This window comes from Balaenoptera acutorostrata, chromosome 5 (assembly GCF_949987535.1).
Source record: "Balaenoptera acutorostrata chromosome 5, mBalAcu1.1, whole genome shotgun sequence".
Classification (NCBI taxonomy): Eukaryota; Metazoa; Chordata; class Mammalia; order Artiodactyla; family Balaenopteridae; genus Balaenoptera; species Balaenoptera acutorostrata.
In genome coordinates, this window is record NC_080068.1 from 81,675,718 (window position 1) to 81,806,304 (window position 130,587).

Here is a 130,587-nt window from a genome sequence, read left to right on the forward strand (position 1 = left end):
GTGTATATATTTTAATCCCAAACTCCTAATTTATCGCTCCCCACCACTTTCCCCTTTGGTAACCATAAGTTTGCTTTCTATGTCTGTGAGTCTATTTCTGTTCTGTAAAGTTCATTTTTATCATTTTTTTAGATTCCACATATAAGCGATATCATATTTGTCTTTCTCTGACTTACTTCACTTAGTATGATAATCTCTAGGTCCATCCATGTTGCTACAAATGGCATTATTTTATTCTTTATTTTATATGGCTGAGTAGTATTCCATTGTGTGTGTGTGTGTGTGTGTGTGTGTGTGTGTGTGTGTGTGTGTATCTTCACATACACATCTTCTATCGATGGACACTTAGGTTGCTTGCATGTCTTAGCTATTGTAAATACTGCTACTATGAACATTGGGGTGCATGTATCTTTTCAAATTATAATTTTATCTGGATATATGCCCATGAGTGGGATTGTGGTATCATATGGTAGCTCTATTTTTAGTTTTTTTAAGGAACCTCCATACTGTTCTCCATAGTGGCTGCACTAATTTACATTCCCACCAACAGTGTAGGAGGGTTCCTTTTTCTCCACACCCTCTCCAGCATTTATTATTTGTAGATTTTTTAATGATGGCTATTCTGATTGGTGCGAGGTGATACTTCACTGTTGTTTTGATTTGAAAATCAAAGCAATATTGAATTTTTAATCTACATCGAGTCTCTTCTTATTCTCAAACTTTATATGATAAATATTGGCATAGAATTTATGTGAATGTCTAATATTACATTAGAAATATTTTTATTATGTAGCTAAAATACAGGTTTTAATCTGACCATCCCACTGACCTATCATACTGACTATTCCCTGATTCTTGTGAGAGAGCAGTGCTCCTGATTGACCTACAAGATGGTTTCCAGGAGAAATGTGAGGCACAGTTCCCTCAGTGTCTGAAAGCAAGACTCAGATTCCAGGTGAACCTCCCAGATGTGCTGGTCCCAAATCCCTACCCTTCTCCTTTGCGGTGTTGTGTCAAACCCAGTCACATTTGTTGGGTGCACACTATGCACAAAATATCAAAAGTGATGATATAGTGAGGCTTAAATATAAGTGAGACAGTTTCTCCTTTTAATATGCTTACAATGTCAAGGAAAACAAAGAAGGACAGTACCAACACTGCAAGGATGAGTGTCAAACCCAATACAAGAAAGCTCCTTAGTTTCAAATATCATACCATATATTTTTACAGTGCTTCATAGCGATGATTCTAAAACCTAACTGATAGTCAGAATGACATAAGGGACCTACAGAATCAGGACCACCAGCTTTGGTCCCAGGAATCTGAATTTTTAGAAAACTCAACAATGACTCTGATAGTCAACCAGGATTGGCAGCCGCTCTTTTAGAGTTTAGCAAAGTGAGGAACATTTTGTTTAACCAATTTTTTTCTTCTGGTAAAATAACCGCATTGGTATTGAGTGAAATGCCTTAATTAATGCTTAAGTGTAGAAAGAAGGTAAGGCTCTCACCCAAGGCTGGGGCTGATGGTACCAGAGCTTTAAGGGAGAAGAGATGATGTTCAGCATAAAGATGGAGGGGTGTGTTGATCACTCTGTTCCTTGTCACCATGAGTGTCCCAGAACCTGGTACCCTCCTGGTCATGAGGCTATATTGAGGATGGTCCAAATACTATGAGGTGGAGGTTTGATCATTCATTTTGGGTGAGAATCCTTCTCTTTAGAAACATGTGAAAGAATCTAGGACAGTCAGCCCTCTGTATCCTCCAGTTCCACATTCATGAATTCAACTAACAGTGACTCAAAAATATTCAGAAAAAAAAATTCCAGAGAGTTTCAGAAAGCAAAACTTGAATTTACCATGCATGGGCAACTATTTATGTAGCATGTACATTGTATTTACAACTATTTACATAACATTTACATTGTATTAGGTATTATAAGTAATCTAGAGATAATTTGAAGTATATGGGAAGATGTTTATAGGTTATACGCAAATACTACACCATTTTATAAAAGGACCTCAGTGAGTTTTGGTATCCATGAACTAACTGGTATCCTGGAACCAATCCCTCAGGAACACTGAGGGATGACTCTATGCTACAACCATGCGTGAAGCCAGCCTGTGTACAGGACAACTCATTGACAACAATGGGTTTGAGAGAATCACTGAGAATTAGTATAAAAGCTCCAAAGCCCTCCCTTTATAGGAGAGGATGCTCTAAATTTTTCCCAACTTGTACACTTATCAGTATGTGAACTGACATATTCATTCTATTATCTTAACTACTTTGAGTTAAATTTTGCCTTTCTTGTACCCTAAACCACCTTAACCAATTTATTTATTAAATATTTACTGAGTACCAATTTTGTGTTACATATTATTCTCAGTACTTGGGAAATATTAATGAACAAAATAAAGAACCTGTCTGCATTTTGGTGACCAATTGCCCACATGTGTACCACAAGTTACTATTAACTGGAAATAACTAGTTACTTCTTTGGCGGTGGGGCTGCTATAGTACTTGCACCTAGCCAATAAATCTAGTTCTTCGATTAATGTGATCATTCATTCAGTAATGATTTATGGAAGCCCTATGAACTAATCATAGTAATTAATCTATAACCATATTAATGAATCCATATTAATGTATTTTTTGGATAATGAGCTTTCTTTCCTAGATAATAGACTATTTTAACACAGTTCAAATGCCTCTGCTTCCAGGAGTAACTTAAAATGAGAATGAAGAGGTTTACGTATTTCAACTTCCTACGGAAGATTGCCTGCTGTGTATAAGAGAACAGACATTATTTTCACTGTTAGCCATGAGTTAGATTTGCTGAGGTTTACCCAAAACATGATTTTGAACGGGATATATGTTATATTAAATGCTACTCTTTTCCCACTGGCTGGCATTTCCTTCAGGCCCCCATTAGGTCATCTTTCTCTCTACTTTCTATCAAAGCTCCCTCTAAGGGAAGGCTTGTAAATACATGTTGCCCTGGGTGAAGACTGTAGCCAAGGCCTCTTTTGCTTGGTCAGCATCTGAATGAAGTCCAGTCTAGCTGACACTCTCATATTCTCCGACACCATGGGAGCTATGCACGTCTACATTTTTTTTTCAATAAATTTATTTATTTTTGGCTGCGTTGGGTCCTCGTTGCTGCACACGGGCTTTCTCTAGTTGTGGCGAGCAGGGGCTACTCTTCGTTGCGGTGCGCAGGCTTCTCATTGCGGTGGCTTCTCTTGTTGCGGAGCACAGGCTCTAGGCACGCGGGCTTCAGTAGTTGTGGCACTTGGACTCAGTAGTTGTGGCTCGCGGGCTGTAGAGTGCAGGCTCAGTAGTTGTGGCGCCCGGGCTTAGTTGCTCCGCGGCATGTGGGATCTTCCCGGACCAGGGATCAAACCCGTGCCCCCTGCATTGGCAGGTGGATTCTTAACCACTGCGCCACCAGAGATGTCCCTGATATTTTAATAATTATATTCTACGGACTATAAATTCTCTGAGACAAAAAAACCTTTTGGTTCATGATCCCGTTCCACTTTTTAAAATGGAAGACCTCAAAGTGTTTTTTTCTTGTTGGTTATATCTGGCTATAGTTACCATATTATAATTAAAACAAAATTCATGAAATATTTATTAATTCATTTAAAAATAACAATTGTAAGTCCATTGTATGTTAACAGAAATAACATATTTTCTTTAAAAATACTATATTTTCCAAAACAGAAAAATAATAGAGAAGAGTGGCATGGTTTAAAGTTTTGCAATTTAAACAATTTATATTATGTAGTCTCTGGAAAACTCCACTGTATATTAATAAAAGAATGAGAATGAAAAGGGCAAATAACATGTTAGTTATATTGCTGAGAGTTTTGACCTCATCTTCTGAGACCCCCTGACAGAGTTTCAGGGACCCCACCACTACCACCACATTTTGAGAACTGTTGCCCTAAGCGATAGTTAAGAGAAAAGAAGTATCAGTGGCATCTCACTGTAGTGCCATCTACAAAAGTAAAAATAACACAGGAAAGGTTAAATTTAATGTATAGTTTCACTTGTCCAGTCACGTAGCTTTATGTTTACCTGCTCTGGTTCAAAGTTGATGAGAGAGAGGCTTCACCCAGCACCTTCTGTTCTGTTGCTACCAGATCTTTGAACGGTGTTGGTACAACCAGAATGGTCCTGGTAGGTGAAGTATGACTTGATTTCAAAGTCTTTATTATACCCATCCTTTAGGAAGGGAGTTCACATCTCCTGTCATGAAGCCTCAGGCAGATAGAGGAAGCCTATGACTTCTATTCAGACTGGTGTTTTCCAGTTTAAAATTAAATACATAAAATTACAAGGGAGAAATTATATTGAAGTAAAGGCATCAATATATTTTTAATTGAGATACAATAGTCTCTGATCTTTTAATAACTCATAAAATAACAAAATCTAATGAAGTAAAAATAACCAATGTTACGTCAAAGTAACGATGTGCATAAACCCTATCTTAAGAAACTGAAATCTGAAACAATTTGAAATAATTGGAAGGTGATAATAAAATATCCCTGATTTCTATTGTGACAAGGCCAGGTGCTACTACTATTTCTGTGATTTATTGCCTATATTCGGCATTGGTTAGTAAAAACACAAATATAATTTTTTTTTCAAGTATAATTTTTAACCCGTCTTTTTTCATGAACTCTCTGAATTCTATCCGTAGATACCTTTGAGATCTATGAACTCTAGGTTAATGAATATTCTTCTAGGGAGCAGTGTTTCTCAAAATGTGATCCTCAGACCAGCAAATCACAATTACCTGGAAACTTGTTAGAAATACAGATTCATGTGTCCTACCCCAGGTGTACTGAATCATTTACCGGGGTTGGGGCCCAGCAATCTGGGTTTCAACAGATGCTGATGTATACCAGTGTTTGGGAACCACTGTCCTAGCAGTCCATTCTACTCAGGAACAAAGTATGTCCTGCCTTAAGGAAAGGGCAGGCAAGCAAGGCACATAGTCAAGAATTGGAGCAAAATGGGACCCTCTTTGAGGTCATGCAAACTTCCTTGTATCAGAAGGTGCAACAAGAAACATAGAACACTGGAAAAATAGAAGAAGATTTGGGGACCATCTATTCCAGGAGTGGTATATTGTTTCATGTTAAATGATAACTCAGTGTTAGTAAGTATATTGAAAACCACCAAGTTTAAGAATGAGGATTTTGGTTGAACTTGAATGAATGATTGTATGAATTGTGTCACGATCAACTATGTGTTATGGATACATGTAGAGATGAGACAATAACAACCCTCAAGCAGTAAATATGCTATCTCAAATATATCCAATCCTTTCAACTTTAAGTGAAAAAAAAAGAGACAAAGTTATTAAGGGACTTGCCAAAAGTCAACAGTGATTGAATTTCAGAGCCTGAACTAGAGATTCAGGACATCTGACCCATTATCTAATACTGTTACTTTCACATATGTCATAAGGCAGTAGATTGACAGCCCATACTGTTCAATTTTTACATTCTCCCACCCAGACTGTTCTCCAAAAGGCAGAGTTGCTCCTCTGCAAGATTTTATAAACTAGGTAAATATAGCTCCTTATTGTATTCTATTCAGTGACTAGAAGTGGCAATTTAACTTCTTTACACGTTATTCAAAACAGTGCAAGGCCCAAACAGACAAGACATGCATGAATTATTCTCTTCTAGAAAGACAACTTGAGACATTAATTGAAACAATGTTACTGAATCCAAAGGTAATTACATTCCCAAATACATAAGAAGAAGAAGAAGAGGGGGATTGTTTTCTTGAATAGAGATACATAATTCAGTGTAATGAGTTAAAAATGAAAGAAAAGGAAATTGAACCTGAATGAAGGGCATCCTGAGAGTAAATACTAATGAATAATGGAGCACACTTCAAGAGAGACACAAAGAAGATCCATTACTTAGGAAGCTTAGACTACTTTCTCATGGCAAGATTTCCTTTCATAAAACTGTAGGATGGAAAACCAGTTTGCTGCTTTTATGCCTTATTTTTGTATTTGGAGTAATATTTTACATAGATCTTGGAATGGGGAAGGGAGTCTCTTAAAATAAAGGTCATTTATTTTCCGTGTATTTTGGTTAAATGATATTTCATTATAGATACATATTATGAATAGGGAAAGTTGAAACTATTCACGAAGCTTTTGTTACAGAAGATAGTAAGGTTAAATAAGAAAGGATCTTGAAGAAAAATTACAGGGACTTGTCCAAAAAATTTCAAATTGCCAGTGAATATTTAACCCATGCTAGATAAATAAGAAGAGAGGATAAAACATAAGTGAAGAGAAGTCAAGGTTATGGTAGAAAATACATACATTGACATAAAAGACAATAGCAATGAAAGTGCCCTTATATTTGGTCATACTATTCTCAGGGGAAAAGCTTTTGCCCAGACTCCTGAGTCTCACATAAGGAAATAATGAAGAATTCTAGTCCAACTGCTGCAGAGACTTGTGTAGTCATAAGAAAGTTTTAAAAATGGAAATGTCTAAATTAAATTTTCACAGCCCTGAAAAATATCTCACATTCAAAGTTATATATTATGGGTGGACCACTACTGCCACAAACTTTTACCTAGAGTCAACAAATAGTGTATCTGGAAAAATTAATAAAATTCATAGAATAACTTTGAAAAGAAGGGACTTGAGAAGTCATGAAATCATAGAAAATAAAATCATAAGCTCTGATTTAGAAGACAGCTTAGAGATCCTCTATTATAATCATTTCTCATTGCTTTTTTCTTTTCCCTTATTTTGCCTTGTTCTTTTTTGAACATATTTCTAAACCCTACTGTCATACTTTCCTACCTTTTCAAGCAAATAATTCTGAACATAAATTATAGTTTGATTAATGATGACTCAAAGTTATTAGCCTAAAGGAGACTTCATTAGTTTTCTCTTGCTGTGTAGCAAATTATCACAAACTTAATGACTTGAAAAATACCTATTTATATGTTTATAGTTTCCATGGGTCTGGCACAGTTTAGCTAGTCCTTCACTCAAGCTTGGTCTCAGAAGCCTGAATTCCAGATGTTGGCCAGCTGTGTCCTCATTTGGAGGTATGACTAGGGAAAGATACACTTCCAAGCTTCATCAGGCTGTTGATAGAATTCATTTCCTTGCGGTTATAGGACTGATGCCCCATTGTCTTGCTAGCTGTCATCAGAGACTACTTTCTTCTCCTAGAAGCTACACTTAGATCTTTGCCATGTGGCCCTCTTTATCTCAGGAATTGAGAACCTTCCTTATCTTGAATTTCTTTCATGCTTCAATTCTCTCTGACTTCTTCTGAGATCAGCTCATATGATTAGGTCAGGCCCAACTGAATAATCTCCTTATTTTAAAGTCAACTGTGCCATGTAACATAACCTAATTCTTGAGTTAAATCCTTAATATTCATAGTGCTGGGGATTATTCAGAGTATGTATGATAAGAGAGTGAGAAATCTTGGGGGTCATCTTAGAAATTCGTCAACCACAGAGTCAGATAGAGAGGGATTTAAAGCCGAACTTCACCACCCAGTAATATAATAGGTGCTTAACAAATACTTCTTGATTGGGAATTCCCTGGTGGTCCGGTGGTTAGGACTCTGCGCTTCCATTGCAGGAGCACTGGGTTCAATCCCTGGTCAGGGAACTAAGATCCTGCAAGCTGCACAGCATAGACCAAAAAACAACAACAACAATAACAAAAAAACCCAATACTTCTTCATTGAATGATGAGTTAGTGAATAAATGAACAAATGAAAAAGGGAATGTGTAAATGAATTAACATTTCAAGACCTGTTTCATCATCTAGGAAAGAAAAATAATAGCATCTAATTGAAGGATACTTATGAGAATAAAATGAAATGACATGTAAAAAGCTCTTGGCATACCGTCAGCATTCAGTAAATTGGTATCTATTATTAGTCTTTCTTCAGTGCCATAGTATTTGGGTTTGTCCTACCTATAATGACTTTCACTTCCCCGCATTTGTTAGAGCAGTCTGCTGTTAACACCAACGATTCCAATCTTTGCATTTTTGCTGCCCTTCTCATCACTTTTTCTTCTTTATGCTTTCCTTATAAAGCCCATGGCTCTACTCCTTTTATTAAAGTCTGATAGCATTGATAACCAATCATAGTTTTTTCTTCCTTATGCTTGGTAAATTAATTGCATCAATCAGGAAAACAGGGAGTTACAATGAAATATATTTTTCTCACATACTTTTTATGCTGTGTGTCACAAATAGGCTATGAATCTCTCCCGTACTCCAGGATCCAGGCTGACAGAACATTCTTAATTGAGACATTGCTGATCTCAAAGCAGAGAGAAAAGAAACCTGATGGAACCACTCGATGGCTCATGTAGCTTCTGCTCAAATATAATACTCATATTTCACTGGGTGCTCTAAATCATATGACCAAGAGTCACAACCATGGGGCAGGAATGCATTGCCTTCCCACAAAGAGAAGTGGCAAATATTTTAATACAATCAATCACATTTTAGTGGTTATCCTTGTATATTGACTGTTTTCAGCTCTGCTTATTTTTGCTTTATGTTCAGGGGCTGCTCTATTGCCATCACACTGTTGTTGGTTTGTGTGTTTTGTGATGCTTTGTGGAGGGGTAATATTCACCTTTTTTTTTAGAATTTAATCTCAGAAATATATTATTTTAAAATCACGACTAAAAAATTCTGAAAAATATCATTTGATTATTTTTAAATAATAATCTTAATTCAGAAATCCACTTTGAATGTATGTAAGCCAATTTTACTTACTGGCAAACCACAGCAACACTTTATTCAGAACACTTTAAAAGCTAGAAGGTAATTATTTAGAAATCGAATCAGTTAAATCAGTTTACTTTCTTAGAAAGTGAAGTGAGTCAAAAATGCATTTATTCCACAATACGTTCAATAGTTTATACTTTTAATTTTTATTTCGAGATGATTTCAGGGAAATTGTATACATCATTTCCTATGGTCAGTAATAGACTGCAGTCTTATTTCCATTGCTTTGACTGAAGAAACATAAGATACCATGTAATATAAAGGCCTCTAAAAATGCAGGAGTTTCTATATACTTTGTTTCTTTATATCAAATGAGAATTAGACATTTCAGAACATTAGAGCAGAATTTAGCCACAAAATGATGTACTATTACACTAACAATATATTGGCCATAAGTGAGGTTATGCCTCAAAATAACTTATTAAAAACTTTGTTAGCATCATGCAAAACAATCCTTTGACAACATAAAGGGATTTCTCTGTAAAGTGTTGAATGTTTCCTTAATTTTATCTGAGACTCAGAGGCCCTCTTGTGGTGACATCTAGGCATTTGCAGTGACTATTTTTTTAAGTTTCAACTTGTCTGGCACAGACATGGCCTTTCAGGTGGAGGAATGCCTGGGTCACTTTCAATTTTTGAGGCCCTCAACATATATAAAGATGGCCGAAAAGATGTCTACAAAGAATATAATATAGTGCATTTAAAATTTTTAGCACATCTAATACAATGAAATATAAATTTGCTCTTTAAAATTAGACAAAAGTTCAAAAATACTAATTCACAGTGTACAGTTGGGTGTGTAATCTATTAATGGGACCAAATTTAAAAGCATAGAATAATCAGCTTCCAGGGAGTCAGTTCATCTTTGTGATTTTGGCACTACTGTTCTCATTAAGACATTACTAAAACTCTGTATTTAGTTCCTCTGGGTCAGATGTTCCTCCTTCCCAATTATCCCAGTTCCCTGCCTCAGCTCTTGATGCCACCCTGCCTAGTCTTGTGAACAAATGAATTGTCTCAAAAGAAGACTCTAAACTAAGAGAAAAAAATCTTTTATATTCAGCACAGCACAGAACCTGCTCTGTGTTTTTCGCTTTCCCTCCTGTGCTACTCTTGGGTCCGTGCTAACCATGAAAAATAACAATAAAATGCTTTGGGCAGGAAGTAAATAGAGTAGGCAACATCCTTCAATTTCTATGTATGTAAACATCACTTGAGATATTCACTGAGAATACAGATTCCTCAGGTCTACTGTCAAAGTTGCTGACTTAGGGGGCTGAGCTGTGGTCCTGTGAAACTGAATTTTAACACCCATTCCAGATTTTCCTAGGTCCATTTGGCCAGAAGAATGATTCTTAGCCTTGGCTGCAGAATCAACTGTGGGGGGAGGAAGGGGGGGGTGCGTGCTATAAGATTCTGATTTCCAGGACTCACTCAAGATTACTTCAATCAGGATTCCTCAGGATGGGTTCAGGAACCTCCTGCTGATTCTAACATGCAGCCATTGAAAACTACTGGATTAGAGCACAGAAGCATGGATGTCAGAGCCCAAACAGCCTAGGACTACCAGGCACACAATTAAAGTTCAACAAAGTTGGGTTGATTGACTCATTGTAATGAGGGAGATTACACACCAAAGGAACAGTGGTGTCTCACTGAACAAAGGCAAAGACAGAGTTATTTTAGGTCATAGGCATAGGATGGAACTGAGTGTTTTGACCAGCTCAAAGCAAATCAGAGCTTGTGTAAAGGGATCAACATCAGGTCTGCACTGCAAAGTGGGCCTAGTGTTCTGTTTCCTTGGAAACACTAACGTTAAGACAGATGTGCAGTGTTGTATCCAGAAATCCTTTATTTGATGCTCTGAACCCAGGTTGTCAATCAAGACTGCTTTTCTTTGTCAAAGTGACTTAAATCCTCCAGGCAAGAGAGGGATATTTCTTTCTTATGGATGTGATTTCAAACAGCAAAGTTTCTGATAGTCTGTGATTTTGGAGAACAAAGTTTCTCAGCGTGTAAGAAAGCAGCAGTCACTCAAAGAAAGGGACACTTGACAGCTGTGGTGTGTTTGGGGGAGAAAAATTGGATCCTGGTAACTTTGCAGCAGGTTTTATCTGTGTCTGTTATTCCAGCCTGATGAATGACAGAGCAGATGTTTAGAGTCCAAGCTAAATTTTACCTTTTCAGACAGAATATCTGCCCACACCGTGTTGCTTCCAGAAGGAAGATGGAACATCCAGAAGGAAGATGGAACAGGAAAAGAGGGTCCAAGCATGTCAGTATAGAGATGTCATTGATGCATTAATTCAACAAAGACTTATTGAGTCCCTACAATATGCTGCGACATGACAGGGTAATGGAAATTCAGTGATGAACAAAACTCAGTCTCTGCCCTCAAGAAACTTACAGACTGGTTGGAGAAAAACACAGATAAATAGGCAACTACAGCGGGGTAATAGAAGTGCTATAACTAGAATAGGATGCCAAGGACATCCTATTGAATGTCCTTGGCACCCTAAGAATAGGGTGCCAAGGACAATTAACCAAGTCTTAGTTATTCAGGAAACTGGAAAAACGTTACCCGAGGTTATGGAAGAGAGAGGGCTATGGACAGGAGAGGAAAAAGAGTGTTGCAGAGTGTTGCAAGCAGAGGAAAAAGGACTTTGTAAACAGAATCATCTGGGCTCTGATCCAGGCTCTACCACTGACTGGGTATCACTGTAACTCTGAGCTGCAATTTTCTCATCTGTAAAATGAGAATAACAAAACAGGGAAACATTCAATGAGTGCCAGACAGAGTTCTAAATAATAGGATTACATCAATGAACAAAAGGAACAAGCTCCTTGACCCTTGCATGACATACACTAAGGTGGTGATTTACAAAAATAAATAACTGTAATTGAAATATGTTATTTAGTATGTTAGATAATAAATGCAGAGTGAAGAAAATTGAAAGTGCCAGTGGAGGACACCAGGGAGAAGGGGCGAGTTGAGGATAAAGGATGTGACGTCTGTCAAAACGCCTTGACGTAGCACAGGGGCATTCTGATGAGGTTAGGACCCAGAAGCCGGCTTAGCCAAGATACAGGGGAAACCCAACACCTGCGTCAGCCGCTCTTTCGACCTCACTCAACATTTCCCTTTTCTTCTGAACTACTGCTCTTCCAAAGTCTTCTAAATTCAGGGAGCCTGACTATGTACCTTAGATGAACTTATTCTATAGCACAGCTCTGGGCTGTACCCCAGAGGGAACCCTCATTGGGGGTATTTCTAGGCAAGTCATCGGACAGCAGTTGACATTTCTTGCAAACACTGATAGCAGTGAGAGTTTAAGCTAGGACCCTCTTTTGCTCGTAAATTTCTAAATTTCCTTTAACTTATTCTTCCCCCTTTCTTTTATGCCCTGCTTCAAGCCAAAAGTTGATTAAGACAGTGGTTCTCAGCACCCTCCTTCAAGGTTCATGACACCCTATTTTTAAGTCCAGTGACAGTACTTCTACTCTCCCGACCCCCCTCCTGCATGCCTGGATGTATGTGGAAGGAATTTTGTTTCTCTTAGTTACTAGGGTCGGGGGGAGCTCTGTGTATTTGGTGGGCAGAGCTCAGGGTGCTGAATGGCTTACAATGCATGAGCCAGTTCAGGTCACTTAAAAAATATTCCATTCAAAATGCCAGTAACACCCCCACTGAGAAACACTGGGTTAGGAAAATAGAACTTTCCTTGCAAAATTTAGCTATTCCAAAAGTTGCATCATGATGCCCTCAAAGTCTACCTAACTGGCTTATTAAGGTATTTCTATTTTACTCTAAAATACTTCAGAATATACAATGTGATATTGTGTATGCATTCAATTAGGTTATATTTTTTAGGACTAATCAGTTGTTCCAGTCATGAATTTATACCCCAGATATGGTAAGCATCTGATCAAGATAACTATGATGTAACCTCACAGGTTTTGTTCCTTAGAATAATAAATGTTAGAAGTTTTTTAATTTATAAAATGTACTTAATGATTAACAAAATGATGGTTGTAATGGGTTTTCATTAGTGAAATTGATATTAATAGAGATATGTAGATCAGCTCTAAATGGTAGAAGCATTCTTACCCCTTTATGGTATAAAACAGGCATGTCAGTAATGATGCCCAAGGCTTTATTGCTAAATGGTCCTGTTTTGCAGCCGCTATTTTGAAGCGCTCTTGATGTGCCTGAATAGCCAAGTTGTGGTAATGTGGCTCTACTTATTGGTGATTACTGATATCTACTGCAAATAGCCCAGTATCTGTGCATCACCAGTTTGTGTTAGGTCAATATGCAATATGATCCTAATCAGTCCGTCTCTTAAACAAGTCTAAGAGAGCATTTAACTAATTGAGTTGGGACAACTATCAATGATCACAACCCCTTCCCACCTCCTGGCCCTTCCCCCATCCCCATCCTCAAAACTAATATCTATCTGTACTGCTGATATGAATTAGAAATATTGTTTTGCAAAATGAGAAGTAGGAGTAGAGAAAGTTTAGGCAACATGATATGGTGGGAGCCAAGCCAACAGCCTAACTTTGAATCCTGTGTCACTCACTTGTGACCTTAAACAAGGCACTCAATCTTTCTAATCTCCAGTTTCCTCTCTTGTAAAACTGGGCTGTGTACTTACCTCGTAGGACACTGGGAGAATTAAATAAGTGAATACTTGTAAAGGGCTAAGCCAAAAGAGCTTGATTCATTACAGGCAATGAACAATATGATGATCTCATTCGTTCGCTCTTGCTTTACGCAGAAAGCATAACCCAGGGGACTGTCTCTTACTCATTTTTGTACTTCTGGCATTGAACAGATTGCCAATTGCTTGACCCAGGGTTTGTGTTCAGTAAATATCTGTTGAATAAATGAATTTAACATTCCATTTTTTGCAAATTAGCCATATTTGCTAAGTTCTCTGACATCCTGGAATCTGTCCATATGCTATATTACTCCTCCTTTTGATAATTTTTAAAAATGGCAATGCCACTAGAATATGCTCTATTCATTAGTAGAAGAAATACTGTAAAAGATTTAAACCAATATCTCTTTTTTTCCAATAGAGCAATTGAAGACAATCCAGGCTTACCTAGGATGTAGAATTTCATGTTATGTGCCTCAAGTTGATTTATTTATGTAATAAATGTACTTAAATATACTGTTTTCCTAAGAATCTTCATAACCTGATGATTAGAATATAAAATGGCAATTTGGCAATGTGTTATCAGGAGCCTTAAAAATGTTCCTAGTAAGTAATCCCATTCCTAAAAATGTATCCTAATTAAATAATAATTTATATACATATGTGGAAAGATGATCATTGCATCATTATTTTTATAGAAGAAGGAAGTCATCTGAATATACAACAAGAGGGGAAAGCTAAATGAACTATGGTAACCCAATTGTAATACTCTTTAAGTTTATGTTTGGAAGAAATTAATATATATGTTCACTAAAATGTGTATACAGAAAGTTCATATAAACCCCATTTGTGATAGCTCCAAACTGGAATCTACTGAAATACCTATTTACAGTGAAATGGATGTATAATATATAGTATCTACATATAATGGAATATTATTTATTAATGAGAAGGAGCAGACTATTGCCACATAAACAACATGGATGGATTTCAACAACATAAATTTGAATTCAAAAGCCAGACATAAAAGTATATATACTGCATTATATCACTTCTTAAATTTTCAAAAATAGGTAATACTAAAATTAATTATGCTATGGCTATGAAGTGAGATATTATACAGCTATTAAAACATTTAAAGACATTGGAAAATGCCCATAATTTAATAAAATACAATAATATTTAAAACTGTTTATATAATATACGACCCCCATTCTGGAAAATAAAAAACATGTAAGTTGCTATTAGAAGTACCAGTCAGGGTCTCAATAGGAAACACATGATACACTCAAATTAGGATAATTGGAGGAGGCTTTGTCTTAAAATGGTGGGCAGGGTATGAAGGACCACAAGGGACAGTGAAGCAATACAGCTGTCACTACCCGAGACCGGATGGGACATAAGCAGGAGTGGTTCCCAGTCCCGGGAGAGAGCTGCCCATAGAGGAGAGGGGCAGTGGCCTTTGGGTGAGGGATGCATCCCAGCTTCAGTGAATTCAAGGGAGAAAGAAAGGGGACCATCTAACTCACTCTTCTCCCTCCTCCCAGCCTCCTGCTGGGGCTCCCCGTTAACCAAGGCCACCCAGAAGCCAGAGCATCGCCAACATGGTCCCTACAGTTCAGCCCACCAGACAGAGAGCAGGATGCACAAGGGTAGAGCGTGGATGTGGCACACATGCCACATATGGGGCTGATAATTCCTTTGGTTACCCAAGGGAGAGGAGGTGCTGCAGAGATGATCAATTTTTTTTCTTTATATACCTTTATATTATTTTACTGCTGCCATAATACATGCATTTTTAAAAATTCTGGGGAAAAATGTGTCAGCATGTGTGTGTGAAGGGATACGTGCCTGTGAGGGTATGGATGTAAATGAGTTTGTGTGTGTGTGAGAGAGAGAGAGAGAGTGCAGGTGCGTGTGTGTGTGTGTGTCAGGGGGTATGCATGTTGACGAGTATATGTGTGCGTGTGCTGCAGGAGGGTGGTGTGTATGCATGTGTGAAGGCATATGTGAGGGTGTACGCGTGAATCTGAGACTGTATGTTGTGTAAGGGTGTCTGTGCGGGGGAGATGTATATGAAGAAGTGTGTCTGTGTGAGGCGGCAGGAGTGCGGTGTGTGTATGTGAGAGTGTATGAATGCATGTGAGAAGGTACAGGTGGATGAGAGTCTGTCCCTGTAAGGGGCAGGAGTGTCTGTAACAGGTGTGTGGGAGGCTATGCTTGTGTCTATATGAGTGAGCATGCTTGGGGGGTATGAGGACAGAGAGATGGGGTGTGAGGAGATGTGTGAGTGAGTGAGGAGGAGGTGGGTGAGTGAGGTGGTACATCTGAAGAGATTTGTATGTATTTGTGTGTATGTGTGTGTGTGTGTGTGCACATAGGTGTGTTTATATACATCTGTATACACAGAAGTAGAAACCTTTCCTTCCAGGAAAAAAGAAAAACTGGAAGAAAATATTTTCAGAATAGTAATCTCTAGTGGTGGAATAAGAGGCAAATTTTATTTTCGTGACTTCTGTTTTATTTCGTAGTCAGAAAGACAATGAACATTTCAGTCTGTTTTCTTCATTCCAAGGATACGTGACAAATATTGTACCTTTCTGGAAACATGTAAAAATGATAAAAATCTTGACTGCTGAAAGGTTTCTTAATAGGAACGTGTTTGAAAATTGGAATTCTCTTTTTTAACATATAACCAAATAGATCTCTAAGTCTCTGGCTAATTTAATAGAAGGAAATCCTGCCTTTAAATCTGAGAACCATATACATGTTTAATTTTTCATGTAACTAATGTAAGGCCCATTCATGTCATGCTGTTACAGGAAGCTAAAGTGCTTTAGGGTTTCCAAAGCCTCAAAACATAAACATTAACAGGAATTATCAATGATGGAGGGGCTTAGGTAATTATTATTATTATTATTTTTTGAATTTTAACATTTGTCTTATATCATGCAATGCCAGATTTAAACGCAAATATAAGAACGCTTCACTCATATGTGGAATAACCAAAATTATACAATTTGTATTTCTTTCTTTTTTTTTTCACACACACACACTGTATTTTATTTTTACAAGAGATAAATAGACTGACACCAAGCATTGTAAATGGATGACCACAAAAAAAGCAACAATGATTGCAATTACCAAACACAAAACACACTCATACTATGTCATAATATTGACATTCAGTCCAGTAATCCTCCACTGTAACAGTTCCTTTACTTTGCAGTGAAAATTGATTTGTATATTCTTTGCCTCTGAGTCCTTGTGGGATTTTTTTTTAAAATTCAAACAGAAAGTCACAAAAATTATAATCATCCTCATCAGTTCACTCAGTCCCATGTAATTAATTCTTTTTTTATCTTGATCTTTTGTTAGCACTTTTATGAGTTCATCAGTTTTTCATTAGAGTTCTGAAAATGCTTATTCATTCAGTTCAGCAGTACAATCAGTTACCAGAAACCTGTACTTGTCAGAGTCTTTTCCATGAATTCCTCGAAGATGAAACCCTTTTATAGGAACATTTTTGCAAAAGCATCAGAGTACACCCAGAACTGTCTGTAAATGACAAAAGACTTAAAAATGACCACGGTTGAAGATTTGATGAAAGTTCATAATAATGCAATTGACAAGGAAATTTAGTTACTTCTGAGATATACATTTTAAAGTAATAACTAGAATTATGACTTATAACATTATACCAGAACATATAAGATTTTTAGAAATTTCATGTAATGTCTGAAACATTTATATTAACATATTTCCATACACATAACCCAATGAAAGTTTAGTATTAGTTGTTTTGTTTGTTTGTTTTTTTATACTGCAGGTTCTTATTAGTCATCACTTTTATACACATCAGTGTATCCAGGTCAATCCCAATCGCCCAATTCAGCACACCACCATCCCCACCCCACCACAGTTTTCCCCCCTTGGTGTCCATATGTCTGTTCTCTACATCTGTGTCTCAACTTGTGCCCTGCAAACCGGCTCATCTGTACCATTTTTCTAGGTTCCACATACATGCGTTAATATACGATATTTGTTTTTCTCTTTCTGACTTACTTCACTCTGTATGACAGTCTCTAGATCCATCCACATCTCAACAAATGACTCAATTTCGTTCCTTTTTATGGCTGAGTAATATTCCATTGTATATATGTACCACCTCTTCTTTATCCATTCGTCTGTCGATGGGCGTTTAGGTTGCTTCCATGTCCTGGCTATTGTAAATAGTGCTGCAGTGAACATTGGGGTGCATGTGTCTTTTTGAATTATGGTTTTCTCTGGGTATATGCCCAGTAGTGGGATTGCTGGATCATATGGTAAATCTATTTTTAGTTTTTTAAGGAACCTCCATACTGTTCTCCATAGTGGCTGTATCAATTTACATTCCCACCAACAGTGCAAGAGGGTTCCCTTTTCTCCATATCCTATCCAGCATTTGTTGTTTGTAGATTTTCTGATGATGCCCATTCTGACTGGTGTGAGGTGATACCTCATTGTAGTTTTGATTTGCATTTTTCTAATAATTAGTGATGTTGAGCAACTTTTCATGAGCTTCTTGGCCATCTGTATGTCTTCTTTGGAGAAATGTCTATTTAGGTCTTCTGCCCATTTTTGGATTGGGTTGTTTGTTTCTTTGATATTGAGCTGAATGAGCTGTTTATATATTTTGGAGATTAATCCTTTGTCTGTTGATTCATTTGCAAATATTTTCTCCCACTCTGAGGGTTGTCTTTTCGTCTTGTTTATGGTTTCCTTTGCTGTGCAAAAGCTTTGAAGTTTCATTAGGTCCCATTTGTTTATTTTTGTTTTTATTTCCATTACTCTAGGAGGTGGATCAAAAAAGATCTTGCTGTGATTGATGTCAAAGAGTGTTCTTCCTATGTTTTCCTCTAAGAGTTTTATACTGTCCGGTCTTACATTTAGGTCTCGAATCCATTTTGAGTTTATTTTTGTGTATGGTGTTAGGGAGTGTTCTAATTTCATTCTTGTACATGTAGCTGTCCAGTTTTCCCAGCACCACTTATTGAAGAGACTGTCTTTTCTCCATTGTATATCTTTGCCTCATTTGTCATAGATTAGTTGACCATAGGTGCATGGGTTTATCTCTGGGCTTTCTATCTTGTTCCATTGATCTGCGTTTCTGTTTTTGTGCCTGTACCATATTGTCTTGATTACTGTAGCTTTGTAGTATAGTCTGAAGTCAGGGAGTCTGATTCCTCCAGCTCCATTTTTTTCCCTCAAGACTGCTTTGGCTATTCGGGGTCTTTTGTGTCTCCATACAAATTTTAAGATGATTTGTTCTAGTTCTGTAAAAAATGCCATTGGTAATTTGAGAGGGATTGCACTGTATCAGTAGATTGCTTTGGGCAGTATAGTCATTTTCACAATATTGATTCTTCCAATCCAAGAACATGGTATATCTCTCCATCTGTTGGTATCATCTTTAATTTCTTTCATCAGTGTCATAGTTTTCTGCATACAGGTCTTTTGTCTCCCTAGGTAGGTTTATTCCTAGGTATTTTATTCTTTTTGTTGCAATGGTAAATGGGAGTGTTTCCATAATTTCTCTTTCAGATTTTTCATCATTAGTGTATAGGAATGCAAGAGATTTCTGTGCATTAATTTTGTATCCTGCAACTTTACCAAGTTCATTGATTCGCTCTAGTAGTTTTCTTTTGGCATCGTTAGGATTTTCTATGTATAGTATCATGTCATCTGCAAACCGTGACAGTTTTACTTCTTCTTTTCCAATCTGTATTCCTTTTATTTCTTTTTCTTCTCTGATTGCCGTGGCTAGGACTTCCAGAACTATGTTGAATAATAGTGGTGAGAGTGGACATCCTTGTCTTGTTCCTGATCTTAGAGGAAATGCTTTCAGTTTTTCACCGTTGAGAATGATGTTTGCTGTGGGTTTGTCATATATGGCCTTTATTATGTTGAGGTAGGTTCCCTCTATGCCCACTTTCTGGAGAGTTTATATCATAAATGGGTGTTGAATTTTGTCAAAAGCTTTTTCTGCATCTATTGAGATGATCATATGGTTTTTATTCTTCAATTTGTTAATATGGTGTATCACATTGATTGATTTGCGTATATTGAAGAATCCTTGCATCCCTGGCATAAATCCCACTTAATTATGGTGTATGATCCTTTTAATGTGTTGTTGGATTCTGTTTGCTGGTATTTTGTTGAGGAGTTTTGCATCTATATTCATCAGTGATATTGGTCTGTAATTGTCTATTTTTGTAGTATCTTTGTCTGGTTTTGGTATCAGGGTGATGGTGGCCTCATAGAATGAGTTTGAGAGTGTTCCTTCCTCTGCAATTTTTTGGAAGAGTTTGAGAAGGATGGGTGTTAGCTCTTCTCTAAATGTTTGATAGAATTCACCTGTGAAGCCATCTGGTCCTGGACTTGTGTTTGTTGGAAGATTTTTAATCACAGTTTCAATTTCATTCCTTGTGATTGGTCTGTTCATATTTTCTGTTTCTTCCTGGTTCAGTCTTAGAAGGTTATACCTTTCTAAGAATTTGTCCATTTCTTCCAGGTTGTCCATTTTATTGGCATAGAGTTGCCTGTAGTAGTCTCTTAGGATGCTTTGTATTTCTGCGGTGTCTGTTGTAACGTCCCCATTTTCATTTCTAATTTTATTGCTTTGAGTCCTCTCCCTCTTTTTCTTGATGAGTCTTGCTAATGGCTTATGAATTTTGTTTATCTTCTCAAAGAACAAGCTTTTAGTTTTATTGATCTTTTCTATTGTTTTCTTTGTTTGTATTTCATTTATTTTCCCTCTGATCTTTATGATTTCTTTCCTCCTGCTAACTTTGGGTTTTGTTTGTTCTTCTTTCTCTAGTTCCTTCAGGTGTAAGGTTAGATTGTTTGCTTGAGATTTTTCTTGTTTCTTGAGGTAGGCTTGTATAGCTATAAAGTTCCCTCTTAGAACTGCTTTTGCTGCATCCCATAGGTTTTGGATCATCGTGTTTTCATTGTCATTTGTCTCTAGGTATTTTTTGATTTCCTCTTTGATTTCTTCAGTGATCTCTTGGTTATTTAGTAATGTATTGTTTACCCTCCATGTGTTTGTGTTTCTAACGTTTTTTTACCTGTAATTGATTTCTAATCTCATAGCGTTGTGGTCAGAAAACATGCTTGATATGATTTTAATTTTCTTAAATTTACTGAGGCTTGATTTGTGACCCAAGATGTGGTCTATCCTGGAGAATGTTCCATGCGCACTTGAGAAGAAAGTGTAATCTGCTGTTTTTGGATGGAATGTCCTATAAATATCAATTAAATCTATCTGGTCTATTGTGTCATTTAAAGCTTCTGTTTCCTTATTTATTTTCATTTTGGATGATCTGTCCATTGGTGTAAGTGAGGTGTTAAAGTCCCTCACTATTATTGTGTTGCTGTCGATTTCCTCTTTTATAGCTGTTAGCATTTGCCTTATGTATTGAGGTGCTCCTATGTTGGGTACAGATATATTTATAATTGTTATATCTTCTTCTTGGATTGATCCCTTGATGATTATGTAGTGTCCTTCCTTGTCTCTTGTAACATTCTTTATTTTAAAGTCTATTTTATCTGATATGAGTATAGCTACTCCAGCTTTCTTTTGATTTCCATTTGCATGGAATATCTTTTTCCATCCTCTCACTTTCAGTCTATATGTGTCCCTAGGTCTGAAGTGACTCTCTTGTAGATAGCATATATATGGGTCTTGTTTTTGTATCCATTCAACAAACCTGTGTCTTTTGGTTAGAGCATTTAATCCATTCACGTTTAAGGTAATTGTCGATATGTATGTTCCTATGACCATTTTCCTAATTGTTTTGGGTTTGTTTTTGTAGGTCCTTTTCTTCTCTTGTGTTTCTCACTTAGAGAAGTTCCTTTAGCATTTGTTTTAGAGCTGGTTTGGTGGTGCTGAATTCTCTTAGCTTTTGCTTGTCTGTAAAGCTTTTGATTTCTCCATCAAATCTCAGTGAGATCCTTGCCTGTTAGAGTAATCTTGGTTGTAGGTTCTTCTCTTTCATCACTTTAAGTATATCATGCCACTCCCTTCTGGCTTGTAGAGTTTCTGCTGAGAAATCAACTGTCAACCTTATGGGAGTTCCCTTGTATGTTATTTGTCGTTTTTCCTTTGCTGCCTTCAATAATTTTTCTTTGTCTTTAATTTTTGCCAATTTGATTACTGTGTGTCTCGGCGTGTTTCTCCTTGGGTTTATCCTGTATGGGACTCGCTGTGCTTCCTGGACTTGGGCGGCTATTTCCTTTCCCATGTTAGGGAAGTTGTCGACTATAATCTCTTTAAATATTTTCTCTTGTCCTTTCTCTCTCTCTTCTCCTTCTGGGACCCCTATAATGCGAATGTTGTTGCGTTTAATGTTGTCCCAGAGGTCTCTTAGGCTGTCTTCATTTCTTTTCATTCTTTTTTCTTTAGTCTGTTCCACAGCAGTGAATTCCACCATTCTGTCTTCCAGGTCACTTACCCGTTCTTCTGCCTCAGTTATTTTGCTGTTGATTCCTTCTAGTGTAGTTTTCATTTCAGTTATTGTATTGTTCATTTCTGTTTGTTTTTTCTTTAATTCTTCTAGGTCTTTGTTAAACATTTCTTGCATCTTCTCGATCTTTGCCTCCATTCTTATTCCGAGGTCCTGGATTATCTTCACTATCGTTATTCTGAATTCTTTTTCTGGAAGGTTGCCTATCTCCACTTCATTTAGTTGTTTTTCTGGGGTTTTATCTTGTTCCTTCATCTGGTATATAGCCCTCTGCCTTTTCATCTTGTCTGTCGTTCTGTGAATGTGGTTTTTGTTCCACAGGCTGCAGGATTATAGTTTTTCTTGCTTCTGCTGTCTGCTCTCTGGTGGTTGAGGCTATCTAAGAGGCTTGATTGGAGGCTCTGGTGGTGGGTAGAGCTGGCTGTTGCTGTGGTGGTCAGAGCTCAGTAAAACTTTAATCCACTTGACTGTTGATGGGTGGGGCTGGGTTCCTTCCCTGTTTGTTGTTTTTCCTGAGGCAACCCAACACTGGAGCCTACCTGGGCTCTTTGGTGGGGCTAATGACAGACTCTGGGGGGGCTCACGCCAAGGAGTACTTCCCAGAACTTCTGCTGCCAGTGTCCTTGTCGCCATGGTGAAACAGAGCCACCCCCTGCGTCTGCAGGAGACCTTCCAACACTAGCAGGTAGGTCTGGTTCAGTCTCCCCCAGGGTCCCTGCTCCTTCCCCTAGGTCCCGATGTGCACACTATTTTGTGTGTGCCCTCCAAGAGTGGGGTCTCTGTTTCCCCCAGTCCTGTTGAAGTCCTGCAATCAATTCCCACTAGGCTTCAAAGTCTGATTCTCTATGAATTCCTCCTCCCGTTACCGGACCCCCAGGTTGGGAAGCCTGACGTGGGGCTCAGAACCTTCACTCCAGTGGGTGGACTTCTGTGGTATAAGTGTTTGCCAGTCTGTGAGTCACCCACCCAGCAGTTATGGGATTTGATTTTACTCTGATTGTGCCCCTCCTACCGTCTCATTGTGGCTTCTCCTTTGTCTTTGGATGTGGTGTATATTTTTTGGTGAGTTCCAGTGTCTTCCTGTCGATGATTGTCCAGCAGCTAGTTGTGATTCTGGTGTTCTCACAAGAGGGAGTGGGAGCACGTCCTTCTACTCCACCATCTTGGTTCCTCCCATGTAATTATTATTTTTTTCTTTTAGTTTTTGGTTTTTTACAGGTGTTTTTTTTAAAACAATAATGCTCCTATAGGGCTTATGTAATAAGGTTTCTGTCAAACTGATTTAGTAGCAGGTTGTTTTCCTAAGTCGGTGCAAAAGGCCCTGAGTTCTTTCACTGACGCTCCATGGTCTCTGCGCTGCCCCATTTTACTAATAATAACATACGAGGTTTTCCCGATTCTAGGCTAAATCTTATTAATAGTTTGTGGGAGTAAATGGCTGAAGTGTTCTTCTATTTTTAATTTATTTCAACCTTAGATGTTCTCTTAAAGTGATTTGCTATCATCAACATCAGGCGTCTGCAGCCCAATTTATTTTGTATTGTTAACTGTGGGCTCCACGGTATGCACATAATGTGAATCAGTTGCTTGGAGTCCTGGGTAACTAGTTTACTTTTATGTAAATAACAATTAAAAAAAAGGGGGGATTCTGTATACCATACCTTTCCTTTACACTTAAAAAGCAACCCCAGCTATTAAACTACACACAGGGCAAACTCTATTACAAATGCTCTTAAGTTTGGCTGCAGAACATATATCACTGAACCATGAGCGAGGATTCAAACCCACAGATGCTTTTTATTGTCTGATTAGTGCTTCTTCACTTGTCTCAATAATACGTCTATCAAAGAGATTCACTTCAAACAACATTACTTGGAAACTGCTAGTAAAATGTTGACAGAAACGGTCTTCAAACCAACTATGACCCCTTTTCTAGGGCAAAAGAAAGAGTAGCGGGGCTGAACTCTGCCACATCAGACCACTGCTGAGGTTCAGTGAACACTTTATTTTCCCACTTGAATTTGAGCTCTTCTGCAAGGTCACTCCTGCCGATCTTGCGGAGATGGCGAGCCAGAAGGCGAAGTTTGTCCGTGGAATTTGGGAGTGATCTTTTCCAAAAGCAAAGAAGTTCGTGGGTCTGTTCTGTGAGATCATCAGGGTTCTTCAGTTTGATGAGCTGAATGGTGCTGCGGCGAAGGGGGAGGGATGAGGAGAGACACAGGGCGTTTTCTTCTGAGAGCTCGTCTGCCAGCCAGTAGAGCAAGTTGTCCCACAGGGCTTCTGCGAGGCACACGTGGGACACTCAGTGTTAGGACCCTTTCATGGAGGGTGTGCTCATCTAACCCTCCAACTGTTCACAGGAAACTTAATCTCTGGTTTGGCCTCTGAGAAGCAGAAAGATTTGGGACCACCCAGATGGACAGTTGAGAGCCTTTGAACCCCTGCCCTTTCTGGGGTCTTCTTCTGAGGGAACCACCTATTGCAAAGGGTTAGAAATGCTTCTCAAATTTTAACTTCCCTGAGATCCAGTAGGGCTCATTAAAATGGTGTTTAGGCCTCCACTCCAGATAGTCTAATTAAGTAAGACTAGGATAGGGGCAAATCTAGTCCTAATTTAGGACTTCCTGGTACACTTAGGAAAGATCACTATACTCTTGGGGTTGTTGACAATAGTAGTGGGAGTGCTTTTATTTGAACATCAAGTTCTTCAATAGTCAACAACATTATAAACTTGCTTGGCTTTCACCTACTGCTATTGATGTTTTACTGGGTTTTTTTTCTTTTGGTTTTTGGGGTTTGGGCTTTGGTATTTTATGTTTTGTTTTTGCTCTGTCACCTGCTCTCTCTTTGAAAACAATTTTATTGCCTCTGAAAGAGTGTATAACTCTAAGGTTTATTTCTATCCTACTCACTTCTAATAATTCAGCAAAGCTTGTGTATTTTCTGTACAAGTCCATAAAGATAACACCTGAATGAAATGTTCAGCCATCAGTGGTGAGACTGACACAGTAGTCAAACGCATTCACCGATGTCTTTTGAAGACTAATAAATTATCACAGTAGTAACAATTAGCATCACAAAATGAATTGTTTCAAAGGCTAAAATAGAATAAAAGTGTCAAATTCTACCCTGAAATATGCGTCATTGTTATGTAATTGTATTATGAATAACCACAATCAAATTTTACATGTTTCCTATGTGGTTTCATACCTCCATATATACCTCTATTTAAAACCTATTTTAAGTTTTGAACCCTAATAGTCAACATTTCAGGACAAACTGTAGTAGTCTATTTACCAAACAAAGTAATTACTAGTTATCTTAGTTCAATAATACTTAGTAGAATTCATATTTCTTGTAGATTTTAATAAAATTTTAACTACATCTACATTCAAGAATGTTTTTGTTTATACATACATGACTTATCAAGGAAAACTCATTTATTAGACTGATAATAAATGATTATTTAATAACTTATTGTTAATTACAAAGTTCTCTATTCTTTCTTACCAAAAGATTCACATTAAATATAAGAGAAAAATAGCACCATCATAATGAAGACAGAGCAAGTATTCCTTACCTAGAGGATCTGTAGAAATTCTTTTGGTACTCTGTGGACGGTTGATTAATTTTTCATGCTTTTGGGAGAAAGGGACACAGAATAAGCAGAAGAAATCATTAATTTGTGAACAAGCTACACATAAAAGTCCATCTGAACTTCACCTCTATTTGGAAAAAGTCCTGAACTGCATGCCTTGCAAAATTAGGTTGTGTATTTGTGCATGCATGCTCAGCAATTGCTTTCTTAAGATAAGGCAACATATATTAACCCAAATCTTTCAGAGAATTTAAATTTAGGAATACACATTTAAATATTATTTTAGCATTCACATTAACTCTCAATAAACATTTTCTAAAATAAAATTTAAAACTGTTAATACTAGCTAACAAAGATCAAGTTACCTCTATGCTACAAACATAGTATTGTAAAAGCCATCATGGGCCAGGCATCTTGCCTCAACACTCAGCACCAGGCCTGGTACCTAATGGGTACTCAAACATTAGTTTTTGTGAAAAAATGAGTGAATCAATGTGCAGACATGATGCTAAAAACAATCAAATCTTTAAGCAGAAATTATTCTGAAACCAAAACTTTGTCAAGGAGGAATCAAATATATAATCATTACTTTTCTACACTGTCTGCAGTTTGTTCTCATTAATATGGGATCATGAAAACAGCACAGGAGGTAAACTAAAAACATCTGGGTTTGGAAACCTGTTCAGTGCTATGGACAATTGATTTACCCCCACAGTCTCAGCTCTGAAATGTGATTTCTACTTTTTTTTTTTTTTAAAGATTTATTGATTGATTGATTGTTGTGTTGGGTCTTCGTTTCTGTGCTAGGGCTTTCTCTAGTTGCGGCAAGCGGGGGCCACTCTTCATCGCAGTGCACGGGCCTCTCACTATCGCGGCCTCTCTTGTTGCGGAGCACAGGCTCCAGACGCGCAGGCTCAGTAGTTGTGGCTCACGGGCCTAGTTGCTCCGCGGCATGTGGGATCTTCCCAGACCAGGGCTCGAACCCGTGTCCCCTGCATTGGCAGGCAGATTCTCAACCACTGCGCCACCAGGGAAGCCCTGAAATGTGATTTCTTATAATGCACACACACATCACAAAAACCTGTACACAAATGGTCAGAGCAACTTTATTTGTAATAGCCAAAAACTGGAAACAACTAACATTTTCTGCAATAGGTGAATGGCTAAACAAACTATGGTACATCCACAAGATGGGATACTATTCAATAATAAAGAGGATAAATCACTGATAAATGAAACAACTTGCATGGACCTCAGGGTACTGTGCTGAGTGAAAAATTCCAGTCTCCAAAGGTCGCATATTCTGATTCCATTTATGTCATTTTTGAAATTACAGAATTATAAAGATATAGAACAGATTAGTGATTTACAGGGGTTAGGATAGTGGTAGAAGACCATAAAAAAGTAGCACAGGGGAGGTCTTTGTAGTGCTAGAATAGTTGTGTATCTTGAATGCAGTAGTTACACAAATCTACACATCTGATAAAATGTTATAGTACTATACATACACATTGTATCAATGTTAACTTCCTGGCTTTGATATTTTGCTAAAATTATGTAAGGTGTAACCACTGAGGAAAACTGGGTGAGAATATATAGTGCCTCTTTGTACTATATTTAGCAACTTCCTGTAAATCTATAATTATTTCAAAATAAAACAAAATTTTTAAAACATTTACTCCTAGCAATGATACCAGAATAATGTAAGTGTTCTATGTCAATGCATAGCACACTGGTTCATAAAAAACACTCAGTACAGGTTTATTAAATCTGAATATAATATTTTGTAGGTATTCTTGTCATAGACATTACGTAAACATGTATATACAACTTCCATTAAGGCATATGAGCAAGATGGCAGCATAGAAGATCCTGAATGCACCTCCTCCCATGGACACAACATATCTACAACCACATATCAAATAATTCCCTCAGTAAGGGACTAAAACTGGACAAACAATGCCTCCATGACAAAGGGTAAAAGGAAAACATTGAGACAGGTAGGAGAGACAGAGATAAAAGTCTCACCAAGGAAAAATCCAAAACCCAGCCACAGTGATCCACAATCAGGAGAGATCATAAAGTACGGATCTTTTCCCTGAGAAGTGAGGGAATCGAGCTCTACATCCAGCACCCCAAACCCTAGATCCTGCACAGGAGAGATGAGCCCCCAAAACACCTGGCTTTGAAAACCAACAGGAAATATGTCCAGGAAAACAATAGAATTAAATGGAACAAAAAAAAAACCTCTTAAAGGGCTTGTACAAAGCCTCCCTCAACTCAAAATCCAGTGTTAAAACACCAGGTTAAAAAACATATGGACCATAGGTAAAGGGGGCTGACTTACCAATCTTAAAGCATCTTTCAGAGAGGAAGCCACCAGTTGGGATGTTCGCTGGGGACTGAGACCCTGGTGGGAGCCATTTTTGTGATCTCACACTATCTTGTGAATGAGGGCACAGGTGGATGCCATTTTGGAATTGTCCCTCTAAATTGTTACTGCTAATGGGGGTACCCCACTGAGAACTCTGCTCATGCCTGCACCTCAGCCAGCCCTCACAGCCAGCTGAGCAATAGCCCCACCCACCAGCATGTACAGTAGTAGCAGGTGGGCCTCGAAGCTGGTGGGAGGCCAGCTCCACCAACCAGTGCCCTGCAGCAGCAGCAGCTGGGCCCTGCCACAACAGGAAGGGGCTATCCCTTGACACCTAGCTCTGGTGGCCACGTGGGATTATGCTTCTGAGTCCCACAGGACATTTCCTAAAAAAGACCATCCTTCAAGACTGGGAGAGATGGCTAATCTACCTAATACATAGAAACAAACCCAGAGAATTAGAAAAAATGAGGAGAAAGAGAAATATGTTCCAATCAAAAGAATAAGACAAAACATCAGAAAAAGAATTAAACAAAATGGAAATGAACAATCTACCTAATAAAGAGTTCTGCATAATTGCCATAAAGATGCTCACCAAACTTGGGAGAAGAATGGATGAACACAGTGAGAACTTCAACAGAGACAGAAAATATAGTAAAATACTGAACATAAGTTATAATTGAACTTAAAAATACACTTAAGGGATTCAACAGCAGACTGGATAAGGTAGAAGAACAAATCACTGACCTGGAACACAAAGCAATAGAAAACTGAGACTGAGCAGCAAAATGAAAAAAAAAAGAAAGAAAGAAAGAAAAGGAATTTTAAAAAGTAAATATACCTTAATATACCTTTAGGAAAACATCAAATGGAATAACTTTCACATTATCGGGGTTCCAGAAGGAGAAGAGAGAGAGAAAGAGCCAGAAAAATTCTTTAAAGAAACAGTGCCTGAAAATGTCCCTAATCTGAGTAAGAAAAGAGACATCAAGGTCCAAGAAGCTCAGAGATTACAATAAGATGAACCCAAAGAGACATACACCAAAACACATTACAATTAAAATGGTAAAAGTTAAGGATAAAGAAAGAATCCTAAAAGTAGCAAGAGAAAAACAACTTGTTACATGCAAAATAAGCCCCCATAAGTCTATTAGCAGACTTTTCAGCAGAAATTTTACAGGCCTGAAGGGAAAGGCATGACATATTCAAAGTGCTGAAAAATATTTTTTTTCCAACCAATAAATCTCTATCCAGCAAGGTTAGCATTCAAAATTGAAGGAAACATCAATAGTTTCCGGATAAGCAAAAGCTAAAGTCTATCACCAGTAAACCAGCCCTGCAACAAATATTAAAGGGACTTCCTTAAGTTGAAAAGAAATGGTACTAATTAATAATAAGAAAACATACAAAAGTAAAAATCTCATTGGAAAAGGTAAATATATAATAGGGGTAGTGGATCAATCACTCGTAAAGCAAGTAGGAAGGGTAAAAGACAAAGGTAGAAAATTAAAATTACAATAATTAGTTAAGGAGTACATAAAATAAAAAGATGTAAAATGTGTCATCAAAAATAGAAAATGGGGGTGGGGAAGTAAAAGATAAAGATTTGGAATGTGTTCAGATTTAAATAGCTACCAATTTAAAACAGGGTACTACTTACATTGAATGTTCTATGTGAGCCTCAAAATAACAACAGGAAAAAAAAATAATAGTGAATACACAAAAGAAAATGAGAAAGAAATCTAAACAAAACACTAAAGAAAACTACCAAAACACAAGGGAAAAGAGAAAGATAAGAAGAAGAACAACAAAAAAACCTATAAAAATAGCCAGAAAACAATTAACAAAATGGCAATAAGTACATACCTATCAATAATTACTTTAAATACAAATAGACCTAATGATCCAATCAAAAGATATAGAGTGGCTGAATGGATAAAAAAAAAAGACCCATCTATACACTACCTATGAAAGACTCATTTCAGAAGAAAGGACATGCAGACGGAAAATGAAGGAGCAGAAAAAGATATTCCGTGTACATTGAAATTAAAAGAAAGTGGAGTAGCTATAGCCATATCAGACAAAATAGACTTTAAAACAAAGACTGTAATAAAAGACAAAGAAAGGCATTACATAATGATAGCAGGATCAATCCAGTAAGAATATATAACATTTATAAATGTATATATACCCTACAGAGAAGCACCAAAATATATAAAACAAGTAATAATGGACTTAAAGTGAGAAATGTAAGCAATACAATAATACTAGGGGATTTTAACACCTCACTTACAACAATGGATAGATCATCCAGACAGAATATCAATAAGGAAATATTGGACTTAAATGACACATTAGACCAGATGAACTTAATAGATATACACAGAACATTCTATCCAAGAGCAGCAGCATACACATTCTTTTCAAGTGCACATGGAACAATCTCCAGCATAGATCATATGCTAGGCCACAAAACAAGTCTTGATAAATTCAAGAAGACTGAAATATTATCACAGCATCTTCTCTGACCACAATGGCATAAAACTGGAAATCAACTACAAGAAAGAAACTGAAAAACCCACAAAAATGTAAAGATTAAACAACATGCTACCAAACAAACAATGGATTATTAGGAAATCAAAGAAGAAATATGACATACTAAAATCTATGGAAAACCACCAGCAAAAGTGGTTCTAAGAGGGAAATTCATAGAGATGAAGGCCTACTTCCAGAACAAGAAAAATCCCAAATAAACAATTTAACTTTACACCTAAAGGAACTAGTAAAAGAAGAATAAACAGGTAGAAGGAAGGAAATTAGTAGAAGGAAGGAAATAATAAAAGTCAATGCAGAAAAAATGAAATAGAGACAAAAAATAGAAACAATCAATGAAACTAAGAGATTTTTTTAAAGATAAACAAAATCAACAAATCTTTAACTAGACTAACCAAGAAAAAAAGAGAGAGCACTCAAATAAGTGAATTCAGAAATGAAAGATAAGTTACAACTGATACCACAGTATCAGTTGAGACTATTCTAAACAAATATATAACCAAAAATGGGCAATCTGGAAGAAATGGATAAATTCCTAGAAACATACAATCTCTCAAGGCTGAATTATGAATAAATCTGAATAGGCAAATTACTAGCAAGGAGATTGAAGCAGTAATCAAAAAGTTCCCAACAAACAAAAGTCCAGGACCAGACGGCTGCACAGATGAACTCTACCAAATATTCAAGAAGATTTAATACCTATCCTTCTCAAGCTCTATCAAAAAATTGAAGAGTTTGGAACACTTCCAAACTTGTTTTACAAAGCCAGCATTACTCTGATATCAAAACCAGTCATGGACACCACACACACACACACACACACACACACACACACACATACACACACACACACACACACACACAAATCCAGACCAAATCCCTTGATGAATGTAGATGCAAAAATCCTCAACAAAATATTAGAAAACTGAATCCAACATTGTATTAAAATAATCATATACCACAACCAAGTGGGATTTATTCCAGGAATGCAAGGATGATTCAATGAATCAATAGCCACAAATTAATTAATGTGAAGAATCACATTAACAAATGAAGAATAGAAATCATTTGATCATTTCAATAGATGTGGAAAAAGCATTTGACAAAATTCAGCATCCATTTATGATAAAAAAAAACTCTTAAGAAAGTAGGTATAGAGGTAACATAACTCAACATAATAAAAGCCATATATGACAAACCCACAGCTAACATCATACTCACTGGTAAAACGTTGAAAGCTTTTCCTTGAAGAACAGGAATAACACAAGAATGCTCATGATCACCACTGTTATTCAACATATTATTGTAGTCCTAGCCATAGCAATTAGACAAGAAAAAGAAATAAAAGACATCCAAACCAAAAAAGGAAGAAGTAAAACTATCATATTTGCAGATGATATGATGCTGTATATAGAAAACCCAAAAGATTCCACCAAAAAACAGTGAGAACTAATCAATGAATTCAGAAAAGTTGCAGGATACTAAATCAATATACAGAAACGTGTGGCATTTCTATACACTAATAACAAACTATCAGAAAGAGAAATTAGAAAAAAAATCCTGTCTACAATTGCATCAAAAAGAATAAAATATCTAGGAATGGGCTTCCCTGGTGGTGCAGTGGTTGAGAATCTGCCTGCCAATGCAGGGGACACGGGTTCAAGCCCTGGTCTGGGAAGATCCCACATGCCACGGAGCAACTGGGCCCGTGAGCCACAATTACTGAGCCTGCGCATCTGGAGCCTGTGCTCCGCAACAAGAGAGGCCGCGATAGTGAGAGGCCCATGCACCGCGATGAAGAGTGGCCCCCGTTTGCCACAACTAGAGAGCCCTCACACAGAAACGAACACCCAAAACAGCCATAAATAAAATAAATAAATAAAATTAAAAAAAGAAAAAAGAAAATGCTCCCTATTTCACTTACAAAATTAATTAAAAAGAAAAAATCTAGGGATAAATTTAACCAAGGTGAAAGACCTGTATATTGAAAACTATTAAACACTGATGAAAGAAATTGAAGACACAAACAAATGGAAAGATATTCCATGTCCATGGATTCGAACAATTAATATTATTAAAATGTCCATACAACTCAAAGCAATATACAGATTCAGTGCAATCTCTATCAAAATTCCAATGGCATACTTTACAGAACTGAAACAAATAATACTAAAAACTGTATGGAACCTCAAAAATTTCAAATAGCCAAAACAATCTTGAAAAAAAAGAGCAAAGCTGGAGGTGTCATGCTCTCTGATTTCAAACTATACTACAAAGCTAATCAAAAGAGTATAGTATGGGCATAAAAACAGACACACAGATAAATGAAACAGAATTGAGAGCCTAGAAATAAACCCACATAAATATGGACAATTAATTTATGACAAAGGAGCAAAGAACATACAATGGTGAAAGGATAGTGTATTCAATAAACAATGTTTATGAAACTGGACAGCCACATGCAAAAAAAAAAGAAAGAAAGAAACTAGACCACTATCTTACATCATACACAAAATTGAACTAAAAATAGATTAAAGACTTGAATGTAAGACCTGAAACCATAATAATCCTAGAGAAAAACATAGGCAGTAACCTCCCTGACATCATTCTTAGTTATGATTTTGTGGATCTGACCCAAATGCAAAGGAAACAAAAGCAAAAATAAACAAATGGGACTATATAAACTAAAAAACTTCTGCAAAGTGAAGGAAAGCATCATCAAAATGAAAAGGCAACCTACTGAATTGGAGAAGATATTTGTAAATCATATATCTGATAAAGGGTTAATATCTAACATACATTTAAAAAACTCATACAACTCAATAACAAACAAACAAATGATTTAAAAAATGGGCAGAGGGCTTCCCTGGTGGCAGAGTGGTGAAAATCTGCCTGCCAATGCAGGGGACACGGGTTTGAGCCCTGGTCTGGGAAGATCCCACATGACACAGAGCAACTGGGCCCGTGAGCCACAACTACTGAGCCTGCGCTTCTGGAGCCTATGCTCCACAACAAGAGAGGCCACGATAGTGAGAGGCCTGCTCACCGCAATGAAGAGTGGCCCCCGCTTGCCGCAACTAGAGAAAGCCCTCGCACAGAAGCAAAGACCCAACACAGCCAAAAATAAATATAAAAATAAGTTAAAAAAAAAAAAGACCTAAAGAAGAAATACATGGCGAATATCTTTCTTCTCTTTAAAAAAAAAAAATAGGGCAGAGAATCTGAACAGACAGTTTTACAAAGAAGACATAGAGATGGCTAACAGGCACATGAAAAGATGTTCAACATTTTTAGGGAAATGCAAATCAAAATGACAATGAGATATTACCTCACACCCATCAGAATGGCTATTATTGAAAAGAGAAGAAATAACAAATGTTAGAGAGGATACGGAGAAAAGAGAACCCTAATTGTTGTGGGAGTGTAAATTGGTGCAGCCATTATGGAAAATAGTATGGAGGTTCCTCAGAAAATTAAGAATAGAACTACCATATTTCCACTTCTTGATATTTATCCAAAGAACACAAAAACACGAAATTGAAAAGATAGATGCACCCCTATGTTTATTGCAGCATAGAAACAGCATAAGTGTCTATTGATGCATGAATGGATAAAGAAGATGTGGTATATATGTACACAATGAAATATTACTCAGCCATAAAAAAGGAATGAAATCCTGCCATTTGTGACAACATGGATGGACCTTTAAGGTATTACACTAAGTGAAATAGTTCAGGCAGAGAAAGACAAATACCACATGATTTCATTCATATGTCTAATCTCAAAAAACAAAACAAAGGAACAAATAAAATAAACCCAAAACAAACTCATAGATACAGATATCAGAATTGTGGTTTCCAGAGAAGAAGGGGGTTGGAGGGTTAGTGAAATGGGTGAAGGGGGTAAACTATGGTGATGGATGGTAACAAGACTTGTAGTGGTGATCACTGTGTAGTGTATACACATGTTGAATTATAATGCTGTGCACCTGAAATTTACATAATTTTTTAAAACTTACATTAAGAAGTTTTAATGGGAGGAGGTTAAGAATCAACATAAGAACAATGCAAATTTAAGTATATTGATACTGTAGCACTGTAAAATAAGTGCATAGAATTTTTGAGATATTAACTGTGTACTTAATCCTCTCAAAAAATTGAGAAATACCAATTTAAATAGTGCAGCAGATTCTATCATTCCCATCAACAGGCATATGACCTGAATTGAGTCTAGGACAAGAGGTGCGCATTGGATTTTTTCTTTTCTTTGTGTAAACAATTTACCCCCCTCAGTCATTCTTTCTTCACTGATGTGTCATAGCACCTTGATGCACTGAGAGTGATTCTAGTGTTTAAGTATATGTAGTTTTTCACATATGTGAAAATTCAAGCCACATTCTTTATCTGGTGCCCAGCCACAGAAGCAGTGATTGTGGATGCACAGGAAATCTTGGGCTCTTTTACACTTCCAGGCACTGTGCTGGTCTCCCATATAGCCTCGTCATTCAGGGATTTTCAGTGCCCCCTTCCTATTCCTTCCCTTCCCTTTTCTTTCTCTTTTCTTTTTTTTTCCCCCCATGCTTTTTTTTTTTTCTGTGCACTATTTTTGCCTTGCATACCACCTTTTAAATTTCACTGGTGCTCAGGGTCAGATCCAAGCCAAACAGGGAAGCCTCTGTTTGTCCTGGAGTGTCCCCTCCCACAGATTCTGTGTCTACATATGGTTCCTTGGATGCTTTCATTGGCAGGACTGGCTTTAATTTTTCCCTACTTTCCTTTCTTCCCTTCCTCCAATCAAAAAGTGCTATTCTGTTGCATCTTCTCAGGATCTACTATTTGCTAAAGGAATTTTTATTATTCCTCTCAGGTAACCTGCTTTTATGTTAATATTGTGTATTTTATTTTGCTTAATGCAGTTTCTAAAATGTCACTTTCAACATGTTACTGCTCAGGAAGATCGTCTGGCAAATCTAAACCTGGCTCTCAAGTTCTCAGTAATACACATATACCTTGTAAAAGGGTGTAGTGGGGCTTATGTGGCAGTTTTTCTTTCACTATAAGTCTTTCAAGGGCATCAGTATAAAAGTATAAATAACTCGGATATGTACAGATATGTCTTATTTATGCTTCAAAGCACAACAGAGATCTCATTGACTTAGAAGTGTTTTTAAAAGATTGGAACCAAAGACAGACACTCACACCTGGAAGGGGTATGTGTCTTGAAGTTTACAGGCCACCGTTTTTTAAGACTCCTTCAATTACGGACTAGTCTTTCCATGCTTCTTAAGTACAACCCTGTTATTGAATTCTTAAAACTAAGCAAACCATTTTTTAACTCAGATCACACATGTACCAGCTTGATCTTTTGTGTGCAACCCAATCAATTGGACTTGGGCACAACCTTTTCCTTACCCAACGTTATTTTCCATGGTACATCTTAAAGTTTACTTTCGTTGTATCTTTACTCCAAGAACCAGCCATGATCAGTCTTGGCTCTACTTGTTGGACTGCCATCTCTTTGAGGGCTAATAAGGTATCTTGTTCCTATATTAATTCTTCACCATGCTTGACATGGCATTGACATATACACATAGGGTAGTAAAAACTGTTTATATGATACCTTCTCTTGACTTGAATGATCTCCTCCTTCAAATCCTACCATATTTTCAAAGCCATTGGTCAAATTCCACCTCTTTTATCAACTACTCTAGTCCCTGGTTTCTTATTTGTGAATTTATGCACTGCCACTCAATTTCTCTCTTAACTCAATGTTGTCTTGTGTCGTCATCAATGCCCTTCATATATCCTTGTTCGCATATGCTTGTTTTCCCTCCCCAATTAGACTTTCAGTAATTTTTGTATCCTTTTATTTTCAATCAAATAAATAATTTTATTAACATAATAATTTTTTTCCTCATCATAAAGTTTTGATCTCAAATAACTGTCAGATCTGCTACTCAAATGAACTTATAGCCAGACAATTGATGGAACCCTGAAGACACCTGTTCCCTGTCCAGGTTAGGGTCCATTGCAGATAGTTCTCACTTTCCTTCTCCAGCCCCTCAAGGGCCTTTGCAAATATCTCTTTCATTTTATGCCCAGAATCCCCTGAAATGTATCAGGGTATAACATCAACTTCTACAGAATACCAAGATCTCATCTCCCATTCTAGTTTCCTTGTCAAAAAAGCCGAGTTAGGTTATCCAAACAAACTGGCCAGACAGATTACATCAGATAGTGTGTCACACAAAATTTAAATTTTCAACAAAATACATCTTTCCTTTTTTGGTCTCACACAGAAACTAAAGTCCCAAAATACAGACAATACCATCCTCCACCCCTTCTTCTGATTCATCAGTCTTAGCCAAGTCAGCCCCATTCACACTCCCAGTAGGAGTCTGGTCCCCTGTTCAGCTTCTTTAGCAGTTGCTGCATGAAATCATCTTCCAATAATAATGCAGCTCCTTTGGCACCTCCAGAGCTAGAGAACTCCAGCTGTGAGTCTCATGAGCCACACACACAGACCCAACATTCCAGGGAGCTATCTGGTCACACAAGAAAGAGCAAAGTACCTCAAAATTTAGAAATAACCCAAAGCCCAGGAACAAATGTGATTGCAAGATTACTTACAAGAAGCTTACAGCTTCTCTTACCACTGCAAGAGCCTTAGGCACTAATTCTCTTATGTAAGGGCATTTCCCAAATAAAAGTTACTTCCCCAAACAAAAATTTTTGACAGTTACAACTCATATTGAGGTCATTAACTACAGACCATAGCAGAACCTTAGTGTAAGTGAGGGCAGCGTATAAACAGAGAGAAAAAGAGAAAACAAAAGACTCTCTTGCTTCAGCTTCTTTAGGTTGTCAGCCAATCTCCATTGCTTGACCAGAATCCATTAGCTATAAACGGCTGACTCTCTTTCAAGACAATTGCTTTTCTTTATCCACTGGACTAGGTCAGCCAACATCTATCTGTGCTATCTTTGCAGTTTCCTTCTCCTTCTCCTCCACCTTCTCACACCTTTTGGTCACTCTGCCCTCAACTCCATCGTCTGGATTCTGAAGATGACTCAGAGTGCTTTTCTCCAAGGCTTCCACCTGGGTTTTTGTTTGGATGAATATATTGTCCATCTCCTACAACTTGCTCCTATTCTGCCTATATGCTCTCCTGTGCACTCCGGTGCAAGACACAATAGTCTCCTGCATCTTGCTGATGACTGGAAACAGGAACCGCTCAAAATATTCCTCAGGCCCCAGCACTTTCACTTTCCCTGGTTCTGCCAGTTCCACGATGTCCGAGAGCTGCATTTCCCCTGCTACTTTAGAATCACAGTGTGGACCTGAGCACAGAGCGGTGAACAAGCAGTTGACCTAGAGGTCAACCAGAGCTCTGAGTGTCATGGCCCCTTTCACCACAACGCAGTGCCTCTATTGAAACAAAGCTCCTTTCCAGAGTGCCACATCAGCAAACATTCATGTCCCTGTAAATGCTCTGCTTGACCAGAAAGGCAGTGTGTCCAGTCAGCCAGTCCCCAAAGGCCAAGCCAGCTCTGGGCCTTCTCACCCCCAACAAGAGTGACTATGTGACCCCAGCCAAGCAGATATTTTCTATTTGTCTCATCTTTGTTCTTTTTCTTTATCTTATGAAAGTTTCTTGCCTTCTGCCCCATTTTGTAGTTTTCTGAAAGGAGACTGTCCACTTCATGAAGTCTTAAATAAAGTTTATTTGTATGATGTAAATTGTCTTCTTTAATCATTTTAGCACCTCTTACAGTCATGCCACTGGTAGAACCTATTGTATCATTTTCTGTGTTTTCTTTTATATCAGCACTTCTATTTACCACAAGGTTACCACACCATACCCTCAATCAATTCCTGATAGCTTCGAGGACTCTCTGTGGACAATTATGAAGATTATTATCACCACAAATTTAAAGTCTGTAGTTTCATCTGGGCACCAGGGCTGCTCAGCAATATTTTTATGTATCCCTGGAGATTTCTTCCACCATTCCCTACAGAAGACATTGCAACTCTTTACTACTCTTTGTAAGACCTCTACCTGACCCTTGCCTACCACTCCCACCAAGGAGTTTGGTCTCCTACTCACTGAGAAAATAAGGCAGTATTCTCAAAGCTTAGTATTCATAAAAATGAATCTTGAGAAAAAGGCAAAAAAGTAAGCCCACACTTTGATAGAATTGGTCTCAGATAAGGCCACATTTATAACACGGGTGATTCTGATAGCGAAGTATGGTGGCTCCACTTAGAAAAGCACAGTCAAGTAGGAATTACGTCAATTATCAACTTGCATTCCAAAAGTATCCCAGCAAATGCATGGAAGAATGAAAGAAATATCTTTATCCAAGAAGTTATGAAGATTTTCAATATCATGTCAGGACCAAAGTGAAATTCTGATTTCACTTTAGTCCTGATGCTATAGAGATACAATAATAAAAATAATTTCTGATTTATAAATTGCCCCATAGGGGTCATACAGATGACCTAGCTCTGGTGCATTCCTCCTCACGCAGGAACTCCAACTCTGGCAAAGTCCTCTCCAGGCATTTCTGGCAGTCCTATAGGCTTTACTCTCTTGGTATCCACATGTTCCACCAGGTACACCACAATGCTCAGCGAGGAAATGCAGCCATCCACACTCTTTTTGTAGGCACAACAGTTTCCCTTCCTGTGTCTATCATGGAGTCTATCATGTGCTCTACCACGTAGTGCACCATGTTGGTTTCTACCCATACCACACTTTTGCTCCCAAGGTACCACATAAGCACAGTTGTTCCACATCAGAGGTCACCACAGGTTTGTTCTGCTGCAGCCCCAGCACCGTTCTGCTGGATCCTTCCAGCAGTGATACCATTCTGACCTACTCTATATGGAGCCCATGATCTCTCCTACTTTTCTCCCAAGCAAAGCAATTCTCCATTAGTGGCCACCCTAAGCCCTCTTGGTACGTAAGTTGTATGGTAAAGTGTGATAGAATGAAGGAAGTTTTTGTTTTTTTAAAAAATAAATTTATTTATTTATTTTTGGCTGCATTGGGTCTTCGTTGCTGCGCGCGGGCTTTTCTTTAGTTGCCTCGAGCAGGGGCTACTTTTAGTTGCGGTGTGCGGGCTTCTCATTGTGGTGACTTCTCTTGTTGTGGAGCACAGGCTCTAGGCACGTGGGCTTCAGTAGTTGTGGCACGCAGTCTCAGTAGTTGTGGCTCACAGGCTCTAGAGTGCAGGCTCAAGTAGTTGTGGCACACGGGCTTAGTTGCTCCGTGGCATGTGGAATCTTCCTGGACCAGGGCTTGAACCCATGGCTCCCGTGTTGGCAGGCGGATTCTTAACCACTGCACCACCAGGGTAGTGGTTTCCCATTTTGCACTTCATAATATGTGTGATATCATTGTTTCCCAATGGACAGTGGGAAACAATGATATCCTTGACACCTAGAGCAATATCTTATCTTTTTTTTTTCTTTTATTGAAGTATAGTTGATTTACAATATGGTGTTAATTTCAGGTGTACAACACATTCAGTTATATATATATATATATATAGAGAGAGAGAGAGAGAGAGATATGGAGAGAGAGAGAGAGAGAGAAGAGTTCCCTGTGCTATACAGTAGGTCCTTGTTGTTAATATATTTTATATATAGTAATGTGTATATGTTAATCCCAACCTCCTAATTTATCCCTCTCCCCACCTATCCCTTTGGTAACTATAAGTTTGTTTTTTATGTTTGTGGGTCTATTTCTGTTTTATAAAATAAGTTCATTTGTATTTTTTTAAAAATTCCACATATAAGCGGTATCATATGATATTTGTCTTTGTCTGGCTTACTTCACTTAGTATGAAAATCTCTAGGGCCATTCATGTTGCTGCAAATGGCATTATTTCATTCTTTTTTATGGCTAAGTAATATTCCATTTGGGCATATATTTGTAGAAAATTATAATTCAAAAAGATACATGCACCCCAATGTTCATTGCAGCACTATTTACAATAGCCAAGACATGCAAGCAACCTAAATGTCCATCGACAGATGAATGGCAATATCCTATTTTAAATTGTAACTTGGGTGGTCACTAATTTCAGGGGCACCTACAAGAATATACTATTGCTATTTGATGGATATAGAAATAACAAGTGGTAGAGTTTTCTTCTTTAATTTCTACCTGCCTACTGGCTCTTGGAGTCTCTACTGAAGAACCAGTTTTTGTGTAAGGTAACATGCTAAGAACTTTCTGATACTTGAAGCACCACCTAACATGGGTGCTTCACAACCTTACAGCTAAAATGTCAGTGTAACACATCCAAGAAAAAAAAATGTGATGCTGGCATTAGCATTTTTATCATTTTCCCTAAGGCACTTATCAATGGAGAGATTTTCACAGGTGATTACTATAATATCGTGTGGCAACAACTCCTCCATCCAACCTTAACCCCCATACTCCTCCCACCTCCACGCACTTATTGTAGATTTTTCTGATAAACAGGTCATTTATTTTGTAGTTATAAGATATAGAAGTGAGAGTGGTATGAATAATAAACCAAGGGAATGTACGTAATTAGTATATTTCCATGTATCTTTACCACAGATTTTACCAGAAGACTTTACAATACCATAGCCAACCAAGTACCAGTTTTCACTGCTTACTCTGCTCTGTATTTATTTCATATAGAGGCCTCTTCAACTAAGTAATAGTTGACATTTGCTTAACCTGAGTTCATTTATTGAATCATAATAATAAACTGTAGAGTCTCAAATTTACAATGTATGACTCCTATAAGATTCTTAGTGGTTTTACATTGTAAATACATTAGAATATTGATCAAAGAAGTAATCTGATATAAAAGATTAATGTCAGCATAAAAACTCTGTGCTTCAGTTATGGGTCCAACATAATACAAATCAAATAAGAGCTTGTATCAGTGTTGGGTGAGGACATACTGACATGAAGAAGTGGGCTAGACTTTCGGTTTCCAGTCTAACATGTGAGAGGTTAGAAGTTGCCACTCTGTCCTAAAAAGTAAAAAGCAGAACAAACTGAAAAATCAACAACTCTTTAAATTTGTCAGAGGAGTAAGGTCACGGGGCAAACCTCTGTGCCAAATTCGAAGAGACTGACAGGCAGCTACAGAGAATCCCAACTTACCAGAGCAGAAACCCACAAGCACAAACCACCATGGGAACTAGGGCCCGGGTAAGGAAACCTGAACCAAAACTGATAAATTGCTAGAGGCTCAGTATGGACAAGTCCAAGAGCTGTAAACTCCAGGGGGACCCCGTCATGGGCGGGGGGAGTTTCCACACTTTTGTGAATTTTACCTCCAGGAGCTCAATCGGGTTCTCATAGTGAACACCTGAGAAAAGTCCCGTTGTGCTTCCTGCAGGGAGAGGGGAGAGGAAGCATTCTGAAATATTCCCGAACACTCTGTTCTTCTGAACCAGGCCTGCCCTCTGAAGAAACTATTTAACCAAAACCTAATCTTTTGGTGTTTTATCAGAGCCTAACTGACCTGGGGAAGGGAAATACCCAACTTCAGGCCCCTCTAGCCATCCTGTCCCGCCAAAGCTGGGGGTGGGGAGGAGGCTGAGACTGAGAATCGGGGAGACTGAAGTTCACAGGCTCACTGAAGACTGAGACCTCGTCACAGGCCTATAGAACACTTCCCCTCCCTCACACTTACCACCACATCACAGAAGGGCTATTTACAGCAGTTCCTTTTACCCAGTACATCACATTCAGCTATCAAGAAAAACAATTACAAGACATACCAAATGGCAAAAAACACAGTTTGAAGAGACAGAGCAAGTATCAAAACCAGTCTCAGATATAGCAGGGATGTTAGAATTATCAGATAAGAATTTTTAAAAACTATCATTAATATGCTAAGGGCTCTAGTGGAAAAAGTGGACAGCATACAAGAACAGATGTGCAATGTAAGCAGAGAGATGGAAATTCTAAGAAAGAACCAAAGAGATATACTAGAGATCAAAAACACTGTAAGAGACATGAAGACTGTCTTTAAAAGGATTATTAGTACATGTACATAGCTGAGGAAAGAATTTGAGCTTGAGGATATCTCAATAGAAACCCCAAAACTGAAAAGCAAAGAGAAAAACACAACATCCAAAAACTGTGAAACAACTATGAAAACATATGGATAATAGGAATTCCAGAAGAAGAAAAAGAGAAAGAAACAGAAGTATTTGAAACAATAATGAGTGAGGGTTTCCCCCAAATTAATGTCAGACACCAAACCACAGAGCCAGGAAGCTCAGAGAATACCAGGCAAGGTAGATGCCAACAAATGAGCTAAATGTGTAACTGTATTATTTCATTCCAAACCCTTAACAGTAGTCTGAAGAATTGTCATCCCCATTTCACAGATGTAACTTCTCCAAGGTAACATGGAACTAATCTTGAAATCCAGGTCTGTCTAAAGCCCTGACTTAAATCATAAATATTATTGCCTACAGATAATGATATCAGCTGCTATTTTAACTACTTACCATGTACCAGTAATTATTCTAATAACTGAAAATATATAATCTTGGTGGATTCTAGTACATCTATAACCTTGTGAGGTAGTTGTTATACTTACTTTACAACTAAGAAAACTGAAGTTTATTTTTTTAAATTGAAGTATAATTGATTTACAATGTTGTGTTAATTTCTGCTGTACAGCCAAGTGACTCAGTTATACATATATATATATATACATTCTTTTTTCATATTTTTTTCTATTATGGTTTATCATAGAATGTTGAGTATAGTTCCCTGTGCTATATAGTAGGATCTTGTTGTTTATCCATTCTATATATACCAGTTTGCACCTGCTAATCCCAAACTCCCAGTCCAACCTTCTTCCAACCCCATCCCCCTTGGCAACCACTGGTCTGTTCTCTATGTCCATAAGTCTGGTTCTGTTTTGTAGACAGGTTCATTTGTGTCATATTTTGGGTTCCACATATAAGTGATATCATATGGTATTTGCCTTTCTCTTTCTGAGTTACTTCACTTAGTATGATCACCTTTAGTTGCATCCATGTTGCTGCAAATGGCATTATTTCAATCTTTATTATGGCTGAGTAGTATTCCATTGTATACATGTACCACATCTACTTTATCCATTCATCTGTCGATGAACATTTAGATTGTTTCCATGTCTTTGCAATCGTGAATAGTGCTGCTATGAACAAAAGAGTGCATGTATCTTTTTGAATTATAGTTTTGTCTGGGTATATGCCCAGGAGTGGGATTACTGGATCATATGGTAATTCTATTTTTGGTTTTCTGAGGAACCTCCATACTGTGTTTCATAGTGGCTGCACCAACTTACATTCCCACCAACAGTGTAGGAAGGTTCCCTAGAAAACTGTAGTTTAGAGAGATAAAATAGTTTGACTAAAAACATACACAGTAAGTGGCATATGTAATATTTAAGCTAACATTTATAAGACTATGGATCCTTTATTTATAACCTATAAGTTAAAACATACATAAAGTGAAGGATGTGAGGTAAGTCTTTCCCTAGGCCGTTCTAGTACCTCTTGCATTATGCTCACCATTCACAAATATCATCATCACTGCTTTGGACTTAGAAGCAGTATTAGATGGAGGGAAAGAGCTCAACTCCTAATCATATTACCTTTAACCTTGTGATCTTATAGGTTTGTGCCTTGCTTGCCTCATTCATAAAATGGCCATGATAATAGCATCTACTTCATAGTGCCATTAAAGGAAACCTTTAACCATATCATGTAACTTAGAGCAGGGCACCATATGTAATAAGTACTCAAAATAATAGCTGCTATTACTTAACATTTTTCTTTAGAATTATTTTTTTACCTACACAACTACATTTTTAAAAGAAACTATATTTCAGTCATAGGCAGAAATACTATATAACATGTATAAACACACGGAAACCCTAAAAACACAGTTAAAGCAAAACTCTATTATTATATTCTCTTGCCAGTCAAGATCTCTGAGCCTGAGAGTTGTTCCCTGTTTGTTAACAGGGAAGTTTTGCAAGTGTTAGAGAGATATAAAAACATGCAAAAACCAATCTGAGATCTACTCAGAGGATCATGGATTAAAAAGGATTAAAAACAAAATAACTGCCTCACCATGTGAATCCATTTTATTCAAAGCTGGTATGTTATTGTCCTAAAAAAAAAGAAGGACTTACAATTCCAAAATTTAGGAAAAACATGACTGAGCATTGACTTTTATTTGCCAGGGATCATATCTTTTACTATCTTTTACTGTAAACATGCATGGAAAGTATTTGTGTTCTTTTAAAACCATAGAGAACATTTTGAGGGCATCTGCGTGATAGATCATCAAAAAAAGCAAGGAATGTGAACTCATAACCTAAGCCAGAGAAAGCTGGAGCCTTCATCATGTTAAAGGGATGGCCATTATCTCTGTTCTGAAAATGAGGAGCTATGAGCTGATGTCACTATGTGGAAAGAACAGAGGAACTTATTGGGCTGTTTAGAAGTGACTATGCATTTAAAACCAAGATGATGGAGAAAGTCTGCTTCTGCCTCAAGAGCTACAATTTCCAGATAACAAAGGAAGCCACCATCTGAGGCTCTGGTTGCTCTATTAGCTTCAGCAAAAGGTACAAGCACTCTGGCTCTCTGGAAGATCTAGATTTGTCAAACACACTGAAGGGGGACAAACGATATGTGAGGCCATATGACACAGTGACAAAAGTGGCAGACATAAGGAAACAAAAGACCCGGCTTGTACAAGGCATGGGGGAAGTGGAAAACCATGAGAGAAGAATGACTTTGAATACTGGGTCCTCACACAGTCTCTGTCCCTGTGAGGTTATACAAGTCGAGGCAAACCATCTAAATGCTCTTGCTTAAGTCTCAGACTGGTGAAACAAAGATGATGGTTCCTACCTCTGAAGTATGCTATGAGGCTAGATAAAGATGATGTCTGTAAAGGACGTCACCTACACTGAGAATTCAACAAGGGGTGGAGGAGACCCACAAACCAAATGCAATGTATGGACAATTTTTAGATGTTGTTTTTGAACAAACTAACTATAAAAAGAGAAAAGTAAATCAGTAGGTGAATATAGGGCTGGGTAGTAGATGCTATTAAGTAATAACTACTAATTTTATTGGGTTTTGTAATGGTTTTGTGGTTATTTGTTTGTTTTAAAAGTCCTTACCTTTTAAAGAAACTTATAGAATTATTTACAAATGAAGTTGTAGAATAGCTGTGATTTGCTTTAAAATACTCAAACAAACAAAAAACCCTATTAGATGAAACAAGAATGGCAGAAAAATGATGAGTGATGGGTCCACATATGTTCATTGTATAATTCCTCTATTTTTGTGTGCCTCTGAAAATTTACACACACATACACACCTTTTAAAATAAATATATAGAGATTAAAAGACACCAGCATCAGTTAATAAATATCCTGTTATTGTTTTCATCACAGACATTATTTTAACTACACACTCAGTGTAGACTTCCTGTAAGTTTGGTCCACACAATAAAAGGAAGGGCTTCTACATAGAACGATCTAAAGACCAGAATAAGCCCATGGAGAAGCAAGACTACTGTGGAAAAAAAGTAAAAACTGAGTTTAGAGCAAGAAGAACTGACCCAGAGTGGTCTCACTTGGAGATAAATCTAGGAATTAAGATTTTTGGAAATGAAATCACGCTGTTACCAATCCCAGAAGAAACGTCCATCCATATCTTTCTTTAGCTCAGATCTTTCTTAGTTTTAAAACTGTACACCTTTTACTGCAGCCAAACTTACATTTTGTTTCTTCATTATTTTTTCAGTTGCTCCTTAGAAGATGACTCTTTTTAAGTCTTCAATTTGATTATGACTTTGTCAAGAGGAAGGGATTAAATATCTCTCAGCCTTTGAAGGAGTCAGTCACAAAAGAAGACAGCTTTAGGAAACCCAGGAAACCAGATAGACTAATTCAAGACACCCCAAATGATCTAAAGAGCTGGCAGCGAGAGAAGGAAGGGGCCCTAGGGATGGCTGCAGGTATAAAGTAAGCAAGGTCTGGATAATTCAGGAAATATATGTGTAATACACATGGAACCAGTAAAGGAAAGTTGTCAAAAGCAGTCTGGAATAGATAAACCTAATTTCTAAATTAATGTCTCCAGATTCATTTTTTTATCTACGAAAGGGTGAAGCAGTAGACATACCACGTGGGGTTGCAGTGAAGATTAAATGACATAATGCATATAGAATACTTCAAACACGCCTGGCACTTACCAAGCACTCTGTCAGTGTTAACTATGGTGAATATGGTTAAAATTTTGCTCACTATTCCAAGCAGTTCTGGCCAAAGCAGATGCTTTTGATGCATAAATGCAGCTATGTGGGAGACCATATTGATTTTAAAAGCAATTCAACAAATCAAAGATACACAGCACTATTAGAACTTGCATAAGCTTCTACCTTCTCTCTTTGTTTCACTTATTAATTATAATCCCAACAAGTTTTTGTCAGTCATGAAGACCTGTCAAGTTTCCTGCTCAACTCTGAGCAAAATTCTTTCTAGAATATTCCAACAGATTTTTTTTAATTTCCGGATTTTTTTTTGCTTCTAGATAGGAATAGCCTTTCTGACAGAAAGGGTGATGTGAATGTGCCAGGAAAGGCCTCGATAGCTTCAAACATCTTCCTCCCATATCTGGCCAGAGTGTGTGAAATCCCCACATTAGTCATTCCTTTGTAGGCATGAAAAGCTACTCCTAAATGTAACTGTTAGCTGGGAAAGGAAACACGTAAAGCTTTTGTCAGCTATTAAGACTCCACCTTTAATTGTTTTATCAATTTCCCCAGCATGCATTCATTTATTCTTTAATAGTTCAACAAAACATTATTGAATGTGTACTAGAGATGGCATTACAAAATTGAATGAGCTATGCTTCCAGCCCTGAGGAACTCTATCACAAAAGAAGACACTGGGTATAGTGGTTGGGAGTGCCACCATTGGAATCAGACAAACTTGGGTTCAGACAGTAGCTTTGGCATTCTCTACTTATTTCCTCTGTAGCAAACCTCTCTGTACCTCAGTTTCGTCAACCACTGACCTTTTTAGTAAATGGCTTAATAGGTGTAAATGCTTTATCAAGTTACTATCAGGGAATAACAATAAATATTAGTTATTATTATCATTACTTTTCTTATTACATGAATTAAAATTATAACAGACCATAAGTTAGTACATATTCAAAGTGCTTTGGTTGCAGATACAGTGTAGTACCTTATTCTGCCTGGGAAATTTAAGGGCTTCTTCTAAAGAGATGATAATAGAGCTAAGTGTGGAGGTAGTGCTGTCACAAGGGCAGCTGTGGGAAGAGCCACGAGGCAGTTAAGACCACAATATGTAAAAGAAATGAGACCTTAAGTGGAACTAGAGCAAAAGATGTTAGTTGGGTAAATGTAATATGAAGGGTTTGTAAGGGTAAGTTGTGGGGCTTTGTGAAGGGCCTTATAGGCCAGGGTAAGTGGCTCGGACTTTGATCAAGAGATAGAAAATGCCAATTGAGAAGTTTTAGGAGAAGAGTGAAAATCATATTTGTTTTTGAGAAAAATGACTCTATCACTTGTATAGCCTAGAGTAGAAAAGGGGACTGGTGATAGGCCTTCAAGGAGCAAGTTGCAATCATCTACTGGCTGGGACAACATTAGGGGGAATAGAGATGAAATGCAAGTTTGAACACACTCCCAAACTAAAGTCAGTGAAACACGAAGTTGTATCATAGGACAGCAGCACAAACCAGTGTCCTGGGAGTCACCCTAGGAAGCACCCACTCCACAACTTCCTCCATCTCCCAGTGCCCTCTATGTACCAACCCCCATATGTGTTTACTCTATCGCCAAATCCATTTGATCCCAAGTCCTAAATCTCTCTCCAATTCTGCTCTCTACTTGCCATCCTTACTGCTATGGTCTGAACATCAGGCCATCACCACCTCTTCCAAGGACTACCTCATTAGCCCTTTATTTCACTGTTGCTAAGCTTATCACTTTCTAATTTATCCTTATAGGCTGTCACAATGATATGCTAACAAAATTTGATCATGTCACCCTCCTGGTTAAAATTTTCCAATCACTTGCCTCTACCTATAGGACAAAAGACGAGCTCAATGAAAATTAACTAGATACCTACTTCTTCATCCTCAGTTATGGCCAGAGTCATTCCAAGAATACCAGTGGCTGAGAGATTTTGTTGTTTACTCATATGCTAAGGATCTCTGGTTTGAATCTCTTCTTTGCACATGATCTCTATATCATGAAATCAATCACATTCTTTTGACAAATTTTGACAAAAGGATCCCTCTATAACAATTTCACAGAGACATTTGGACGACCTAAATAAGACTTTCAAGGCCCTCCATAATCTTTACCCAACTTATTTCCAATATGATTTTTCCAAATCTTTCACTCAAGCCACATAGGTCTATTCATTGTCCTTTCTTGAAACACAGCTGGTGCTTTGCTACTTCTAAGTTTCAGCTCATGGCATCCCTCTTATGTGGAACCCACTGCCTCTTTCTCTCTTCCTCTCCAGAATGTAAATATTCTCTACATCTGTCTTGCTCTGTGAAGTGTCCCCAAGTCACCTCAGCCCACCGGAACCACTCCCTTTTCTGAAGTGTCCTAGTACTTACCATCTCGGCCACTTATTTGCAATTTATCATCAGTTCCTCTCTTGTGATATTACTGTATTGTTGTATTCAATTATTTATCTCTTGCATTGTTTTATAACTTCTAAAATGTGTATGCTTTATTTCCTGCACCAGAGTATAATTTCCTTGAAAGCTAGGACTTTGACATGTATTACTTTATATATATATATTTTATATATAAAAGTGCCTCCTCCTTTTTAGGAGGGCCTAAAAAGAAGTAATACATGAGTAATATGTATATAGTAGGCACTTAATTAGTAATTAACAATTAATTAGTAATTGTTAATTGACATGGCTGATATAGCTACAGGAGAAAAAAGATTTGTAGTTCATGAACTAGAAAATTGTTTGAATTAATGAACATCATTTTTTACTTATTAAATGTTACAATTTTAACAGAATATATCCAAATACATCAATTACCTATTTTTGTTACATTTTCCCAGACAGGAAAGAATGTATGTGCTTCCTTTATAAAAGAATTAGTGAAAATCATATGACAAAACAATGCACGGTTCTTAGTTTAGTTATACTGCCCACTGAGCAGAGAAACCTTCCCTTTTACGGACAGAGGGTTAAGGAGGAAGGAGGAGGCGGACGGACAGAGATGGAGAAAGGGGAAGAGGGAGGGAAAGTGATGGGGAAAGAAGAGAAGAAGAGGGGAGAAGGACAAGGAAAGGGAGGGGGAAGCAGAAGAGGAAGGAGAAGGAAAAGAGAAGGGAAAGGTTCTCTTGTGATTAAATCGGTGGGCAAAGCACTTTCCAAAAAAGAATGCAGTATCCTGTTGCTGACTAAACCAGTTTTGCTCATTTTCTTCCTTTCACATGCCATGTACAATATAAAGTCTATTTTTCACTGACATGGTCAAAACTGTGTCTTTGAAGATCATTCTGATGGCTTAGAGGAAGTTTAGACTACAGGTAGGAAGGGCATGTCTAGGCAGTGCCAAGGGGCGCCAGTATTGAAACACGGGGGAGAGTGAGGAGGCTTTTAAAACTTTCACAGGTTAAGGAAATTGACATGATAGCTCTACTTACCAAGATTCTAGTGACTTTCTTCTATAATTGGTAGGGGGTGGAGTATGAAGCAACACAGTACTATAATTAGCTCTTGTACAGAAAGCATGACACTAAGTTATCAAAAATTTGTAAATTACTATTTTAAATTCACTATTCCCCCCAACACACACAACCCTGATTTCTCTTACAGGTTTTTTAAGATCCATGCTTTTTCTAATCTGCTTTCTTAATAGTTACCAATAGCGTTAAAAGTTCCATTTCATTGTTGAACCTTAATATAATTTTGTAAACTATACAACTAAAAAGCCTGGGTAGAATTGAAGTGCCTGTGAGTGTAAAAATTTTCAGTAGTTGGAAACTTCTCATTTATTTAATCAAGATTGTTCTCTAGTAGTTCATATCGTTAGGGAAAAAAAAAATCAGGTAAAAAAAAAGTCAAGGGACTTCCCTGGAGGTCCAGTGGTTAAGGTTAAGACTCCACGCTTCCACTGCAGGGGGAGTGGGTTTAATCCCTGGTTGGGGAGCTAAGATCCCACTTGCTGCTCAGTGCGGCCAAAAAGAAAAAAGAAAAAAGAAAAGAAAGTCAACCCTGGCAGGGCAGCGAGATGGCAATGGAAGTCCAAAGTGGTAAGAAAGTGGTGATTCTGAAGAACTGAATGTCTCCTCAGCCTCTGCATGCTTCCTCCCTTTGACACAGCAAGTTATTTAATGTGGTGAGAAAGTAAGTGTTGAAGCAGTATCATTATTTACTAGAAATCACATGTCAGGAGTTCAGTTTAAAAAAAAAAAAGAGGAAGTTCAGGCTAAGCAAAACCTGGGTCAACAGCTGGCTTACGTAAATGTGAAGGTTATGTATGACTGGGATGCTGCAGCCTCAAACAGAGTCCACAGAAGCGGCCACCTGGAGCCCTTCTCTCCTTCAAAGCAAAGCCTCTGAGCAGACAGGAAGAGTCAGCACCCCAAGGCAGCCACAACGCAAACTGGTGCAAATAACGGAACAGCACAGACAGTCACCTATGTGACTTGATTTCAGAAGCACACACGCGTGCCACTTCCTGCCACCTAAAAAAATCTTTGACAGTTCTCTGAAACTTGCCTTGTTTCTGCCAAAGCACAAATAGACATAATGTGAACTGAATTGACTTGAATATTCTGTAAAATGAGGAAGTTTGAAGCATCACGTAGGACAAATTTAGAGATAAATCATCCTTCTTTTCAGCCATACATTTTCACATATCTTGACTCTGGTCGTTTTCAGAAGATCATATTGAAATGTCAACTATCACCAGGACCCTCTTTGTCTCTCAAACCTCATCCCTTTTCTCTGTCCCTCATGTGTGCATTCACCATGATAGTCTTCCTTCGAGCCCTTGATGAGAAGCTCATGCCCATTGCAGTCTGGGTGCTTGCCACTTGCCTCCCTGGGTGCTCTCCTGGCCGCACGAGTGCACAGGCCTCTTGTCACTGTAACTCCTCAGCCCAGAAGACACCTCCACAGTGAAGCCCTTACTGGCCATCCTGTCTGTAAGTGTCCACTGCCAATTCTGTCTATCTTCTGATGCTGATTTACTTTTCTTCTTGATGCTTCTTATGTTCCTCTTTAAACTTTTGGTATTTAACATGCAAGCTCTATTTATGAATTCACCCATTTAACAAACATTTGTTGAGCACATAACGTATGCCAGACATTATTCTAGGTCCTTGTGATTCATCGGTGAACAAAACAGATACAGGTCCCTGCCCTCAAGGAATTTATGTCCTGGTTGTGGAGTGGAGGTGCTCCTATGATAAACATAATAAATGAGGAAATACATGTTCAAAGATAAAAATGCTTTAGAGGAAAGAAAAAAATCAGAGCAATTTAAGGAGGATCAGGAGTGTCAGGTTGTGTGTGTTGGAGCTGATTGCAATAAGAAATAGAATCAAGGTGGGCCTCAGAGAGAGGATGAAATTTGATCAAACTGAAGGAGATGAAGGTGTTAGCCATGCAGGTATCTGAAACCAAGTCATTGCAGGGTTTGGAGCAGAGGCAGGAGTTGGCTGATGGTTTAAAGGCTCACTCTGCCCTCTGAGCTGAGAGTAGTCTGTAGAGGGGCACGGGAAGAATGAGACCGTATACATAGGAACACCACTGTATGCCTGGCCCATGAAGACAAGAAGTGTTTGTTGAATGAATTAATATATGAATGAATGGAATATGGAGGCTGAAGAATAAGAGATCCTCACAAGCATGAAGTAATGGGTGATATGTTCACATCTTTGGGAAACAAACGTAGTACATTAAGGTCACATCTTATAATTATTTGTATGTGAATACGTGTGTGTTTATATCTATATACATATATATGAATATTTACTGCTTGCCTTCTCTGTGGAAAACACTTTGAGTTTTGACAGATGCCTTCACCTAATTTATGCCACGTCCATAAATGTATGCATAATGTAGTTTTCATTAATGCTAAGCTCCATATAATGTGACTACTTCCATTTCCTGAAAAATAGCACATTCTAATACTGCCTAGCTGAGATGCCTTTTTTTTTAATTCTGAACTTTATGGAAGAAGTTTGTTCTCATAAAAACAGAGGTCATGGTTTCAATTCCCATTTAGATATGTTAGCTTTAAATGAGGAAAGAAATTTCTCCAGCCACAGATTCTTTCTCAATGCCAAAAAGTTACTTGTGAAAACTCAGTTTAGGCATGAGAAAGGGCCAAAAGAGTGAATCCGGAAAGCCCTATACAAACCAATTTGGAGAAAAAAAAAAAACAGGTGGCATACTGGCTGTAGATAAATATATGAAAGGCAGCAGACATTTAAAATGTAATGTTTTTTAAAAGTGCCAATATAGTTTCGAGATGATAAATTTCAAGGTTGGACAATTTTAAGGTTTGAAAAATTGTCTCATTTATCTAATAATTTACAAATAATTATCAAATGTGTAGTATGCCCGGCACCGACAATACAAATTGAGCACGACAGTGGATGTGTTTGTATGGTTGATTGCACTCATTCCCAACCAAGGTAACATCACTCTCAAGGAGAGAAAATTTGCTCTTGGGCAAGACAAAAAAGCCTAAACTTTTAAGGTATGAAACATAGATATACATACAATGCATAAACAGACATACAGTCTAAAGATCCCTTAGGAAGGCAAAAACAAACAAAAAAAGGTTGAGAAACACTTGTCTATTGGAAAGCTGGGATTATGATAAAATAAGATAACTGCAGTGATAGGAAAAGTATAGAAGGTTGTGGAAACACACACCAGGAACACCTAACTTGGTATGAAGGGGAGGTCAGGAAAGGCTTCCAGGGAGAAGTCACACTTCAGCAGAGCTGTATGGGATGACCAGTAGGGACTGCTCAGGCAAGCAGGTGGAGGGTGTTGTTCTAGAATCAAAGCAGAGGAAGAGCTCATGCACAAGATATGGACAATCACTAGCACAGACTTTCCTTGAGGAAAATCTCTATAAACCCCTTAATTATATAGCTTGGCTAAGTTGGCTAATTAACTCACAATGTCAGATAGGCCATAGAGAAAACACTACAAACTGAAAGTTGAATTTGGGTCACATTTGTACCTCAAGTGTGTCCTCTCTCACATAGGAGTCTTTCTTTCCATTGTCCACCATCATCACAGTGAGACTTTCACCACTTCCTACCAGAGAATTCCAACAGCCCCCCTTACTTGTCTCCCTCTGCTCACCCCATACATCAGAACAACATAGCGATCTTAGGAAGTAAAGTGCTAAATCAGGCTACCAAGAGATCATCCCTGATGTATCCTTTCTCTGCTCTCAAATCTTCATGTTGATCCAAAACAGCTCCTTGGCCTGACAGCTAAGTGTTTGAATAGCCAGGCTCTAAATGACTGATGTGAGAGAACTCAAGTATTCCTTTAAGTCAACAGTTCCTAAACTTGTAGAATCTAATGAACTCTATAGACCTCCCCGCATTCATCCAGTCACAAATATTTAGAGTGCCTACAATATGCCCAACACGGTTCTAATTACTGACACTAGAGCTGGAATAGGGTAGACAAGGTCCTTAGCTCATGGGACTTGCTCTCTCAAGGAGGAAAGTCAAGTAGAAATTAAATAAACAAATAAATAAATCTAATAATTTCAATTGATGATAAGCATTATGAAGTAAGTTTTAAAAGGGTCAGGAGTTAAAGAGAGACTTGAGATAAGGAGATGGAGGAATAAGGATAAGGAGGTGATAGCTGAGCTGAGACCTGACTAATAAGAACCAGTTTCATGACTATCTGAGGGAAGAGACCCCCAAACATAGGGAACAGCAAGGGCAAAGGCCCTAAGATGGAAATGAAAACTCACAGAGGAAAAACCGATAGTGGGTGTACACTGCTCTAGCTATACCATTCTTAAAATATAATTTTCAGTATCAGTGGTTTACTAGACTATGCTACCCTACACATGCCTCCCAAGAACTCCAGGATCTCCCCAAAGCCAGCAAGTAAAGGGTTAATGACTCTAGGACCCTGCTCAAGTGGCTACTTTCAATGCGAATGACAAGAACCCATGTCCTATCATTTGTGAAATAATTTTAATATCACCTCTACACTAAAGCATGGTATACATGAAATTGTCATACAACTTCCTGGGAGAACCCGAATGTCCTGAAATCCATCCTGTATCCTTGACTAAGAATCCTAGTGTTATCTGCTAAAGAGGAAATAGCACACAGTGGTTGCCTACGTGTGAAGCAGATTTTCTGGGTATGAATCTCACTTCTGACGCTTACTTAGTTACGGGTCCATGGGCAAGTTGCCTAAAATTTCAATGCCTCAGTTTCCTATAAAATGAGAACAGTGATAATGCTTCATATGATTTTTGTGAGGATTTAATGACACAGTGCATGGAAAGCATTTGAAAGATGTTTGGCACATTAGAAATTATTTTAATGGTGGTTATACGAATTCTGAATTCCTGCCTACCATCCCCGGTCAAATTCATTCCATTTCCTCAGCCTAACATACTTTTTTCTTCATTCCCAATGGCCAAATTTCTACAAACTTACAAAGCTCAGATAAAATGCCACAACCACCATGAAACTTCTATTGATTTTAGCTTCCAGAAAAACAATTTCCCTCCTCTGAATAACTATCCGTACACTGTTTATACCATTAGTCTAATTATTCACAATCTTACAAGGTGATTTTGTATACATGTTTTGCATACTCTGCTAGATTGTAAACAATTTTGAGCAATGATGTCCTATAGAAATATAGTTTGAAACACACAATTTCAACTATTCTAGTTAGCCACATAAAAACTTTTTAAGCATATGAGGTTAATTTTAATAATATATTTTTGTTTAACTCCATAACCAAAATATTATAACTTACTATGAAATCATTATGAGCAAAATAACAAAATATTTTCTATCTTTTTGTACTAACTCTTTGAAATCCAATGTGGATTTGACACTTATGGTACATCTAAATTTGGACTAGCCATATTTCAAGTGCTCCATAGACACATGTGGATAGTGGCTGCATCCAGGACAAATAGCTTTAGGGCATGTATTATCCTATATAGCTCTGTATTTATCAGAATGCCTAGCATAGCACATTTCCTATTTCAGAAGTTCAATTAATATTTGTCAAATTAATGACTTACTTTACTGGTTTATTCAAAATCAGTACAAGATCTAATCCCATAGAAAACATGTTTCTGCTGTTCATAACACAAGTAAAACCATGTAAAACTACTTCTGGCTTTCTTTAAATGATAAAAAGTTTGTTCTTCCTCTGGAGTGATAAATTTTTCAGTTATATTTCTCATTAGAATGTAGTTTAGAAGTACAAGTCCTGGATCACTGAAAGAAATAGTACATACAACAATAAAATTATTTACTTTTTGTTTCACGTGTTGAGAGAATTCATTCCTACACTCCTGATAAGAATAAGAATTTTAGAAAAAAGTAATTAACTCTTTTTAAAAATTGAGGTAAAATTGGTATGTTATCAATACATTATATACGATTCAGGTGTACATTACAATTTGATATCTGTATACACTACAAAGTGAACACCACCAAAAATCTAGTTACCAATCATCACCATACAACTGATATCTTTAACCATTTTGTCCCCCAAATCCCCCTCCTCTCTGGCTGGTAATCACCAATCTGTTATCTGTATCTATGAGTTTGTTTTTGTTTTGGTTTGTTTGATCATTTTTTTGTATTTTAGATTCCACAGATGAGTGAAATCACATGGTATTTATCTTTCTCTGTCTGACTTATTTCACTTAGCATTGTACCGTAAAAGTCCAGCCATGTTATTGCACATTGCAAGATTTCATTCTTTCTATTGCTGAGTAGTATGCCATTGTGTATATATACCACATCTTCCTTATCCATTCATCCATCAGTGGACACTTAGGTTGTTTCCATAGCTTGGCTATTGTAAATAATACTGCAATGAAGATAGGGTGCATATATCTTTTCAAATTAGTATTTTTGTATTCTTTGGATAAATACCCAGAAGAGGAAGAGCTGAATCATATGGTAGTTGTATTTTTAATTTTTGAAGAATCTTCATACTGTTTTTCATAGTTGCTGGACCAATTTACATTCCCACCAATTTACATTCCCACCAACCCCAAAGTGTATAAGGGTTCCCTTTTCTCTACATCCTCTTCAATACTTGCTATTTCTTGTCTTTTTGATAATAGCTATTCTATACAAGAGGTTTGAGATGATATTTCATTTTGGTGCTGATTCTCATTTCCCTAATAACTAGTGATGTTGAATATCTTTTCATATGCCTATCAACCATCTGTATGTCTTCTTTGGAAAAGTGTCTATCTGGTTTCTCTGCCCACTGTCTAATTGAGTTGCTTCTGTTTTTGTTGTCATATTATATGCATTCTTTATATATTTTGGATATTAACCCCTTCTCAGATATATGATTTGTAAATATTTTTTCTCATTCAGTAGGTTCAACTTTTATTTGGATGATGATTTCATTCACTATGAAGAAGCATTTTACTTTGATGTAGTTGAATTTGTTTATTTTCATTTTTGTTTCCTGTGCCTTTGGAGTCAGATCTACAAAGACATTGCTAAGACCAATGTCAAAGAGGTTATGCCTATGTTTTCCTCTAGGATTTTCTTGGTCTTACATGCAAGCCTTTAATCCATTGTGAGTTAATTTTTATGCATTGTGTAAGATACTGGTCTAGTTTCAGTCTTTCGCATGTGAATGTCCAGTTTTCCCAACATGATTTATGGAGGAGACTATCCTTTCTTTGTAGTATGTTCTTGGCTCCAATGTCGTAATTTAATTGTCCGTATGTGTGGGTTTATTTCTGGCTTCTCAGTTCTGTTCCATTGATCTGTGTGTCTGTCCTTATACCAATACCGTACTGTTTTGATTACTATAGCCTTGTAATATAGTTTGAATCAAGGTGCTTGATCCCTCCAGCTTTGTTTTCATTCTCAGGATTGCTTTGGCTATTTGGGACCTTTTGTGTTTCCACACAAATTTTAAAATTATTAGTTCTAGGTCTGTGAAAAATGCCTTTGGAATTTTGATAGGGATTGCATTAAATCTGTAGATTGCTTTAGTTAGTATGAACATTTTGACTATTTTAATTCTTCTAATCCATGAGCACAGGGTATTTTTCCATTTATTTGTATCTTCTCCAATTTCTTTTATCAATGTCTTACAATTTTTAGTGTATAGGCCTTTCACCTCCTTGGTTAAACTTATTACTAGCTTTTTTTAATACAATTGTAAATGGGATTGTTTTCTTAAATTCTCTTTCTGATAGTTAATTATTAGTGTATAGAAATGACACAGATTTATTTATTTATTGATTTTGTATCCTGCAACTTTACTGAATTGATGAATTAGTTCCCACAGTTTTTGGTAGTGTCTTTAGGGTTTTCTGTATATATTATTATACCATCAGCAAATAGTGACAATTTTACTTTTTTAAAAATTTTGGATTCCTTTTACTTATTTTTCTTGTCTAACTACTGTAGATAGGACCTTTAGTACTAAATTAAATAAAAGTGGCAAGAGTGGGCATCCTTGTCATGTTCCTGATCTTAGTGTAAATGCTTTCAGCTTTTCACCATTGAGTATGATGTTTGCTGTAGGCTTGTCATGTATGGCATTTATTATGTTGAGGTAACTTTTCTCTATACCTGCTTTGTTGATAATTTTTATTATAAATGGATGTTGAATTTTGTCAAAAATTTTTTCTGCTTCTATTGAGATGATCATACGATTCTTATCCTTTATATTGTTAACGTGGTATAACACATTGAGTGATTTGGAGATGTTGAACTATCCTTGCATCCCTGGGATAAATCCCACTTGATCCTGGTGTATGATTCTTTTAATGTATTGTTGGATTCACTTTGCTAACATCTTGTTGAGGATTTTTGCATCTACGTTCATCAAGGATATTGGCCTGTAATTTTCTCTTTTTCGTGGCGTCCTTGTTTGGTTTTGGTATCAGGGTAATATTGGCTTCATAAAAAAATTTTGGAAGTGTTCCCTCCTTTTCAATATTTTGGAAGAGTTTGAGAAGGATAGATAGTAAATATTCTTTTGAATGTTTGTTAGAATTCATCCATGAAGCTGTCTGGTCCTGGACTTTTGTTTGCTGGGAAGTTTTTGATCATTGTTTCAATCTCCTAACAAGAAATCAGTCTATTCAGATTTTCTATTTCTTCATGACTGAGTCTTAGAAGATTTTTTTGTTTCTAGGAATTTATCCATTTCTTGTAGGTTGCCTAATTTGTTGGTATATAATTGTTTGTAGTAGTTTCTTATGATCTTTTTTATTTTTGTGGTATCAGTTGTAACTTCTCCTCTAGATGTAACATTTATAAATATATATGCAGACAGTATAGGAGCACCAAAATAAATAAAGCAAATATTAACTGACCTAAAGGGAGAAATTGACAACAATACAGTAATAATAAGGGACTTTAATATTCCACTTACATCAATGATAGATCATCCATACAGAAAACTAATAAGCAAACATCAACTTTAAACAACACATTAAACCAAATGAACCTAATAGATATATAGAGAGAAAGAACATTCCATCTAAAAGCAGCAGAATACACATTTTTCTCAACTGCATGTGGACCATTCTCCAAATAGGTCACGTGTTAGGTCACAAAATAAGTCTCCATAAATTCAAGGAGATTGTAATCCTGTCAAGCATCTTCTCCAAACAACAGTGACATGAAACTAGTAATCAACTACAAGAAGAAACTGAGAAAATCACAAAAATGTGGAGATTAATCAACATGCTACTGAATAAGCAATGAGTCATTAGGAATTCGAAGACAAAATCAAAAACTACATAGACAAATGAAAACAGAAACAGGACATACCAACATCTATGCTAAAGCAGTTCTAAGAGGAAAGTTCATGACGATACAGGCTTACTTCAAGAAACAAGAAAAATTGCAAATAAGCTAACTTTACACCTGAAAGAACTAGAAAAAGAAGAACAAAAAAGTCCAAATTTAATCGAGGAAGGAAATAATAAAGATTAGAGTGGAAATAAATGAAATAGAGTCTGAAAAGACAGTATAAATGATCAATGAAACTAAGAGTTGGTTCTTTGAAAAGATAAACAAAATTAACAAAACTTTAACTAGACTAACCAAAAAAAAAAAAAAAAAAAGAACTCAAATAAACAAAATCAGAAATGAAAGAGTAATTAACTCTTAAAACAAATGTGCAGGATTTGGTAAGTCTCACTGAAAATATTTTGATGTCATTTTCCTTGTCACCACATGATTTTTCTAAAATTGTTGTGTTCTGAAAGGTATTCAATGTTTTTATAAATGATTTTTTTCAGTTACTCAGAATCAGTTACAGAAAATGAATGACATTTTTTCAATAGTCATTAACAACATACTGTCAGGACCAGACCAACTTGAATTGTTCCTATTACAAAGTTGATATGGAAGAAAGTAGAAATCCTGACATGCATTCTATCACTCTTGTAGCTTATCCTTCCTTATCAACATTATTCCTATCTTTCCTTTCAACCATAAGTATCCATATGTATGCAATATTGAATTTGGTAGAGAATTATAGAGAATTAACAAAATACAGTAATTAGGGAAGTAAAATTACTCACCTTTGGCAATTTCAATGGTAATTTGCAAATTGGCAACTGATCATTGTTTTCATTAAGTACAAGAGATTGATCCAAGTTGTGGACTATCTTTTCTTTAGGTACTTTATGAACTACAATGGTACCCTTATAATGAGGGCAGCTATAGTTTCCAAATTCATCCACCTCTTTGATTTGGAGTTCCAGTCTAGGTTTCCTTTGTAAATGAAAAATAAGCTTGTAGTCTTTTCCATAATCCTTCCCATTGCCTAAATAGAAGTAAAATGCATTTGTTACTATTAATATATACCACTTTTTTTACTTATTTTTTAAAAATCCAAATAATCATTCATTTTAAAAAATTTGTCTTTTTTGTGTCAATACCTCTTGTCAAAACATAACCTAATAAAGCAGCACTAGGCTGAGACTGTATAAGTTACTAAAATGATTCTCATCTATACTTGGACCAGGTGCTCTCTAGCTGCTTCTAGATCTAATAATCTTTGATTTTCTTTTTCTTTTTTTATGCATTTGTGGGAGTCATCATCAATCTGATTTTCTTTTTCTATTCCATTTTGCTACAGCAAGAAACCATTGGAAATACTCTTCTCTTTCTCTACTTAGAAAATTATTTTTACTTTTTAAGAATGATATTTTTCCTTTCCCTTAACTATTCATATCACGTTGCACACTATCACGACCTCACAACAGACATTCTAGAACTGTGCTCTCCTATACGGTAGCCACTAGCAAAATGTGGCTTTTAAAATTAAAGTTAAAACTAATTAAGATCAAAATTTCAATTCCTTAGGCGCTCTAGCCACATTTCAAATGTTCAATAGCCACATCTGTCTAGTAGCTACCATATGGGAGAGTACATATATAAAACATTTTCACCATGCAGAAATACAGTGCTGTCCTAGAACTGCCAAATGGAATAGTTTCTAGATTTAATAGTTACTGAAAACCTGGTGAATTCTCCCCAAACAAGCATATGTAAAAGTCTTCTCAACTGTCCACTGAAAATAATGGAGCTTTAGTGAACATAACATTTCACTCTTCGGGGTTTTACCATGACAGTCAGGATATTTCACCTTCTCATTGAAACAGTAAAACAGACACTACGATATTCATAAAGCAAGTGTGCATTACCCTTAGCAAAATTTAAAAGTAAGCTGTAATGTAGTGGTTATAATATGTTTCTGACATAAAGATCTAGATCCATGTTCAGCCTCTAATATTTACCTACGCCGTAATATTTATCCAGTTCTTGCACATCTCTGAACTTCTTGGAGCCTTAACTTCCTTACCTTTAAAACAAGAAATAAAAACTTACCTCCTAGGATTGTTCTGGGAATGAAATGAGGTAGTATGGATAGAATGATTGGCACAGGGCCTGGCACATAATAAAGGCTCAGTAAATAATAGCAATGACAGCAAATGAGAAGAACGAAGAAGCATTCTTACATTGTTTTGAATTTGTATGACAAAAAACAACCCACTTAAATTTTTTAAAGAACGGTCAATATGAAGCTTTTATATCTAAGTTGTAACTTTCTGCTGCTCTCAGAGGCCTGAAAGTTGACTGCCCAGAGCTTTCTCTTTCTCTCTCTTTCTCTCATGGGAACCTTTCCCTCTTGCATTCTGTGAGAGATGTAGATGACACTAATGCTTTTCTCCTTGTTGTGACTGCTAGAGGTCATTTTGGTGAATTTCTAAAGCACAATTAAATCTAGAATTAGAAAAACTCCAGGTTATGGAAGGTATAGGAGTATGTCCCTTTGCATAAGTCTACATTTTAGAGGCAACCTGGCTCCTTGAACAAAACAGATTCCTAGGACATCCTAGGACAGGCATGACTAGCCAGGGTTTGCTTTAAAAGTTTCATTCTGGTAAGAAAGAAAAAGAAAGGGAAAAAGAAAAAAAAGATAAATTATTTGGAGTCACTGAAATGTCATCTAGTAAATAGTAAATAAGAGTTTCTAGATCACTGTGGGAACACTTAGCAAACTTCTACTTCCATGCCACTAGAGTACTACCAAGAAAAATGTTGCTACTTTTGTCCCAACAGAATATAATTTAGTAAATTTCTCCTTCCACCCCTTGAACGATACTCCCTGCCAGGTATACAATTACTCATAAGCGATAATGTATATAAGTATATAAAGATTGGAGGATGAGGCGTAGTCACATTGGTTCTACCTATTTCTAAAACTTATCTACCTCGTATTGCCAGTTAATTTTAAAAAATAAAGATTTGTAATGTATATCTCTAAGAATCACATTTATATATGAAATAAGGATGAAATTATTGAGGATCTCTAGTAATAAATAGCATGATCTTAGTGTTATCATAGAAAGTATTATGTAGACTTAAGTTGGAGTTTCACTGTTGCTAAGATGTAACACTATATTTTGAAGACCCTTTGTCACAGAAAAAAACAGAACCAAAAAAAGAACAAATAGCACAAAGAAATTGCATTATTTTATTTTTTTCTCCCACTCTGGCATATTTAGAGAAGTAAAACCAAAAGTCATTCATTACATACCAAAATTATGAAAGCAATCATTAGTTGACATTTTGAGAACCTCTTTCTCGTCAACATACTATGTACATAGTTCCTAGTAGGGATAGTAGGATAGGAGCTATACAATAAATATTTGCCATTTAAAGAACTAAAGAATTTATTTATTTATTTATTTATTTATTTATTCATTTATTTATTTATATTTTGTGAGTTACTAGATATTTCTTATAGCAATGTATTTTCTTCTCAATAATGCGTATTGGAATATTTTTCATTGAAGACATAGGAAGTACAAACATAGACCTATATGCTTTTGCTTAGAAAAGTCACATGAAGAAGTGACATGCTACCAACACAGAGAACCAGAAGACTCTCATGAGAACCACTGGCTCAGGATATTTCTGTGTCCTAACACATCTCCACCAGTTCTAGGTACTTTCACCATAAGCATCTTTGCTGTAGACATCTTTGCCACAAGCCTTTTTTCCAGCACATTTTTGCTATATAACTATCTGGCCATAAGGCAATTTTGCGTAAAAGATAAAATAACTGGTTAACAGTTTGGTTTGACATATGCAACAAAAAAATCATGACAGATGATGATGTTTTACCCCAAGAATTGGTTTCTTATTTCGAAACACACTACACTGGGGGAGAAAGAGGCTGAGACTGAGAGCCTGGCAGGCCCAGGGTTGAAACCACATTTCCCATAGAACTTTGGAACATCTGTCAACAGACATGTGACAATATGCAAAGGACAAACAGTGTAGAAGGTTTTGCAATGCAACACAAAGCTCAGTTACAAATATGCATCCTAGTATGTGGAAACTGATACCTCTTTCAGTGAAGGATGTAGTTTTAGTGAATAAGAAAAAGTGCGATGCCAAACAGAAAGATGATAAACAAGTAAAAAAAAGTGTATAAAATACTATGAACAAAAGACTTGGAAGACAAGTGCTTAGGTACAACACACAAAATAAAATCAGTTATCTGTGCAGCATTGTCATGAATCTACACACATTTTAATTGTATTTAAATATTTTGTTTCACAGTAAAGTCTTTATAATTTTGTTATTCATTTTTTATGTTTCATTATGTGCTTTTAAATGTCCCTCTTTTATTTTTTGCCATTATACCTTTTATGGCAAAATTGCCTTATGGCTAATTAGTTATGCAGTAAAAATGCTTGCGGCAAAGATGCTTATGGCGAAAATACCAGAAACAATTTCTAATACCTTTGCCTCTAAGGCTCCATCATCCCTTGCTTGATTCATTGTAATGGCTCATTAACCTGTCTCCCTGATGCTACACTTGCCTTATACCATCTAATCTCAACACAGATATAATCTGACCCAGATCATGTGACACCCCTGTTGAAAATCCATCTTGGCTCCCCACTTCATTTAGAATAAAAGGAAAAGTCCTTGAAATGGCCTTCAAGGCATGACCAGTACCTACCTCATCTCCTCTAACTCTCCTCTCCCTCCCTCTCATCCAGCGATCCCAGCCTTCTTGCTCTGCCTGGGACAAATTCTCCTGAGATAGGATTATGGCTTGCTCTCTCTTATCTTCAAGTCTCTGCTGAAATGGCACTTTCTCTGACGAGTCTATTTAAAATTGCAAATCTGCCACTCTCTCTGAGGCTTTCTATTTCCTTTCCTTTATTCTTCTGTAAGGAACTTTCCACCTCATTAAGCTGTACATTTTATTATTTATTTGCTTCTTCTCTGTGTCTCTCCAGTAAAATATAATGTACATAAGGACAGGGAATCTTTGTTAAATGAGTGAAAGGAAGGTCATTCTAACATTCTAACATGTGTGTCTGGAAAACTATTTCTCTGGGCCAAAGGGCATTTGGGGCAACTTGGACACACACAGACCTCTTTGGGGCATTACTCGATGTTATGAGTGGTGCTAAGGTGTCATTATATAAAATTCTGCCCGTTTCCTAGCACTTTATGAATTTTCTGAGCACTGGGGCTTAGATGTGATGCAATAGAAAGCTTAAGTGCTGAATCAACAGCTCTAACCTAGAGAGAGAAAGCAGATTCTAGCTGTGTCCAGAAGAATGCCAAAGGCCAATATAAAAACCAAAGGAACACCTATCTTATTTTCTCTTAGAAGTAGAAATTATCTCCATGTCCCAAGGTCCTCAGTCAAAAGAATCATCTGTATTCTATATAAGGAATATAGAGATTTTGATATTTCTCAGAGGGCAGTCATCTAAATTTATTAATTAAAGTTTTAAATACTTTTAATCACATAATACTGTAATGTTAAGTTTGTTCCAAAGCTTTTGACTTCATTCTTCAAACAAATACTTCTAGCTTTTAGACACCTCCCTAAAATAAAGCAGGCCCACCAATAAAACAGGCCCTCCTTTCATGGCACTGTAATCAGAGACACTGACATTGATCAAACAATTAAAAAATAAATAGAAGATTATATCTATGACCATGTCCACTAAGAGAATTACATAAGGATCTGAATAAGTAAAATAAGAACAGATGTAATCAGGAAAGATAGGAGAAGCTTCTCCAAACGTGATCATTATAAGTGAGACAGGAAAATACAGTAGGAGATGACTGGGGAAGAGGGTGGGGATGGATTGAGGGGAGGACCTCTGGGCAGACAACCTCTGGCAGTTTGTATCTGAGATTTACAGAGGCTACCACAGGCCCTGATGGAAGGATGAGGTATCAGTTCTTTACTGAGGGTCTTGCTCCTCTTAGATGGAGAAAATCCAGTGAAGCTCCAGATCTGGCCATAAGTCTCTAGAAAAGGCAAAGGAGAAAGGATCCTGGCATCCTGACTGACTCATTTTCTTTGAGTGAAGAGGAGTTCTTCTTCATTCCTATATGGAGGGACCGCACACATGCTGCCTGTCTCCAGGCACTCTTATTTTAGCGTATACTCCCTATTCCCCATTATAGGCAATAGTACACTCAACCGTTGCCTATGAGAAGCACAGTAACTCTGTCCTGTTTGGAGCAGGAGGTAAACACAGCTGCTGTCCCAAGTACTACAGGAAGTCAGTTGCATCACTAGTTTGGGTGGGACACTTCCAGGTTTTGACTCTCTTCTTAGAGGGATTATCCTAGCGTAGTTTCTACTCCAGAAGCCAAGTAGGAAGGGATATCTTCCACCCTTCCTTCCTCTCCTCCTCTCCTTTCCCTTCCCCTTTTTCTGACATTCTGTCACTCACTCCATAGGTCCCATCAGCTGGCTCAGATGGCTGAGACTCTGCATGTGAAAGTGGAAGACATACTTCAAATTGGGACACTTTGAATCTCACTTATTTCTGAGATACCAAAAGAAAAGGTCAGCTTCAGCTTTAAGCCACATCGTTTTTGAAGCCACAGAGAGCAAAGAGCCAGTGGAGCTTAGAGTAATTTCCAGAATTAGAGAGAAAATAGGCACCATTTAAAAATCAATGAGATCTATATTAATTTATAAGTAAACAGAGACTCTTACTTCAAGTCAAGTCTATCACAGGACTCCTGGGCCAGAAATTCCCACAAAACCCATTCCTGAATTTCCCCCACACCTCATCTTTACATGCACACTGTTCGATATTATTCTGCCTCAAGGAAAGGAGTTAGAAAGGAGAAAGGGTTGAATCAATACAAAAGAAATGGCTGTGATGGCAACTCCCCCAAAGCTCTTTTTCTCTCTTCTCTCACACAGTTGTTTTCTCTCTGTGTTCTTCTTTTTCTTCCTTTTCTCTTTCTCTCCTTTTATGTCTTCTGTCTCACCCATTCCCTCACTTCTCCCACATCTCCTGCCACCTTTCATAGTCACTCACCCTGTTTGTCTTCCTCAGCATCATCATGTATTCATTCATTCACTACATATTTATTGAAAGCCCTTGATATACCAGGCACTATTCTAGGCTCAAGGGTACACAGCAAGAAAGACACAGTCACTGCCCTAATGGAATTTACATTCCAGTGAAGAACATAAATATAGGAATGAAAAGTATATAAACAAATAAATAAGTAAAGTAATTTCAAGTTGTGGTAAGATTTATAATGGAAATAAAAGATCACTAGATAAATATAAAGATAAGAGGTAAGCAGGGTATGTCATCTGGATCTGAGGTTCTTAACCACTTTTGTGCCATGGTCCCTTTTTGACTTTGGTGAAGCTTATTGATTCCTTCCCAGCGTAGTCTTTTAAATATATAAAATAGAATAACTGGAATTATAAATAAGGCAGTTATGCTGGAATATAGTCTATCCACACATCTCTTGGGAGTCCACTGACCCCACGTTAGATTCTCTGTAGGACAACATAGAGTTTGGGTATTATTTAAAGTGGAATAGGAGGTAATTACAAAGTTTTAATCAGGGGAGTAATAAAGTATGACTTATATTTTTAAAAGATCACTGTTATTACTCTATGGAAATATTGATACATTCCATTTCACATGGCTAATAGTGAAAACAGAGGAATATTTAGGAGGCAACAACACTGGTGTAGGAAAGAGATGATCCTAGCTTGAACTCAGCTATACAAATTATGGAGAAGACTATTTCTAAAAGTGTCACTTAGGATCTGCCCATTAAGGAATGTGCATGCCCTAAAAAGAGAAGAAACAGACTGGAAAGAAAGAAGTAAATAAGTCCTTTTTCTCTTCCTACTTTTCCAAAGCTTCCTCTCAGTTCTTTGAAGATTTCCTTAGTAAAACATGTTTAGTGGACTCCTTCTGAAGCTTGCGGCTGATAGCCCATAGCATATGCAAAAAGATTTCTTGAGGGCTTCCCTGGTGGCGCAGTGGTTGAGAATCCGCCTGCCAATGCAGGGGACACGGGTTCGAGCCCTGGTCTGGGAGGATCCCACATGCCACGGAGCAACTAGGCCCGTGAGCCACAATTACTGAGCCTGCGCATCTGGAGCCTGTGCTCCACAACAAGAGAGGCCACGATAGTGAGAGGCCCGTGCACTGCGATGAAGAGTGGCCCCCGCTTGCCACAACTAGAGAAAGCCCTCGCACAGAAACGAAGACCCAACACAGCCATAAATAAATAAATAAATAAATAAATAAATAAATAAATAAATAAATACTTTAAAAAAAAAACTATTAAAAAAAAAGATTTCTTGATACTTACTTGAAGCAAATATGTTTCCAGTAAACCTTAAAAGGAGTTGTTCTCCTTCTTTCACTTGGAAATGGCGAGATGGCTCTGGAGGACCACTACACGCTTCCAAGTGCAAGTTCCTAAGCACCTGATGTAAATCTTTAGAAGGCACCACTAAAATAATGATTCTATGTGGGTTGTCTTTCTGGTGATAAAGTACAATGCAAACAGTGGTGCTGAGCATGGCTTCCTCCAAAGACTTCACAAAAGAAACCAAATAGCTATTGTCCACAATGGAAGACAGTTGAAGCACTATAAACCTGCATGGAAGAAAGAAGGAGTAACCTGAGGGAAAGAGCCAGTTTCAAAAATATCAAGAATAACTAATAACACCCCCCAAAAGCCATTATTAACCAAACCTCCTTTAAAAATCAAGCATTCTGATGACTAATTGATTAAATTCATAAATGACTTGAATGAAACTCTTGGCAGTCAGGAAACCAGCTTAAACAAATCAAGTTCTAAAACAGATGCCCATAAACAAAGAAGTCATCCAGCCCCAGCTTAGCTCTAAATATGGCAGCATATTTTAAATTATATTTTAACTAGCATTACCAAAGAATATTACTTCAAAAAGAGAAAGATGATTGAGATAATCTGTTTACTATCAATAGGACAAAAAATATATATCATTATTAAGTGGGGATTGAAATATTCATCTCTGTCACTGTGTGATAAGAGTTGTTATGGTGGACGCTGTATGGGTTGAATTGCGTCCCCTTCACCCAAGTCCTGTGTTGGAGGCCAAATCCCCAGCACCTCGGAATGCAACCTTATTTGAAGATATGGTCTTTACAGAGGTAATCAAATCAGTGTGAGGTCATTAGAGTACACCCTAATCCAGTATGACTGGTGTCATAAAAAAGAAATTTGCACACAAATACGCAGAGAGAATGCCATGTGAACACGAAATGAGCCATCTATAAGCCAAGGAAAGAGGCCTGGGACAGATCCCTCAGAGTCCTCAGAAGGAATAAACCTTGCTAACACCCTGATTTTGGACTTCTAGCATCCAGAAATGTGAGACAATACATTTCTGTTGTTTAAGCCACCGAGTTTGTAATACTTCATGATGGCAGCCTAGCAAACTAATTCAAATCCCTCTTCCTGGTCTGGCCCACCCGTTGCCCAACTGTTCTCCAGAAAATTGCTCTACAAGAGCCCCCTCCCCCAGAACAGCCCCACATCCACAGACAAAGACTAACTGATGCAAGAGTGTAAAGCCAGCCTCCTTGGTACTCACACTTCAGAGCTCCCCTGAGGTATCAGGCTGAGGTAAAACTTCAGCTCAAGCCATAGTTTCTCCCACTTCTTCCCTTACCCTCCCTGCTTTCTTTCATCACTCTACAGGAGTCCCCTGGGAGCCCTCTTTCAAAGAATCACTTGCATTCTCATCTTAGACTCTTTTTCTAGGGAACTGACCCAAGACAATTATAGATGTAAGCTCTTCCTTTATGAGATAAAGGCTATCTTTGGACATGTGATTGCCCTCTCTTTATGAGTGTCTACTTCTCAGGAACCTTAACATGTCTAACTCTTCTCATAATGAGCTGTCTAGAAAACATGGAAATGAGAAAGCAAAATGAGGACACTGGAATAACAAATTCAGTTTATATATACATAGGAGATAAGCATGATATGAATGGTTAATTACTATCTCCATGGAATTTCAGAAATGAAGGTGCTATTTTAAAACTATTTTGGAGTTAGAAGAAAGCTGTAAAAATAAATTTAAGTTAAGAGTGGTTTCCAACAACACCTATTAAACTATCATGAATGAAATTACAGATAGCGTATTCTTGTCAGGCCTAGTTTGCATTTTAAGCACACCCTAAAGGACTATTCATATTTCTATTTGAGGAATAAAAAGTCTAATCCTATGATTCTACTTCTGTAAACATCAATTATGAACCATCAGGATATAATATCATCAATAGTTACTGTTTACTGTTGTATTACCTCTCTAAATGTTCACACAATTCAAATGATATCAAGCCACTTTGCACGGTTCTCACCACGACACCATCAAGCACAAACCAACCACTGTCTCGGCTTCTGAATCCCAATAATTTCAAAGATTCACAAGCATTGTTCCCAGGTTTTCTTATGGAAGTGCTTTTTGTCCTATATCCGGAAGCAGAAGAGAAATTGGTAAAATTTGTGAAGCATAAATCATATTTAATGCATTCATTATTTCATTAAGTGAATAATCAAATAACAATTCATTAAGTATATGGTATGTGCCAGTAATTATGCTGTGCACCAGGAACACAAAGATAAGATATATATTGCCCTTGCTCGACAGAAGCTCACAGTGTTACAGTATTAAACAATCACAGGACAAGGTGATCTGTGTGGTAATGAAGAGAATGTACAGAGTGGTTTAACAGCAGAAGGAAGGTGTTCAGGAAAGCTTGCAAAGTGAAAATGCTAGTATTGAAGATGAGCTTTGGAGAATGAGAAACATTTTACTACTGGCAAAAGAGTTAAGGGAATATCCCAAGTCAATAAATTCACTGATGTAAACTGATGCTTTAGGATAGCCAAGTCTCGTGGTACAGCAACCATAGACTCTGGAGCAATACTGCCTACTTCCAAATTCTGAGTGGCTCTGCCTCTTATTAACTGTATGACCATGAACAAGTTATTTACCTCCCTATATTTCAGTCTTCTTCTCTATAATATGAGTATAATAATACCATCCACCTCATAGGATTAAATGAGTTAAAATTTGTAAAGCACTTAAAATTGTAGTAAGGATAAATGATATTGATATTCTCATCCTAATTCCTACAGCAGACATGGCTAATTAGCTTACTTGTACAATTCTCCTTGCTAACCTGCCCCACCCCAAAGCCTTAAAAGAGGCGGCTGTATATACTATGTGATACTTTCCCCCAACCAGAGCTGATTTCGCTAACAGTAGATCAACTTCTAACACCCAGCCAATTTGATTTCTTTCTTTGAAATTTGACTAAGAAAAAGGCCCAGAGATTGTAACTTATTGTCCTTTGGCTGTAGTGCCCTGGGCTATGAATATGAATAAGCAGAGAGATTATTAAGAAAGGAAAAACAGAGCAGATGCTAAGAGAGAAAAGGAAAAAAACCAAGGTGAAAGAATTAGGGTAGTTTTAGAGATGGAAAAAGAGTTTAGAGAAAGCAGAGAGTACCTATTGTAGCCTTACAATAAACTCTTCTTAAATTCACTTAAATGGGTATCTGTTCCTCAAAGCTACAGAAAGAAAAATACTTGATACTGAATATCTTGCTGGAAAAAGGAAAACAAAACCTGGTCTAATGCTGCTAAAACCCACAAGGGGGACAGAACCATTCTAGCTAGGTACTAAAGAATGAAGATGTAAGTGTGAATCCCACATCTTTATTTGTGAATAGGATTAGTTACGGGTTTAAAACCATTTTAGTTTCACAGGTTGAGCTGTCCTATAAATCATAAATTAGGAACTGAACTAGATTTAAAATGTCTACTTTGATAACTTTAGACTGTGTTGATCAACCATATTAAAATCAAGAAGATAGGGGAAAATATAACAGTTTTTCGCTTTTGGTTTATAACCACAAATACGGTAAAATTTTTAACACTTGGAAGTTAATAATCTATTAACACAGGAAGATATACTCATACTGAATCCAGAACTTTGGTCATTTACTAGAAATTGACTTAATTATGTGTAATAATTTTTTTTTTTTGATAATAACTCCTACTTTTTTCCTAATAATAGTCTGTTTTCTGTGAAAACCTACATGTTTTCAGCTGCGGTGGGGCTGACCCTACTCCCAGGTCTAGGTGGGTGTATGACCTGAGCCAATTCGTACATTTGGCATTCATCAGTGCTGTTTTCAAATTACCCAATTTCCCCCTACCATTCTGAGCACATGATAGAGTTTCACTTCCTTGTCCCCTATGGTTGAGTGGGGCCATGTGACTTGTTCTCGTTAATGAATAGTGAACAATGTCATTTTGTCATTTCCAGGCTAAGCATTTAATTACTAGTGTGGGTCTATCCAAAGGTCTTTCTTCTGCCAACCTGACAGCAACCAAACAGTGGTTGCCCTTCAGCTTAAGTCTAGGAGTGAGACGACCAAGCCTGTCTTTGATGAATCAGGTTTGTGTTACCATGCCATAAACTAGGCTAGCCTGCCTTGTACAGCACATCTTCCTTTTGGTTTTAGTGATCTGTACAGTGATGGGTTTGTGACAGATTTGGAGTAAGAATAAGAGCCAGGACTTTTATGTATACTCATGGGGAAAAGAAGTTTCCTCTTTTCTACTGAACTTGGAGTTTTGAAGACATAGCAATATTACCAGCATGAGGAATAAGCACGTTGGAGGATGGAAGTGGCACAGAGGAAGCAGAAAGAGAAGAGAGACTGGGTTTTTCCTGGTCCAAGAGAAATATTACAATAAAAATATCCCCAGATTTGTAATTTATGTGGACCAAAGAATTCCTTTTTTCTTAAGAACTTTGGGTTTGTTTTTCTGTCGCTTAAAATCAAAAAAGTTCTTAATCATATTAAGGTCAAATTTAAACTATTTTTTTTACAGTTGAGATATAATTGACATGTAACTTTGTGCAAGTTTAATATGTACAATGTGATGGTTTGATACTTGTATATACAATGTGATGATTTGATACTTGTATATATTGAAAATTATTACCACAGTTAGGTTAGTTAGCACATCTATCACTTAAAATTTAGACTTTAATATGATAATAGATACAACACATATTGAAATTAAAAAATTTAGTGACATCCTTATTTATCCCAGCTGTTCTTAATAGCACTGCAACTAAACACCTTTTTTTTAATACATACTATTAGCAAACTTTGACAACTAGTATTGCCAGGTAGTGAATAGCCCTTGATTATACTCCACAAAAGATGACATTTTGATGTACTAATAGTTCCGTAAAACATAATCAACCTTTATTAAATCAACTTGTTTATTCAAGAATAACTGACTTTGCTATTTCTTGAGTTCAAGGCTCTTTCAATGTCCAAAATTCCAGGCATTAAGGGAATTATGATTGGCCCATTTGGGGTCAAATATTCAAATATAATGAACAGGGACATTGAAGAACATGGAAGCTCCTTTAGATCCACTAGGATAGAAAATATAATTTCCAGAATTTCTGGTATAATTATCCAGAAATAAAATAGCAGGATAAACAAACCAGCAAGTGTCTTCCCCAGGCTGCCTTTTTCAAGTCTAAGAGTGTCCTGATGCATCATTCCCAGGTACAGGCCATAGTGCCACACAATTAAGATTTTTCCCTGAGATAAAAAAGATTGTTCCAAGGTACCTCAATATTTTGTCTCTGCAAGTAGAAATAGACATTACAGGGAACTTTTCAAGGATAGTTTCTTTTCTTGTTTTTTAGACTATATATTTTTAAAATTTTTATTGGAGTATAGTTGCTTTACAAAGTTGTGTTAGTTTCTACTGTACATACAGCAAAGTGAATCAGCTGTATGTATACATATATCCCCTCTTTTTTGGATTTCTTTCCCATTTAGGTCACCACAGAGCATTCAGTAGAGTTCCCTGTGCTATAGAGTAGGCTCTCATTAGTTATCTATTTTATACATGGTATCAGTAGTGTATACATGTCAATCCAAATCTCCCAATTCATCCCACACCCCCTTCCCCCTTGGTATCCATACATTTGTGCTCTACATCTGTGTCTCTATTTCTGCTTTGTAAATAGGATCTCTGTACCTTCCTCTCAATTTTGCTATGAACCTAAAACTGACTAAAAATATAGTCTAAACCACTAATCCATCTCACTGATGACATATGATGTGGATCATCTTTTCAAATGCTTATCTGCCAACTGTACATCTTCTTTGGTGAGGTATCTGTTAAGGTTTTGGGCCTATTTTTTTTTTTATTTTTTTTTTATTTAATTTATTTTATTTATGGCTGTGTTGGGTCTTCGTTTCTGTGCGAGGGCTTTCTCCAGTTGTGGCAAGCGGGGGCCACTCTTCATCGCGGTGCGCGGGCCTCTCGCTATCGCGGCCTCTCTTGTTGCGGAGCACAGGCTCCAGACGCGCAGGCTCAGCAATTGTGGCTCACGGGCCCAGCTGCTCCGCGGCATGTGGGATCTCCCCAGACCAGGGCTCGAACCCGTGTCCCCTGCATTGGCAGGCGGATTCTCAACCACTGCGCCACCAGGGAAGCCCTTTGGCCTATTTTTGAATCAGGTCTTTGTTTTTTTATTGTCAAGTCTTAGGAGTTCTTTGTAAATTTTGGATAAACGTCCTTTATCAGATATGTCTTTTGCAAATATTTTCTCCCAGTTTGTGGCTCACCTTCTCATTCTCTTGACATTGTCTTTCCCAGAGCAGAAGTTTCTAATTTTATGAAGTCCAGCATATCAATTATTTCTTTCATGGACTATGCCTTTGATGTTGTATCTAAAAAGTCATTGCCATACCCAAGATCATTTAGATTTTCACCTATGTTATCTTCTAGGAGTTTTATAGTTTTCAGTTTTACATTTATGTCTACATTCTACTTTGAGTTAACTTTTGTGAAGGGTATAAGATTTGTGTATAGATTCTTTTTTTTTTTTTTTTGCATGTGGATGTTCACTTGTTCCACTGTCTTTGCTCCATTGTATTGCCTTTTTTTTTTTCAAACACCTTTATTGAAGTATAATTGCCCCACAATAGTGTGTTAGCTTCCGCTCTACAACAAAGTGAATCAGCTACACATATACAATACGTTCCCATCTCTCTTCCCTCTTGCATCTCCCCCCCTCCCACCCTCCCCATCCCACCCCCCTAGGGGGCCACAAAGCACCGAGCTGATCTCCCCGTGCCATGCGGCTGCCCCCCACCAGCCATCCATTTTACATTTGGTAGTGTATATATGTCCATGACACTCTCTTACCCTGTCACATCTCACCCCACCCCCTCCCCATATCCTCAAGTCCATTCTCTAGTAGGTCTGTGTCTTTATTCCCGTCTTGCCACTAGGTTCTTCATGGCCTTTTTTTTTTTTTCCCTTAGATTCCATATATATGTGTTAGCATACTGTATTTGTTTTTCTCTTTCTGACTTACTTCACTCTGTATGACAGACTCTAACTCCATCCACCTCATTACAAATACCTCCATTTCATTTCTTTTTATGGCTGAGTAATATTCCATTGTATATATGTGCCACATCTTCTTTATCCATTCATCTGTCGATGGACATTTAGGTTGCTTCCATGTCCTGGCTATTGTAAATAGAGCTGCAATGAACATTTTGGTACATGACTCTTTTTGACCTATGGTTTTCTCAGGGTATATGCCCAGTAGTGGGATTGCTGGGTTGTATGGTAGTTCTATTTGTAGTTTTTTAAGGAACCTCCATACTGTTCTCCATAGTGGCTGTATCAATTTACATTCCCACCAACAGTGCAAGAGTGTTCCCTTTCCTCCACACCCTCTCCAGCATTTATTGTTTCTAGATTTTTTGATGATGGCCATTCTGACCGGTGTGAGATGATATCTCATTGTAGTTTTGATTTGCATTTCTCTAATGATTAATGATGTTGAGCATTCTTTCATGTGTCTGTAGGCCATCTGCATATCTTCTTTGGAGAAATGTCTATTTAGATCTTCTGCCCATTTTTGGATTGGGTTGTTCGTTTTTTTGTTATTGAGCTGCATGAGCTGCTTGTAAATCTTGGAGATTAATCCTTTGTCAGTTGCTTCATTTGCAAATATTTTCTCCCATTCTGAGGGTTGTCTTTTGGTCTTGTTTATGGTTTCCTTTGCTGTGCAAAAGCTTTTAAGTTTCATTAGGTCCCATTTGTTTATTTGTGTTCTTATTTCCATTTCTCTGGGAGCTGGGTCAAAAAGAATCTTGCTGTGATGTATGTCATAGAGTGTTCTGCCTATGTTTTCCTCTAAGAGTTTGATAGTGTCTGCCCTTACACTTAGGTCTTTAATCCATTTTGAGTTTATTTTTGTGCATGGTGTCAGGGAGTGTTCTAATTTCATACTTTTACATGTTCCTGTCCAATTTTCCCAGCACCACTTATTGAAGAGGCTGTCTTTTCTCCACTGTATATGCTTGCCTCCTTTATCAAAGATAAGTTGACCATATGTGTGTGGGTTTATCTCTGGGCTTTCTATCCTGTTCCATTGATCTATATTTCTGTTTTTGTGCCAATACCAAACTGTCTTGATTACTGAAGCTTTGTAATATAGTCTGAAGTCAGGGAGCCTGATTCCCCCAGCTCCATTTTTCGTTCTCAAGATTGCTTTGGCTATTCGGGGTCTTTTGTGTTTCCATACAAATTGTGAAATTTTTTGTTCTAGTTCTGTGAAAAATGCCAGTGGTAGTTTGATAGGGATTGCATTGAATCTGTAGATTGCTTTGGGTAGTAGAGTCATTTTCACAATGTTGATTCTTCCAATCCAGGAACATGGTATATCTCTCCATCTATTTGTATCATCTTTAATTTCTTTCATCAGTATCTTATAATTTTCTGCATACAGGTCTTTTGTCTCCTTAGGTAGGTTTATTCCTAGATATTTTATTCTTTGTATTGCCTTTTCTCCTTTGTCAAAGATCAGTTGACTATATTTATGTGGATCTATTTATGGACTCTTTATTCTGTTCCATTGATCTATGTGTCTATTCTTTTGTCATCAATACCACACTGTCTTGATTACCATAGCTTTATAGTAAGTCTTGAAGCCAGGTAGTGTCAGTCCTCCAATGTGGTCTTCTCCTTCAATATTCTGTTGGCTATTCTGAGTAATAGTTTCTTTTTGATTTGGAAATTAAATTAAATTCTTCCTCACTTGGCTTTCCAATCCACAGGTAACATTATACATTCTTAAGTACAAAAGTATATAATAAATTAAAAATATTTCTAGTATACTACCTCCAAATTTAATAAATATGAAAAATCATATTTGCTCAGTAAGCACTTACCTCAAAATTTTGCTGAAATCATTTCATTCTATTAAATGAGATTAACCTGTGTTGACAACATAGTACTGGCTGATCAGTACAAAGACAAATATGGTGTGTGTGGTTTTACTTTTTATAAAATTACCATTTCTTAATGTAAAACATGGTGATTATAGTTGATAACACTGTTATATAGTTGAAATTTGCTAAGAGAAGAGAGTAGAATTTAAATGTTCTCACCAAAAATTTTTTAAAAAGATTAATATGTGAGGTGATGAATGTGTAAATTAGCTAGATGGGAGGAATCTTGGCAGTGTATCCATATATAAAATCTCCATGATGTATGCTTTAAATATCTTACAATTTTCTTTGTTAATTATACCTCAGTAAAACTAAAAACTAAATAATTAAAATGACTTTTTTAGGTGGAATCTTTTAAATATTATAAATTAAATATACAAGACACAAGATTATAAATAACAAATTGACACTAAGTAATCTAAGTTCTCTATCTCCCTAAGGCTAAACAACTAAATCCTGATAAATATGCTTTCTAATTTTTTTTTTTTTTTTTGGCTTGCAATAAGCAGGAGGAATCTTAAGGGAATGTCTCAAATTCCCCTCCAAAACATCTGTGAAGCCAGGGTCGAATATCAGGGGGCAAACAGCCAGGAATTATGGGATTACTATGAGGACAAATTCCTTTCCAATAACTTAGATACAGGAGAATAAAACTGTAAGTGATAATCAAGTGAGCAAAACAAGGAGCTGTGATCCTTGAGATCCTCTCCATAAAAGGTGAACTTGAGAACTTGACCAAGACTCTCAAAGAGGTTGAAGTAGTCCCGGGTAAGTAGCACCTGGTTCTCAGCATAGACAAATAAATAGCATCTGGAGGAAAGCAGCTCCATTTACACCTGCAGAAATCTCATATATACATAATCACAAACAAAAGTCCCCAAACATATAAAGAGATAAATACCATGAATGACAGCCAGCAGAAGTAACAGGCAACACCCTCAAAAACTGCAGGTATCAGAATTAGTAGTTACAGAATGAAAAAACAACTATATATGAAAAGTTTAATAAGATAAAGGACAGTATCATAAAAATAAGCAGTCAGCAAGAGACTATCGAGAATGATGAGGGAAATCTGAATATGAGCTAAATAGAACCTTAAGATATAAAAAATATAATTGCTGAAAACAAAAAGTCAATGATAGATTAAAAGTACATTTTAAAGTATACAATATTTGTGGCAATTGAACTGAAATGTGAAAAAATTACACAGAATATAGTATACAGAGACAGGAATATGGAAAATGTTAAAAAGAAGAAAAGAAATATGGAATTTAGAAAGATATGGCCTAATATACATCTCATTGGAAATCCAGAAGAATGGAGTACATAAAATGGAGGTGAGGCAATATTTGATTAGAAAACATATAAGAATTTTTCAGAAATGTGAAAATGCTGTATGATAGCACTTATTTGTGGAATCTAAAAAAAAAAAAAAAACAAACTAGTGAATAAAACAAAAAAGAAGCAGACTAACAGATATAGAGAAGAAACCAGTGGGGAGAGGGAAGGGGGGAGGGACAAAGTAGGGGTAGGGGAAAAAAGGGTTATTATGGGATTATGTGAAATCATGTGTGTGAAACTTTTTAAAATTGTAAAGCACTATAGAATTTTTTAAAATCTTTCATTTACATAAGTAAATAAAGTCCTTCAAAAACACAAATGAATAAGTAGTTAAAAGAAGGTCTAAAAGCAATAAAATTTATTTTTTAAATCTAAAAAAAAGATGTAAATCCACTTATTCAGAAAGCATAATGTATTGTATTCAGAAAAAGTGTTTAAAATTTACATCTAGATACATCATAGAAAAATTCAGAAATCCAAGTACAAAGAAAAGATATTAAAAGCAGCCAGCAAGATAAAGCAGATCACCCAAAAAGTTATGAAAATAAAATTCACTGAGATCTTCATGGCATCGATAATAAAGTCCATGAACAGTGGCATAATATCCCCAAAGAAATGAGGAAAAAATCAATATAAATCAAGGATCTTAAGCCAGATCGGTAGCTGGTCTCCAAAGATACTAACCATACCTCTCAATATTCATGCCACTGTGTAGCACTCTCCCACAATGAACTAGAGACAGTTCTGAGACTGGCTTCAATCAATAGAATATTTCAGAAATGGTGATCTGATAACCCCAGGCTTAAAAATTAAGAAAGCCTGGCAGCGTCTGCTTTTGTACTTTTGAAAGCCCTGATTCTCCATGTCAGTAGTCCAGCTATTCTTCTGGAAAGAGCCCATGACAGAAAGAGGCCATAAGGAGAAGTCAGGTGGAAAGAAAGAGACCCTGAGACTACCTGGAGAGAGAACGAGGCCCAGCCATTTCAGCATACCAGCAGATTCTAGGCTTCCAGCCACCACTGCCAGGGCTCCAGACATGTGAATAAACCCATCTTGGACTTCCCAGCCTCAGCACCATCTTACTGCAATGCATAACAGACCCTAAGCAAGATAAACCAAAGAACAATCCAACTGAGACCCCAAACAACCCACAGAATCAGGAGAACTAGTAAAATGGCTGTTGTTTGGAATAGTTTGATATGAAGAAATAGATAACTGAAACACACAGCAAAATTCTATTTCAAGAAAAACAATACACAAACAAATGCTCATGGATTAGAAGAATTAATATTCAATACTACCCAAGGTGATCTATAGATTCAATACAATCCCTATCAAAATCCCAATGGTACTCTTTATAGAAATAGAAAAAAATTTTCTAAAATTCATATAGAACCAAAAAAGACCCTGAGTAAGCAATCTTGAGTAAGAACAAAGCTGGGGGCATCACATGTCCTGATTTCAAAATATATCACAAAGCTACAGTAACAACAGTATGGTACTGGCATAAAAACAGACATAAAGACCAATGGAACAGAATAGAGAGCCTAGAAATAAATCCACACATCTATAGCCAACTGATCTTCTACAAGAATACCAAGAACACACAATGGGGAAAGGCTACCCTATTCAATAAATGGTTTGGGGAAAACTGGATACTCATATGCAGAATGAAATTGGACTTATCTCACACCACATGCAAAAATTAACTCAAAATGGATTAAATACATAAACATGCTGACTGGAAGGAAAATCAAAACTTTCATTGCTTAAAGTCGATGCAAGAGTTTACATAGAAAACTTGAAGGAATTCTCGAAAACAAATATTAGAAATAATGAGAAGGTTTAGAAAGGCGGCTGGCTTCAATACCACTGTAGAAAAATCTAATGCATTCATATATATATATTTATATGAGAAAACAAAAATTTTGCATACCATTTATAATAGCAGTTAAAATTATAAGGTATCTAGGAATAAGCCTAGCAAAGCATGTGTAGTACATATGTGGGACTTTGATAACACTTCATTGAAAGACATTATAAAACTACACAAATTGAAGCATACATTATAGGTAACAGATTTAAAGACTTAATATGCTAAAGATGTCATTTTTCTCCAAATTGACCCATACATCAGAGGAAATTACTAGCAAAATCCCAGAGTTTGTTCTTGCGGACCTTAACGAACTGATTCTATTTTATACGAATGGGAAAGTTTCAAGAAAAACAGAAACAAAAATTCTCCTGAATAAAAAGAATATGATATGGCTTACCTATCAGATATCGACTTTTTAATTATAAAGCCTTAATAACTATGACGGTGTTAGATTGGCTCAGAACTATGTAAAAAGACTGACCAATGGGACAGCTCAGAAGAAGAAAACTTGTTATGTGACAGAGGAGGCTTTGCAGATTGTTAGAGAAAGAAAGAATCGTTCAATAAATCATGCTGGTAAAATGTTATCCACATGGAAAAAAAAGAATTCCTACCTCACACTGTATATAAAAGTCAATTTCAGATGGATCAAAGACTTACTTGAAATTCAAACCTTTAAAATTATAAGATAATAAAGAGGACCATTTTTATAATTTAGGAGATATAAGTATTTTAGGACTGAGCAAAAAGCACTGATCATTAAAGAAAAACATGATAAATCTGTCACATAAATATAAAAATACAGGCCACAAACTGACAAAGGATTAACATTGAGACCATAAACAATCCTACAAATCAACGTAAAAAGTTCAAAAATGAGCAAAGAAATTAAGATACCTCACATATAAGAAAACACAAATGTCTAACAAAAGCCATTATGAAAGGTGTCACCTTCATTGTAATCAGAGCATTGCAGATTAAAACCACATGAGATCCATTTTACACCTATTAAATTTTCCAAATTACAAAATCTGACAATATACAAGGCTAGAAAAGATAAAAAGCAATAGTGGGAGCATGAAATTTAGTTCTACCAGTTCGTAAAACTTGTAAAATTGTACATGTGCCTACCCTATGACTGAACATGACTTCTAGGTAGATACTCTAAAGAAGTGCTTACACAAATACACTTTGAGTGAAGAATAATCATAATAGTACTATTCGTTTTAGCAAAAAAATTGAAACTACCCAAATGTCCATCAGTAAGAATACTGATAAATAAAATACTAAGTTATTCAATAGAATATTATATAGAAGTGAAAATGAACTTTACACAATTATAAATGGAAAAGCAAGACTATAAGACTATACACAGTAGGGTACCATTTTTACAAACGGTAAGCACAAACAAAACCAAACAAGGTATTGTATAGTGATGAATAAAAATATATTGATAGAACTAAAAAATAAAAGCAAAGGAATGATTCATAATTTCCTAGTAGTGGTTAACTTTGGTGAAGATGAAGAGCAATTAGGGTAGCGAGGTAAGGGATGGGATGGGGAGAGATAAGTAAGAAGATGTAATTGTATTGATAATATCTAATTTCTTAAGTTATGTGGTAGCTTTACCAGTTTCTCCATTTTATTATTTTTTGCAATATGATGCATATATTGTACAAATATTCTTGTGTATGACTCACATATTACATTTTAATAAGATGATCTTAAAACCAATAGCATTATATAGAAATGGCATTTTTCATGCAAAAAATTTCCCATCTAACTCTCTAAAATATTTCTTGCATAATATGGAATAAGTTTCCATTTAATAAATTAATTTCTCCTTTCATTACTGTCAAGAAATCTTTTCTGGCTCATAATTAAATAACTCTCATCTTTTCCCCAGAAATCATTCACACATGAAGGAATGAACTGCAACAAAGACCTTTTATTCTTTATATTCAAACTATGTTTTGGCCTCAAATTGTTTTTATCTTTTTTATCTTCTGAGGTGTGGATTGCTTCATTGTGTTTCTATTTCCACAGAAAATGTTCAACTGGCTTTCACCCTTTGATGAAAGAATGTTAAATAAATAGTTCATATAGGTTCTCATTTAATTGCTTTATGCTACACTGGATGGGGAAAATGCACCGCCCATGTCTAGCACTAATAGCAACAGAGCATATTATAACTTATCAATTTAGTATTGTCAGAAAGTATAGAAAATTAATGACACAATTTACTTTTCCACAAATTTACTCATTAATTTATTTAATTCACCTAATTCAACATAGCACTGACTGTTATAATTATGCTGAGTGATGATAAATGGAAAAGGGAATTTAATAACACTATGGTGTGATTTAGGATGTACAAAAGAATAGGGCTGGCACAAAGAGAGGAGTGGTCAATCCCTCCTGGAGATCAGAGACTGTCTTGACAGATAAGGAAAGAGCTGAGCTTCAACTTATAGAGTAAATGAGAGTTCTTCAGCTAAACATGGTAGAAAAAGCGAAGAGATCACGTACTAAGGCAAAGAAATTGAGAAGAAAAAAGAAATTGACACTGGCTAGTTGAATTGATGACAAATGGCAATCTTAGAATGCTGGATGAAATGTCACACACACACACACACACACACACACACACACACACACACACAAGTTGGAGGAACTCAAAAGCTGGAAAGAAAATCCCCTAGATCTGGGGAAAAAATCTCAAAAAGCTAGAATCCTCTTTCCTCCCTTGGGAACATGAGGGACTGATTCTATGAATCCTCCCACCCTCATCAGCCTGCTCCCCCCCCCACCAACCATGCACACACATCAGATGTGTGCGGTCTAGAGTCTAACGTGTACTCAGGCACATTAGATACAGCCTCCAGCTGTCAGCTGGAACTAACTCAGTCAAAAAACTGGAATCCCCAAAGGGCAGCACTGGCTATGAAATGAGAAACAACAAAAACAACCAAAATCCCTTTGAACGCTAGCTCAAGAAAGCTACAAAGAAGCACACAGAAGCTGCTCTGGGTGGAAGGGAAGGGGAGAAGAAAAGCTGATCTGATCAAAAATTATAATCAATACTCAGAAATGAATTTCTAAGGCTAAGAGTCATAGAATGGAATTAGTATGATAGTTTACTAGATTAACCATGGTAATAGATAACATAGTTAATATCATGCTCATAGGTGATAAAATAATCTGAATGAAACTTAAAAAAAAAGTGTTTACAATGATTAAAGGAATAAAAGAAGAAATAGGAAGCATAATGAAAAAACGGAGTACCTTGGAAAAAGTTTTCTTAAGACCTTTAAAACATAGCAATAGCCTTTTAGAAATGAGAATTTTAATTAATAAAATGAACAGCTTAAACAATTGACAGTAAAATTGGTAAAATATATAATAAATCTAAGGAAACCTCTGCAAATACAGCATATAAAGTATTAAAAAATATTTAAGATTAAGGTGGACAACAGAATAAATTATGTTTAACCCATTTATATTTAATATAACTGATGATTTTATTTATATGATATTTTCTCTTTAATGTCACCATGCTGTTTTCTTGTTTTCTTTCTGTTGCCACTTTGCCATATGAAATTTTACTTTTTCTTTTGCTTTTATATTATTTATATTCAATACCAGATATTTGAAAATAAGAATTACTCTCCTATTCTTGATCTCTTAAATTTTATTTTATCCTTAGCTCATTAATTTTATCTACTTATTAATTTTGTTAAGAACCAGTGAGTAGTACATTTCGTGAGCCCTTGTATTAAAAAACAAAAAAAACTTGTTTGTTAGGTGAAAACCCTAATTCCACAACGTCTTCCCTTCAAATCTTTGATGGCTTTAGTCCATTTTTCCTTGATATTTCATGCTGCAAAGAATGAGCCTAGGGCTAGACTTATTTTATTCCTTCTTAATCTGTTTGTGCTGAATGGATGCTTATAGAATTACGTTTTATTTAAATGTACATTTCAATTTGCCATGTTTTATCTAAGTATAGGGGTTTTTTTCATAAATTTTGAGATCAACACTTTCTAACTCAAGGTTTTAATCAACATCAGAAAATAACATTTCCATGCCTTTGTTGCTTCTTTTTTTTTTTTTAATTTTTATTTATTCATTTATTTATTCATTCATTTATGGCTGTGTTGGGTCTTCGTTTCTGTGTGAGGGCTTTCTCCAGTTGTGGCAAGTGGGGGCCACCCTTCATCACGGTGCGCGGGCCTCTCACTGTAGCGGCCTCTCTTGTTGCGGAGCACAGGCTCCAGACGCGCAGGCTCAGTAATTGTGGCTCACGGGTGTAGCTGCTCCGCGGCATGTGGGATCTTCCCAGACCAGGGCTCGAACCCGTGTCCCCTGCATTGGCAGGCAGATTCTCAACCACTGCGCCACCAGGGAAGCCCCTTTTGTTGCTTCTTGTATGATTGTTTTGGTCTCTTTCAATGGTGCTTATAATTATTAGGTTACATCACTTCAGATGAGTCCTTATCATAGCTTGGTGACTTTTCATCTGAGCTTTTTATCTTTGTATCTCATCCTGTTGTTCTTCATTCTTTTCCTGGTCTATCCTGATGGCTTTCTGTTTCTTAGAAATTTTGCTTATTGAATACTACTTAAACTTACAAAATAGATTTCTATAAAATCCTCCAGGTAACTGTAATTCTCATTATTCAAATTACTGTGAAATGTCAGGATGATATTCTCTTTCCTTATTTCTATAGTTTGTTTTTTGTTATTTCTGTTCTTCTTTTGAAGTCTTGGTACTGATTGGTATTGATTTTTTTTTCCTTAAGACATCATGGAGGACTTGGGCTTTTTCTTATCCTTGAATGAATATTTTTCTGCCCACTTTCAATTTGGTTGCTGTTTGAATCTCTTTCTTAGATCTAGAGGGCAGATCCATGTGCATAATTTCTAAACCAATTTTCAGTGTCTAGTCATTTTTACTGAGTATAATTTCTCTGGACGAAGGTGTAACCTTCTCCTATCTGTGCTGACTGGATTTCCAACGCTTTGAGTCGACTAAGTGTATGAAAATGTGCCACACTCAGCATGCATATCTTTTAGGGATCTTATCACCTCTACCATTATCCCTACACTTTTGGCAATTTCATTTTTGACAATGCAATACACTGCCTCTAATTTCTCTCCACATTCTGCCCTGTTGTTTCTGAGGGATATGGAAATACAGCAAAGGAGAGGCAAAGAAACACTCATCTAGTCACTTCCACAAATGATATCTGTGTATTACAGGGATACATTTTTATTCTCATTGGTATATATAGACTATGGGATCAACAATCAGGGGCAGGCAAATTGGTTTTCTATTATCTTTCTGTCAAATAGAGCTGCTTTGTTTTATGATGTAAAGTACATGTCAGGTACAAATTATTTTTATTAATCCTTTGCAATCTACTCTATAGACAGTAGAAATACTAGATTCTAGCAATAGGTTACCAGTCAGAATCAATTTTTAGAGTAAAGCTCTCATCTTTAATATATATATGTATATATACATATAAAATGTATATGTATATGAAGTACATATATCTATATATTTTAGGGGCTTTTGAAAGAGAATGTCTTAGTCTGTTAGACTAATACATTTAAATAGGAAGCTCCAGGATATTTCTGGTTTTAAATCTTACCTTACCATGATATACAGGAACATGGATTAACTCAGTGCCAATTGGGAGATATATATATATCCCAAGAAGCAAAAGCAGGTACAAATGGATCGTGTCTATATTTCTATGTTGTCTCTCACTTACCTAATACTAGGGAAAGTTTAACTTCATCTCCTAGCCACAACCCAATGTTCTACTATTGTCAGTTTCCTAAATTAGAAACAGTGGTAAAGAGCAAATAATCCACTTCTCGATTTCTAGTCCTGCAGCCTCAAACTAAATAGATGATGGCTACGTAGAGTCATGATTAGGAATAGGGTTATGTTGAGTCCAGACCAAGCTTGCACACTTCTCACGTACAGTCCTTCCTTGGTATCCAGATGCAAAAGATTGATTCTAGGACCCCCAGAGGTACCAAAATCTGTGGATGCTCAAGTCTCTTATGTAAAATGGTGTAGTCTTTGCATATAACCTACACACATCTTCCCATATACTTTAATCATCTCAAGATTACTTACAATACTTAATACAATGTAAATGGTATATAAATAGTTGCCAGTGCATGGCAAATTCAAGTTTTGCTTTCAGGAACTTGCTAGAATTTTTAAAAAATATTATCAACCCACAGTAGGTTGAATCCTCAGATGTGGAACCTGGGAATAACTGTACAAGTTCTTAATCTCATTGAGTTTCAGACTTCTCACTGATAAACTGAAGGTAGGGTGGTGGGGAGATTGTACATAAGGAACCTGGCAAATGGTAACTTCTCGATTAATAATAGTTTTTATTTCTTTCTGAACTTGTTTCTCCCTCTGATGTTTTTTCAAAGAAAAGAAATTTCCCTTCAGAACCAAAGAATAGAAAGGTTCCCTTCTACCTTTCTTATTAGGAAAAAAAAGTTAAGTATTAAATGAAAAGACAGAAAATAAGATCAGGGTTACTATTATTCATTGTATCCTATTTGTTGTTAGCATTTCATTTCTGATTTCATTTCTGGCTGGTAACTCAATATGTATATTAGTTTTAATTGTGGGGATCTTTTTTAATTATAAAAATTAGGAGAGAAAGGAAACTGCCTATATGGCAAATATAAACTCAAATTTAATTTATTTTTAAAAAGATCAGGTTAATCTTTTCCCACATCAACGGAACGCTCTTAAACATAGAAATTATAATCATCATATCACATCTTTGTGTTTAACCATATCATAAATTTTTTGAAAACAAGGATTAATTTTATCTCTTTTGTGTCAATCTTTTCACATAGCATACTTGTGGACCCGTTACAGCTAAAATCATTACCCTTCTGGATCCACAATATTTTATTTCCATATTAAAAATATTTCATCATATTTCAATAGTGATATTTAAATACATCTGATTACACTTTTAATCATTTAAGTTTCTTTGTTTACCATCAAGTCAACTAGAGACATTAGGGTCTAACTCACCCGTTGAGGTATAAAGGTATGATTCTGTTTGTTGTGGCACTAGCTGTTCTTTTATGATCTATCTCAGACCGAAGATTTTTTTTACCAGGGTGTGGAGAACAAGGTAGGAATACAGTGATTGGCTTCTGGAAAAGATGTGTTGATGGGTGCTGAACATGAATCAGAGGGCTTGTGGATAGTACTGAGTAGGAAGTATCTTTCTGAGTTTTTAAATATGCCACCAGAGATGGGTCAATTGGTTGGACCTATACAAAGAAAAAATAGATGTATATTCCTATATTTTAATAGCAGAAGATACAAAGTATCAGCACATTTCTAAGTCAATTTCCTGAAAATTTAATAGAACATAGTTTTATACATTTTTCTCTACATTGTTGGTTGGAATCTACACTATATTAATTTATAAAAGATCACAGGATTTGGTCTTCTTTTTACAAAGTCTTTCTGAAATCTAGGTTCCTTGCTCTATGTTATAAATAACTGAGAAACACTCTTAATTGTAGGCAAAAAAAATGACCTAGAAAACAAAATAGACATTTTATATAATTTCTAATTAGAACTATTGTTAGATCAAGTGATCTTCAGAAACTAGAAAAACAAGACTATATTTATCTGTTTCCTCTCACATAAGAATGGCTGATAAAAATAGCTAGCATGATTCCAAAATTTCAAAGTTTATGGAAAATATTCATGAATAAATTGTGTATAATATGATTTCTTCCTAACTTTTCTTCTTTGCTTACCACTTGTGGTACAACTGGGAGAAATTAGGAGAGCATGAGGGAGAGTTAGGCTAGAAGGAAATATTGAGGAACTATGTCTTCTAAAATGTACATTGATACGTCATTGTACACTTTGTAAATAATGTTTGTATGTATTAAATTCTCATCCCAGAAAAGGACTGTTTAATAATTAAATATAACCAAATATTTACAATCATAAGTATTTTAATTGATTAGCCTCTCTTTTAACCATCCTCTCAGGTGGAAATCTTGAATCATACGGAAGTCCCAATGTCTGGCATTAATTCTATCATAGATACTCAACATTTATTTTTGTCAACAAATATCATAAATAAAACAACACAAAAAATTAGCTAGAAAAATCTTTAAAATAAGGCAGGGATTTATTTTGGAATGAGCTTTAATATGCTCCAAATCATCACTATATCAATGATGACACTGTAAGGTCATTAAAAGTATAAGAATTCATTTACTGTTATATTAAATATTTATATCTTCTCCATCCTTTTCGGATGATGTTTGATGACCCACAAAATCTAGGAGAAGAAACTCACCAGTTTTTAATATTTACCTTTAATTGTACAAGCACTGGTGAGCTGAAAACTCCTGGAGGATAATTTAAGGATATTCGAGAATCCATGCTTGGCTTAAGAGTAAGGCCTTTCTTTGTTACTGTAAAGGACTCTTTCTTTAAACAAGACACAACAGAAAAGGTACCCAACTTATAAACTTTCACTTCAGCACAGGTCACCTGTGTGGATTTAAGGACATTAAGACAATGACATTAAAGGACATTAATAGTGCATTGCTCTGGAAGTACATGCTGTACATATTCTCTGGCTGTGGGAAAAAACAACAACAACAACAACAACTATATGCTGTCCCTGTAATCTCCCACAATTGAGAATTACTTCATTAACCCCAAATGGATGGTCCTTTCATGAGATGAAGTAGAAGTAGATATTAGGAGTTTCTCAAATTTGAACTACACGATAGAAAAGAGAGAAATAAATGTATTTTTAAATTTAAATTATTCCCCCCAAAAGGTAAATCGATAATGGGCAATCACATTTAGTGTTTTCACAAATATTAATTATATTTGGAGTCCTGTCCTCCTTTACCAGAATGGACTTGGACTTTAAATATTGGCCTTTATCCAGAAGATTTAACAATGTTTTAGGAATTCCAAGGACTGAAAAATTTCATCATTTGGGTAGTTTACACAAATCCTACAGCACCTGTACTATCAGCAAATTCTTCCTGCTGACAATTCACAGTCTCTTGATAAAGTAATTTTCTCTGTCATTTTCTCTATTTCTCTCTTCCATGCAGGGGGAACAGATGATTGCAAAGAGACACATTTGTGTTTCTTTTTTATATAGTGACATTTAAATTTGGAATGCATATATGCAGGGACATATTCAAGCTTTTTTATCACACAAAAAGGAATTGAGTACATAAATGAAAACAAAATTATCTACTCATATAATCACCAAAGCTTAAAATGAAGAGGAAGACTTAGAAGTAATCTGGTCTATTCATGCTTCCCTAAACACCAGCTGGGCTCCACCCAGGCATGAGAGGATAATCATGCAGACACACACACAAACATTTCAGGGACAGTAACAATGGAAAATAATCTATCATTTGAAAACTGACTAAGGAAGAGATTTCACAATATCATGTCATGAATCCATTGTTGGGAAAATTCAGGGCATGATGGATGTTCTTAATTGGCTGGAGGGAAAATGGTGAGAGGTAAGAAAGAAAGGTTCTCTGGGAACTCATTATGGTTGCCATGCAGTTGGAGTACATTTGGTAGGTTCTTGGGAAATGGAAGGGTTTTTAAGCAGGGGTGTGTCAAGAGCAGAACTCTGATGATGGTTTATCTGACGCCAGAATTAGAATTCTTAAATGTTGTATGAACCACATAAAAATTTGGAAGGAACCTAGAGTTTAAATTTTCTTGAGCTAAATATAGGGATAACAACCATTAGAAAACTATAAAAGAAAATATATGCTTTTTTTTTTTTTCAGTAGACAATGGCTCTCTTATTTTTTTCTTTTGCATTTTCTATTCACTAATCATCTTGCATGCCCATTTGGTGAAAAGCACATGTGCTATGAACTGTTTTTTGTTTTCATTATGATAGTCACACAGATGGGTCAAGATTAAAAAGCCACACGTAAGAGCAATGATAAGTAGACTATTATACTTACAGACTTCCTAGACTAAATATAAAATATCTTAGTTGCATGAATTGGCATAAATAATTAGAACAGGCTTAGTTTTCATATTCAACTGTATAACTTTGTTTGTAACTCAGAAAAGACCCAAATCAGAAGAGATAAATTAAAAAGAATTGTTTGCATGTGTGGCTTTTTTTTTACATTTATTCCCTGCCCTCTTCTTCAAATAATGATACCTTATATAAAGCTGAAAAGACAAATATTTTAATTATTTAAAAATAAGTTCAGTGACCCACAGAAGAACCTTAAACTTTAACTCCCATCAACTCTCTGCTAAGTTTAATAATTATGTGTATATTCTTTCTTCAAAACATATGAATTTGTCACCATAGATGGCTTCAGAGTTATTATAAGAAAGTCTACCATGAAAACGATAATTTATTAACTACTAACATGTGTTTATAGACTTCCTTTTATCTTCTTAAGTGTATTTTCTCATTTAATCCTTATTACCCTATCAGGTAGATACTATTATTGTATTCATTTTTTAGATGAAAAATATTGAGTCATATCAAGGTTACATAATTTACTCAAGTTCACATAGCAGGAAAGTGTAGGAACCAAACTTCAGACCCAGCCAATCTTCCGCGACAACCCACATCCTAACTACCACATATACTGTTTTCCATGTACAGACTAATAACTAGACTTAATAACTATCTCAAGGCATACACATACATACACACACAAATTGTTTAGTTTTTACATATTTTCCTAACCCATGAATGATAAAAATAAAGCTAGTGTCATCTGGGGACTCTAGAATTCTTAAATTTAGACAGAGGTCCATCCCATTAGAAATGTTAGTCTAAAGCTAGTCTAAGGTGTGAAGCTAATTAAACCATGATGTTGGCTTTGCTTCCCAGGCAAAAATATGACACTTGCTGGGTCCTAGACTCAAGTTCTTCACTCCCAAATTTGACCAATAAGCTCTGCTCTTTTATCTTTATGGATAGCAAAACAAAACAAAACAAAAACAAAAAAACACATGAATTCACTGGCATAAATCTTATCAACCCTTCCATTTTATACCAATGGAGTAATTTTATCTGTACTATGATCTGGTAGTCTGAGTAATAGTTAGAAGAGAAGTCAAACAGCAAATGTAGGTGTAGTCAAGGATTTACCAACCTTGTAACTTCCTCTCATTCCTTCCAGTGAATTTGGAGTCAGGTAATTTGCTTGAAGGTCTACATCAGACACTTTCACCATGATGTCTCTGTAATTTCCCCTGTAACGTGCAGTAAATGGAATTGCAATGCATATTGGAAATGGAATTCTCTTTTCCTTATGTGAGCACTCTACAGTGATAACATTGCTGACCAATTCTTCATTATCACTCACTATTAAAGAACTCATGTTATTAATTATCCGGCATTCTAGATGTTGTAGAACATAGGATGGTGCTGTAATATAACAAGACACTTGGGTGAGAGTATCATCACTCAGCACATCAAGATACCTGCAGGGGAAAAGAGGACATCATTTTTTCAGATATTTGATTTATAGACTGTATAGTGAAATGCCTAAGAGCACAAGCTCTAGAGCCACGTTGTCATGGTATGAATCCCTGCTCTCCCACTTAGTAACTCTGTGACCTTGGGCAAGATACTTAAACTCTCTATGCCTCAGTTTCCTCAACTGTAAAATAGTGATAAAATAATACCTATCTCATAGGAAGAATGAGAATTAAATGAACTATTATACAGTAAGTAATTAAAAAGCTGTGCCTGGCACATAGAAAGTACTATATATATTAAGCTATTGTTACTATTGTTATTACTATTATTATTTAAGCAGATGATTCATTCTTGTTTTGTTCACTTCAAATATAAATCTGAAGATTGCTGAAGCTTCTTGATAAACCAAATACTAGTGCCTGAATAGTCTTCTAAATTTGGAGGAAAGGTATAGATATGGTAGTGGAATTGTTTATTACATTTTTAAGAAAAATAGAGAAAGGTACAAAAGTGCTGTGAATGTATGTTTAATCAAAGTAAATAGAAACAGAATATTTACAGTCCTCAAAGAATCAATCCAAAAACTGATTTTGAAAATTGGTTTTACTCTTGCTTTTTGTACCATCACCTTTGCCTAAGATTTTAGAGTCTTATAGATTTGAATTCAATTTTGAGATCAGTCACTATTTGTTTGACCTTTAACATTTTAACAGTTAACCTTTAACTATTATTTTAAAATAGCTAATATTTTAGCTCTTTCTATGTACCAGGTTTTAAGCTATACATTATTTCATTCAAATCCTCACACTATGGATATGAGGTACTACTCACCCATGGGCAGGTACTACTGTAATTACTATTTTACAGATAAAGAAACTGAAGTTTAGAAATTTTAACTTGCTGAGGATCACACAGATGGTAAGTTGTAGAATCAATAAATGAGCCCATCTATCTTTAACACAAAAGCCCAAACTTTCTAATATAGTATCATACTTCCTCAAATCATTCCAAAACACTGGTTTCTTTATCCATTACAAACTGAAACGAATACCAGATCCACAATAATGTGAGGGTTGAATGAGATTAAATATTTCAACTTCTTATAGTAGTGGGTTAACGTAAATGAGTGTTCAATAAATGTTAGCTCTCTATATTACAACTACCAGCTTGCATTTCCCCTCTTCTCGCTATTTCTCATTTCATACCAGTGAAATGATTGAAATATAAACAATGTCAAAAAGAAATGAGGATCTTTATAAAATGCAGCATTAATATCAAGTTCTAGAATAATCAGCTTTTAACTATTTTTCAGTTAGTAAATTGAATGTTATAGTGCCCTTTAACACAGAAATCTAGAAAATATGTTGAAATTTCAGAGAGGGTTATTTATTTATATTTACAATTCTGAACCCATAAAGTTAGAAGGAATAGAAAATTATCCAGCACATGGGTCTGTTTGAGTCTTCTCTGATCATGGTGATAATGGTATTTCAGAAAATTAGATACATTGTTTAATATAGGATACAATGATCCAGTATTTTTTTAATCATCATAGCATTACTTTATTCATAAATTAATTTAAATCTTTAATATCATAAAATAGACAGTGTTCAAATTTCCCATTGTTGTTTTTAATTAGTTTCTTTTATCTGGATCCAAATAAAAGCCACAAATTGCAGTCAGTAGAACGTGTGTTTACCTCTTTTGCATTATATATGTTTCCCCTCAATTTCTTCTGTCCTTCCTTCCTCCCTCCTTTCCTCCTTCCTCCCTCCGTCCCTCCCTCTCTCCCTTCCTTCCTTCCTTTTGGTCTTACTCTCACTCTCTTGGTCTCTTGCTCTCAGGCTGGGGGGATACTACAGATCCAGTCTTGTATAACTTTAAAAATGACTCTCTTTTGTGCCCTGGAAACCCAACTCAATACACTCTTCTTGCAAAAGACTGACAGACGAAGTAGGGCAAGGGGCCCTGTAAATGCTTCCATTTCCCCTAGACCTAATCAAATAGATCTAGTCCAGCCACTAAAATAATCACATTGGTTTATTCTAGTGTTGTTTCCCTTTGTATACACTAAGACAACTACCCTGGAAGAGATAGGCTTTTTTCAAAACACTCTCCAGGGAGGAATCACAACAGATTGTGAGCTAGGTTTTGTTTATGACTCTCATCTTTCTTGTGGCATGATGGCTTCCTAGTCTGAGGAATTGCAATGAGTAGTCATCTTCTGAAACATGCAAGCCAAGCAAAATTGGTTTGCATGACACAAAGAGGAAATCACTAACTAGGAAACACCTAAAGGAGGTGTTAGAGGGAGTGGTTCAGCAATGACTCATTAGTTGATGCTTTGAGTCATTTCTGAATGTGAGGATATGAAGTGTTAATGTTTTTCTCAAGTGAAATGGGCAACCGCATATTGACTACTTTAATAGTTGTTTTGCAGGGGCAGTAAGCCTTTCAAACCAGGGGGGTCTTTCACGGGCTAAATATTACTGCTGTGACATCTATAGAATTCATTAGATTTTTAGACATTTAGGGAAACTTACAGCTAAACCAGCTCAACCTCTTCATTTTATAGATGAGACAACTAAGGTCAAAGTGAGCAAAATGACTTGCCTGAGATCATAGACTCATTTATGGTGTTGTCCTGGAAATGGTATTGTATTCTGAAAGAGCAGACACGGGATAAGTGAAGTTTGGTTGTGTGTGGGAGGTGGAGAAAGTGAGGGTTGTTGGAGGTGAAATAAATCAACATACTAATATTTAGCTGAGAGTGAACATCTTCCAAGCAACAAGGTACTAGGCCCTTTAGGTGATTTTCTCATTTGACCTTACCAAATAATCCCAGCAATAATTTCTATAAATAAGAAAATGGGGCTAAGAAATGAAACAAGTTGCCCAGGGTCACAGAACTAGTAAGTAATAAAACAGGAGATAAATTTAAGTCTGTCTGTCTCCCAAGCCAATTATTTTTTTTTTATTATTATTATTCCCCATTACCTTCTAAGGGTCTTAATTTTGCTGTGAAAATATGGCTTGTGAATATTTTATTTTATTTGGACAATTATGGATTATTATCCCCTTGTATAGGGGAGATAATTCACAAAATAGATCAGTCAATTTCAATATATTTTTTCGAAGTCATGGGCTCTTTGAGAATCTGGTGAAAGCTCTGGACCATCTCCAAGGAGACAAAATAGGTGTGAAAATATACATTCAATTTTAAGAACCTCCCGAAGCTTATCCATGAGCCCTCCCAGAGTTCTACAGACACGGGTTAAGAATTTATGATGATTTATAAATAAAATAAATGTGAGAATTCATTTGAGGATATAAATAAAATAAATCTGGGGCTGGGAAATTCTCTTCTAATATTTGAACTCTGCAGTCTCCTAGTTTTTTCTTATGATAATCTAAAGAGTAGTGATTTAGGGAAGTGTCCATATTCTTGACAATTGTTCATTTTAACTACTTTCTTATATAGTCAATTCTTTCTTCCTTTAAAGAAACCTTTAATATTTTTCCTGAAACTAAGAAACAAACAATATTAGTAATAGCAGCCATAAACATTTTTATGGGAATAATTTAAACTGAATTATTGATTTGTAATATCTTTTGGAGATCTGAAATATAGATATAAAATTTTATTCGTGTATAAATATTGTTTTATATACAAGTAGAAACACACATATAAGCAGGAATATACAAGCACCTCTCACATTGTATTTACTTACTCCTTTTCCATGATGTTATTCTTTTGCTTTAGAGTCTCTGAATCACTGGGAAGAGGACTATTCACATATTTACTGGAGATATCACATGTTGTTGAGGATGTGGTAATCTCTTCACTTTGGCTTTCTGAGGTCTCTTGAATTTCTCTTTCTCTTGTCTGGATTATGTCATGTGTCTCTTCCCTGTTGCCATTTATGTTCTCAATAGTCATATGTTCTATTTGTTTATCATCTTCATTTCCTGCATTATCTGGGAATATTTTGTTCTGTGACTCTTCTTGCCCTGTTACATCTCCCTTCAATGATGTATTGTTTTCTTTTCCCACTAGTTCTGAACTCCTATGTATTTTATTTTTTTTTAACTGGACCTGGTTTGTGTAATGCCTTTCCTCTCCATTTGTGGGAGAAACAGTAGCTGTTTCTATGACATTTTGTTCCTCTCTTGCAGCAATGTCTGTTGCTTTGATATCTTGAATGGCGGACATTGTCTTCAGTGGAGTGCATTCATCATGCATGCCGCATAAATTATATATCTCCTTTTCTTCTTTCTTTAGAAATGTAGCAGTGCTCCCCAAATATTCACTTCTTTTCATGAGGCAATCTATGAATGCAATGATTTCTACACACACATACACACAGAGACACATTAAAAAGAGTAAATACAAAACTAAACCAAATTATGTTTTTCCACTGACATGTAATGAAATATGGAGAAATTAACCTAGAAATCTACAAAGACCCTTACTAGGCTTTTAAGCCTACCTCCCTTCTGAAGAAGTCATTTGCACAACTGTAATTCTTTTAACACATCTAGAAGTTGGGGATAAATTGCTTTTTAACATAGTAGAAAAGACTAAATCTAATCCCTCTTGCTTGTGAAAATGCTTTGAATATTTGCAGAAAGGTATCATGACCCCCCTTCATAAGATGCCATTCAACTGAAGTCAACATCTCCCTCAGTCATTCCTCATTTGGTATGATTCTGAGAATTGTTTTTCTTCTTTGAATGTACTATACAGTTTATCAATGACACACATATAATTATTCACCTAAAGTTTAGCAGAGCTCTCCAGATGAGACTTGGGTAGCAGGCATATCATAGCTACATTATTTCTGCTGATGCAGATGCTGTATTTTATTGGGTACTTTGTTTGCTATTATGATTGGATTAGGTTTATACTACTTCTCCTGCTGGACTTGTGATGACTGGAAATTTTCAAATGAGTCTTTCAAAGAATAGCTCTAATTATATCAATTCTTTGATTAGAACCTGGCTACTCAAGGACTAATAAACCAAGTGAAGCCTCTTTGCTCTGGTGTAAACCCTCACCATGATCTGATCTGATATAATCTCTCACTCCATCCCCATTTCTTATTATTTTCCTATTTGTTCATTCCTCCTCTCCTCACAGCTGGGGTCACCTGATGGCTTCTTACAGGCTTAGCAACTCTGCAATCTTTAGAATTCAATTCTGAACTCAGGAATATGTAATTTAAGGCCCTATAGCTCAGTGTTTTCAAAATTATCAGTAAATCTTCCTTTAACTAGTCTAGCCTTATCATTGGGCTCCAGTTCTGACAACTTGTTTTTTTGTCTTGTATCTGAGACCCTGTCTTTATTTTGAACTCCTATTCTGGTAGCTGAGTCATCATCATTTTCCATGAATGATCATTTGTGTTGCCTAGGACCACATTCAGTTCTCTCCAGAGATTCCATTCCTGGCTATGAGATCCAGCTGATGGTCTCTAGGTCATGCTGCCTTTGGACAGATTTCCCTCATGTCCACAATCTGCCCTCTAGACTGAATTTCTTAACGTTATCTGGATTCCTGATTGATGAGACCTGCCTGCTTGCCTTGACACTACATTATTTAGAGTTAGATTTGATGATGCTACCTATCTTCTTATCTAGAGTAACTTGTTGTTGTCTGAGATCATAGACATCAGATACCATGTTCTTCCTGCCATGCTGTATTTCGCATCCATAACTGGCCCTATTCCCAAGAACCTGCACCCCACTTCATGTGTGTGGGGGAGTCTAATTTCATATCCAATCCCACCCCATTCTTCCCAGTGTTTTTTCAATTAACACGTTCAAGTTCAAATAAGTCTAAAAATAGAGTATCATACTCCAATATGAAAAAACTGCTTGTCCTGCCTCACACTAAGCCTATATTTTCCTACTTCTAAGTGTTGGGTCCTACTAATAACATCTCTGCTGGAATGCTCTTTTAAGGCCCCCAGTTTCTGGCTGCATAAATCCAATTCATTCCTTAAGCTTCAGGTTAGATACTGCATTTGTGCTAGTGAAATTCCCCACTCTAAAAATGGAATCTCACCTATTTCTGAAGACTTAACGCATTTCATTTTTATGTCTCTAATGGAATTAGCCTCAAAGTCCCTTGCATTATTCTGCAATTGCCTTAACTGATTTCCCATGTTAAATTGTTGGTCCCTTGTGGACAGAGACTCTATCCCGGTTTTTGTATGCTCCTTAGCGCTCTCACAGTGGCTACGCAATCAATATTTTTTAGAGAAAGAATAAAGGAAATACTTGCCTTGTCTCCAGGTACAATGATTCTCTTTGTCAAGCAGTACATACAGCTGCTGGCAGGTGGAGCGCAGAGTCCCTGCAGTGTGTTCCAAGAGTTGGTGAAGGGCCCCACTGAGTTCTTGACCCAGAAAGACCACTGTGGCTATCCAAGTGGCCCCGCCAGCCCCTTCACAATGGTCTTCACCCAGGAGCGCCTGCTTTAGCATCAGGTTTTGTCTCCAAATCTGCTTCAATATTTGGCCTAGTTTACCTGAACCTATGTCTTCTGTATCCATTTTATGCTCCACAGGTGGAATGTTTCCTAACAGCAAAGCCTAAAGGTTTACCAAATTCAAGCTTGGCTGTGGTTTTTTTCTTCTAAAATCTAGGAGATGATCCAAGTCAGCTAGCCAAGCGCTTTCCTGCAACATAATAGTTTATTCAGCTTCTTGTTGACCAGTGAAAAGTTACTAGGTGACCAAAGGAGGGGCGTTCCTGCACCGTGGGTGCCACTGTGTACAGAATAGATTAACCACAGGGGTGGAGTTAGCTCACACAATCCCACTTTCCATGGAAGTTTTACACTTTTGATATACTATGGAAGCCTCATATACTTTTCAAGTTTTGAGGCAACAAAATATGGATTCTGTGGTAGGATGAGGAGTATATTAATCAAAGGTAAACTCTTTTAATAATACTGCTAATAATAACTCTATATGAAACTCAAAAATACTTATGAATGAACTAATATGTTGTCTGAATTACTTCAAAATAAGCTGGGCGTGTAGGAGCAGTGTATAGATGAAATAAGATTGGCTGTTAAGTTAATAATTGTTGAAGCTGGATATGGTTACATGTGGGCGTCTTTACAATTCTCTCTAGTTAGCATAGAACATTTTTAGAATAAAGAATTTTAAAAATATTACTCTGCTGGAGCAGTCTATTACCACTCTGCTCGGTTAGGTTCATCAGTACCTTCTTGTATGGCAGGTCTGCAGTGAGATCGAGATAGGTACTTGGCCTCTTTCCTCTCTGATCATTTCTCTCTAATTGGATAAAATGCTCCTCCACGAAAAGAAAGCAAACCTGAAGAGTGGCTTTCTCTGAACTAGCAAGGAATCTTCACCATGTATAATTAAAATTCAGTCACAGCACGTTCTCACCGCTGCTGGCCCCTTCGTCGGCACATTGTATATGACACCATGGCGTCACAGGACCTGATACCGGGGGGAGCCCCGGGGTCCGCGGAGAAACCCAGAGCAGCCTGCTTCTTCCTCTGCAATCCCCTCCTCTCATAAGGGAGAACACAGCACCGGAGGGAGAGGGCCGTGCATTCCGGACGGGCTCGCGTTCTCTCGGGGGCCCTGGAATGAAATGAAAGCTCCCGAAGCACAGCCTGAATCCCTCCTGCCCACAGCCATCACCTTATCTCATCTTAAGCACTGGGCCTCTTAGAGCCACACTCAAGACATCTGAAAGAGGAGACGGGGAAACACAAACCCAGTGAATAACGAATAGAAAACGAATGCCACCACAGGCGTAAATACTGCCCCAGCTGCTTGTGGTCTGCAGAGGCTGAAGGAAAAGGAAAGGAGGGGCGGTACGAAGAGGGGTGGTGAGGGTGAGGTCCGGGGTGCGGCCTCATTCTCTAGTGGAAATCTTATTTTTCAGTGACCTCTGTTCCTTTTAACGCCTGAAATATATGTGTAATTCACATTATAATGCATACGTGGCTTTAATTTGATGCCGATTCTGAAAACTTTCTATAGCATGTGCTGTGGCCCAGGCACTCTCTACATGCTGGGAACTTCAGAGAGACTTCGGAGAGAGGCAGGCACCTCAAAAGATGACTAAAATCAGCTCAGACTGTGTTGAGAGCTAGAGCAGACATATGAATTAAGAGTACCACCAAAGCTTTGAGGAGTAAAAATTTCATTCGGATTAGAGGCCTGGGAGATGTTTAAATTAGGAGCTAAATGATGAGCAGGATTTGAGCAGGCCTGACAACACAGGGAAGGAACATTCCAGCATAGGACATAATATCATCAAAGGCAGGGAGGCGAAATGGCACTGTGTGATCAAAAAGGGAAAAGGATGGCTCTAGAAGAGGGTGTATAAGTCTGGGAAGTGGCAAGAGAAATAATTATGGAGAGTCAGGAGGAGCAGCTGGAATTTTGTTTTGCAGACGAAAGAGAGAAATTAAATATTTTTGAACCAAGTAAATATATAGCCAAATCTATGCTGTAGGAATGCAGATGGTTTAAACGGTAGAGACACAAGAATTAAGTGACTTGAGGGCCCATATTAGAACAACAACAGTGCAGGCAGGGGAAGGGGATGCTTTGAGAGGGGATTCGAAGTAGAGTAACCAGAACTTGCTAAATCATCAATTAGAGGAAAAGGAATAGAAAGCACTGAAAATCCATTCATTTACTTATTTGAGAAATATTTATTGGCTGCTGGTATAGAACTGTGCTTGGTAATGGAGTATAACTAAAAATTTTGGTTTAGGTGACTGAACAGATGGTAAACCAACTGAGTTGAGGAATTTAGAAAAAAACCCATTCAACTTGATTGGTAGGTAATTTGACTAATTTTGGATTTGTTGTGTTTGAGATACACAGGACAATTCTTTGGAATATGTTAGAAATTTAGAAGTCAGAATAATATTGGCATATTTGAATGTCATCAGTCAATAGATATTGAATGTATCCCTATCTGGAAATAGAAGAGATCAATGGGGTATTTACACCATGTACATTTTAAGTATTGAATGAAACTGATAATGAAATGCTGAATCACTGGACCAATATACATTTATTCCCTTCTACAGATGTGGGAAAATTCTTTCTCAGGTCAGGGGGAAAAAAAACCCAAACATTCTTCCTCAGCCTCACTGACATTTGCTATCCTCAAGTCTAAACTTGTTCTCTGTCTGGCTTCCCCAAAATATGTAATATTTGCAAAGTGAGACCTACCACAGGCCACGCTGCGTTTACTCATTAAAACAAGCATCTGCATGTTCCTGCATCTTGTTTTCAATTAATTGATGTCACTAACCACGGAAAGAACTGACATTTGCAATCAAGATTTGTGACACCCACGGAAGTTAACTGCAAAAAAATTCATCGTGATGGGTTTAACATTGGATTAGCATCTTCATTGTGGCTACTCGTTATTATGACTACTAATACTTTCTTTTACTTTCTTTACTGAGAATTCTCTGCTTCCACTGACATTAAAGGAATTAGTATGCAGTCTTGAATTCACACAAAACATTATGTGGTTGAAAAGACAGCAGTTCTTCATATTAAAGCATCAAAGTGAGTAGAAAGAAAATTCCAGTAAGTAGGATAATCACTCATTTACCAGCTGAAGAAATAAAACTTTGCAATAGACTGAACAGCCTATTGATGCGAGTCAGGAAGGAAGGACAATAAAGTCTTTAAGTGTAAGGAACTGGGCTACTTTCCATGGAGTTTATGGTGGGGAGCAGTGGGTAAGTCAGATGTTAGCAACATTATTAGTCCTGTTACCCAATCTTGTTATTTTCTTTGAGTTCCTGTGTAGTTTCCGACACCAGACTTTGGTGCAGTCAGCCCAGATTAATTTTTCTCCGTTTGGTAACTCTCTTATTGAATGTCTTTTATCTGTTTAGAGCAAGCTCACACAACTGGATGATGAGTAGAAAGAGAACACAAAATGGTTGTTTTGTTTTTGTTTTCCCCAATAACTTATCGCACTGGGAAAATACAAATTAAATATCAAAATTCTCAATATGCATATCAATTTAAAAATGTTTTTACATTTAACTAGACAGTATAAATAAAAGTTTGTAGCCTATGAATAAAAAATTTAAAAATTAAAATGTTTTTAAAAAGCAGGTGGTCAAAATCAAAGTTAAGACTTTTGGTTAAACAATGTAGATTAAATATATATTCTATTTCTGCTTCCTCCTAAAACACCACCGTAGAAGATAAAACAATATATAAACTACAAAGGACAAAGAAAATGGGTGATAATATGATGGAGAAAAGATGTCAACAAACTTTTGGAAGATCAAAAGCAGATGGACAAGTTGTAAATGACCTAATTGAGTAAAGAGAGTCCCTCTATGGTGGAAAATAGGCTGGTTCTTGCCGTGGAATTTCAGGAGGGCCTAGGAATTAGAGACAACCAGTAGCTCTGGAAGTGAGAATGAAGTTGGCTCTGTAAACAAGTTTTGTTCCAGTTCAGTTTTGAGAGCAGGTAGATACCGAAATCCCTCTCCTCTGCCCCAAATAGCCAAGTAACAGTCTCTTTCCCACCCATTGGAAGCTAGAGATATTCTCTATGAAAAAACTGCAGCAGAGGCAGGAGGCCTGGGCTGAGCAGAAAACCAGAAGGAAGTGCCACTGTACACATAAGGGTTAAGTGAAATTCTACAATTTAAAAAAGTGAGGTCCCACTCCATTCTTCTGCTCAGCCCCAAGAACAGGGGCAAGCAAGTGTAACCTCTCAGGCAGAAGATTAGAAGTTTGTTCTCTAGAGTAACTGAATACCCCAAGAAAAAAAAAAAACAATTCATAGTGAAACTTTTAGGGTCCGTCCCCCTTCTCCCCACCCTCAATAGATTACCCTGCTCTTGTCAGATCATCAATAATGAAGCACCCAATCAGAAGCCCTATCTATGTATGTAAAGCTTCCAAAAAATGTCCCTAATGCTTCATTTTTGAGTATCGAATAATAGTCAACGGGGTTAGGCATTTGAAATAAGCCTTTTATATAATGCTGAAGACTAAAGCAAACACAAATAAAGAACTTGAAAAAAATAGAGCCAATACAGGAAAGAGAAGAATATATCAAATAAGTCTATAATTAACACTCTTAAAGTCTAGGATATGAGAAGATAATGCACCCACACAATAAGAAAAGATTTTCCTAAAAAAGGGAGCATTCAGAAAATGAGAAAGACCTCATAGAAAATAAAATATAACAGGAGTTTTTTAAGCTTGTATATGGGTAGAATGAAGCAGTTGAGGAAATGTCCCAGAGTTAAACAAAAAACAAAGAGACAATAGGGGGAAGAAAAAAGGAGGTTAAGAAATTTAATAGTTCAATCTAGGTGGTTCAATTAATATGAGTTCTAGAAAAAGAAAACAGAAAGAAATTATCAAAGAAATAATATATTTCCCAGATGAAGGACTTTGTATTCCAGACTGAAAAAGATCAAAACTATAGATTAAAAAAAGAAGAAGAAATCATAACTGGTCATATTATCATGAATAGTCAAAACATCAAGGACAAAGATCCTAATAGCCTCCAAAGAAGGAAAAATGTTCACACTTAAATTAGAAGGCATTGGATTTTTTTTTTTAAACATCTTTATTGGAGTATAATTGCTTTACATTGTTGTGTTAGTTGCTGCTGTATAACAAAGTGAATCAGCTATACGTATACATATATCCCCATATCCCCTTCCTCTTGTGTCTCCCTCCCACCCTCCCTATCCCATACCTCTAGGTGGTCACAAAGCACCGAGCTGATCTCCCTGTGCTATGCAGATGCTTCCCACTAGCTATCTATTTTACATTTGGTAGTGTATATATGTCAGTGCCACTCTCTCACTTCATCTCAGCTTACACTTCCCCCTCCCTGTGTCCTCAACTCCATTCTCTACGTCTGCGACTTTATTCCTGTCCTGCCCCTAGGTTCATCAGAACCTTTTTTTTTTTTTTAGATTCCATATATATGTGTTAGCGTACGGTATTTGTTTTTCACTTTCTGACTTACGTCACTCTGCATGACAGACTCTAGGTCCATCCAGCTCACTACAAATAACGCAATTTTGTTTCTTTTTATGGCTGAGTAATATTCCATTATATATATGTGGCACACCTTCTTTATCCATTCATCTGTCAATGGAAACTTAGGTTGCTTCCAAGTCCTGGCTATTGAAAATACTGCTGCAATGAACATTGTGGTACGTGACTCTTTTTGAATTATGGTTTTCTCAGGGTATATGTCCAGTAGTGGGATTGCTGGGTCATATGGTAGTTCTATTTTTAGTTTTTTAAGTAACCTCCATACTGTTCTCCATAGCGGCTGTATCAATGTACATTCCCAGCAACAGTGCAAGAGGGTTCCCTTTTCTCCACACCCTCTCCACCATATATTGTTTCTAGATTTTTTGATGATGGCCATCCTGACCGGTGTGAGGTGATACCTCATTGTAGTTTTATTTGCATTTCTTTAATGATTAGCGATGTTGAGCATCCTTTCAGGTGTTTGTTGGCAATCTGTATATCTTCTTTGGAGAAATGTCTATTTAGGTCTTCTGCCCATTTTTGGATTGGGTTGTTTGTTTTTTTTTGATATTGAGCTGCATGAGCTGCTTGTATATTTTGGAGATTAATCTTTTGTCAGTTACTCCATTTGCAAATATATTCTCCCATTCTGAGGGTTGTCTTTTCATCTTGTTTAGGGTTTCCTTTGCTGTGCAAAACGTTTTAAGTTTCATTAGGTCCCATTTGGTTATTTCTGTTTTTATTTCCATTTCTCTAGGCGGTGGGTCAAAAAGGATCTTGCTGTGATTTATGTCATAGAGTGTTCTGCCTATGTTTTGCTCTAAGAGTCTGATAGTGTCTGGCCTTACATTTAGGTTTTTAATCCATTTTGAGTTTATTTTTGGGTATGGTGTTAGGGAGTGTTCTAATTTCATTCTTTTACATGTAGCTGTCCAGTTTTCCCAGAACCACTTATTGAAGAGGTGGTCTTTTCTCCATTGTATATTTTTGCCTCCTTTATCAAAGATAAGGTGACCATATGTGCTTGGTTTATCTCTGGGCTTTCTATCCTATTCCACTGATCTATACTTCTGTTTTTGTGCCAGTACCATACTGTCTTGATTACTGCAGCTTTGTTGTATACTCTGAAGTCAGGGACCCTAATTCCTCCAGCTCCATTTTTCTTCCTCAAGATTGCTTTGGCTATTCAGGGTCTTTTGTGTTTCCATACAAATTGTGAAATTTTTTGTCCTAGTTCTGTGAAAAATGCCATTGGTAATTTGATAGGGATTGCGTTGAATCTGTAGATTGCTTTGGGTAGTAGAGTCATTTTCACAATGTTGATTCTTCCAATCCAAGAACATGGTATATCTCTCCATCTATTTATATCATCTTTAATTTCTTTCATCAGTGTCTTATAGTTTTCTGCATATGGGTCTTTTGTCTCCTTAGGTAGGTTTATTTCTAGGTGTTTTATTCTTTTTGTTGCAATGGTAAATGGGAGTGTTTCCTTGATTTCACTTTCAGATTTTTCATCTTTAGTGTATAGGAATGCAAGAGATTTCTGTGCATTAATTTTGTATTCTACTACTTTACCAAATTCATTGATTAGCTCTAGGAGTTTTCTGGTAGCATCTTTAGGATTCTCTATGTATAGTATCATGTCATCTGCAAACAGTGACAGCTTTATTTCTTCTTTGCCAATTTGGCTTCCCTTTATTTCTTTTTCTTCTCTGATTGCTGTGGCTAAAACTTTCAAAACTATGTTGGATGATAGTGGTGAGAGTGAACAACCTTGTCTTGTTCCTGATCTTAGAGGAAATGGTTACAGTTTTTCACCATTGACAACAATGGCGGCTGTGGGTTTGTCATATATGGCTTTTATTACATTGAGGAAAGTTCCCTCTATGCCTACTTTCTGGAGGGTTTTTATCATAAATGGGTGTTGAATTTTGTCAAAAGCTTTTTCTACATCTTTTGAGATGATCATACGGTTTTTATTCTACAATTTGTTAATATGGTGTATCACGTTGACTGATTTGCATATATTGAAGAATCCTTGCATTCCTAGAATAAACCCTACTTGATCATGGTGTATGATCCTTTTAATGTGCTGTTGGATTCTGTTTGCTAGTATTTTGTTGAAGATTTTTGCATCTACATTGATCAGTGATATCGGGCTGTAGTTTTCTTTTTTTGTAACAACTTTGTCTTGTCTTGGTATCAGGGTGATGGTGGCCTCGTAGAATGAGTTTGGGGGTGTTCTTCCCTCTGCTATATTTTGAAAGAGTTTGAGAAGGATAGGTGTTAACTCTTCTCTAAATGTTTGAGAGAATTCGCCTGTGAAGCCTTCTGGTCCTGGGCTTTTGTTTGTTGGAAGATTTTTAATCATAGTTTCAATTTCAGTGCTTGTGATTGGTCTGTTTATATTTCCTATTTCTTCCTGGTTCAATCTCGGAAGGTTGTGCTTTTCTAAGAATTTGTCCACATCTTCCAGGTGTCCATTTTATTGGCATATAGCTGCTCGTAGTAATCTCTCATGATCCTTTGTATTTCTGCAGTGTCAGTTGTTCTCCTTTTTTCATTTCTAATTCTGTTGATTTGAGTCTTTTTCATTTTTTTCTTGCTGAGCCTGACTAATGGTTTACCAATTTTATTTATCTTTTCAAAGAATCAGCTTTTAGTTTGATTGATCTTTGGTATCATTTCCTTCATTTCTTTTTCATTTATTTCTCATCTGATCTTTATGATTTCTTTCCTTCTGCTAACTTTGGGATTTTTTTGTTCTTCTTTCTCTGATTGCTTTAGGTGTAAGGTTAGGTTGTTTATTTGAGATGTTTGTTGTTTCTTGAGGTAGGATTGTGTTCTATACACTTCCCTTGTAGAACTGCTTTTGCTGCTTCCCATAGGTTTTGGGTCATTGTGTTTTCATTGTCATTTGTTTCTAGGTATTTTTTGATATCCTCTTTGATTTCTCCAGTGATCTCTCGGTTATTTAGTAGTGTATTGTTTAGCCTCCATTTGTTTGTATTTTTTACAGATCTTTTCCTGTAATTGATATCTAGTCCCATAGCATTGTGGTCGGAAAAGATATTTGATACGATATCAATTTTCTTAAATTTACCAAGGCTTGATTTGTGACCCAAGATATGATCTATCCTGAAGAATGTTCCATGAGCACTTGAGAAGAAAGTGTATTCTGTTGTTTTTGGATGGAATGTCCTATAAATATCAATTAAGTCTATCTTGTTTAATGTATCATTTAAAGCTTGTGTTTCCTTATTTATTTTCAGTTTGGTTGATCTGTCCATTGGTGAAAGTGGGGTATTAAATTCCTCTACTATTATTGTGTTACTGTTGATTTCCCCTTTTATAGCTGTTAGCATTTGCCTTATGTATTGAGATGCTCCTATGTTGGGTGCATAAATATTTACATTTGTTATATCTTCTTCTTGGATTGATCCTTTGATCATTATGTAGTGTCCTTCTTTGTCTCCTGTAATAGTCTTTATTTTAAAGTCTATTTTGTCTGATATGAGAATTGCTACTCCAGCTTTCTTTTGATTTCCATTAGCATGGAATATCTCTTAACATCCCCTCACTTTCAATCTGTATGTGTCCCTAGGTCTGAAGTGGGTCTCTTCTAGAGAGCATATATACAGGTCTTGTTTTTGTATCCATTCAGCCATCTATGTCTTTTGGTTGGAGAATTTAGTCAATTTACATTTAAGGTAATTATTGATATGTATGTTCCTATTACCATTTTCTTAATTGTCTTGGGTTTGTTTTTGTAGGTCTTTTCCTTCTCTTGTGTTTCCTGCCTAGAGAAGTTCCTTTAGCATTTGCTGTAAAGCTGGTGTGGTGGTGCTGAATTCTCTTAGCTTTTGCTTGTCTGTAAAGGTTTTAATTTCTTCATCAAATCTGAATGAGATCCTTGCTGGGTAGAGTAATCTTGGTTGTAGGTTTTTGCCTTTCATCCCTTTAAATGTGTCCTGTCACTCCCTTCTGGCTTGCAGAGTTTCTGCTGAAAGATCAGCTGTTAACCTTATGGGGATTCCATTGTATGATATTTGTTGCTTTTCCCTTGCTGCTTTTAATATTTTTTCTTCGTATTTAATTTTTGTTAGTTTGATTAATATGTGTCATGGCATGTTTCTCCTTGGATTTATCCTGTATGGGACTCTCTGAACTTCCTGGACTTGATTGACTATTTCCTTTCCCATATTAGGGAAGTTTTCAACTATAATCTCTTCAAATATTTTCTTAGTCCCTTTCTTTTTCTCTCTTCTTCTGAGACCCCTATAATTTGAATGTTGGTCCATTTAATATTGTCCCAGAGGTCTTTGAGACTGTCCTCAATTCTTTTCATTCTTTTTTCTTTATTCTGCTCTACGGTAGTTATTTCCACTATTTTATCTTCCAGGTCACTTATCCGTTCTTCTGCCTCAGTTATTCTGCTCTGGATTCCTTCTAGAGAATTTTTAATTTCATTTATTGTGTTGTTCATCATTGTTTGTTTGCTCTTTAGTTCTTCTAGGTCCTTGTTAAACGTTTCTTGTATTTTCTCCGTTCTATTTCCAATATTTTGGGTCTTTACTATCATTATTCTGAATTCTTTTTCAGGTAGACTGCCTATTTATTCTTCATTTGTTTTGTCTGGTGGTTTTTTGCTTTTCTCCTTCATCTGCTGTGTATTTCTCTGTCTTCTCATTTAGCTTAACTTACTGTGTTTGGGGTTTCCTTTGTGCAGGGTGCAGGTTCGTAGTTCCCGTTGTTTTTGCTGTCTGCCCCCAGTGGATAAGGTTAATTCAGTGGGTTTTGTAGGCTTCCTGGTGGAGGGGACTGATGCCTGTGTTCTGGTGGATGAGGCTGGATCTTGTCTTTCTGGTGGGCAGGACCGCATCCAGTGGTGTGTTTTGGGGTGTCTGTGAACTTAGTGTGATTTTAGGCAACCTGTCTGCTAATGGGTGGGGTTGTTTTCCTGTCTTGCAAGTTGTTTGTCATGGGGTCTCCACCACTGGAGCTTGCTGGTCCTTGAACTGAGCTTGGTTTTAGCATTGAGAAGGAGATCTCTGGGAGAGCTCTCGCCAATTGATACTACATGGGGTCCGGAGGTCTCTACTCGTATAATGTCCTGAACTCGGCTCTCCCACCTCAGAGGCTCAGGCCTGACACCTGGCTGGAGCACCAATACCCTGTCAGCCACATGGCTCAACTTGGTGTGAGGGATGCTTTCCAGTGAATTAAGGTGTGAAAAAGACACAAGGCATAAATACCAAAGATGTTGCATGTGCTGCCAACTCTCTGGTTCCACGGAGTCTGAGCCTGTGGCACGGGCATTGAACTTCTTAAAAATAACACTCAGGCCTAGAAAATAATAGAGTTGTGACATCAGTATTCTGAGATTTCCCTCTTTCTAATTCAGAATTCTATTTTTCCCAAAGTATCATTCGAGTGTGCAGGGACAGAAAAAAGAAATGGTAATTATATGATGCCATGGAGGTATTAGCTAAGGATATGGTGGTAATCATATCGCAATATAAAACTATATCAAATCAACACATTGGACACCTTAAACTTACACAATGTTATATGTCAATTAGGTTTCAATAAGCTGAGAAAAAAAGAGTAAGATATTATTTTTAAAAGGGTGCAGGGAGAGAAAGGGCATTTTCAGGTATGCAAATATCAAAAAATTTTGTCTCCTGTGTACCTTTTCTTGGGAAGCTACTAAGGGATCTAGCTTTGCCAAAAGTAATGCAGTAACACAAGAAAAAAGTCAGAAAATAGAAAATCCAGCAAAGGAGAGAAGTAAATCAATGCATAAAATGAAGTCCAGACTACAGCCATCATCTGAGCAGTCCAGGAAGCTTCCTGAAGTGGCAGATGTGGAGCTGAAGAACTATATGATGTTTTAACCATTTTGAGAAGTTTTGCAACTCTTAGAGAAATTGGGGGAGGAATTGTTGCTAAAGAGCAAATGAAAAAAATGAGACAATCAATAAAAGTAAATTCTAAAAAAATGGATATATAACCAGAGTTAACTGCTTAGCTCTGCTATGAATAATATTTACATAGCCATAATACATAAAATATCTATAATTAATTTAATTAAAACTGATGATACAAATACATTACCAGGATAGGTACAGAAGGCATGGATATGGAGAATGAGTATTGTAGGGTGGATATGAGAGCAAAAGGCTTATTTCTACAGGAGGAAGTCTATATTTAAAAATAAATCAAATATTTCAATATAAAAGGAAATTAATATTTAGGAATCTGGAGGTAAGTTCCAAGAAGAAACTGCTAAAAAAAATTGAATATGATTGCCTCTAGGAAAAGATGTGGAAAAGAGAAAAGCAACTCCTGACCTGTAGGAGCAAGGCCAGTACTACCAGCAAGGCCTTGTTGCTGTGGGCTGGCCTGACACACAGCTAAGCCTTCGTGTTTTCCTGTTGAACAAAAGAATTTCACAGAACATCAATACCAGGCAAGGTTACTCTGTGACTATGATGGATCAAGGCAAAATAAAGACCATTCTATTATCAGGTCTAAACCCAGATGAGACATGAGTATTATGCAAGCCACAAAATACTAAACATTTCCAGACTCCAACTAATATGAGTGAGGTCTCCTTCTTACCAACTCTAACTTGAGCATATTTCTAGTCTTCCATTCCTGTAGGTAAGATTTACTGAGATACCCAATCATAGCATCATCCCCACTTTTAAACAGCATCTAATCCAGGGCAGGAAACTTTCCCAAAATCCCACCACCAAAGCCTAATCCTATAATAAGTCCCTTTTAACACCCTTTAACTGAGGTTCCCCATGGTGTGAGTTCTCCCTCACTGAAATGAGTAATAAGCCCTACCTGTTCAATTGCAGGTGTGCTCCTGGTGGCCTTTGGCTGGAGGGCATTGGCACATCCTTGGGTACTTGGGTTGGAAGGAGGGCAAGGGGCAAGGATATGTTGCTTCTCCTCAAAGTGTTGTCATATTATTTTACTTTTTTTTTTTTTTTTTTTTTTATTTATTTATTTATTATTTTTTTGGCTGTGTTGGGTCTTCGGTTTGTGCGAGGGCTTTCTCTGGTTACGGCAAGTGGGGGCCACTCTTCATCGCGGTGCGGGGACCGCTCTTCATCGCGGTGCGCGGGCCTTTCACTATCGCGGCCCCTCCCGTTGCGGGGCACAGGCTCCAGACGCGCAGGCTCAGTAGCTGTGGCTCACGGGCCCAGTTGCTCCGTGGCATGTGGGATCTTCCCAGACCAGGGCTCGAACCCGTGTCCCCTGCATTAGCAGGCAGATTCTCAACCACTGCGCCACCAGGGAAGCCCTTATTTTACTTTTAAAAAATCTATATATATATGTATGTATTACATTGAGATAAACTAAATTCACATATTTAAAAAGAACTGAGGCCAAATGTTACATTTACTACAGGTCTTTGGCAGTGATGTTAAAGTTGACATAACATAGTCATATCAAATGGGTTACTTCAGAACAGCTAACACATATTCTATTGACTTTGTAATGAGTAATTTATCATTGAAAAAGCCTGGAATTCAGTAGCAAGTGTTCAAGAATGAACTTAGGTTAGAAGCAGTCAAATGGGCTGGGCCTGATATTCAAACAGAGGTGGAATAATTACCACCTGGTAACGGCCCGATATCAAATACTTCATCTAGAGCACAGCGTTCCTGGTATAGCAGAAGGTCAACAAATATTTGATGACTAAGATAATGATGAAATGTAATAAACAACCCACAAGTTCTTCTTTAAAAATCATCATAGGGACTTCCCTGGTGGCACAGTGGTTAGGAATCTGCCTGCCAATGCAGGGGACACGGGTTCGATCCCTGGTCCGGGAAGATCCTACATGCTGCGGAGCAACTAAGCCCGTGCGTTACAACTGCTGAGGCTGTGCTCTAGAGCCTGCGCGCCACAACTACTGAAGCCCATGCACCTAGAGCCCGTGCTCCACAACAAGAGAAGCCACCTCAATGAGAAGCCCATGCACCACAATGAAGAGTAGCCCCTGCTCGCCGCAACTAGAAAAAGCCCACACGCAGCAACAAAGACCCAACACAGCCAAAAATAAATAAAAAATTAAATCTTTAAAAAAAATCATCATAATATTCTCCTAAAATAGTAATAAAAATATTCCTTACTATCATCAAATACTTGATCAGGATTCAAATTTCCAATGGTCTCAAAAGTTACAAATGCTTTTTTATTTTTTGCACAAGTTTTAAATATTGGGCTCCAAATAAGGTCCACATAGGCAACTAACTCCTTGATAATGGTTTACATACAAATTAAAACAACTGAAAAACTCATTTAAAAATTATGCCAACAAAAATGGTGATGGAGCAGTTTACTCATAGATTTGAGACTTATCTTTCATTTTTGCCATTTTTATTTCTTAATGAGAAGTAGAAGTAAAGGAGTTGATTGAAACTAAGTCACCAGATTTGAAAACTATAGCAGACATATTTGCATAGATAGTTTCATTCCTTTGTGTTTAAGCAAATTCCCAATCTTTTCCAATAGATTATGGTAATTATTGATTTTGGTATATTTTGTCATACCTGAAAGTTTAGTGTTGAAAGTTCTTATTGGCAAGTTCTCCAGTCACTATATAACAAAAATGGTTTGTTAAGGGTGTCAGGAACTGTGTTATTGAATTATTTGGATAGCAGAAGCTCTCTTTTTAACAACATTAGTGGCCTCTGAAATTACTATCAGTGTTTGGATTACAGTTTGCAACCCTTCTCTATTGAGTCACTGTTGTGTTTATGAAAACTATGACTCTTTATACAGTCATGGGCCTATGACATGAAACCAGTGAAGTAAATTTTCGTGTGAAATGAAAACTAGACAGTCTTCTTCTCTGCCAAAATTTTCAGAGACAGATTTTCAAATGAGGGTGTGCCAGGTGCATTGCTACTGTGTACTGCATTGTATCCCAGCATTGAGAATGTGTTTCTATACCTTCCTCATGGCTTGACCTCTACCAGGGTGTGATTAGAAATTTGAAGCATAGTTCTGGCAAAGAGAAAGAAGAAATAGGTGAAAGAAGAAAAATATTTTTTGTTTTAAAAAAAGGAGAAAGAAAAAAGAAAAAACTAAAAGGGTCTGATAATGTTTTGACACTACATGTACCTTTAAGTTCACCTCTGGTTTCCCTCCTTTCCTCTGGACAGTCACAAGGAAATCCACCAAAGGAATAGGACTGTGCTATTCTAGACCTCACCTCCACAGAATGTCCTTCTACCCACACTCTGATATCTCTTAGAGAACTTATTCCTGGACATATCATACCAAGACTCATCTCTTTGAAAGTTGAATTATGATCAGAAGTCTTATTCCTCACACTGCAAAAATAAATTTGCAAGAAACAAATTCTTCAGCATGAACTGTACCCTGAGCATCATGGACACTCTTTTATAAAGTGGGGAAAGGATGCTGAGTGGTGTCCAATTTGCTGCTTTTCAGAAGTAACTGAACTCTTCTAACTAAATATGGATGAGCTGAGACCACCTCAGGATCTCCCCCCACCAGTGTCCATCATTACTCAGAGAAAGATATTGTACACAGTGAATCCTCATGTGTCTTTGTTGCTCAGAAGTAAAATTCCTTACAAATGGAAAGTATCGAGTTCCTTAGAACCACAACTTTCTCTCCTCTTAGACCATTGTTATCTTGACACATTTGATCTTACGCTATCAACTGCTGTGTTAGATTATTTGTATCCACTACAGATATTAACCAGGTCTGATATCTGAAAACTGTTATCAACCTTTCTTTTCTGCTTCACTTCCCCTCCTCATTGCTCTCATCAGCAGGTTCAGGGCACCCTAGCATCTCAGTGAGTGGCAGATGGTGGGAGGAGCAACCATAGCTGGCCCTAGGCAAGCATTTTTATTATGAAATAATCATTGGCACCTCCTTTCTGGCCCTGCTTCCCACCCACCTCTCCCTTTAAGAATATCTTCCATGTTGTTGTTTTTCGTTTGCTGCCTTGAATCGTCTGCCAAAAATCACTTGGATAAACCCATTTATGCTAGAGTCTTGGCAGGTGTGTGTTTCCTCACCAGGATTACTTGAATTTTTAAAGAATGAATCTGTGATGGTAAAGTTGAAGCTTCTATGGAATGCCTTTCCAGGTACCTCTCAGCCTATGCATTCGGTCTACACAGTGAAGTGCTATCATCGGGAACAGTTTTATCTGTTTTTCTGAGCACTGTCAGAAATGCATCATTTTGCTTTTTACTGATTCATTTCTTAATTTATAACTAGCTTTAAAATGTTAAGGAAACTTCATTTGATTTTTTTTAAAAAATTGAGAACAAAAATGAATTCATGTCTATTCCCAAGAAGGGCTCAGTCTTTGTTAGGGCACAGGCGATCCAGGATTGTGTCACCTTTTAAAGATGCTGTTACAGTTGCTGGTAGACCCAGATAATGGCCCCAATGTAATTAATTCCAGGCTCCCATATTGAATTAAATCTGCTTTGGGTTATTTAGGTCACATACTGCATAAATGCCCTCTCTGTGTCATTTCTCTGTAAAGAGTGAGTGTGTTTCAGTTTTCTCTATAATATACATTTATTTTTGGAGCTCATTAAACAGGTTAGGAAATTTAAATAGGTCTAGCCAGTAGATAGAAGCTAAAGCTGAAGTTAGAAATACTCTCTGTGGTATTATCTAACACAAGATGAAGGTCGTTTTTTAACTCTTGGTTGCTACCTACGAAGACACTAAAAGTGCTGTTTGAAAAGCAGGTCTTAGAATCAGGTCTATACTTTTTAATATATTTAGATATTGCTTCAGAATATTAGTTTTGGTTTAAAAGCAAAACTCATAATAGGTTGTGAATGCAATATACCGTTTTGTCCAGGTGGAGATGGGGGTAAGAAAACTCTAATTTATATAGTATAGTCCAATTTGTCCTCCCCACCACCTCTCTCAAACTCCCTTTTGCTGCAAATACATGGTTGTGATCTCTCCTTAGTCTTAAATTGGTTTGCACTTTTCTAAAGTCTAAGTTTGCTCCTAGAAAATAAACCAGGTGCTTGGAGGTTTATGATTTCATTGCGTTTCAGTAAAGATGCTATATGAATTCATTTGATTATACAGAATGGTACAGTAAATCAGTGCCTCTGTATGGGAAGTGGCTTCCTTGTGTTTTGAAAAAGTTAATCCCTCAGTGCCTTATTCATGTCCTAAGAGGGACTGGGGGTACTAGGAGAAATATGCCAGAATGATCAAGACCAGAGGACTTCTTTTATTTCACTGTACAAGAGAAGTAATGTATTCATCCATTGAAGAACTGAGTCCTCTGTATGGGTACTTTTAAAAACCACAGTTTCATCTGTTAAAACTTCAAAATGTTAATGATAGCTTAAAATAGTAAAAATGGAGCAATTTCTAAAGAATTGAGAATTACTAATCCAATAACTGGAAGTACAGGGGCCATCAGAGTTTAGCTTGTTGAGATAAGCTGGAAGATTTTAAACATGCATTTTCTCCATATTCAAAATATTCTCATTAAGAAATTCTAGTTTTGTTTATTTTTTAAGTACTAGACTCCTAAATATTTTATTGTACTTCACTTACTCTCATTTCAGCAACAAGTTGTAATCTTAAAACCTGGAAAACAACCTTATTCTTAAGAACCCAGAAAGTGAAGCACTTCAAGGAGAGATAGCAGGGGGCATGCTAGGAATTAAAAAAAAGATAGAAACTATCTTTAATATGCTTTTTTGAGAGGAAGAGGCAATCCATGGTAGGGCTATTTTTGAGTATACAGGGGATTTTTGCAGAAGTTGAAAACTTTATCCTTGTCCAAAGGAAGAAACAGTAGTGTATTTGCGTGACCTTGAAGACTGATGTTTTGAGCCATTACTTACTCCAGCAGCTGTGGCAATGCACTTTTGTATGATACAAAATAAAGAAGCAGAATATAATAGGGAAAGTGAATTCTTGAGAAAGTTTGCTATGTGGATACAGCTTCAGCTTCCCTACAATGTTAACTATTTCAATATGGTAGTGGTGATACCCTCCCTACAATTTGGCTGTGAAATTTGGGCCAATAATAGATATTGTGACCCATTTGGGGACAACTTTAATCAACATCACTTGTGAGCCATGACTAGCACAAGCAGCAAGGCAAGATCAGTGATAATCTACTGGATAGAAACCAGGTATTTATGACCAAATCTCTGCTGAATAAATATAAGGACAATTGACCTGTACGTCTACATATTACAGAGAAAGGAACGCTGATGTGAGACATTTGCCCACCCATCAATTAATATTATGGGTTTATGGTATGCTAAGCATTGTCCTAATCCTCTGGGTGGCTTAAAAGACAGCTCTTGTTCCTGTGGATCTTAAAAATCTAGTAGGAGCGACTAAACATTGCATTTGATAAGGACCAAAGGAAACCACAAATTTAAAGAGCAAACTAGCTATGTATTAAACAGGGTTTGGTTTTAAAAGAGTGTGTGCTATGGATTAGACAAGGAAAGCAAAGGGAAGACACAGCAAATAGCACAGGCAGGCAAGTGGAATGGTGGATGTTAAATATAAATAACTTGAGACATCCTCAGATGCAACGTCAAAACTGTTGCAAAGTCCCCAACTTGTAGCTAGAACAGTGGAACCACAGGTGAACCAAGAGTGCAGAAGTCAGGAGAACTTCCTGGTGAAACCATCCCCAGGGATGCAGCTGCAGCAACAGGGAGGTCGTTTTTTCGCTCACCATCTAGTGAGACCAAGCACATCCTGTTTCCGTGGGGATAAGAACTGTGAAGCAGCCGTCTTGAACTTAAAAAACAAAACAAAACAAAAACCTCTAGGTTATATATCAACTTATTTTTAGCAATGACATTTTTCTGCTCAATTCTTGAACCTTTCAGGCTGGTGGATAATTGAATTTGGTTGGCCCAGAGAAAACTTTGCGGATATGAGTTTGAATGAAAATTTAAGCATTCTGACTTACAACATGGAAGGCACTGAAAGAAATAGTTTTTCTCACACGGGCTTCTTCTCTTAGGGATCCTGGGATTTCTACTACTCTATGTTAATAGCCAACATGACAGTTTTCCCCTGTTTACTCTCAAATGATTTTCTTGGATACAAAAATGGTATACAATATCAGGTAATTACTTCTAGCCCCTGTCAGCTGCATTTTCAGATGCAAAGCCTTTGGAGCTCTCATAAATCTTCAGAGAAACGCTGCTTTTGTGCTGTGACTGATTGTGTCTGCTATGTAAAATATTGTTTCCTTTTGAGGTTTTGAGAGGTATGTTCTTTGGAGAGCCTCAGTATCAAGATTAAGCAGAGCTTATAGCACTTTGTAAGCTCACACCCAAGGGATCTCTGAGAGTTCATTTTTAGTATTTTAGAAGAAAACAACAGCAACCACCTTGACTGTGTACTAGACCGGAAATATCACTGACATCTAAATATACATATATAATAACACACACATTCTAAAATGTGTTCCATGCATTGTGGATAAATAAAATCCATCCATTTTTGTGAGTGCTAATTACTTCAATTCTAAACCCTAAATTGAGCAAGATAACTTACAAACATATTCATTCATTTAACAAATGTTTACTAAGCATCTATTGTGTGTCGGGTCTTCTCTTAGGCACTGGGAGACACAAGTCCCATCCCTCATGTAGCTGATGTTAAAGTCTGTGACTTATATCCTGTTCATGTAGCTTAGATTACTAGGAGAGGCTAACTGGCAAGCTTTTTACGATAGACTTAAATAAATAATTTCTAATACTATATAATCTGCCTTTATTATGTATTTTTGTTTGGAGTTTATCTTCATGCTACAAGTAAAAGACCAGTTCCCCACCTGTTGCAGCATGTAAAGACTATCTGATATTTCACAATTAAGTTAATACCAAATTCTTTCAGATCTGATAGCTTTGTTTACCTTGACTGCTAGAATAAAGTAATTGCTAACAGTTATGCTTGAAACAAAACAGGTTCCTCTAGTTCCAAATAATAACTAAGAGTATTCTCCATTGTTGATGGTATCTGTTTTATACAATGTATTTTTAAAAAAAGTGTTTTTTAAACTGGTTATAGTTTCACAAAACTACTATAATGACTAAGACATTTGTAGGTCTTTTTAGCATCATTTTTTTTTTTTCACATAATGAATTAGCTCTTTTTGACTGGTGAATGATTCATTTTCATGATGTCAGACCACTGGATGGAATTTTGAGTTCTGGGAACTTTAAAAGGCTCATTATGTGATATATAGCATTCAAATCTAATTTGAGAGAAAATGCTTGACTAGGGTCCATTTCCTGAGCATGTTTTTGTAAATAGATGCACATTTGGAATGTATACGGTATTTAAAATTTTATAGCCTATGTATTTCCCTCCCCACCAAAATCCAAATATTTTAGGGTACTTAACATAAACTCATGAATATATGATCATTACAAATAAAACCAGAAAAATTAGAAATCATTCAATGAAAAACAGAAAATAAATTACTATAAAAGAGATAAGATCATTCCTAAGCATTGAACTTAACATTGAGCTTCCTGGCCACCAAGGCCATGGCGGGATGAAGTCTACTGTTCTCATTTTTAGATGAAAGAAGGTAGAAAACACTTCTAATACTGAATCCTAGATGATTTTAGCATACAGATATTTATGTAAAGAGGAATAAAATAATGAACAAGTTCTCCAAAAGAGGCTTTGAAAAAGTATCAAAATTTCTTCTTGGTTCTTGTATCAAATTTAGTGGAAGTATTGGAACATTATATTATGGGAAAAGAATTGACTTTAGGACAATAAAGTATTTACTTAGATATGCATATTATTGATAACCTCTATTGAAGCAGGAATACAGGTTAAAGCAGTTGAAGAAATGAGGATTAGCTTATCTCTGTTAAATTAAAGAAGGAGGCCAATAGATTGAGGGGGCTCTAATGCCATGGCGGCTACATAAGCCAACCCAAATCTAAGCCTGTAAATGCCTCAAGTTTATGAAATCAAAAAGCTAAGGACAACCAATCACAAATAGCCAACGAAGTTTTAAACTATAGCCAATCGAATAATTTCCTTTCTTTGCTTCTGCACTTTCTTTACATAAGTCTTTCCCTGGCTTTTGTTTATGGAGTGCTCCTAACCACTTGTGATTTGACACCCCCTGACTTGAGTCAATTTTTTGCCCACGTAAACTCTTAAAATTTTTAATATGCCTCAGTTTATCTTTTAACATCCCCTACAGTTTTATTCAAATATTATATCAGCTGTGCTTTGGACTAGAATAGATGCCTGTCCATTCAATGCTACATTGTAAACAGCAGGAGCAAATGTCTCACTACCTACTTGGATTCCTGGGACCTGGGAAAGGCTGATACCCTTCACAGGATACTCTCCGAGCGATAGCTTCATTCCAGCCAAAAGCCCAGTGGATGTGAACAAGAAGGTAGGGAGATATGAAATGGGAGTGGCTTCTCTGAGCCTTCATCAGTGTGGTCTCAGGAAAAGAGAACTTTCCCCTTCTAATTAGAGGGCTCGCCATCACAGCCTGGCTTCTGTGAGGGAGGGCATGGTATATGAGCCACATAAACTCAGTGTAAAAACACAAAACAAAACAACTTTTATCTTGAAACTCTGTAAGCAAGGAAGTCTAGAATTAATACCCAGGCAGCTTTTTTTTTTTTTTTTTTTTGGTGGTGTAATAAAATTATGAAGGTCAGCTTTTCTAAATTAATCATCTGTTTATTAATTTTTCCTTTTTCTCACTTCCTGGTGCTAGATCTTATTTTCTTAGGGTACTGACCTTTTTCTTTTGCACTCATGTTACTCCATGTCCTCCAAGAAGCAAATACCCATACCAGATTAAACATGCTAGAAATGTATTCAGGGGAACTTCCAATGAGAGAAAAAGGGAGGGAGCTGGGAGAGGCTTGGTCCGACCTTGGGTGAAGAAGAAAGGAAGGAAGGAAGAAAGGATGGGAGGGAGGGAGGGAGGGAGGGAGAGAAGAGAGAAGTACTGATTCTAGATGGGCCTTGCAGTTCTAAAGAAAGTTCATCATCGTCATCTGGTAGGTCTTGAGCCAGAGTCTCTACTGTGAGAGGAATTTCTGGTCTCCCAGGAGCAGACCTGCCTTAGTATTGCTGCCACACCCAGTGACTGGCTGGAGGCCAGTGGGAAGGTATGGCCCTACGAGAATTCAGCAAAGCTTAGCAGCTGGGTCCATTAGTTAGTTATACTCTCAGTAGTCAGAGATCCAAAGGACCTTGGAGATCTCATGGCCACCAAAACGATGTACATATAATGGCCTTAATTTACCTTGACCAGAATTAATCATCCTACTTTCTATTTTTGTTTATCTATTTAATATATAATAATAACAATCACTTTTTGAATATTCACCATGTGGCAGACACTATTAGAATCTTTACATGCATTATGTTATTTCACCGTCACAAACACCCTGTTATTATTCCCATTTTACAGAAGATTGCCTAATGAGTTTCTTGCATGGACCAGCTGTGATGGATTATTACATCATCTTCATTAAATTGAGAACTATGTTTCCCAGAATCCCCTCACCTATCTGGTCCCCCTACCTGTAGAGTTAGCCAAAAGAAGAACCTGCAAGAGGTTTGAAAATTGGAAGTGATGCAGCAGACATTACTTTGAAAGTTATTCTGCAGCCAGATGAGGTGATGGACAGATGAAGCTGTGATCAGTGGGTTCCAAGGTGTCTTCGTTCTCCTCTGCTCTGCCAGCTGTTCTCCTTGCAGCTTACTGGCCCTGAAGATCAACAGTGACCTCATGTATACCCCAAAACACTTGGCTGTGGACCCACAGAGCTGGTTGTCCTCCACAGAAAGAACAACTCTTCATAAAGCTCCCCATGGAATCCCCTTTTATGGTTCTAATTTAGGAATGGGATGTACTTGGCTTCTCAGACTGACTACTTGCTAACTTCTCTGATCTTCTAAAATCTCCCTTCCAGACTTTTACTTCCCCAGCCCCTCCCACAATTGTAAAGTCTATTTCTTATAATAAATTCCTTTTGCCAGAACACGTAGTGACTCTCCTCCCCTGCCTGAACACTGACTGATAGAGTAACGGTGCAATAAACATCTATTGAAAGAATGGGCAAGTTAAGCCTAGCCTAGGGATTGAGGTCTACACAGACAGCCTTCAGAGTCCAATGTCCTGTGTTTTGGATTAAAGCAAGCATGATCCATCTGTCTCAAATACACAAGAAGAAAATTTGACCAGAAGTTATTGAGATTAAAGTAACTCACTTGTAGTTTTCCAAGTGTTTTGACAGTATCTGCCACATGGTGAATATTCAAAAAGTTATTATTATTATTATATTTTAAATAGATAAACATCCTACAGTGTGTGATTTGTGGGGCAAAAATTTTGTCCAAAAAATTAAATAAATATGAACACCTACAAATGTACCTCATTGGGATCCCAGATTTTTGTGTCCTAAAAAGCAGAGGATAACACTTTAGTCAAGAAAATTTAAGAGCAGGCATTATCTACCAGTCAAGCCCCTAATATTAAATAATTTCTAATGTGTCTAAAATTCCCTGCAAAATACATCTTCAAGATACTGAATGGTGCTAATTTAATATTACTCTCTCAATATATAAAATTGAATCTTAAAAAATATCTTCCAAAAATTATGGCTTTGCCATAATTTATATCAAACTTTTTTCTGAGAGTAATTTTATGAGACACTTTACCTCTTTTATGCTTTTCAGCTTTAATTTTGAACAACAGAGAATCAAATATGGAAAAAATATGTCACCAATGGTACTGTCACACCAACCTGGGGAAAAAAATATGGGTCCATAATTATAGTCGTACACAGTTCTTTTCTGTGCTTGCTCTGTTTGTCCATTTTGGTTTTGGCACAAATGTATCCTTCCATATGCTTCTGTATGGTAGTTGTGCCAGCTGATGTTCTGTTTGGTTCAGGGGATGGGGGGATGGGGCAGGAAGAGCAGAGAGGACCTCCCTCCTCTTTCTTGCTTTTTCTCTCAGCACTGTCTGTCCACAGTTATCTACCCGCAGAGTGACTCTTTATTCCCACTCCTTTTGGCACTTCCAAAATAAGTTTCATCACATGCCTTAGAGAAACCAGCACCAACCAAGGGGGACTCCCGATCAGAGGTCTGGGCCTCCACTCTGTGAGGCCCCACCTCTAAGCTGCTACTCTGGTAAGTTCTATCATTGCCTTTCTGTTCCCAGAGCCCTTGGGGTAGTAGTTGCTTATCCTTATTAACTCTGGGTTCACCCCAGTGTTCCCTTTTTGCTCTGAAGGCCCCCAAAGCCTATGTCATCATTCCCTGCATTAAATCTTCCTTGTTGAAACTCTTGATGTGAATTCTCTTTTACTCATTGGACTCTGTTACCGTCACTATTACATGGCTTCTAGCAAGTAAAGGGGGGCTTATATTTTCTTCCTTGCCTTTTTCTTCCCCTCAAGTATTTATGAGTGTTTCTAAGGTATGTCATAAATGTCCTCAAGAAACATCCTATCAGCCACTCTGGGGCATCTGCAGTTTTTTTCTTCTTCCCAGTTCCTTATGATGTCTACTGCTAAGGCCTTGAAAGCTATGAAACTTAGGTCCTGCTGATAGGCATTGAAGGTGAGGGTCTCCCTGCAGATCCAAATATGGCAAGCCATTCTACTCATTCTGCCCCTCAATCTACGTGCCCACCCCTTGCTCCAAAAATATCCATCATAATATAACCTCCACTCTCTAAGCCTGCTTTCTTTGATGTACATTAAAAGTTACTTTTGTGTTGGGCTCTCAGTATCTTTTAGACATGTAGGGAATAGCTTCCACTTTTACAGTCCATTTCATGGGGCTGAGCTGCAAGGTAATCTGTGTCACTGATAGAGGGAATTGCTTAGAATTACCCACGTCCCCACAGAGGCAAAGAGGCCCCACCCCCATGCCTGCCCAACTTCAACCAGAGTATCATCTGTTTTATCTGTTTTATTTTCCTTTCCTCTGAAGATTTCATTTGTACAAAGGAGTCTTCTGCTACAAAAAGCTTTTCAAAACTGCTAGCATAGAACCTCCTGGTATGTCCAGATTTACCTAAATCCAATGGTGAAAATACCTAAGTTTTAATCTAGGACAACTGCTACAAATGTAAAAAATATTTGCATGGCCTGTGATTCTTAGGAGTCAACATAAAAATTTCTCCCAAGTTTTAGAACATTTAAAAAGAATGAATTTCTCCCTTATTTTTTGAAAAATATTGCTGTGTGTACATCATCTTCAAGGAAACTCAAGGCCTACATTCCTTGAAATTGTATTCATGGATCCAAAGAACTTACTAGAAAAATTGTAGTAGTTACACTTAGTGCTTTGTAGGCACTAAGTACAAGAACTTCCATCAATGAAAAAGATCATAAATCAGAACCCCTGGATTTCACTAAACAAGAGAAAATTAAGAAATGTGCTGAGCTTCAGAGATTTCTAAGAAAACATTATACTTTGCATTAATATGCATTAGTTCCAAGGAGTAAATGCAAACTGCATATGAAAGGGATTTGAAAGTTAAAAAGTACTAACAAAAGTAAGGTGTGGATATTTGTAATGCTCTTCTCAATACAAGAGAATACCTGGGAAAATATTTGAAAAGGTAAAAAACAAAAGAAAGGTTAATGAAAATACAAAATTTAAAAGAAATCAGAACTCTATATAGGAGGAAGCCATATGAAAACAGGATTTTTTAAGACTGGCTTATTTCTGTCAAAGTGATAAATTCACTATATGCTAGTGTTTGTTAGTTAAAACAAGCAAAATGTGGGAAAATATTAGTCTTTAAAAACTGATCCATTTACTTGTGATAGTTGCAGTAATTTCTCTGTGGTTCCATAGATTTCTCAGATTTTTTTTCCAAAGGAAAATGGTTCTTAATAGGCATTTCTGTAGAATTTTTGGATGTGTTGTATCCTGATGTAGTTTGGAATGGGTTGCTCTAATGCAGATTTTTCTCTCACATGGTGTCCAAGTTAATCTCAAAGGTAGCTTGATGGTCTTCACGTATATATTCAGTTAGGCTAAGTATTCTTTATTTCTTATGATGTGACTTTTAATTGGTAAATAACACTTTACTCATACTCATATTTAGTTTTCTTATTTATGATCCATTTAATCCAGTAGGAATAAATGAGACTACTATTAGCCTTAGTGACTATTCCTTGACCCTTGTAGACAGACATGTATTATTTGGGGATTTTCTGCATGAGTTCAATGTTGACCCTTTATGCTTTAACACAGTCTACATCTTAACAGCACCGTAGAGACATGGTGAGTATTTTTGATCTCTAGATTGATAGGACAATAATTTTCAATGACTTTATAATACTTTTGAAGAAGTTGGACATATCTTCCATCATGATAACAGAAAGATCAACTCTCTCCCATCCTTGTGAAGAAAGAGGTTTTTTTGACTCAGACTCCACACCATTCCAGTCAACTGGCCCTGTTATTCAATTTCTAGCAGAAAAGATTGCCTAATATTAACTATCCTAAAGCCAAAACAAAATTTTTGAAGGATCTCTAATTAACTAGCTGTAGCTAATGACTCTGTGGCAAAAACTGCTAGTTTTCCCCAAAATAGGCATTCTCCCCTATTCTTTTAATAATAGCAACTGGAATTTTAGGTGATCACATGGATGCCCAGAATAAAGATTTCATTTCTCATCCTCCCTTGGAGCTAAGTATAAATATTTAATTAAGCTCTAGTCCAGAGGATATGAGTAAAGTAATGGGCAACTTCTAGGTCTGGCCTATAAAAGAGTACATTGTACATTTTCTTCTTCTTCCCTTCCCACTAGCTGGGATGTGGATCTGATGGTGAGTGCTAGAGCAGCCATGTTCAGCCGTGAGATATATGCCACATGTTAATAAAGATGGAAAGTGCTTTATCCAGTTCTGAACTACTTTTATGTGAACTAAGAGAGGAATAAGCTTCAATCTCATTTAGGTAACTGTTATTTTGGCCTTTGTTACCACATTCAAACAAGTATCCTACCTCATAAAACCCCAAGTACATAAAAACCTTATACTAGGCTATTGAATAGAGTGTGTAATTCTAGCTCAACTACCTATTACCAATATGAATTGGAGCAAATTACTGAAAGTCTCTTATCCTCAGCTTCCCTTCCCTTCTATAGAATGTAGGTTGCTATGACGATTAATATAGTTAATCCATGTAAGCCTTCAAGAATATTAGCTAGTATATTAGAGCAGTACGTCAACCCATTAAGTTATATATATGTATTTTTGGCAAATAACTATTTCAAGAGTTTCTTTGGAAGTTACATCACTAGTTAAACTGAATTAGTTACATGTCATAAGGGCACGTCAGTGAGATCTTTCGAAGCTCATATGGGTATTTGTTACCATCCACAAATTTCCTAGGTTAAATTTTTCTTTGGTATAGTACTTAGTGATTTTATTACCTTTTGGTTGTCTGTTGGATGGGATTTTAGAATTGATTTTTTTTTTTTTTTTTTTTTTTTAGGGTGAGCCCTAAATGGGTTCTTTTTTTTTTTTTTTAACATCTTTATTGAAGTATAATTGCTTTACAATGGTGTGTTAGTTTCTGCTTTAAAACAAAGTGAATCAGTTATACATATACAATATGTTCCCATTTCTCTTCCCTCTTGCATCTCCCTCCTTCCCACCCTCCCTATCCCACCCCTCTAGGTGGTCACAAAGCACCGAGCTGATCTCCCTGTGCTATGCGGCTGCTTCCCACTAGCTATCTATTTTACATTTGGTAGTGTATATATGTCCATGACACTCTCTCACCCTGTCACATCTCACCCCTCCCCCTCCCCATATCCTCAAGTCCATTCTTTAGTAGGTCTGTGTCTTTATTCCCATCTGGCCACTAGGTTCTTCATGTCCTTTTTTTTTTTTTTTTTCCCTTAGATTCCATATATATGTGTTAGCATACTGTATTTGTTTTTCTCTTTCTGACTTACTTCACTCTGTATGACAGACTCTAACTCCATCCACCTCATTACAAGTACCTCCATTTCATTTCTTTTTATGGCTGAGTAATATTCCATTGTATATACGTGCCACATCTTCTTTATCCATTAATCCGATGATGGACACTTTGGTTGCTTCCATGTCCTGGCTATTGTAAATAGAGCTGCAATGAACATTTTGGTACATGACTCTTTTTGAATTATGGTTTTCTCAGGGTATATGCCCAGTAGTGGGATTGCTGGGTCGTATGGTAGTTCTATTTGTAGTTTTTTAAGGAAGCTCCATACTGTTCTCCATAGTGGCTGTATCAATTTACATTCCCACCAACAGTGCAAGAGTGTTCCCTTTTCTCCACACCCTCTCCAGCATTTATTTTCTCTAGATTTTTTGATGATGGCCATTCTGACCAGTGTGAGATGATACCTCATTGTAGTTTTGACTTGCATTTCTCTAATGATTAATGATGTTGAGCATTCTTTCATGTGTCTGTTGGCCATCTGTATATCTTCTTTGGAGAAATATCTGTTTAGGTCTTCTGCCCATTTTTGGATTGGGTTGTTTGTTTTTTTGTTATTGAGCTGCATGAGCTGCTTGTAAATCTTGGAGATTAATCCTTTGTCAGTTGCTTCATTTGCAAATATTTTCTCCCATTCTGAGGGTTGTCTTTTGGTCTTGTTTATGGTTTCCTTTGCTGTGCAAAAGCTTTTAAGTTTCATTAGGTCCCATTTGTTTATTTGTGTTCTTATTTCCATTTCTCTGGGAGCTGGGTCAAAAAGAATCTTGCTGTGATGTATGTCATAGAGTGTTCTGCCTATGTTTTCCTCTAAGAGTTTGATACTGTCTGCCCTTACACTTAGGTCTTTAATCCATTTTGAGTTTATTTTTGTGCATGGTGTCAGGGAGTGTTCTACTTTCATACTTTTACATGTACCTGTCCAATTTTCCCAGCACCACTTATTGAAGAGGCTGTCTTTTCTCCACTGTATATGCTTGCCTCCTTTATCAAAGATAAGGTGACCATATGTGCATGGGTTTATCTCTGGGCTTTCTATCCTGTTCCATTGATCTATATTTCTGTTTCTGTGCCAGTACCAAACTGTCTTGATTACTGTAGCTTTGTAATATAGTCTGAAGTCAAGGAGCCTGATCCTCCAGCTCCATTTTTCGTTCTCAAGATTGCTTTGGCTATTCGGGGTCTTTTGTGTTTCCATACAAATTGTGAAATTTTTTGTTCTAGTTCTGTGAAAAATGCCAGTGGTAGTTTGATAGGGATTGCATTGAATCTGTAGATTGCTTTGGGTAGTAGAGTCATTTTCACAATGTTGATTCTTCCAATCCAAGAACATGGTATATCTCTCCATCTATTTGTATCATCTTTAATTTCTTTCATCAGTGTCCTATAATTTTCTGCATACAGGTCTTTTGTCTCCTTAGGTAGGTTCATTCCTAGGTATTTTATTCTTTTTCTTGCAATGGTAAACGGGAGTGTTTTCTTAATTTCACTTTCAGATTTTTCATCATTAGTATATAGGAATGCAAGAGATTTCTGTGCAATAATTTTGTATCTTGCTACTTTACCAAATTCATTGATTAGCTCTAGGAGTTTTCTAGTGGCAATTTTAGGATTCTCTATGTATAGTATCATGTCATCTGCAAACAGTGACAGCTTTACTTCTTCTTTTCCGATTTGGATTCCTTTTATTTCTTTTTCTTCTCTGATTGCTGTGGCTAGGACTTCCAGAACTATGTTGAATAATAGTGGTGAGAGTGGGCAACCTTGTCTTGTTCCTGATCTTAGTGGAAATGGTTTCAGTTTTTCACCATTGAGGACAATGTTGGCTGTGGGTTTGTCATATATGGCCTTTATTATGTTGAGGAAAGTTCCTTCTATGCCTACTTTCTGCAGGGCTTTTATCATAAATGGGTGTTGAATTTTGTCGAAAGCTTTCTCTGCATCTATTGAGATGATCATATGGTTTTTCTCCTTCAGTTTGTTAATATGATGTATCACGTTGATTGATTTGCGTATATTGAAGAATCCTTGCATTCCTGGAATAAACCCCACTTGATCATGGTGTATAATCCATTTAATATGCTGTTGGATTCTGTTTGCTAGTATTTTGTTGAGGATTTTTGCATCTATGTTCGTCAGTGATATTGGCCTTTAGTTTTCTTTCTTTGTGACATCTTTGTCTTGTCTTGGTATCAGGGTGATGGTGGCCTCGTAGAATGAGTTGGGAAGTGTTCCCCCCTCTGCAATATTTTGGAAGAGTTTGAGAAGGATAGGTGTTAGCTCTTCTCTAAATGTTTGATAGAATTCGCCAGTGAAGCGATCTGGTCCTGGGCTTTTGTTTGTTGGAAGATTTTTAATCACAGTTTCAATTTCAGTGCTTGTGATTGGTCTGTTCATATTTTCTATTTCTTCCTGGTTCAGTCTCAGTAGGTTATGCATTTCTAAGAATCTGTCCATTTCTTCCAAGTTGTCCATTTTATTGGACAACTTTATTGGGCAACTTTATTATTATAGAGTTGCTTGTAATAATCTCTCATGATCGTTTGTATTTCTGCAGTGTCAGTGGTTACTTCTCCTTTTTCATTTCTAATTCTATTGATTTGAGTCTTCTCCCTTTTTCTCTTGATGAGTCTGGCTAATGGTTTGTCAATTTTGTTTATCTTCTCTAAGAACCAGCTTTTAGTTTCATTGATTTTTGCTATTGTTTCCTTCATTTCTTTTTCATTTATTTCTGATCTGATCTTTATGATTTCTTTCCTTCAGCTAGCTTTGGGGTTTTTTTGCTCTTCTTTCTCTAATTGCTTTAGGTGCAAGGTTAGGTTGTTTATTCGAGATGTTTCCTGTTTCTTGAGGTAGGCTTGTATTGCTATAAACTTCCCTCTTAGAACTGCTTTTGCTGCATCCCATAGGTTTTGGGTCATCGTGTCTCCATTGTCATTTGTTTCTAGGTATTTTTTGATTTCCCCTTTGATTTCTTCAGTGATCACTTCGTTATTAAGTAATGTATTGTGTAGCCTCCATGTGTTTGTATTTTTTACAGATCTTTTCCTGTAATTGATATCTAGTCTCATAGCATTGTGGTCGGAAAAGATACTTGATATGATTTCAATTTTCTTAAATTTACCAAGGCTTGATTTGTGACCCAAGATATGATCTATCCTGGAGAATGTTCCATGAGCACTTGAGAAAAATGTGTATTCTGTTGTTTTTGGGTGGAATGTCCTATAAATATCAATTAAGTACATCTTGTTTAATGTATCATTTAAAGCTTGTGTTTCCTTATTTATTTTCATTTTGGATGATCTGTCCATTGGTGAAAGTGGGGTGTTAAAGTCCCCTACTATGATTGTGTTGCTGTCGATTTCCCCTTTTATGGCTGTTAGCATTTGCCTTATGTATTGAGGTGCTCCTATCTTGGGTGCATAAATATTTACAATTTTTATACCTTCCTCTTGGATCGATCCCTTGATCATTATATAGTGTCCTTCTTTGTCTCTTGCAATAATCTTTATTTTAAAGTCTATTTTGTCTGATATGAGAATTGCTACTCCAGCTTTCTTTTGATTTCCATTTGCATGGAATATCTTTTTCCATCCCCTCACTTTCAGTCTGTATGTGTCTCTAGGTCTGAAGTGGGTTTCTTGTAGACAGCATATATATGGGTCTTGTTTTTGTATCCATTCAGCCAATCTGTGTCTTTTGGTGGGAGCATTTAATCCATTTACATTGAAGGTAATTATCGATATGTATGTTCCTATTCCCATTTTCTTAAATGTTTTGGGTTTGTTGTTGTAGTGTTTTCCTTCTCTTGTGTTTCTTGCCTAGAGAAGTTCCTTTAGCATTTGTTGCAAAGCTGGTTTGGTGGTGCTGAACTCTCTCAGCTTTTGCTTGTCTGTAAAGGTTTTAATTTCTCCATCAAATCTGAATGAGATCCTTGCTGGGTAGAGTAATCTTGGTTGTAGGTTTTTCTCCTTCATCACTTTAAGTATATCCTGCCACTCCCTTCTGGCTTGCAGAGTTTCTGCTAAAAGGTCAGCTCTTAACCTTATGGGGATTCCCTTGTGTGTTATTTGTTGTTTTTCCCTTGCTGCTTTTAATATGTTTTCTTTATGTTTAATTTTTGATAGTTTGATTAATATGTGTCTTGGCGTGTTTCTCCTTGGATTTATCCTGTATGGGACTCTGTGCTTCCAGGACTTGATTAACTATTTCCTTTCCCATATTAGGGAAGTTTTCAACTATAATCTCCGCAAATATTTTCTCAGTCCCTTTCTTTTTCTCTTCTTCTTCTGGGACCCCTATAATTCGAATGTTGGTGCATTTAATGTTGTCCCAGAGGTCTCTGAGACTGTCCTCAGTTCTTTTCATTCTTTTTTCTTTATTCTGCTCTGCAGTAGTTATTTCCACTATTTTATCTTCCAGGTCACTTATCCGTTCTTCTGCCTCAGGTATTCTGCTATTGATTCCGTCTAGAGTATTTTTAATTTCATTTATTGTGTTTTTCATCGTTGCTTGGTTCCTCTTTAGTTCTTCTACATCCTTGTTAAATGTTTCTTGCATTTTGTCTATTCTATTTCCAAGATTTTGGATCATCTTTACTATCATTATTCTGAATTCTTTTTCAGGTAGATTGCCTATTTCCTCTTCATTTGTTAGGTCTGATGTGTTTTGACCCTGCTCCTTC

General features: G+C 36.8%; 1 protein-coding gene across 1 annotated transcript; it reads right to left on the reverse strand.

The window, feature by feature from the left end:
* Positions 1-23,813: 23,813 nt before the first annotated feature.
* DTHD1 (death domain containing 1) lies at positions 23,814-98,381 on the reverse strand. Its single transcript, XM_007178835.3, has 10 exons — positions 98,095-98,381; positions 95,540-96,155; positions 91,480-91,810; positions 88,670-88,849; positions 87,356-87,600; positions 69,993-70,157; positions 68,004-68,293; positions 60,389-60,633; positions 25,573-25,630; positions 23,814-24,272 (listed from the first exon to the last, which is right to left on the reverse strand). The coding sequence occupies exons 1-10, from the start codon at positions 98,363-98,365 to the stop codon at positions 23,911-23,913; spliced, it is 2,763 nt and encodes a 920-aa protein (XP_007178897.3). The 5' UTR covers positions 98,366-98,381; the 3' UTR covers positions 23,814-23,910.
* Positions 98,382-130,587: the final 32,206 nt, after the last annotated feature.

Excerpts from the sequence above, each read along its gene's own strand:
- DTHD1 (XM_007178835.3), bottom strand. The coding sequence starts at position 98,365 with ATGGATACAGAAGACATAGGTTCAGGTAAACTAGGCCAAATATTGAAG. Across the intron at positions 88,850-91,479 it reads GAATGAGAGGAAGTTACAAG|GTGACCTGTGCTGAAGTGAA; the intron begins GTTGGTAAATCC and ends AAATCCACACAG. Across the intron at positions 87,601-88,669 it reads CAGTGCTTGTACAATTAAAG|GTCCAACCAATTGACCCATC; the intron begins GTAAATATTAAA and ends TTCTTTGTATAG.